General features: G+C 39.3%; 3 protein-coding genes across 12 annotated transcripts; all 3 read left to right on the forward strand.

The window, feature by feature from the left end:
* Positions 1 to 15,481: 15,481 nt before the first annotated feature.
* RGS17 (regulator of G protein signaling 17) lies at positions 15,482 to 89,730 on the forward strand. Of its 7 annotated transcripts, none has more exons than XM_065057372.1 (6): positions 15,615 to 15,924; positions 54,138 to 54,445; positions 56,981 to 57,124; positions 80,257 to 80,334; positions 82,234 to 82,468; positions 86,241 to 89,730. In XM_065057372.1, the coding sequence occupies exons 2-6, from the start codon at positions 54,351 to 54,353 to the stop codon at positions 86,427 to 86,429; spliced, it is 741 nt and encodes a 246-aa protein (XP_064913444.1). In that variant the 5' UTR covers positions 15,615 to 15,924; positions 54,138 to 54,350; the 3' UTR covers positions 86,430 to 89,730. The 7 variants fall into 7 exon arrangements, with proteins under 7 accessions (XP_064913445.1, XP_064913444.1, XP_064913446.1 ...); XM_065057371.1 differs by having other exon boundaries at positions 15,621 to 15,924; positions 80,245 to 80,334; XM_065057373.1 differs by lacking the exons at positions 15,615 to 15,924; positions 54,138 to 54,445 and adding an exon at positions 15,482 to 15,571 and having other exon boundaries at positions 80,245 to 80,334.
* Positions 89,731 to 92,876: 3,146 nt separating this feature from the next.
* Positions 92,877 to 105,799, forward strand: MTRF1L (mitochondrial translation release factor 1 like). Of its 3 annotated transcripts, XM_065057369.1 has the most exons (8): positions 93,238 to 93,349; positions 94,723 to 94,864; positions 96,047 to 96,126; positions 97,375 to 97,558; positions 101,614 to 101,777; positions 102,730 to 102,847; positions 103,970 to 104,106; positions 104,561 to 105,799. In XM_065057369.1, the coding sequence occupies exons 2-8, from the start codon at positions 94,828 to 94,830 to the stop codon at positions 104,774 to 104,776; spliced, it is 936 nt and encodes a 311-aa protein (XP_064913441.1). In that variant the 5' UTR covers positions 93,238 to 93,349; positions 94,723 to 94,827; the 3' UTR covers positions 104,777 to 105,799. The 3 variants fall into 3 exon arrangements, with proteins under 3 accessions (XP_064913440.1, XP_064913442.1, XP_064913441.1); XM_065057368.1 differs by lacking the exon at positions 94,723 to 94,864 and having other exon boundaries at positions 92,877 to 93,349; XM_065057370.1 differs by lacking the exon at positions 94,723 to 94,864 and having other exon boundaries at positions 93,172 to 93,349; positions 95,986 to 96,126.
* A 2,305-nt stretch (positions 105,800 to 108,104) lies between these two features.
* FBXO5 (F-box protein 5) lies at positions 108,105 to 115,297 on the forward strand. 2 transcript variants are annotated; one of them, XM_065057365.1, is made up of 5 exons: positions 108,105 to 108,461; positions 110,348 to 111,084; positions 111,408 to 111,498; positions 112,687 to 112,848; positions 114,216 to 115,297. In XM_065057365.1, the coding sequence occupies exons 1-5, from the start codon at positions 108,120 to 108,122 to the stop codon at positions 114,465 to 114,467; spliced, it is 1,584 nt and encodes a 527-aa protein (XP_064913437.1). In that variant the 5' UTR covers positions 108,105 to 108,119; the 3' UTR covers positions 114,468 to 115,297. The 2 variants fall into 2 exon arrangements, with proteins under 2 accessions (XP_064913437.1, XP_064913438.1); XM_065057366.1 differs by having other exon boundaries at positions 108,436 to 108,552.
* Positions 115,298 to 144,179: the final 28,882 nt, after the last annotated feature.

The raw sequence follows: 144,179 nt of genomic DNA on the forward strand, positions 1-144,179 counted from the left end.
TATAATGCTCAGAAGAAGACAGCTTTAATAACCAAGAATCTGAACCCCATTTATTTCCCAGCTTCTCTCCTTACTGCCTCAAATTATTGCAGGAGTTTAAGGAAGTCAGGCCCCCAAAGGAGGCAATTGGTGCCTTGCAGGATGAAGCTATTAAATGTCGAATGCTTTGCAGCAAACGGGGTATGAACATAACTGTTGGCAAAACCGAAGGGACTCTCATGTATTCAGTCTCATGGTCCAAAAAGAGATGCAGATGACAAACCTGACATCAATACTGAACCTAAATGGATTATAAACCCTTTTGAGTTAGATTGTCCAAGGTTCTCTGTGTAGTCACAAAGACTTGTTTTTTTACAATTTCTTATTATAAACTTGGTAGACACCCTATAGCTCCACACACACCCTATAGCTCCACAGAGGATTTTTAAGGGCATTGCCATGTCAGAGAGCAATTGGCATTTCTCTCTCTGTATATGGAAAGAGGATAAGGGTATAAAACCCAGACTGAAACAAGAAGGCATTGAATCTGCTATATTTTTCCTAAAGGTAGTGTGGCTAAAATTTAGTAAAAGATACACTGCAGGAATGCCTGTAGGGATTTATTTTGCCTTACACAACTCTTTTAAACTCTTTTTGCTTGTTTTCACAGACACAACATACAAATTCACAAGCAAATTGAAATTTGCTGTAAATTAATGGTGGGATTGATGGAAAACTGTCAATGTTGTGGTTTAATGGACTGAGCACAGCTATTGATCTTGATGTTAGGAGTGTTAGCTCTGCATTCTTGAGTAAGCAACTTACCTTTATGTGTCTAAAATGGAAACAGCACTGATTTCCTTACAACACATCCTAGGAATAATTAAGGTCACAGTCCTACTCCAATTAAACCTACTGGGAGGATGATCCATGTTCATTTTAGGAAATGTTGGACAAATTTTGCCATCAGTTAGACCCTATGGAGTTCTAGGGAATGAGAGAGTGGCACAAGGAGCAGAATTACTCTGTTGTCCTTTCCTGTTCATGCTGTGCCAATCATCACAGCATCTAAATACTTTCCCAAATTGAGACTAAACAAAGAAGACTAATGTCTGTCATGTGAAGTTTCCTCTCTGTTCCTCCCCCAAAGAGAAAAGCTATGTGAATGCTATGTAGGAGGAATGTTATGATATTCATGTAAACTAAAAAAGGTAAATACACATAAAAAGAAAAAATTCTTATTTACTCCCTGATGGGAAATAAAAGATTGAATAAGTGAGCTTTGTAATTGAACTAGGAAGGCTTCTAGTTTGCCGACACACTGTCCTTTGAAACAGATTTGCAGTTTTCATTCACTGTAAACTTTCAGTAAGGAACCCTGGGCTGAGATGAGGGAAGGCTGACAAAGTGGACTTATCACTGGAAAGCACCACTATTCTACACTGAAAAGAAAAGAAGAATTTGAATTATTTACTAAAATGTATATTTGTGCTGCTTATATTTTTTTTCTAGTAAAGGACAAACAATAATCAGTAATCCATAGTACGGGGAAACTCTGGAGCATCAGTTCATTTTGGGGGCCATCAACAACAACGCAGATACAAATGCCAGCAGTTGCATTTCTAGCCCAACCCCTTAGAGTTACACATCCTCAGGTCCGAATCTTCTGCTGATGTTGATTTCTACACATCCAGTGATTTCAATCTCCCTATGAATCCATTAGTTGACATGATGCTTCCATAGACAGATTGTTTTGCAGACTTGCAGAAATCGTGTGGGTAGAAGGGCTGACATGACACAACAAGGAGAAGACAATGCAGAGATCAGAAGGACATACTCCTGGCCAATGCACAATACCACATCAGACATACATAATCTCACTGCCGCAATAACAAACAAATCTCTACCAAGAAAGGTGGAACACTTAAATAGTATCTAGGCTAACATCTAATTATACTGAAATTTCATTGTCTTTGCTAGTCAGAAGCAGGGATACTTCATGGTTCCTAAAGTGAAATAAGACAGTCCTTTCCCCTGTTACATATCCTATGTCCTAGCTGGTTTCAGTAACCACACTAGCCATGGAACTCCTGAGTGCTGCATATCCTGATGGCAGTAATTACAGCTCTTTCTCCATAAGACAAGCCCTGATGTGCACAGCTGTCTGCCCTGATGGACTGTGCTGGTAACTCCTTTACACAGAAATTTTAAGCTCTCTGCCAGGAGCAAAGCTGTGTTCTCAGCTTCATGTTCCGTTCTTCTGAAGGGAAGGTGGAAAAGTACAAGGTCAAAATGTTGAAGGAAAAGAATGCATTTGTTTGGAAATGTGATAAAGAAATTGCTCAAGTTGGTAAAGTTTAGGCTTTTGCAAATTTTCCTTTGAACTTTTTCCTCTCCTTTTCTCCTTCTCATCAGAAAAATTCTCTCCCTCCTACAATTGCACTTGTTGTGTGTTGGTTATGTTGTTATTCTCTTAAATTGGATGTTCTCAACCCTTCCATTTTTATTTACTGTGGAACACAAACTCCATTTCCAATTCCAACACAATAATTCTACAGCAAAGCCCAGGGGAGCTTTGAGCGAGGAAGGAATGAAATACTGGACTCACTTTATAGTAAAATTAGATGGAGCCACCATTAATACCTTCCATACATATTTTATAAAGCAATCACTTCCAGTAGCCTTTAGTTTCACTGTCAGGATTTTTCTATATTACCATACATTTGGACGTACCTTTGGCTCACAGCAAATTGATAGATGTGGCCAGGGCTTAAGAGCTTGGGTAATTAAAAACTTCCCTGTCATTTTCTGTATGCACAAGCAGATTACTTGGTGCTGCAGAGACTCTTACAAATGATATTCTAGCTGCCAGCATCGCCAGAAAAGTCAGACACATTTCCTTGTATTAAGTTCCAAAAAAGTATATGGTCTACCAGCCTCTAAAAGATGCTGTTGAAGAAGACAGTTGCTGACAAGGTCAGCCTGATCATAGCTGGAGAGATGGAGCTTATCAACAAACAGAAGAGGTCTGGAAGGCAGCGTGGATTCTAACGTGAGCAGATCTCAGGCACAAAAGCAGACCAATAAAGTGGCTCTGCAGTCCCAAGGAACTGAACCGTGTCTTCATCTTCCCTGTTGTGAAGCAGATCTGAATTTGGTGAGTGGCTTCCAGACTGAGCTTGCATAACTGAAAGCATGGCTTTATCCAAGATCCGAATTTATAAAAAGCTATTGGAAGAATGGCCTGGCTGGTTGCTTGAGTCATATTTTTTCATCAAAATGTTTTTTTTCAGAAAGCTCACGGTGCCAAAGGCATTGCATGTCTGTGCATATATGTACAATACCATTTGTATTATTTTCTCCTGAGGCCAGTGATTATATATGCTTCTTAGAGGCTGCTTCTACATGTAAGACTGTGACAAACAGAGCAGAAATTATTTTTAAAATACACATACAATGCTTATAGTCCTCTTTTCTTACTCTTGGCAATATCACCAATCTGCTACTAAAAGATAAAGGATATAGGTTTTGTTGGTTGGTTGGTTGTTTTGTTGGTGGTGGTTGGTTTTTTTTGTTTTGTTTGTTTGTTTCAAAAAAAACTTGTACGACAAAGGTCCCTTTCTTGGATTATGTCCTCATCCACTGAGGGATTTATATTAAAAATAAATGTTTATATGTTTCTGCCTACAGGATCTAAAATGTCCTGTGAATCCTATCCATATCTAAATTTACATAGAGATATTGCTTAATCCATTCTGTTAAGTTTGATGGAGTTTTTTTTAATTTATAGCATTATAATCCAGATCAAACAGTGACCATGATTTAAAAAAAATTATAAGTGAGTTAGAACTATCTACTTAAGATGTTTTTAGAAAGCTGACCTTTCAGAAACCCACGAGCAGACCATTCCTGTTCCCTGCCTTCTCTCTCAGAATGAGAGGCTTTGGGGTGTCTCAGGTTCTTGAGCCAAAATAATGCCTCATTTCTTAAAAGTGGTTCTTTTTAACATTGGCAACCTTATCTACCTGCCTCTGACAACACACCAGCCATAAGAACTGCCTGGATCTTGTAAATCACAGTTGGTCAGTGTAAAAAAGGCCCTACAGTTTAAGGTGCTTTGATGTTATTTCATTTTACACCCTTTGATTTGATTCATAAAGTGGTGCTTAGGAATTCTTTGTAGTGTTCCTTAGCATGAGTGAATTTCCAGATGCTTTCCTTTCACTGTAGCTCTGATTATATCTTGGGAATAGGCCTTTTTGGTTAGAGGGTGCCATTTTTAAACATTCATTTTTCAAGCTAAGGTTGCAGTTCAAGATCTGGTCTGTTGCCTTCTGGATTGTGAGATGTATTCAAAAGCTTTTAAAAACAATTATATCATTATTGTCAAAAAGATGCAGTTTCTTCTTGTTGTGTCTAAAGTATTTTACGGGGCAATATCAGCTACATGCCATTTATGGAATTATTAGGTTTCAGACAGATTTAGCAAACAAGTGATTGATCTTAAAAAGCTGGATTTTTACATAGGCAAACAGTGGTCCTGTCTGCAGTGTGTTTATAGTGCTGCCTTTCTTGGTTTTCAAATAAACTAGAGAGGACAAGATATGGGTTTCATGAAGGGGAAGAAGAAGAAATTTGGTGGGCAGATTTTGACTTTATACAGATACAAATTTCCTAGTGATTATGAATTATCTTTCATTATAGAAGATACATTGACACCTAATCTACCATATTATCATTCTGAATTGCACTAATTAAGTAGGGTTTCTCAGGATTTACAGTAATATGCCCTAGATTAGATTCCAGTCAACAGTTTTGAAATGGAGAGAGGGTTTTGGCTGATTCCATTTTAGAAACTTGCAACAATTCTTCCTGAACAAAGAGTGCAAGTGCATATTTCTCTGTACAGTATTATTGTAGTAGTGTTTATTGGATTAGATCCATCAGACTGTATGATATTAAACACTGACACAATGGCAAGATATTTCTTTTTTTCTTCTCTTTTTTTTTTTCTTTTTTTTTTGTAGTGCTGTAGGCATATGCATTAGAAAACAAAGATGGAGCCTCACTTAAGAGAAATGACAGGTTAATTCAAAACAAGAGGAACAGGAGAAGATAATAAATACAGGAAATTTCTTGAGGGAGGAAGGCTAAAAATGAAATAATGAGCTTGCATGGTTTTCTTGGTAAAACTTCAGAATTGCTTTATCATATTTAAATAAATATGGACTAGTGTAAAAGTCTTTAAATAAATAAATTCTAATCCAGGAGTCTACTTAGGGAAGTGACTTTGACAGGTACATAATAACCATATATGAACAGTAACTACATGCAGCCTGTTAGCCTGAGCCTGAGCCTGCTCAGCTGATTAAATCATGGCGCCTGATTGAGTGCTAAATTTACAGGTCTTCTTATCATTTGGATTGATGTCATAACTGTGACATACTCATAAATGCTTTCAGTTGTGCAAGTAAGCTGAATACCTTTCTTTTTTACCCTCTAAATGAACTATAAGTTTTAAACACAAAATAGTCCTAAAAAAATGGTGGCAGAAGTCCCTGAACATGGCTGCTGTTATACCTTTGCTTTAGGACTTTGGTTACATGTTAAACTACAGACAGCTGAAATAAAGGACCACAACCTTCTCTTGATAGTGTGGCTTCCAGGCTTCCAAAAGGAGTCATAATGTCAGAGATCAGTAAGACTGCAGGAGCAAAAACAGAAACAAAAAGCTAACCAATTCCAAATGGATCCATAAAAAAGCCATTTTGCACAAACCAGCATATTTTCAAATTAGTGTTCTGTAAATCACTGGAGATACACACATTGCCTTATTTTTTACTTGCTGCAAATCTCTCAACGCATCAGTGATGCTGTTGGACTGCACTACAGTGGACTAAATCCCTTGCAATGGTGATGCTGGGAGAGAAGACTGTGGTATCTGCCACTGCTTCTCAGCTTGGGGTTACCTCACAAAACAATTATGCAGAAAAAGGAAACAGAACACATCCTACATACCTAAACACCTTAAAGAAAGAAAGTCAGTTGTGAAAAAGCAAGCTATATAAGAGTATGAATCACAGAATCACAGAATCGACTGGGTTGGAAAAGACCTCAGAGATCATCGAGTCCAACCCTTGGTCCAACTCTAGTCCATTTACTAGATCATGGCACTAAGTGCCATGTCCAATCTCAATTTAAAAACCTCCAGGGACGGTGAGTCTACCACCTCCCTGGGCAGGCCATTCCAATGCCTGACCACTTTCTCTGTAAAGAATTTCTTTCTAATATCCAGCCTAAATTTCCCCTGGCAGAGTTTAAGCCCATGCCCCCTTGTCCTATTGCTAACTGCCTGGGAGAAGAGACCAATCCCCACCTGGCTATAACTTCCTTTCAGGTAGCTATAGAGAGTGCTGAGGTCACCTCTAAGCCTCCTCTTCTCTAGACTAAACAACCCCAGCTCCCTCAGCCTCTTCCCAAATGAAGATTTACCTTGATGTTGAGCTGAGTGTAGCAACACTGTAAAGGTACTGGGATGTTTGGAAAAAATTTTAGATGGTGTCTAATAGGAAAGATTGAGAAGTATCATCCTCTGACAGGCTGCATTTATCCCTCACAGGCCAACATCACTCTATTGTTCTGTGAGAAGCATGTGGAGGTAACAGACATCCTGATCACTTGGCATGTGGGTCAAGACATTTGCTTGCAGACTAAAGACTAAATTGATCATGTGGGAAAATCTGACAAGGAAACTGTCCCTTGATTTTCAGGAGAATATTTCAGAAGTCAGGAAATTGCCACTAAGTTTCCATTTTGCTGCAGAAAACTGAAGCAAAATGGCAATTTTAGTGGAGCTTTGACAAAAGCTTGCTTTGTATTGGCTTTACTGGCAGTTATTCTCAGGAAAAGCAAAAAGAAAAAAAAAAAAAAAGTGAGTGAGTAGGAACAGCAATCAAAAAAAAATACAAGCCCGAAATTTTTTGGAGAACAACTGCTATGAAAGCCACAGTACTTGCACAGGGCATGACCCTCCTGTGAGGGGGGTTAAATTTGCTGAAAATAGTCTCTTTCAAGTCAGCAGAAAACAAATTTCTGTTCTGCCTGTCCTCTCACAAGACCAAATCCATGCACATCTACAATGTCTATTGCTGGCCAGCTAACCTGAAAGTTGTATCTTTAAATAATGAAGTCATCAATCTGTAAGGAGTGATGGATTTTGTTTCATAACTTTTATTATGAGGTTATTTTCAAATAGAAAGTGTTACTTATATACCATGCATATTTAAGGCTTTCTGAGCAGGGCAGTAACCAGTTCATTGTTCTTATATCATACACAAATGCTGATATGACATACTTTTTAAAATATTCAGACAAATGATCTGATACAGCCAAAATAAATTAGTTAAGAAAACAACCCTAGAGGGCCCCAATATTTCCTTGTGGTGAAAAGACAAAATAATCCCTTGCAATCTGTTTCGAGGCCATTTTTTCTGATTTTGCAAAAAGCTCAAAGCACTTTTGTCAGACTTCGTTGACAAGTACTTTAAACATATTAAATTTTCTGGAAGTATTTGTAGAAGAGCTTATGAAACAAAGAATTAAGTTCATGTTTCCATTTATTACTTGAGGAAGGATACCACAAAAGGACGTTATAGAATACTTGAGACATCATTCACAAGAACAATTTAGTAACAGTTGCCTATTCTCTTGGTTACATCTGCTAGTGATCAGTTACCTGTTACCTTGTGTGGACTCTGTGACTGTGTGACACTTCTACTTCAAAAAGTTTCAACTTATACATTGCAAAGGGGAAACAACAAGTACCAACCAGAGAAATGTTGTCTATGTGCAAATGCAAATATTAGTATAAAGAACAGACATTCTCTGAAGAGGAGTGTATTGGTGAATGCTGAGTAATCTGCTGTGCTGAATCATATAATCAAATTATTTCCCGGCATGTGAAGGGCTCAATGTGCAGAAGTAGATCACAGTGGTTTGGCACGGCAGAGGGAGTGCTCTGCTTCCATCTCTCGGTGAACCAGAGAAAGGGCAGCCAGATGAGAACTTTTCATCTGGATTCTTCATTGATTTGAAGGCCAGATGAACAGATGCTTCAAGGGACAGGACAGTGGTACTGTGACAGACTGGGGAGCATGGACAGAAGTTCATTCATGTCAGCTTTTCTCCCAGGGTGTTCCCACCACTGCTCTGGGACTCACCATAACCCTAGCTACATGTGCAGCATACATGTTGTGGCACCAACCCAAGAAGAGAGGGAAAAGGTGTCTAGTTTGCTGTAAGGGGTCTTTTCAAATTACTGTCAGATTTAGATTCCTAGCCATCAAAACCCACATGACCTTGGGAAGATTCTTCAATACACAGAAGAAGGTAACAAGGAGAGAGAAGTGCCTTCGTCAGGGAATAGGATGCTGACTGCTGAAGCCAGCAAGGCTGGCAGCAGCAGAAGGGCCAAAGCTGAATCCCTGTTGGTGGGCTAAAGGGTGCAACCACAGGCAACAAGCACAGGGTATTCCCAGCTGCCTGGAACCAGGGCTACCACACATGTCTGGAACTGTGGAGACGTACAAACCACTGGCACCAGCTCATGACTGGCACCAGAGCAAGGCAGGGAAGTTGCCTCTCTGATGCTGGTAGGCTCTGGGCTGAGTTAACAAACTCCTGCCAGGCGTAGTGGGGAAGGATGAGAAGGTGACATGCTATCCATATCACTACAAGCTGCTCGCCCTGCTCCTTTGGCTGTATTATAAAATCTCTGAGGCTGAGAGTTGCACAACCTGCCTCACAGGGTGCTGAGGAAAGGGAGGGTCTTGGGCACAGATGAGACCCTCGCTGCTCTGCCACCAGCTGCATAGCATAAACAGATGTATAGATGTATACAGAATTAAAGACACATGAATTGAAAACCTACAAGTTAAGCAAAATTTTAAGATATATCATTAACTTTTATTTTCATAACAGAATTCTCTGTTATGGTATTTCATGTTTTTTTTTTTCCTTGAAAAAAATTCTCATTGGTTCTCTCAGAACCTTTAGGTGAGAAACTCTAAATGAACACTTACGTGTGCTTCCAATCCCAATTCTGGTTGCTACTAACAACTCTGGCAGAAGAATTACATATATTTCAAATATAACAATAAATGGGCTAATTTAATTATTAGATGCAAAATTAATTTATTCGCATTATAATTAACACATTGCCTGTACTTATAATAGAAAATAGGCACTACCCAAAATCTTCTATGAAATAAAATACCCAATTTTATTTCAGCAGATCTATCTTGTACTATATTTAGGTACAATTCTCTACCTGAAATATTTGCCTGTTTTAAGAAGTAGGTTCCAGTTTCAAATTCTTGGAGGTTTTAAGTCTAACCAGACAATTTGGGATTTCCACAATGTTAACTCTTATGGCCACTCTTGTGTTATGAGGTGGAGGGCCTTTGGGTCTTTTTACCTACTACTATTTGCAGTCTGACCTTTAGCTTTGGCTTAATTAAGATTTCCGTGGAAATCTGAAGTAGACAAATGAAGTAGAAACAGCATATATAAAGCACAAGTTTCTGTACTTTCATTTTACTATCAGCAAACTATATGAGATTATAAACTGCATAAAACACAAAAGAAAACACAAGCTCCCACTTGAGAAAGTAGTCAAGTATGTGTTATTCTCATACAACTTCATAAGTATGGAATTACCTCTACATCTGTATTCAAGTCACAGTTACTGAGAGCAAGTATGTGTTTAAAGGTTTTCTTGACTCAGGATCAAATTTTAAATCTATTACTCATTTTTAACTGAGACAAAGCAAAGTTTTAGGGAAATGGCATTATGATCCTATGATTTTTAAGAGTAATCAGGGATGTCATCATTAAAGAGAAAGATTAAAGAGTTTGTGGATCAGCAAGCCAAGAAAAAATTGGTATTTCATTGTTGAACCCTAATCTTGATAATTTATTGACAATTTATCAAGACTCATAACCATGGCATTATTATTCACTAGAAGCAGACATGCTCAAATTAATACATACTTCTTGCCATCCAAATGTTTCTTCAAAGAGATAAAAAATTACTTACCATCTACTGGCACTTTCTATGCACTTCTGCTTAAGGACCAAAAGTGTGTCACTGTTCAAATCACCTGATTACTGAAGTGAATCTCCATCTCCCACTTCTGTGCAATAAAACCTTTTAAAATCTACTAGCTCTATCTGCTAAGGAAGAATAAAATATATTTAGCTCCAGGAACAGTGCTAGGAATCTTCACCTAGCTTCTGATGGAAGGATATATTTGGTGAAATGGTAAAATGGTAACACCAGTTTGTTACTGAGTGAGGATCAAGAGACCACGAGGGTAGCTCAAGCGCATAGGAAGCTGCCTCAAGCACCAGAGCTGCAGTTCAGTCTGGTTTCATCACTTTAGTGCCAGTGACATTTTTCTTCTCATTTGAGTCAAGAGGCTTTTGGGTTTTGGTGGCTTTTGGCACATAATACCAGCCTTTGAAATACTGATTGCTCAGCCAAAGTTAACACAAACAGCTGCAAAACAAGATGTCATTATCTCTGGGTCTTGCTTTGAGTGAGTTGCAAGTACACTGCCATCTGCAAAGAGCGGTTCTTTAATAAGGGGACTTCTGAAGCCTTTCTTTCTGCATACAAACAAGCCCAATTATAAATGTCACTTGGGGAAATCTGAAACTGGACTCTCAGAGATAGACTCCACATTTGTTCAATTTGTTGCTGCTGCAAAAAATAAATCTCTGTGACACTGGGATGCTATAGCTCTAATAATGTTTTGCAAGCCAACTTCCATCCAAATAGTCAACTGAAGGTGTTCACTTCTTCAACTCACTTGCTTTGTGCCAAAGAGGAGGAATTAGGTTGGGAGTTTGGTTGTTTTTTGGTTGGGTTTTTTTCTTTTTTGTTTTGTTTGTTTGGGGTGTTTGTTGTTGTTGTTTTTGTTGTTTTTTTTTAATTTTCAGGTATTTCTGCATAGAAGCATAAAAAGGTCTATTTAATTCTTTAAAATCTTACCAGTAGTGCCAAATAGCGTTAGACAGCCTGATAGTTATAAGGCCATGGCTGTAAAAGAACAGACACAACTAAAAAAGATTCAACGCAGTATTTTGCATGAAGCAGGCCAAAAATATAGAGTCATCTCTGTAACTAACCTATTGGCTACTTGATGCTGTAAATGTACGCATCTTTAAATTGTTGTAATACTGATGCTTACAGAGAAAAATATATATATGATCAGTGGCTCAAACACATTTTAAATATTTCATTTTGTATCACATTGAAGCAATGCTGGGAGCATGAAAGGACGTCGTAACTTTCTGATCAATTTGAAGTCTTTGGCTATTGGCTTTTGATTTTTTTTATATTGAAGATAGGCAGAGCATGCTATTGACTAGAGTATAATCCTGAAGAGTTTGTGACCAGGACAAATTTTAAATGTCTTATGTTCTACAGGTAAAATATGAAGTTGACTGAAATTATTAATTCAAGTAATAATTCTGTACACTGAATACCGGAAAATAAGGAACCTAACTTCATGTCCACTAAAGAAATAGGAATCCAGACATTAAAGATCACAAAGTTGAAGTAAAATTATTTTATTAGATTTACATGCACTCTTTGTATCAGAAAGACTTCTCACGTACATAGTGTTCTAAATTTTCACAAGCCCTTTTATAATTTATTGCTCCATCCATATATCTTTTCTCAAAAGTCTGTGACAATGCGTTGGAAAAACAATGACAACAGGTTTTAATTAAAAACAAAAACAACATGGTAACAAGGAAACTGTTTGGTTTAGGAAATGCAAGGAAGCACAGAACAAGATACATGAAGGGGAGAGGATAGAAAGTCCTGGAAGAAAAAGTCATTGAATGCAATTGCAGGGCTCTGAAACAGGGACAAGGATTAGGCAGTGATCAGAACAGAGTGGCTGAATAGCCACTGAAAGGAAGTGGATTTATAAACAGGAGTTCAAGTAACAACAAAGAATGGCTTCAGTGCAGGAAACTATGGTAAATCGGAATGGCTGGGCTTGTTCAGAGCTGTGGGAAACATTAACAGAGTCATAAAAAAGCTGAAGGATTTAATTCATTTACACATTTTAAGCACAGCATTTTCAAACTTAGAATTTTTTTTCCTGGTAGATGAATAAAATTATTTCCTTTCATTCCTACACATTTCTCAGTCTCCCTTGGTTGGTGCAAAAGGATTTGCAGTTTTTGCACTGTTGAAATTTGCTATTTGATATTGGAATACATTCTTAAATAAATGTGGTTATGTTACATATAATTCTAATGTATTTTCCCACTTTATGTTTTGGTTTGGTTTGTTTTTTTTGCTGCTGACTTATTACTTGCTGTTTATTCTATATTTATCTTAGGCTATGGAACTGATGTTAGGAAAAAAAACCCAAATTTGCATGATTTTCTTCTTCGAGTTCAACATGGGTCATAAATCATCAGAGACAACTTGCAACATCAACAATGCATTTGGCCCAGGAACTCCTAATGAATGTACAGTGTAGTGGTGGCTCAAGAAGATTCACAAAGGAGAGGAGAGGCTTAAAGATGATTAGCACAGTAGCCAGCCATTGGAAGGTGACAACGACCAAGTGAGACCAATCATCAAAGCTGATCCTCTTACAATTACATGAGAAGTTGCTGAAGTACTCGATGTTGACCATTTTATGGTCATTCAGCACTTGAAGCAAATTGGAACCGTTAAAAAATTCGACAAGTGGGTGCCTCATGAGCTGACCGAAAATCAAAAGAATCATTGTTTTGAAGTGTCATTTTCTCTTATTCTATGCAATAAAAATGAACCATATCTCAATCGGATTGTGACGTGATGAGAGGTGGATTTTATACATCAACTGGTGATGAATAGCTCAGTGGCTGGATGGAGAAGAACCTCCAAAACACTTCCCAAAACCAACCTTTACCAAAAAAAGGTCACAGCCACTCTTTGGTGGTCTGCTACCGGTCTGATCCACTAGAGCTTTCTGAATCCTGGCAAAACCATTCCATCTGAGAAGTATGCTCAGCAAATTGATGAGATGCACCAAAAACTACACCGCCTGCAGCCAGCATTGGTCAACAGAAAGGGCCAAATTCTTCTTCATGACAATGCCCAACCCCACGTCACACAACCAACACTTCAAAAGCTGAATGAATTGAGCTACAAAGTTTTGCTTCATCTGCCATATTCACCTGACCTCTTGTCAACTGACTACCACTTCTTCAAGCATCTCAACAACTTTATGCAGGGAAAAAGCTTCCACAACCAGCAGGATGAAGAAAATCCTTTTCAAGAGTTCATCAAATCCCAAAGCATGGAGTTTTTAGCTACAGGAATACTTAAGTTGCTTACTCATTGGCAAAAATGTGTTTATTTTAATGGTTCCTATTTTGATTAATAAAGATGTGAGCCTACTTATAATTATTTAAAATTCACAGTCCAAAATCGCAATTACTTTTGCACCATCCTAATAGGCTGAACATCTGCATATACTTTCTACGTACCTATTAAATCTTTAAGAGAAGACACTTGCTTTGATCAGTTTTATAGTTTTTGTTGGAGCAGAACTGCGTTCCTAATATTAAGCAAGTATTGAAATTTTACTATCTTCTATATGAAGTCAAGAAGCTCCAATATATGAGCCTAAAGTTAAAGAAGGCTTAAGACTATGTCCAAAACATGGAGGCTTTTCTGAATTGAGGCCTTAGTATAGAATTGGTGCTCTTTAAAGATACTCAAGCAGTATTTTAAACATTGCAATTAAAAAACACTTTGTAGCACTTCATAAATACACTTTATCCTTTTTAATACTCTATTGAGCACTGTTCCTAAAGAAAGGGAATGTAAGCTGAATTTCCATAAAGACTTCCAAATTGCCATGCACTCAGATGTTTAACCTGGAGTTACACTTACATCTTTATTTAGGTATGTAACTAAAAATGGTCTGATTTTCTGAGGGCAAACTCTCCATGTAGGTAGCATTTTTATTAGGACTCTTTGGATAGCTGGAAATAACAATTTTTCAGGACCTTCTTCAAGTCTTAAACAAAAGCTTAAACATTGAGTTAAATATCAGTTGCTCTTGCTTTAATTATTTTAAATTAACTGAACAATTCAAGAGATTTCTGTTCATACACAAGGAGCAGAAGGGGATGTTTGCTGGGGAAAAGGTGATAAGGCACGAGCAACTTATAAGACAAAGAGGACACAGGCTGCAAAAATTTTGCTTGGACAGAATGTGACATAAAATCAGTGATACGGGTGTCTTTGGTCAGCAAATAAGCTGTGGTATCAAGCAGAGTTATGATTTGTGGTTCTTGGACTTCTCCATGAGGATGAAGATCGGAATAAAATAGAAAGTGATGGTTTTGTGAGGAGTGACTTTCAGGGAGGTTAATACTGACTTTGGTCCTTATGATTCAGAATTCGAGGCCTCTATCCCATAAATCAAAAAGGAAGCCATACTGCTGCTGCCATGTTGTTAAATTAGTTATGTTTTGAATATAGGTTCCTGGGAGCAGAGATGGTTTTGATGTGCCTATGCTCTTATGGCTCTCATGCAAGTTAGCCCTCCTGGATTGCTTCTAATTCTTTTAATTTCATCAGCCCTACTAACATACATGCAGTTCTGGCTTCAGTTTTTGTAGCACTCTGCTTTGGGATCTAGATGGGATACCCAGGTGTCTAGACCAGTTTTGCAAAGACAATTAATACAGGGTTTGGCAAGGCACAGTACTGCCTTAATCCAGCCTTGTGCCTTTTTGTACCATCTTGCCAGATTTTTTTTTGTGGAGTGGTAAATACAGCAATGTGTTCTCTCTTGAGATATTAACATTTCTGGATTCATGGCATGATTTGACAGGATCCGGATGCCCAATACGTATTTTTCCAGTGCTGTTGCCTTGAGGCATATCAGGCTCCAAATGTTCAAGGTGCAGTAGAGAACCTAACTAATGTTCTCTGTTGAGCCAAAATTTGGAAACTGGAGTTTGGAAAGCTAGGACAAACTAACTGGCAAGACCTGGCAGAATTCAGTATTCAGAGCCAGATTTTCAAAACATCTTGATCTTGATTCGCATGGTTGCAACCAACAGATCCGCACTAGTTCTTTATTTAGACGTGTTTCAGGCACCCAACATCAAAAAGTTAATCAGCCACTAAACCCCTGCCTCTCGGCTACACGGGGAGAATTAAAAGTGGTAAAGTGGTTTATACACCTGCTTTTTACTTTTGTTCTATTTAGACACACTGATGTAGGGACAAGAGTAAGTGGGAGCCCAGCACAGCTAACGCTTCACTTTTTACCACCGCGGCATGTTGCTCCTGCCGTAACGCACTTCCACGCCACAGGCTCGGATGCTGAAGCTCTGCCACCCGGAGCGTTGGGGACGGCTGCCACGGCCTCGGTCCCCGCCCCTGCCGCTCTCACAGCCCCGGGGGACCCCCCGCCCTCCCCGCCGCGCCGTTGTGCAGGGAGCCATGGCTGCCCGGGGAACCTCCCCGGGAACTGCGGCGGAGCGCGGCTGAGCATCCTCGGTGAGGGCGGGCGAGCGAGCGAGCGCCGGTGCCGGGCTGGGGCGGGCCGTGACTCACCCGCCGCGGCCAAGCGGGGAAACTCCCGCTGCCGCCGGTCTCCGCCGCCGGTGGCACAGCGCATGTGCGGAGGCTCCCTGCCTCCGCGCCGCTCCTCGCACCCTCCCTCCCTCTCGGCTGCCCTCCCTCCCTCTCTCCCTCCCTGACTACTGCCTGCCCGCCGCCGTCTCCCTCTCCCTGCCGGCTGGGTGCTGAAGTTGGGCGGATGGCAGCAAACCCGCTCCGCTAGGGACGAGCCGCACCAGCCCTTCCCGGGATCGCTCAGCGCCAAACTGCACGCAGCCGGGCGGGGGTGGGTAAGGCGCTCCGCTTTTATTTAAGCCTAAATCGAGTTAAACGGCATCAAAATGTCTGCTTTATACTGATGCACGGAGCGGGGAACATTAACCAAATGGGGGCAGGAAGAGGAAGAGGAGGGAGGGAGGCGAGAGGGAGGATGGATGGAGGGTGGTGGAGTGCAAGCAACAGAAAATGCATTTACCGGAGGGACCGACTGTGTGTCAGCGTGTGTGCATGTGTGTGTGCGTGTGTAACAACGGGCGGCTGCGGCACCGAGGCTGCAAGGTGGGGTGTGTGTGCATTTGTGCGTGTGTGTGTCTCCCTGCCCGAGATGCACAAAGGGGTGGGGAGAGGTGCTGCCGGGCTCTGCCCGCGCCCTCTCTCGCCGCACCCCTCTCGGTTTGTGTCTGGCGTGCCGCGGCTCCGCCGAGGCGATGCCGGGGGGCGTCCGCCGCGCCGGGCGATGTTGCCCAGCCCGGGGAGGGACCGGGCCGCCCTCGGGGAAGCCGAGGACACGGGCTGGCGATGTGACAGCAACCAGCTCGCGGATAAGGCAGCGCTCCTGCTTTTCCTCTTGACCTTCCCCTCCCTGTAACGCGGGTCTGCTTGGCGGGAGAGGAGCAGGGGAGAAGTGTTGTAATTATTATTATTGCTGTTGTTATAATTTTAATCCGAGAAGCCGGTGGAAGGTGAGGGTGAACAAACGAGTCGTTGCTGTAAGATCAAGAGTTGCTCTTCCATCCCTCCCTTCCCACGGTCCTCTTTCTCGGCAGCCCCCACCGGGCCGGGCTGGGCCCGGGGAGCCCCCGCCTCGTCGGCGGGGGAACGCGGCGGGGGCCGCCCCCACCCTGGGGCCGTGGTCCCCAGGCGGCACCCAGCCTCCCCCGCCCGCCGTACCCTGCGGCACCGCCATACCTCTGCCCCGGCCTCCTTCCCGCCCCTCCCCTGGAAATGTCGGCGGGATGCGGGCGGGGGCGGCGGGCGGACCAGGCGGCCGGGCGCGGCCGGCGGGACAGGGGCTGCTCTCGCTCCAGCCCCGGCCCCGGTGTCGAGCAGTGCGGGACAGCGCAGCGCCGTCACGGCCCCGAGCAGCGCCGGGCTTCCCTGCGCCCAGGGAAACACCAGCTGCCGCCTCTTCCCGGTGCCGCGGGAGATGCTATAAGGCTGGCCGGCGCCCGAAACCCGCGGCGAGCGAATCCTGCGGTTCTTCACCTCTCCTTAGGATGAAACTGCCCTCAATTAAGAAAGCTGAGGTTGCCTATCTTGCTGAGCTGTCAACCCTGTGTTGCACAATTTACAGTCACCTCTTCTTGTTGATTTAGAATGAAGCCTTAACTGCACTGTCAGGCTTAGAACTGGCAGGGCTAAAATTCAGGATTTTCAATATTTGGTTTCTTCATTTCCCTCTCTGGATTTTCACCAACATGTGTCATAGGTTTGCAAGCAGATGCTTTTGCAAAATGGATGAAATCTCAAATATCCTGCCAGGTAAATGTAAGTAAGTGACATATCATTTGGCAACAGTATTACGGCTAACAGGTGATAAATAGCTTTCTGCAAATGTAATATGCATGTATGGCAAATGTGGGGATTTCTATGAAGGACATTAATTCTTTTTCACAGCAGTAGATGCTAGTGTCACCATCCTTATGTAAATCAGTAGGCAATTTTTCTGTGGCACAAACCATTTAGGCAAATATATTATTTAACCTTTAAAAGGAAACAGTGTTACACACTGTTATAAAATATATATTTTTTATTTAGGTTAATACTCAGTATAAGCCAAGTCCTAAGAAAAGATACGTGCCCCACCCCAATAAGTTTGCGGCCTAGGACACGAAGGCTATGATACACAAAAGCACTTACCTCCCTAAAATACATTAGGCATTTAAATGCCCTTCTCCATCAGGGCCTAAGATCCTTTTAGGTAGCCAAAATAAGAACATAATTTGATTAAAATAATACGATCAAAAAAATTGCTATAGTGAGTTGGACATCTAGTCCAATATCCTGGCTCTGACTATCGTCATTAGCAGATGCTGAAGGGAGAAAAACGTAAGAAACAGGACTGGTATACGGCGGTATACTTTCAAGTTCCAGCAAACCGTAGTACAGGGATTTCTTAAATGGGGATTTGCTCCCAGACCACTGTATTTTATAAGCCCTGGAATTTCTCTACTCCTTTTTTAAAAATCCATTTATACTTTGGTGTCAACCACTGTGGCAATGAGGCCCACAATTTAATTATAATTTGTGTGAAGAAGTACTTCCTTTTGTTCACTATGAACCTGCTGCCTGATAATTTCATTCAGTGCTCTGTAGCTTTCGTATGTGACAAGGAGTGTGCACGGTGTCTGTGCGAGGTGCTAGGAGTCCTCTCACACCAGAGCAGGTACAGTGCTGGCAGATCAAGTCCCTTCATTTTAGCTGTCACTGAGTCGAAAGGTCTGTCTAGGGATGTAAAGCCATATTCAGCCCTTGGTCTTTATGTTGAAATCTACAGATAAGAATAGTCATTCTTTTTCTTGTTATGCAACATGGGCAATTGTGCACGAAGAATTGCCCTGAACCCATGAACTCATTTCAAGAAAGCTACTGAAAAGCTGTTGAAAATTAACTCCCTGCATTATTGATTGGAATTGAAATCTGACTGGCAGCTTGGTGAAAAATTCCCCATCCTAATCCAGTTTTCTATCTACCCTGAAAACAAGATTAAATGTGTTATTCTCAAACTGCAATTCTTCATTTTAAGAAGTCTGCTACATACAAAATACAAACTACATGTCAAGGGACATGTATCTGTGAACTCTGTACATTTGAATTAGCACCACTTCTAGTTGTTCTGTGTAACATTCGTAATAAGGATGTGCGTATTGAACAACATGGATAGTTCTAAAAGTAAAGTTCAAACGTCCCACAAAATCTGAACTGATTTGGAAGGAGCTATGACAGAAACTCTTCTCCCCAAGAGGACAATTGAGTTTGAATCACGCTTGAGGAGCACTATTATTGATCAGACCAACATTACAGAAAGCTTCCCTGATCTCACCAGCAGCCCTGCTTGATTTCCTCACAAGAATAATAAAGGAATAGGAGACCAGAGAACTACAAAAGTACAACATGAATCCAAAGACTCGGAAGTTCTCATAGTTTGAAATCAGTAGCAGACACAACTTGGAGCAACAGAATCCACAGCCAAATGTGTACAAGTGGAGAACAGTATAAGCCACATGAATTGAGAAAAAAGTAAGAATACTGGTAACCTCAGATACTGTAATCCTCACTTCCCAAAAGACTAAAAGATGAAGAGACTTATGAATATGCTAGATGTGTATTAAGTGAAATAGTATTTGCCCATACAGAAATGTCCATCACAGTTCCATTAGCTCCTTCCTGATCATGTCTACATGATGGCAGGTAGGGATTTATTTTGCACTTGTACAAAGGTCTCAACTTCAACTTTTTAAATGAAAAATACTTCCTTACCACACTTGTAGTGCTTGCTGTGTGACTACAGAAGGAATTTTCTGAGAAAAATTAATGTCCTAATTAGCTTGAGTTAAAATGTATTAAAAACTAAATCCTTCAAGAAATTTAGCATTTCTGTTGACCTCTTCATTGTCCTAAGTTGTCTTGATAATGAAATAATGCAATCGAACTTTCCATAGTGTTCATTAGTTAAAACCTTGTGCATAGGGTAGAAAAACAAATTAATAGATTAAGTTGTAATTAAGTTTATCTGTTCATAGTTATAGCTAATGGCTATAACTATACAGGCTGTAAGTAGACTTGTGTGAGTAGGTTTGCTGCTGAATCCTGTGGGGCTCCTGCACCCTCCAAAGAGGCTCAGCCATTCAGCTTGTCACTGAGTCTGAGATAGGGGGTCCATGCATTTCTCACTCTGATCCCCTGGCAAATTAACCAATCCAGAGATATTTTTTCTGCAAAAAATCTGTGTTTCAACCTGAAGTCAGTTACCCGCACTCAAAAGGTTTCTCTGGGCACTGCTGCTGTCTCTAACGTGCAAAAAGAAAGCATCCATGCAGTGTGACTGTGACAGGAACCTAGGGGAAAACATTTCAAGCACATAAACAGATGAATTCAGGGTCTGCACTGCTCCTCCTGCCCAGTCACCATGTAACCTGGGACTTGGTTAAACATTGGTCCTCCAAACCAATGTAGGGGCTTGATTTCCCAGCATGCTTTATCTGCTTTGCGCTGCTCCATTGATGCAAAATTGATGTAAGCTCAATTTAAGTGATATGAATTATTTGTGTTGATATGGTATACTGACGAATCTGGTCTTAAATAAAAAAAAAAAAAGTAATGCAATCAATTTAAGATTGATTCTATCATATCTTCATATAAGTTTTGAGTGATAGCTTTGTCTTCATGTTCCTTGTTTATAAAACACAAATGAAATCCTTCTGACCTTTCATACAATCCAAATTTTCCATACATTATTAATTTTGTAAGCAAATGGTAGTAAGTTCTTAGAAGTCAGTAAATTTCTAGACAGAATGCATGTGGGGAATTACAGGCAGGGAGGTGGAGTAGAAATAAAAGCTTAATAAAATCTGAAAACCTAAAGCCAAGCATTATGTATTACTTAAAGACACTCAGACATCTGAAACACTACATCTGCACTGCATAATCTGTCTTCATGCAAAAGTACCATATTTCTAGCCTAGTTTCTTCAGTGATAAAGGGAGTAAACTAGTGAGCGCTGCATTAACCTGGCTATACAGCTTCTGCTACCAAAGCAGCTTCATTTGAAGCAGCTTGGTTGCTCTCTCCAGTGATGCCAGCATTGTGCTTGCTGAAATACGAGAGATCACAAGCTGAACCACTCTATATTGCCCTCACTCTATACGTGCAGACTAGCAGAGAGTAAAACAGGGTGATACTGTCTTTAAATGGAGACTGCCACTCTGTCACAGCTCCCTGCTGTAAAAGTCAATTGTTTATGCCACCTTACTCTAAAATTTTAGTTATGTGCAAGTCCACGCAAGACTTGGTCTTACTCTGTTTTAGGAAGGCTGAACATGGTTTGGGCTGTTTTGCTGCATTATGTGTTGCTGTATTGTGTTTTGCTGCTCTGTGTTATGCTGTAACAATGTCTTCATTTATCAGGAACTCATGTCAATAACAGTAAAATAATCCTACGAGACAGGGCAATGAAACCACAGGGATCATGGATGGAGGCTGTCATGGTATCATTAGCACAGCACTTTTATGCCTACTGTAGTTCAGACTGCTTTCAAGTGGGAGAGCTCGAGACCCTGGGCACCCCGAGAGGCAACACGTCCCAGGCACGTCGCAGCAGTGGTGAGGAGCTGCAGGAGTCCTCACGTCTCACAGCACCACTGGCTGGCTGCTATCACCATATACACACTGATCCCCTAAAAACCTAAATTAGAGGGAAATGTACAATAAGTTTTTAATACCATGTTTACTGTTTGTCATTTATAGAATGAGAGCAACCTTCTGAAGTAAGGAATTTCTTATCCAATCCACCTTATTATGTCAGCACTGCAGGCAGCACACACTCTCCAATAGTCACATTGCGCTAGACTTTTGGGTGGTGTAGATGCTGCTTTCTCAAAGATTTACATCATAGGAAAATCAAGAACAGTAAGTAATAGCTTCCTGTACAAGGACTTTGCAAGTAGCCCTGTTTTAATTAATGTAGGTGGGAAGTGTGGTCCCAATTACTCTGTGTCCAAAAGGTACTTCTATTTCCAAGTCTTATTATCTTCAGAAATTACAAAGCCCTAAAATATTAGCCAGATACTTCATAGCTTTCAAGATGAGTTTGGGAAGAGAGGAGTAAGATGAATAAGTTATTTTTTTATCATTTGGATATAACGGTTTAAAAATATATCTGCAAATTATTTTTATGCTTAAGTCTAAACTAGTTTGTTGTAATGCAGTTGTCATATAATGGTTTGATAATCTAACCAATACAGCTTGATATACCTGATAATCTGCTAACCAGACTTTAATCTGTAACATTTTTTTACTGTTATATGTATTATTTGTGTTCAAAGATTATTATAAATACTTACTGAAGCTCAAAATGTAAAAAAACAAACCGCTGATAGTAATAATCAGAGCTGAGCTGTATGGTAAGAATCATGCTGACTAGAATAGACAAGGATGATTTAAAATTCTGTGTCTGATTATTTTATATGTAAGATCAAGTCATAGAGCTACCACAAAAAATCAAGTAAGTGCTCATGTAGCAAGTATCTTGAAAAGGATAGAAGGAATACCTCTACCCAGTGAATGCAACAAATTCATAAATTATGAAGTTATGAAAGTGGCAGCTTTGAGCTGATAGCTCACATAGGACTGGTCATTGGTCAGTCATTCAGCATCCAGTGATTCACTGTAGAGAAATCTGACTGTTTATTGGATTTGTCCTGAGCAATCTCTGCAGAAGAACCATCCCGTATCAAGCGTCTATCTGAAAGCCTATGTCTGCACCACAGATTGTAATGTAGAGTTATCTGGCAAAAGACACTTAAAAAATCTAGTTAAAGCAACACTGAGCCCTGTGCAAGAAAATTACCTTATTTTGCCTTTGCTATCCCTACATCATCTTGCATTCTGCAGTATAGACTACTCAGAAATTGAGAAATTCACTCCTTTTTAAGCTAAATGGCTCCTGAGGGCATTTACCATGGAATATATTCCATACTCCTTCAACCGTTATCTTAGCTCTTAAGCCAGCTTCAGTTGATCAATAACCCTCTTCATCTGAAGGCATCACAACTGTTCTTTCAATAGCAGTCAGTGAAAAATACAGAAGTGATATGGCTTTCACATGGCTGTCTAAGATTTCAGCTTCATGTAGCCAAGGTAGCACAGCTCTTTTGGGTGCAGGATTGCACTGAACCCTTTGTTAGATTGCCATGACTCTCAGTTCTTGTTGGAGTCCCAGATTATATCTCCATAAAATAACAAAAGCCTGAGTTTGTGCATCAGAACCTGATCATCTATACAGTAAATCATTAGAATGGTCCCAGACCTGGCTGTAAAGTTACCACAGTCCAGGGACCATTCCCAATAAAATGCTTGTCTGAGGCTGTCCTGTTGTCCAGAGCAAGTCAGTCTAATTATATGAATACAACTAAATCGGCCATTTGGCCTCAGAGTCAGAGAACAAGCCCAGGAATTGCTTAGCTTTCCAGTAGAGACACATCATATCTCTTCAGGATATAGCCTTCAGCCTCTGACTTTGGCCTGTGTCCTTTCTTCTTAGGCATATGATGTTAAATTCCACCAAAATAAATCCATATTTGCTGTCATTTACTTACCAGTGGATCCAGATCACCTTAAGTTAGCGACTTTTTCTGTTAGCCTGTATTGTTCCCTTCATATTTGTCTGCAACAAACAGTATCATTAGCAGTTTTTATGGTTCCTTCTGTTTTGTTCAGAATAGAGGGGAAGGTTGTCAAGTGGTATAAAAGAACATATTCCTGAAGGATCCAATTAGAAACACACCTGCTTAATAATTATTCCCTATTTTAATTTCAGACCAAGATTTATGAATTTTTAATACACCTAATGTTTATCATGTTGATTTTTTATCATGTTTATTCTGCAATGACAATGTTGTGTGTACTGTCAGAAGGCAACATATTTGTATTGACAATATAGCCATCAAATTTAAATCTTATATAAGTATTAATATAACTGAATCTCATCTAAATCTCAAATATATATAGTTTTAAAATTTGTATTTAACATAACTAATTGAATGACTTAAACTATACTGAGATCATTCAAGTCCTTCATGTGTTTATTAATATTAATATTCTATCAAACCCATGGGATGGGGTGGGTATCATTTATGCTCAATATTAATTTCTTTCATATGTAAGAGGTGAGAGAATTGTTCAAGCATATTTAGCAAGAAAGTGTAGAGTTTAGGGAAGGGGAGTGGCTCATATCTGTATGTGCATAATATGATAAGAAAACTATATACCTTGTGTGACTTCTGAGCGTTTTTCTTGGTCAGGCATATAATGCTGTGACAGATACTGTGATCTGGTTTCATGCAATACGTAAAAGCAGGTGACATTTCAGGAACTTTTAAGAAAACAGAGAATCCAAAAAGCTCAGAATGGTAAAAGGGGAGGGGACTGTCCTTCATACTATTATTATTATCTTGAGAATCTAGACAATTTAATAAGCACTGAAAACAAACACAGAACAGATTATGAAGAGGCTATTACTGTGCTTCCAGATTTCTGTGTTTTAGACTTAGTCTTTTAAGAAAAAATGTTCCATCATGCCATCTTTGCTACAAGCTCACTTTTCAAACTACATCACCTCTGCATGCTGGGACATAGTAAACACCACTGCTATCACTGCTATTTCACAGAAAAGAGATACACATTTAGTAAGTGATTACAGGGTCACACAGTAAAATAGTGGCAGATTCAGAAATTAAATATAAAGGGCAAAATTCGTAGTTTGTCTTGATATCACAGGTCAGAATTTAACATTAAGGATCTTGTCTCCCACTCCACTTGACAGCTTCCCTTCTACCAAAGTAATGCTCCTATATAAAACACCAGAGAGACCTTACAATCCAGAAAATCTCCAGGAGAAGAATGGGCATTTGCAGTTGAATCAGAAGTCAGTCTTTCTAATCAGATATTCTTAGACATTCTGAAAATGACCAGAGCAAAACCCATCAAATAAAATGATACTATTCCTTTGAATACGCAACCTGAATATCAATATGAAAAGTATTAGTTATGACCATGTTAGAAAAACAATCCTCAATAAGCAAAAGACTTCAAAACCATTAAGACTTTGGATGGTTGATCAATTTGGCCTTCCATTTCAAAAATCAGAAAGAGAAAATGGAAACATAGCAGGCAGCATGACACATTCTGCATATATCTCCTGATATTCAGCTTATCAGTTCTTTAAAACAGTCTGGGATTTTTGTGATCCATTAAACCATTACCCGTAGATCTGTAACTCAAATACAGTAAAGTCAGTCAAATAATACCTTAGCATGACTAAATTAAGTATAAAAAATTCTATGCATATGTCGTTTGTCTTGATTGTTAGTTTTTACAGTAAAAGATCCTGTAAGATCACAGTTATAATGCACACAAAATGATTTTGCAGGTAATAACAAAGTGGACTAACTAGTCAACTCATGCCTAATTCTAGTAATGAATGCAGCATACCTTTTCTAACCCCAGACTACTCTGAATTTTAACCACACTGCATTACTTGGTTTGATCAGAGCTTGGTCTAGGGGAGATGATTTAATCAGTCTATATCAGCATATACTTTATATATGTGTATATGCATTTCTTTATAATTTAGCTGAGGATACTTTGAATTAATTGCCTGTGCTTACCACAGTGACAGAACACATCCACAGGCTGTGGCATAAATTACTACCTATTGACTTCTCCAGTAACTTTAGCCTGAAGTGTGCTGATGGATCAAGTAAATGCAAGGTAGTTTATTTCTTTGTGAAAAATAAGTTACTGCGTGCCCCTTTAATGATGGGAGGAAGGTCTCTTTGAATTCAAATAAATATCATCTACAAGAACATAAATGTAAGTAGACTAAATTTGTCTGAGAGAGTAATTTATTGCAGACCCGGCTGTAGCTGGGTTTCAGTTGGTTTAAGGTTCATAGTGGTTTTAAGACTCCAAATAATTGAATTGCTATTAAAGTATAAGGCATTTTTCCATTATCTTGAAGGGACTTCTATGGCAGAAACTATTATGACATGCAATGCTAGCCATCAGTCATATTTTAGACATGTGATTGCAAGGTTCTATTTGAGTTCTGTTAAGTAGAAACCATTCTGCTGGACATACGCAACATGGGGACTGACAGCCAGAGACACCGTGACTTTGACTGTACCCTGTGCTGTGAGGTACTAGCTGGAATCACCTAAAACAAAACAAGTTGGGTACTATTCATAGAGCTGACTTTTTTTTTTTTTTTTTTTTTTTTTTCCTTTTTATGTTAAACCCCAAACTATGTTGTTGGGAGACTGTTTTGAATTGTACTACAGCCATATCCTCTAAGGTAGCGAGCGTATCCAGCAGAATGCCAAGCAAATCAGCTGCTGTTGAACTGGGTTGGCAGTGTGTGTTCAGCAGCTCCCTGGATTAGGCTACTTTTCATTAGTATGGGCAATTCCAGAGGGTGGCTTAGTAGTAGTTTTAGGAACACTGGAAAATAAGAACATAGACTGGAGGGAACACTCTGTCTAATTGCGTCCCAGTCTCTGGCTCTTTCCAGCAAGTGGTTCTTACCTTTCCTTCCTTTTCTGAATCAAGTTAATAATAAAAGTGGAAAGTTTATTTGTTTGGGTTTTTTTTTCACATGTCTTCTTACTCAAAGGCTGTTCCACAGCTCTAGTTGAAAAACTTTTTCTCATTTCCAGCCACATTTGTTCTGCAATCATCTGTATTAAATTGGTCTCTCTCCCTTTCATTTGTCCAACTGACACATTTACCTCCCACCACTTTAAATGTTTCTCCCAAGAATGCTTTTTGGATCAGAGTGCAAAAGATGGAAGGAACCCTCAGAATGCAAAATTTTTGCGTTTTGCAAAGAGGGCTCAAATGCCATGTGAGCAGCACTTCATCCAATTACAGAACCCCTCCTCCAGCCTTTTCCTTTCACAACTTCGTCTGTGGAGCTCCCTGGAGTAGGTATGCAGTGGGCTGCATGACTACTCCATGAGCATCCTCTCACTCCCATTTATGTAAAGGGGATCACTTGCTAAGGAGTATTCAAGGTGCAGCTGACATCTAAAGAAATCTTAGAACTGTGCTGCTTGAGTTTCAGTGCTGTGATGCAGTGTGATCCTTGCTGTGAATAGTGGCAGCAAGACATGAGATCACATGTGTAAGAAAAGACTCACCTACATAAACTTGAGGGGGATCTAAAAGTGCCTTTTTGTTTTTTTCTCTGTCACCACAATATATTTCCATTCTGATCTGGGTACAAGAATGCCTCAGTATCAGTATAATTTCTCTTTTCAGACAAAACGTCTTTTTCAGGAAACTCTTCTATAAGTTACTTATAAGTGCTTCTCAATCTTGGCATCTTATAGCACTAGATAAATAAGTTCTTGATGTAAACACATAGATATTAGTCTAGAAGAGCAGGGTTCCAGCAACAGAAACTGTGATGCGGCTTTGGTTCACCTACATGAGATTGCACAGGACAAACAAGAATGTCATCACTTTGATTTGCTGCTGCATGAGTCACCTTCAAAAGAAGAGTCAAATCAGAAGAGAAAATTAGGTGTTTGTCAAGGAATGAAGAATCTGTGCCACTAGGATGAACTGGCTGATTATTATTTTCAAAGTTCAGTTCTATTATGAACTAGGTATTGTCGACCCACTTGCAGACTTCAATGGAAGCAGATCATGCTGCTTTATGAGGGTTTTGCACTGACATCTAAAAAGTTGTCTTTACACCCAAGAAGAGGTTTGAACTGACAATAAGCATGCCATATCCTTTATTCTGCATGCTATCATCCCACCTGTTACTATGCACTGAGAAAAATACTCAGCCCTATCTCAGGACAGGGATCCCACTAGGAAACAAAATTTGGCTGTGTCCAGCTTTAAGATGGCTGAACAATGACCAAATGTCTGATGTGATCACCAGTCAGCTATACCCCTGCAAAAATATTCAATTATAACGTAACCCCAGTTTATTTTTTTTATATTTAAAAAAAATTGTATTGTTCAAACAAACATAAAGCCACTCAGAAACCATCTACATTTAGCTTCCAGACTCTTTCAGATTTTGAATGTTTTGTCACTGTTTCTGAGTGTTGTATAATGGAAATGTAAAGGTCAATGCTATTAGCATGTTGGAAACATTTCCATCCACATGTCCTTCCTACAATGTTGCAGGAATGGCAGGAAGATGTACCAGGGGAGGTTTAGAGTGGACATTAGGAAAAGGTTCTTCACCCAAGGGGTGGTGGAGCACTTGAACAGGCTCCCCAGGGAGGTGTCACGGCCTCAAGCCCAACAGTGTTCAAGAAGAGACTGAACAAGGCCCTCAGACACATGGTGTGAACTGTGGGGTTGTCATATGCAGGGACAGGAGGTGGACTCTATGGTCATTGTGGGTCCCTTCCAACTCAGGACATCCTATGATTCTACCAGCAGGCAACGTGTCACAAGTATTATATATGTATGTCAGAAAACAGTCCCTTGATCAGAAAAAGCAGCTACCCCAAGGTTGTAACTATGCATACACCATTTGTTAAAGGCCAGTCTGTAGCTCATCTGCAGACAAACATGTAGGGACAATACTGGGTTGGTCTGGGTGCCCAAGTGATAAGTACTTTTCTTTTGAGTGGCCAGTGGATGGTTACTCCATCAGGCACTCCACATCCCACCCAGGCCTGAGTGACTGAGCCTCCTTGGCCCTGCTTCTATCATGATGCTACACATAAGGACAAGAAATCTCATCACTGTGTTCACAAGACAGCAATGTGGATGGACCATGGGAACTTGCTATGCCTACAGCTGGTGGGGACCTGTGGTTCTCGTCCCCTTGTAAGCAAAGCTTCTCAAAGGCAGACAGAAAGTTTCCACAGCACATGTGTATTCTTGCTAGGACTCTTAAACATATCTGCAACTCCCCAAAACCAAATTTCAGGTGTGGATTTAGCCAGAATATTGTCGGCAAGAGTATCTAACCTTTCTCAGTCTTTTTCCAGAAGTCATTGGTCGTAGAACAATTACAGCAATAAGGCTGTAAGTTAGGGTGGAGCTAGAGAAAGAAAATTCAAGTTTTGAGACATTTCAATTGTCTTTGAGAAGTATCTATAACTTTTTTCCAGAATACTAATGAGAATGGGAAGGTTAGAAGTAGATCTGCAGTGGTACAGAGGGTCAATGACCTGGGAGTTTTTTCTGACAGTAAGAGCAGACATATACCTTCTTAAGGCTCTTGGTGCTGAAAGACGGAATAAAAAATATTCTCCACAAAAGTATCATAGTACTTGTGCACAAGTCTATCTCAGTGAGGAAACATGTTATTCCGAACCAATAATTGCAAGGTAAAACTCTTTCCTACATTTCCACACAATGAAACAATGAACATGAACACAGGCTTCCACCCTAGCAGAAGATTCTGCAAAATCTTACTTTATGACCAAACATGCAGGCAGTTCCGTTTAATTCTGACTAGTTCTTTCCACAAAACTACAAAAAATTCCCTGCAGGAGGAAGTGCTTGAGTCAGCTCCACAGAGAACAGAAGTTTATCCTATTCACCAAGTGAGATGAATCTTCTATTTGAGATGCTAAATATTGCTTCATTGCCTTCCATACAGCCCTTCCATAAGATCTAAAGAAATTTTTATGCCACATTTAAATTCATTGTGAGTCTTTTGCCCCCGGCTCTCCAGCTGTTTCCCTTCTTACATCATGATGCAAGGACTGCTGAACTTGGAAGCAGGAACACTGAGTTATTGACAGGAATGGTCTAAGGAAATTTTAGAGAGTGTGTACACCCACCCAGATCTTCCAGGAAAAGAAACAAATCTGTAAGAGCAGCACACAGTGAGAGAACACAGAAATGTTAAAAGGACATTTAAAGTGTGAAAGGACAAGAAACAGGCATGACAGGCATCGAGATCGTAATGGTAGATATCAGTGAAGGGTACTGAAGTGAGAATGTGGGACTGGATGCTAATTAGTGAAGAAAAAATGAAATTAATGAAGAAAAGGTCAGTTAAAAGGCTACAGTCATACAATCTTGGAAGTATGGAATAGGAGAGTAGGACACTGAAAAATAAAGGTCAGATGGCAGAGGGAAGCTTTTTGCTATGGAAACAGGAAGGAGAAAAGGATTTTGGAGCTCAGAAAAATTAACAACAGCATTTTGCAACAGATGAGATGGTAAATGAAGAAGAGAGGTGAAAAAGGTGACTGAAGTTTAAAAGGCTGGGAGCAAAGTGATTTGAAAGATTATGATACAGAACAGAGAGGAAAATTTGGAGAGGAGATAAAGACATTTTCTCTCTGTCCAATGAATTTAAATTGCCAGTGCAACATCAAGGAAAAGAAAGCCATTCACTGAGAAGACTAAGAAGCTGAGAAGAGCAAGACCTCACGAACAGTAAACTGACTACATGGGTATAGCTAGTGTAGACTTAAGGCAGTAGGGGAACATGTTGTGAGAAAAAGAAGTTCAACATTAAAGAGCTAGAAAAAGAAGGAGGAGTTGCTGAGGAATTTTATAATAAGGACAGAGGGGAATGGAAGAAATGTCTTATAATCACTTTTTAAAATAATAGCTGATATTGAATAGCTTTCAATTGTTAGAAGATGTTTATGTCATTTGAGAAGTTCAGTCTTTATAAGGAGATGTTTGTTCATCTTGAATATTGGGAAAGACATTACTCGAGTCTTGCTTTAAAAAAAAAAAGTTAAAATAATTTCTTATGTGCAATAAATAATGACACATGGACAACACTAGAACAACATCAATTAAACAAACGAAACCAGGTTCAGTTTTCCTTTTCTATTTGCAACTAGAATTTCCTCCTGAGGCACTGAAAATTATGCTCCATTCAACTAAATTTCCTTGATCTGGAGATAACAGAATATCAGAACTAACAACACTTCTATTCCCTCTCCTTCTTTCTGATGCTACCCTGCACTCAAAATAAGTAAGACATCTCTGGCTAAGTAAGAGCAGAAGACCCCTCACACCCTTAGGAACCCAAATTTCTCCAGTCATATACCTGAGTGCCTGTTACTCATGCTTGGAGCTGCTTCCAGCTAAGTCACAACCAGCTCTCATCAGGACATGTTTTCTGCTGGAGATCCCAGAGGAGCTCAGTCCAGGAGACATGCTGAGAATGGGCTTCTCATTTCTCAAGAGCTGATCTTGTCACAAAACACAAGACAAATGAACTGTCACTCCAGAACATAGCCAGAGAAGGAGGCTGGCCAGGAGTAAGTTTTGTGATTGTTTCATCGCTTTCACCCTCACCAAAACTGTTGCTATTTTCTGAATTTTTCTTTCAGAAAATAAAGCAGGAGGGACAGCTCTGGCCAAGATGTGAGACACCTGGGTTCATCTCATGTGAATCTGAGGGAGTTCAGACCTTCCCTTCCCCATCACAAGAAACCTGCACTAGTCACCAGTTTCACGTCCTGAAGACATTCAAAGGGATAAACAATCTTCTCTATTACCATTGACGCTATGCTGCTTTGCAAAAAAAAAACCCACCCTAAACCCCATCAAACAATTAAAAGAGTAATTAGCCAAAGAGGCAGAAAGTGCCCACCGTTACAATGTTCATCCAGGAGCAGGAACACAATTTCTGCCCTGTTCTAAGCACTTAAGAGTGTGGGAGCCACATTAATTAACCTTTGCTATATTGAATAAAAGCAAGAAAGCACATTCATAATTTCCTTTTTCAAAGCATATCCTAGTCCTTAATGTGTTTTTAAAAGGGATGACTCAGGATCCTAAATCTAGGAGAGGGTTATGGCTGCAAATCTTAGTCATTCTGCAGTTCAGATTGGGTTTCTCTGTCCTGGGAAAGGACAGGGTAAAGCACTTGGTCACCAGTCCTCCCCTCCTGGTTGTGCAGCAGCTTAAGCCAGTCTAAGCCAGAACTGCTGCTCCTCTCTCCTTGCCACATGTAAATGACCATAGTGAATCAGTTCAGAGAGTTAATCCATCTGACAAACAAACATTTGTTTCTACACAGTTGGTTTTCTGCCACAACACCTCCTTGATTTGTCTTACACATGGTAGAAGCACTTACCCAGAAAGCAGGAGTCGAAGGACCGATGGTTTGGACTTTAGCTGACCAAAGCTGCCAAGGAGCCTCATAATAGGAGTGCTGCCTTTGGGAACTCATTCTGAGGTGTCTCATCCTGTCCAGGTATTGCAGATGCCAAGGTACTTTACACAAGGCTCTTCCCTTGTAGGAAGAAAAACAATCAAACAAATAAACAAAATCCCCATCCTCTAAAAGCAAACTGCTCAGTGCGTCTTTGCAGCCAGAGTTGTCTGGTGTGGTACCTGCAAGCCAGCTCAGCAGAGCCATCTCTGGGGAATCCAGAGCTCTCCACAATGCACTAAAAGCAGAAGAGCATCAGGCTGGCTTTCTCGTTTCCTCATCTTGTTAGCAGTGCATGTGTGAACTGTGATGTTTTTCTTCTGGCATTTTAGTTTGTCCACTTTGAGCTCCAGTGTTAACTTTCAGGGTTACCACAGAATCACAGAATGGTTGGGATTGGAAGGGACCTCTGGAGATCATCTAGTCCAATGCACCTGCTAAAGCAGGTACACCTAGAGGATGTTATGTTTATGTTTAATATTTTTGTTATCTTACTAACATAAGATCATATGCAGTAGGACTAACATATCACAATGAACTGTATCAAAAGCTAAAAAAGGTGCTTCAACTTAAGAACTGTTGTTCAAACAATAGAAAAATGTAATTGGGGGCACATTAAAACCAACAAAATCATGATGCCTACCTCAGACAAAGACTAAACCTACAGTACATGCAACAAATAGCCTTACAAGTTCTCTCAAAGATCTGTAATTTTTATTAAGTGGATGTTCAGCTTGACTGGACATCTTAAAAGGCATATATCATTGCATAGAAGTTCTGCAACTGTGTGGCTATCCTAAAGTCATAATTAGCAAATTCATGTCTCCTCTGCCCCGTGGTTTCCCTCTCTTTTCTTTTTTTTCTATCTGTACTATAATCCAGTTTCCTGGAACTTCATTTGGGTGAAGATATTCACCAAACCTGGATGGAGAGTGCGTTGAAAGCAGACCTTTCTAATCATTTCTTCTGATTCAGCATTTGGTCTGGGTGGAGATGAGCTCTTCTGGGACTTGTGTCAGACAATTTTGAAACTGTTTCTTTATGAAAAGAGACCATTTGGTTTTAATCTTTCAAATGTCATGGGGACATCAAACAAGACTGTAAGGAAATTACTTCCTCAGGTCAAGACCTATGCTGATGGAGGCAGAATAGGAAACTCCACTTAATGTTTCTGAATGATCTGTCAGCCCCTGCTCCAGAGACCTGGGGGAGAGAAAAGAGGCTGTATGTTCCCCTAGTCTATGAACTTAGTAGAATGACAAAAATCATATATGGGAGATGAAAGCTGTTGTTTAAAAGTGATTGTAGGACTGAAATAAATAGTGTACAACACCTGTGGTAATTCTGGACAGGCGTCTCTTAATGCAGACAGGTCCACTGTTGTGGCCCCATGCAGTAGCTTAGACAAATGCAAAGAGGTGAAGTTTTTCTCTGGTTATCTAAATTTCTTACATATCTCTCATTATCATCTCATCCAAATGCCTCAGAATCTTAAAAACATATGTCTCAAGTTCGAGATCCACTTTTTGACTATCTATTCAAAAAGAAAAGACTCTTCTGCTCACCTAATAGCCAATCACTTGTTCTTCCACCTGGATTTAGAAAGCAAGGTTTCTAAATTATGACGGCTCACCATGGGCAGAAAAGGGACTTACACCTGCATCTCTTGCATCCCCTAGCTTTGTATCTGTTAACAGTTACATCCTCTTTGATTCAGCCTATGCACAACTGAGAAGTCTGGAGACACTAGACTCAAAACTGGAAAGATTTTAAAATCATAGATATGTTTCATGAAATGGAAGAAATTACTTTGTACATTAATAACTTGAAATACATCAATTCACAACCTGTAGTCTCCAACTCCCATTGAAAGAAGTAACTTACAAAAAGACAATAAAAAACTATTTAGTCAGGCTTCTTGAATTTTAGAATAGCCATCAGCTGCTGCATCATCTTTCCTCTCCAGTTGTTGTCTATCTCTGATCAGTTGGGATGGTGCCTGACTTGGGCAAAAGTGGAACTTCCTTTAGTAACTGTTTATTGAAGTCATGGTGAACAGCTGTTATAGAAAGTTTGAACCTCATGTTCTTTAGTGGAATCTGAACACTTACTCTTGAAATGCCTCTGGCTCATCTACTGACACTCTGCCAGATGTGAATTATAGCAGGATTGCCTGCTGCCTTCTATGTAGAATTAGACACACTGAAAAAGTGTCCTCATCTCCATCGCCAGATTTTCTAATTAGTTAATGTAAACATTACCTCTGCACTGCTGTTTTTTTCCTGAAAGGAATGTCTTGCTTATACAATGTCAGATTTTATGACATGAGAGAGCAGTGAAGATGAACACTGAAAGACAAATCAAATAAATAACCAGTGTGATCTGTTAGGGAAATACAATTAGTTACTGTAAGGGAACACCGTTAAAACCAAAGTGCAGTAAGAGAGACGTTTTTATGCTAAATTAAAATGTAATTATCAGGATTGCACCTGGAGCACATAACTAATTTTTTCAGTTAAAAAGCATGCAAGTACCTTTCTGTGAGACTAACAGGCTGACCAACTTTTTTAAGCCTCCCATAAAAGTGACACAAATGCACAGAAACAGTAATAAATGAATAAATGGGGAAGCAACATTTCTATCCATTGCTGCAATAACTTAGATGGAAAAGGACACACCATTAAAAGAGAACGGGTGATAAAAGCATAACACTAGATGGCTAAGTTTGCCTTGTACTTTGCCATAAAAGCTAGAAATCATCAGGCTGAGTGTTCTGAAAGCTTCTCCATTCAGCAGGACTGAAAAAAACAATTCCTACACTTCGTTATGAGTCAAGCCAGCAAGATGTTTTTAATGGGCTTTCAGGCTTGATTTTGGAAATATCATAGTGTCACTTATGGTAAAACTAGAACAAATAATAAAATCTGGGTTCAATATAGCCATATCAGGCCCATTATACCATAACAATACCCTTAGAAGCAAAACGGCTTTCCTGTCCTGTCTGTCTATTAAGTTCTCTTCCAAAGTGATAGCATTCTTACCAGGAATAATAGCCAAGTATGTCTGAAGAGTGATTAACTGTTTATATATTACTTCAGTTTCTCCATCTGTTGCAGTTTCTGATTTTCTTTGGTTTATGTTTTGAGTATCACATTAAAAAGTCATTTATTACACCCATTTGATAAAAATAGCCTCTGTATCTGAGGGAGGCTCATGTTTAGTTTGCATCTAGGTCAGTATAATGGTAGTGGGGAGATTATGGATTAGTTACTCCAGATTTAGAGAAATTCAGCCTTTCAAGAAGCTATGGTGTGTGAGGTTAGTTGTTGAATTTGGAGGTGGGTGGTGGGTATTTTTAAAAAACAAAAACAAAAAACATTGCCCCTCTACCTTTCCCAAAGCAAACATACCAAAGTAACTCATGTAAACTGCAAGTGTGCCCATGGAGTGATTAATTAATGTCAGCTGTCACTGTAGAAAATGCTCGAGCAAGCAACAGCGTACACCACTTAGAATGACATGAAAAACTTTTGAATCTCTTTCATATAATTTTGGTGACAGAATCTGACTTGGTGCTGCAGACCAAAATGTTATTCTCTTGACTGCAGCTTAGCCTCCATAAACTCACTCGAGCTAATGGACTTTCAGAGCTAAGCTACTAGAAAGGCATAGCTAGAAACTAGATTGAGATTATTCCTGAAATCCAAGGTCAGTCTGTTAAAACTACATGGCTTCTGAACTTCACTGACTCAAATTGCAGCTTCCTGATATGACAACAGAGCATAAACCATCTTTCTTTTTGCCAAGTGGCTACGAACTGCCACTAGAGCCCTACAGTAGACATCTCTGCAGCTGAAGCACAAGCACTCACTGAATAACGTTGAAGCAGTATAAAGGAGGATGGAGCACAGAGAAAGGGAGCGGAAAAAGCTAAGACAGCTGACAGAACTGCTTTTGTAAAGGAAAACAGGGTGAGCACCTACAAACTCCTGCATCATGGCATATGTCATCTTCTTGAGCAAGCAGTAGAGAGTAAACTGTCCTCGCATTTGCCCAAGAGTAATCCTGACTCATTTAGGAAATACAGTGTATCCAAGCTATTGCTTGTCTTTTGATAGAAATAGTTGCTTGGCTTCTGCTTGTTCTATAGCAATTTGACATCTCCGTTCTCTGTATGGAGTTCCTGGACTATGAAGCAAATAAGACCAAAATCTGAGTCCTATACCGTTCCCTCATTCGCAGAAGTAAAAAAATCCAAGGGCTATCCATTCTGTGATAAGAACTTAGTCCCTCATTCTTCTCATCATAAAAACAAAACAGGAAAAAAACAAGGGGAAAAAAGTAGCCTTTAACTATATGCAATATGAAATGTATACAGTTCTAACCGGGGACATCTTGGGGATGCAAGAAAACATTGTGCTCTAAATCCTCACTTGGTGGTTTCCTGTATAGCTGCAAAAATTCTCACCAGACACTTATGCACTTACTTTTATGTTTATATGACCAAAACCTTAGAAAACCAAAACTCATCTTCCTTTCAGGGTTATTTGGGAACCTGATTCATGTCTCAGGCACTTAGAGGTCGATGGAAATTCTATGCAAGTGCATAAAGCTGCATTCTTACCAAACAAACTGTGGCTTTATGGTAGGTAATAAAGAGTTAAACCAGAAATACATCTAGGCAGCTTTATTGGGTCACTGGTTAAAACAATTACTCTTTGATGTACACTCCAGCTACTCTTTAAAGTATGCTTCTTCTCTAACAACTCATGTAAAGCTTCCTGTTCACTATTCACTTTCTCATGTAAAATACCAGTTTACATCTGTTTTCCAATATAAAAGTAAAGGCTTGGTAAATGGTAACTAATAATTCCTAGATGTATTTATGATTCAACACACCTAGAAAGCAGCTATGCAAATAATAGATATCCGTCTTGTGAAAGAAATACCAGGGAAATTTCTTGATCTGTGAAGCAGAACTTTGCAGGCAGTATCAATCAGTTTTGCGTCCATGACCCATTCAGTTGCCCAGACAGAAAACCTTCCAGACAGTTCATGTGCTGAGGTGCAATCAGGACTAAATACCTTATTATAATATTCAGTAAACTTGATTGTGGTCACTTAATCTCTGTAGGGATAGGCAGGAGTAATCATATGACAACTTATTGTTCTCACATATATTTCATTTGCACAGGTTTACCTTAAACCTCAGATATTGTAATTACTATAATATCGGATATTATAATCTTATACTATTGTAATTCTCTGCATACTCTTTGACTATTTGACACTGACTGAGTGAAGCTCTAGCTTTTCTTCCCCATTATGCCCAGAGGATCCCATTCATTCAGTTCAATCATCTACTTGTCTACTGGTATAATCAAAAGGGGATGAGCTAACTAGGAGAGGTAGCCCAGATGGCTGTAGCAGAAAAGGTTAAATTGACAAAATTTCTAAATATTATTTTTTTCTTCTCATTGTCATGTACTTAGAACAATCAAGTTGCTTCTAGCTACTCTGCATTTGCTTTAGAGAATACAACCCTGTGCCCTTGTATGTACTATTCGCCATTCAAGTATAGTTGTTTTATTATTTGTGTATATATGTTATATTTTATACGTATATGTTATGTGTTTTATTATTGTTTTGGCAACCTAAAAAGCTTTTTTTAGTATTTATTTTAAGCTAAATACATAACTTGCTATGAGGAAACACTGTTTTCTATTGTAACATAATCAAGTATACCCTACTGAATCAGTAGCAATCAGTTAATTAGAGCCAAATTTAAGCTATTTGTTCACATCATAAAAACCAAGTGAACATGGACTGGATACAAGAAGAACCCTCAATATATTCTCTAAATATTGGTTTGTTGGGTTTTTTTTTGTTGTTGTTTGGTTGGGTTTGTTGTTGTTGTTGTTGTTTTCCCAGCCAACTATAAACAAATTCTATAACTTGAGCTCTGATTTCTCCTCTGAATTGTTTTCCCATTTTTAGTCATACCACAGCATTTTTCCCTATGCATGTGAAAGCACTCATTTTTTTCAGCATAAATGTTTGAAAATAAAATAAATTGGATTCCAGGGAGGAATACAACATTTAAATGTAGAAAATTAGTGGTTTATAAGCAAGTGGAAAATTGATATTACCATAAAAGTATTGTATTCTGTTTTTAACTTGTTTCTAGGAATGAGCTGACACAGAGTCCTGAAGAGTTCTAGTCTAGAGGCAGAGAGAGAAGGATTTGTCCTGTCCCATGAACATCTCTAACATTTAAAAAAATGTTCTTGCCATAAATAGTGAAAGAAAGTCTCTCAAACATAATAAACCTTCCTAAATAGAAAATGTGAAATGTTGGTTGGATTAATTAAAACACTGGAGTTTTGGCATTCCTTTATTTAAACTCCCAATATAAACCGATTCATTTCAAACCAAAGGTTTCTTTAAATGAAAAACTGCTCTCCATTAATACAAAACAAGACAAAACAAAACCAAACCACTTCAGTGAGATACTTTGGCAACTTCCAAACTTTCTTTAAGAGAAAACTTTTTTTTGAGAGGATATCTGTCAAAAACTATTGCTTCAACAGTCAGTTTCTGTTTTGACAAATACAGACTTTTCTAATGAATGTTTAATTGAAAAGTTCTTGACTAGGCCTGTTCTAGATTGACATGGGAATTGGCTAGTAGTTAGACACTGTGCAAAAGAAATATATTTGCACAGGCCAAGGAAGAAAAGCAAGCTGGGAAGTGAGGGCATAAAATTAAGGTGATATTATATAAGGCAGCTTCTTTTCCAGAAAAATCTCATAGCGAGCAGAAATCATTACTGATTTTGTTTGCTGTGACAGCAAGGGGAAGTAACATAACCAAATTGGGATTGCTTCATGATGTGGCTGTGGAAAGCATCTGCACTTGTTTGTATATCCTCTGCAGGACATAGCAGTAGTATATCAACATGCACAGTGCCAGTAGTTAAAAAGTTGAAATTTGATGGGAAATAGGAGGCATCAGTATCTCATTTTGATTAAAAAAGAAAATCTAGATTTCCATTTACTCCTTGGTATGCCTTCGTGATGGTGATGCCCACCAAATGGCTTATGTTCTGCTAATTGCAGGGGTACAGAAAACTATGTACATGCACACAGCTGCAGAGCTTCATGTTCTTGTTGAAATACCTTAAAAATAATTACTTTGCCAATTACAAATCAGCCTTGCTTATAAAGCATCTCCACATATTTTGGCTAAATTTTCAAGAAAAAATAAGTGAGGATGTTCTTTGCTCCTGCTGCACCTCCTTCATCATTGCTGCTACTACCACAACTGCCTCACAAGCAGAGGAGGTGGGAAGGTGCACTGAGACAGCAGTACGTGCAGCAGGAGCCATACCCGTGAAGGTGGAAAAAGTGCAATGATAAGAGCAGTATCAAAAGAGTCTGGTGCATGTAAATGAGTGAGAACTTCTGTACTCCTAGGGAGAGGAAATGAGATGCTGAAGAGATTTCAAAACCTTTTTATTCCTCCAAATCTTTTTATTTTTGTTTAATTTCTGCTAGAGCACAACAGGACAATAGGGATTACAGTCTCCCTGTGCAATTCCAGCTTCCTAGCCACAGCCATTTAGGGGGCAGATATAATTAATCTTCTCTTCATGCACTTGGGAATGCCTTGGGATACTCTCCAAGTCTCATCTTCATCAGACACTTTTGTTCCCCACGCTGGGAATTATTCACTGCTACAAATCACTCACTTTAAACATCCTAATCAATATGTTACAAGAGAGTTTGAATAAATGATATTTGGAAGCAGTGGTGAATAATTCTTCTTTTAAAAGAAAACCAGCTTTTCTTGAGAGGCAATGCACCCTGTATAATTCTGGAGCAGAACTGACAAAATGGCCAGACACCCCCTAGTTCACTAAAGCAGCCAGTCTTCAATGCAAATTTTAGGTAATGAAAAAAAAAATAGAAGATACTCAGGTGTAGTGGCAGAAAATTCTTCTTTCAACTTTAACAATAAAAGTAGCATTCTTTGCCTAGGCCTCAATGACATTAAAGCCTTAGATGCAACAAGAAGACAACGGATCGCTGTCCCAGCATCAACAGCTACACGGTTTGACTACCCTCCTTTTCTGAGGACTTAAGGACAGAAAGAGGATATGAATGTCACTATTACAGGAATCCCTTGTAACGCCCATAAATTGATGAAAATCTGTCTTCATCTTGTGTATACATGTGCTAGTAGGAGTGGGAATGAGAATGAAGAAAACAGGGAGTGTAGTGGCTATAAATTACTTGACGCAGCTCCAGCTTGATTATTTCAGCCTACCAAGAGGCTGACTGAAATGGAGACTGTGGTCATGAACTGCTGAATGAGGAGTAGATATGTACAGAGAAGAAGTCTTCACAAGTGCCACAGTAATTGGAATTCCTGATTTGTGCAAGAAAACCCAGGGTCACTGACACCTCTGCAAAGGAAGAACACCTGCAATGGAGTAGTCACATTTACCGCTAAACAGGAACATGAAAATTGGCCTTTTGTCACTAAAGTGGCAATTCATAAATACAAATAATAGTTTCAATATGGGCAATCAAAATAATAAGCGATGTGAATAGGAAAGGACCCACTCCAGCAGAATTCTTTTGAATTTATTTGATTTGCAAAAGACCACAAAGCTGATAGAAGTGACAATGGAGTTTTTCAGCCCCTCTTCTGGCTCTTAACCAGAAATTAACTTGGGCAAAAGTGAAAATATCAATCCAATGGAAATCTGTCTTATTTAAATATTTGTGTTCATCTCAAATGACTGAAATAACTGCAAAACTTCTGAACTTTGGTTTAGAAATAACGAAGCATCATTTGAACAACTCCAGTCAAAGTATTTCAGGCATTAATTGCAGAATAGCACTTTTCCATTGCATCAACATGTTCTCTACCCACCATTTTCCATGATGCACTTCTAGTAATGGAACTTCAGTGATACATTATGGGATTTAGGGAGTGAGGGGGAAAAAGTGCATGGTAGGAAATAAATCTAGCGAATGCTCCCAGCATTTGGGAACTTAATGAATCATGGCACCAGTGGCAGAAACCATGTGATATTGAACTGAACAAATCTGTAAAGGGAGTGGATTCCCCCAATGAGAAACACAGGCCATTCCTACTAAATCTTTCCACCACTACCACACCCATTGAAACCTGTAATGTTGCAAAAATGCCATTTTCCAGCAGTCAAAGAGAAACTCTGATCAGTCTTTGGCAGAATCAGATTAAATATTGTTCAGCAATTTGCAGCAACAAACAACTATTTGTTTCTGCAGAAACCTTTAGATTTAAAAGTACATAACTTGAAGATATCTCTGAAAAGGTTTGTCTACTATCTGCTGTCATCATCATCATTTAACTTGAGTCTGTTTTTCTGGGGAAAAAAAGTGCAATAATAGTTGTGGATATTACTGGGTAATAGAATAGAGCAAATTATTTGGAAGTTTTGTTTATGGATAAATACATCACAAGTAGGATAGCTGTTGACTTCATGAGAGCCTGAACAGCAGTGGCCAGCTACATCACCTGCACAAATTTTTATAAGCCATTTTTTGGTTCAGCTGCATTAGCTTTTCTGTCAGAGCACACAGTATCAATGGAGTACACATTTTCTAGGTTCTCTTCACTTTTGTTACCTACATTCAGATTATCTGTAATGATTACTCAACTTGAAAAAACTTCCAGGGAACATGCATTTACCCACTTCCTGCTTGTGCGTCCGTAAAAGCACTACCTTTACATGGGAGGGAAGGCTGGCAGATGTATTTACATCCAAACAGAAAAAACTAATCTCCCTCGTGTTGCCAAGTTCCTTCCGCAGTAAGAATTGCTTGAGTTACGTCAGCCTGTATTGGGGGACCTGGTTCCTGTGGTTCCCTCTGCAGAATGGCATCCTTATGAGGGCTGGGGCCAGGGATGGAGCCGTGCATTTCTTGTGAGGGACGGAGGTCCCACAAGGGCCTCACAAGGGACGCCGACCGCAGCTGGGCAGCACTTCTGAGCTACCAAAGTAGTAATGGAAACTGTTACCCCAGCTTTAGGGAAAGATCATCCTCCACTGAGAGCTGAAAGTCTGGAAATGGGGAAAGCTAATAGAGAAGTTTCAGATGTTCCTTCAGTTTGGCAGGAGTTGATGTTATCTGAAAAAGAAGAAGGGCAGAAGCATTCGTGTTTCTGAAAGTAGATGGTACTGAAGAATCTGTTTTTTTTCATTATTTTCCTAAATTGAGTAGAGATGGCTAACCACCAGGCTATGTCCAAAATATGAGCAATGCACAAAAGTCAGCCCCAGAAACAACATGGTTTTTACCAAGCTATTAAATGCAAGTAAAAATGGAGTTACTGACCAGTGTAGCATTCAAAGGTAATTTTGGAAAGGTGAATTTAGATAGAAAACCAGACTAGGACTGCAATTTGAGCTCTTGGCCTGCTGAAAGATCCAAGATTAACTCTTAGTAATATGTTTATTGATGGGCAAAGGAAGTGCCCCTGCGTGAAGTTTTGAATGATAAACAGGGCTTTGATACTGTGGAAAATAAGGACAAACATAAAATTAGACCTGAAATAGAATGGCATTCAGAACTCAGTCCACCATAGTCAGAATCCTGCAAACAACACAAGTATGACCGCCTAATGTGGGAAACAAAATAAAGGAACTGCATTGGAATATGCCGTTAGAAAGATTCTGCAAACTTCAGGAAAACTAATCAACAGAAGAATGCTTCCTAACTGTCTGAGACAGCCCTGGAATAAAAGATGACTGGATTATTAACTGCAAATATATCGAATGCTCAGTTATCCAATGTTGAATGCTGATGCACAAGTTAGCAGAGTGCTGGAAGTGCTGACAATATCTCAGACAGAAAAACAACAAATAGTAACAGGCAACCAGGAATAGCGTTTTCAAGGTGACTTTTCCCCCAGGAGAGGACAGCTAAATAACAAACAAAATATAGCACCTGCAGTGCTGCTGGAGAAAAGTATTAATATTAGGGCGAATATCTGTTATATTTTTTCTTCTTCTTTGAAAGCTGTCCTTCCTTCAGAAGCAGCTTCAGGTGGCCTCCAGCAGAATCATAGTCTGGATACCTCCATCCCCAGGTGCTCTGTGGGTGCTGCGGATGCCTGCCGCATCAGCTGCATTTGTTCCATATCTGCCAGCTCCTCTGTGCAGCACAGGGCAGTTCTTCTTCATCAGTTGTCTTCAAGCATAACTGAGTAACTCTGTTGGGGTTTTTTTCTTCTTCTTCTGTATGATATGGAATGTAGCAATTTCAGGAGATGTTTATTAGAACTAGCAAGGACTGACAGATTGGCATGAGGCATGCTGACTTGTGTCAAGTGTGCTGGGAAGAAATGCTGAGGTTTGCTTTTTCAGTTCTGCAGTCACTGAATGTGCCAGAACTTTGCAAGAGGCATGACTCAAATACAAAACATAACATGAAAGCATCATTTCTTGAAACCAAGCAGTGGTCTCCTTTATTGAGAAATATTATATTTAATGTCTTCTGTGAAGCCTCTGTTCTTATTTATCATTGCATTTGGTTCCATACCCTTCAGGTATCAACAAGGAAATACGTATAGTAGGTCTCTGAGGCTGCAGAGCTGTGTCAAATATTAATCTTTTGCCTCAAAGGATAAGAATTTATTTGACTGTAGCAAGTGTAACTATTTTTTTTTCTTCATGGGAAAGCTAGAATGTCAGAGGAATCTCTGATTAACATCGTGCAACCTTAGAAACTACCCATATGAAGCAATGTTATGTCAAATATTAATACTTAAAACACACATAGCTTTACAGTAAATAAAATTATTTCCAGGCAATTTTCTGTGATTTATGCATTTTTAAAAGATTTTGTCCCCAGAATCTTTTCAACCTAAGAAGGTCTTAGGAGTAAAAATGTTTCAGAGATGTTCACCTTCTTTAGGGTAAGAGTTCCATCTTCACTTCACTTTAAATTAGAGAAATTTTTAAGAGTTGGTACAGTGGACGAAGCATATTACAACCACTGGATGTTTTTGACAGTTCCATCATAGAGAACATGTTGTATTTTTCATAAGAGGAAAGATATGTCTCGGTCCATAACAAGCTCTGCTCTACTAGCACTATGCCGTAATCTGCAGTTTACTTACTCAAAAAGGTTTCATTATTCTTTTATTGTGAAGGGGTTTGGAAGAAAAGATGCTATGAATAACTAGTGTAGACATTTTAAACCAACTGATTCAATATTTATTGCTAATAACATGTGAGTATTATAAGATGACATACTCTGTCCTTTGCCTCAATAGAATTAACTGAGGCAAATAAAAACAGGACATAAAATTTTTGACCTGAAATGGGAGATAGATAATGACTTTCAGCTGGAATATTTTCAATTTTTGTGTCTTATGGGGCTAAAAGAAAGAAGTCTAATAAACATTCTTTCTAATTTTCACCATTTTAAAGAAGAGACTAAAGTAGTTTCTAGTATTAAACCTCCTCCTTAGCCTGAGGTGAAGCTTGGTAGCTTCAATCATATTTTCTAGTTTTATTGCATAACATGTTTCCCTTCCCCAAAGCACGTGATGAAGCTGTACAATTGGCAGGAGTGGATCTAGTCTAAATACTCCTGATACACAAAATAAAACCATGGTGGGGTCTGGCTCTGCTTTACTCAACACAGCTGGGCTAGAAAGTGAGCACTATTCTTCTCTCTGCCTTCCACATCCTTCCCCAATAATGCCCTTCACCTTTTGCCTCAACAACTGAAGATGGCATCTGGGTCACAGCTGTGGCTGGATGAATGGGAATTTGTTATTTAGTGGTGGGCTATTCCAGGCCATGCTGCTCAAAGCTCTTCACATTCATCTGGTTTCTGACTTTTTGTTTCAGTTTCCTAAGCCGATGATGCTTGTGAGACCTTGCTGTATCTGCCTGTCAGTCCCTTTCCACTAACTTCATGTGTGTCATCCAATTTCAACCAAACAACAGGTCAGACTTCCAAAGACAATCTCAAAACCAGAAAATTAACCCAAGTACACAAAAAAAGCCAAATGAAATGAAAACAAAACAAAACACAAACAGCAGCCAGGTGAAGGAGAGAAGTCGTACTAGAACTCTTGCAGAGAGATTTGCTCTGCCAGCTTAACTGTTACTGGCCAACATGGACTTCGTATAAACCCCTGCTGCTGGAAGAGTTGCTGTGACAGCTTACTGAGAAGGTCCTCTGGGACAATTGGTGTATGAGGTCTCAGTAAAATTGGCCTTGTACTCAAGCTTGTTCCCTAGCTTCCCTTCTTCTCCATCCTCTTACACATCTCACAGCAAGGTCCTACTTTCAAAAAGAGCTTGCAACATAAGTCAGTGCCAAAATCACAATATAGTTGTGGGAGATGACAAATTGTGGGGAAGGTGGAGCTGTGGAGAGCTGGCTGGGCCAGCTGTGACATTGCCCATAGGTTTTTTAAATCTACTTAATGGTGTCCTTTAACACACAGTCAACAGGCTGCCCAGATCTCTTGCACAGTTCTTTTAAATTAGAACATTACCTTGTCCTCTTATGATTAGAGACATATTTTTTTCTAAAATTCAGCAGGAAAACTTCCTAAGTTTGTCTCACTGGCTAAAGGAAATATAACCCTTTATGCAAAGCTCTCTATTTTTTTTAACATTATGAAATACTGGATAAAAGGATGCTGGTGAACTTCCCTCAGGAAGCCTATTGTCTGTGTGGTAGTAAACAAGAACATCAGACAGGCTGCACTGCCAGTGAGCAGAGCTTTTATAGGAAGAGAGGTGATAGACCAGACATCAAGTTTCACTGAGTAATCTGTGAAGACAGTGTTTCAAGAGGTCTCATCTGCTCATCTTCAGGGATCTATTTATCTAAATTAAATTGGTTCAGTCTATCCCATTGCATACTCAAGTGGAAGAGCTACTTTAATGCCTTGCTATACAGTAACATAGCTGGTGATTGTAAATCTGTGCTGATGCTCAGATAAAAGTAGAGAGCTGGTAAATGTACAGATCTGACTAGATGTGACACTTCGTACCAAAGTTTTCATGTTTCCAGAGATTTCAAAGGTTTCAGGTTTTCATGTCATGTTCTCAGTTCCTTGTTTCTTAGCAGTAGATTATTTAATATTGATAGAATAAGTAGATTTGGATTGTGAAAAATGATGAAATTTATATTATAGGAGAGTAGTTTCAAGTTCCATCCTTTAAACTTGATAAAAATGGGGTGTTAAAAATAGACCTTTTATGTAAGGCTTTTTTGTAATTCACTTATAAGTGGTCTTCAAAAGGTTTTTCCATGTTTGGGTGTATTTTGTTGTTTTCTGGACAGCAAATGATTTACAATTCTTTTTCTCTTCTAAAGCTTTGAAAAAAATGCAACACCACCACAGCCCTCCCTAAGCACATACTACTTCAAATATACATTCATACAAAGAAAATGGGGAACAAATTGACATCTGGAATATTACTTACCATTGGTGCCTGTCTTCCAAAGTAAAATATCCTTTCCCAGGAGGAAAAATGGTGGGTTGTTTCTACACAAATTTGAATTTAGCATTTGTAGAAATGATAAAAAATACTTAATTCAAATGCTTAATACAGTTAAAAAGAAAAAAAGAAAGAAAAAAAAAAAAGGAAGAAAGCCTACTATATTGTGGTTTTAATATGTAAGTCTTCCATAGTGCAATAGCTGTTGAATTCTGCAGGAAGACATTATTTATTCTTTTCTGTTGGTGAATATGAAGGAATACAAGCACAGCTTGCTATAGAAATTTGTTCGCTAGGATAGTTGGAAATCTATTTTTAAAACTGACACGTTAGAAAATACCATGGGAGGAGAAAGGAGAGATAAGAAATCATAATTGATTTTGTTTTCTTTTGTCTGAACCTCAGGGCATCCTTTCCAACACACAGTGTGCTAACTAGCTTTAGGGACTCCTCACACTACTTTCGAAACATCTCAAGCCCTCTGCCTCAGTGTGATGTTTTGGAAATCTCTGTGAATTTAAGAGATACTACTTTGACTGTTAGGCATTTTCTTTATAATTTAGACATTTATGGCTTTCTTTTGCTGCGCACTTGCATTAGACCTCTATGTTTAGAGGAGAGAGACTGTGCTGTAAGTGTCCACTACCTGATGTTATGAGGTACCAACAGCCACATAAATTTGTGGTAATTGGAAAGTGACCTGTGAGTAGCTCTGGAGAAACCCGCTCCTCCAGACAAGTTGAACAAGCAAGACACTAATAAGCATGCGGGCAGCCGAGGTAGATGCTCAGGTGATGAGGTACACAAAGGATGCTTCAGCTTTCTACATGGCAATCCTTCCAGCAGGTGAAGGGATAAAATAAGGACAAGGGAAAGGAAAGAAAGCCTGCTTTCTCTCACTGATAAGACAGTGAGTAAGTTCTAGAAAGGTCTTGTAATGGCAAGGGGATTTAACCTGGAAGTGTGATTTTTCTTTTTCTCCACAAATCTCTTTATTTCCTGTGCTGCCTAGTGGCTTTGACAGATGAGTCGTAGTGAGTCTTGCTGCAGCAGCATTAGACACACATCTGCCTGCTGTATTGCTCTGCAGGTTATCATTTTCAAAGCAGAGCTGACAGACATCTCCTCTCTCCTCCTCAGATCAGCAAGCAATAGCACTAACTAGAGGAGCAGAAATATCAGGAGCTTGCTACGAGTTTAACAGAAGTAGCATCGCTCGTGGTAGGGAAGTGGATATTCATTACCAAAGGGAACATCCCTGGTCTGACCATTATCTGCCAAGAGTAAATATTCCTTTAGGTCTATAGTCATGATGTTCATAGGTATTGTAATGTGAGCAGAGCATTGTACCTGGACAATCCCTGCCCCTGCCTTTCTTATTGGAAGCAGCTCAGTTTTAGATCAAGCCTATCCATGTTTAGTGCTTGCATTAACCTTCTCCCACTATTACCATCCAAAAAGACCCTAAGGCCACCTTCCGTTCTTCTCAGCTTTATCATGTTAATCAAATACCTTCTCCCTGCTACTCTAATATCTTGATTTTGTTTATTGTGCTACTTGTTTGTTTGGCTGTTTTTTTGTTTTATTTTTGAGGGTGGCTGAGGAATGGAGGGCAGGAACACACAGAAATCCTGTCAGAAGATAACTGACAAGTCAGCCAGTGAAACTAAAATCAGCATGATGACCAGTTATCCAGTTATTTCAAAAACCCTGTATTAAGGAAGTCTTTGTGAGTCTAGTTCTGTCCAAATTTGCAACTTCTGTTTCCGAAAGGAATTTGAAAAAAAAAAGTGCCTTGGAAGCAGAGGATGCAAGTCTTAATTTTACAGTGAAGAATGTAGATTCTTTCACTTCAAAGATTAGAACAATGTCCAAAGCAGTTTCAGAAAAGCTGTTTTCACACTAAAACAATTATCCTAGTGCCTTCCTTTGTTTTTCAGCCTGTAGTAGCACATACACCTTAAAGGAAAGTTGTGTGCATTTATTTGATTAAATGCTGCCATTTCTGCAAATGGAAAACTGCCAGAATGGTCTTTTGAGCGGAAAAGAAGTTGTTCACCAGCATAAAGCTTATTTGATACTTGAATTGAATTTGCAAATCTTTTTATCCTACAAATTCTTGTGCTGGTCCTAGGATTTTTTCTTAAATTTCTGCTGAAATTTTTACAGAATTTGTGCAGTTCATATAACCCACAAATGACATCTGGCTTTCTGCACAGAGAAATACCTTTGAACACAGGGAAGCTTATTTAGAAATCACAGTGCTAATGCATGCAGTAAAGCTCTCTGTAATCTCAAGAGTTGTCTTCGTGTTTTATTCATGGAGAATGTCATGGACTGTAACAAACACTTCCTTAATTTTCCAGAAACTTGTCAGGATCTGTATTTCCCTTCCTGTGAGGAAAGTATCTTTTCAGCTTTCTAAAGTGTGGGGGCTTCATGTGTCTAAGTCAGCTGCAACCACGCTGTCCACAACAAACAGGTAGATAGATGTAGTGTAAAATGGAATTCTCAGATGTTTCTCAAATACATGCAAATAAAAACAATATGCTGAAAAAGACAGAAGATTTCCTGATGAGTTTTACATTTTGATTTTTATAAAATGTTTCTGAAGACTGTAGAGTGTTCTTAATCATAATTTTAGGACAGCTCCTTAAAAACCACATGTGGGCATCTCAGACTTTTCAATAATGCAGTACTATCAGGCTTAATGTTTTGTTACTGAGCAGTAATGTCTGATTCAGAGCTACAAATGCATATCTACTTCATGATGCAGAGATTTAAGCAAGGCTTCCTCAGGATACTAAGTTCACCATAAAATAGTAAAAAAGAAATCTCAGACATCCTTTATGAGCACAAAAGCTGTCTGGCAAAGTCATAAAAAGAATATTACTGTATACAAGACAAGGATTTTATAATGGTCAGCCGAACTGCATGCTTTCAATTGAAATAAATATTCATGTAGCAGTGTTCTGTCCTAATAAAACACTTAATGTCTGAACACTTTCTGCCAAGTGTGCACACAATTTCTTTTTCTTACTATTCCACCAATGGACAGAATGTCTGCTTTATGACCCTCTTAGGGTTTGCTTTTAGAGGCTTTAGAAAGAATCAAACATCTCCAGAGTGGAAGACCTGACAGGAGAAAGACATCTGTGTGATAGAGGTATACATGTCTTGAAATTCTTTGCTGAGATGCAGAAGCTAATAGAAGAGCAAGATGTTTTGCTGTAGATTCTCAAGGCTCCAGTTTCTCAAAAGAAAAATTGAGTAGGTGCGATAACCTGTTCTCTAAGCCAAAAAGTATTTGAAACCTACAATTTCAAAAGTTACTACTAGAAGGTTGTCTGCCACTTATACAAGAAGAATGACAGAATGGAGGCCATCGGGTATCTTGGGCACTTCAAGATACTTCAAGAAATAAATTCCCTCCATGGTTCTGCCACCCTGGTAATCACTATGGGACCATCAGAGTTAGAAGTAGTGGTTCATACAGCTTGCTGTAGGCAGCCAGGCTTTTAAAATTGCAAACTATAATATGTGTATGCCCTTTCTTGGCTGAACTCAACATGTAGAACATAGAATCTGTGCATTTGCCTGTATGGCACATCTACATGGGGCACGGATGCAATATGAAGGTCTAGTTATAAATATGTGGGTCAACTTCGATTTTGATTCAGACCTTCTTACTCTTCATAAGTTTTTAGAACTTAGGTGTGCTGCAAAATATAGTTTTTGAAGAACTTGAAAAGCAAATGTTTTAAAATTTTGAGTTATAATTCAATTTCTGTCATGATTACTGTTAACCAGAAGAGTTTTTAGAAATTCTTAAAAGTGCCAACATTTCAAACTTTCCATACTGCTGCAATTAATTGAAATTTTCCATGTAGTTTATATTTAAATCAATTAAGGTGCAATTAAGGTTCCATTGTTGCCAATAACTTCTAATTGTTCTGTAATAGACCACAGATACATTGAAATAAGTAAATGGAGCCAAAGGTAACTCAATTACACTTCTTCTTCCGGTAGATTTATTCTTATCTATTTACTTTACATGTATTTATTTGTGAAATACTGAATGGCTTCCAGGATTCCGAGGTAAAAGAGAGAATGTATCCGTATCAAGTTTTCTCTTGGGCAGTGACTAGTATGAATGCCGTTGCTCTATGAAGACTGTAGAAGTGGTCAGCAGCACTTAAAAGGGTGCCCATGGCTCTGCTGCCTCGATTTCACTACTCACTCAGCATTGCAAGGTGTGTATGGAAATCTTTATAGCTCACATACATCTAATAAAATCTCTTGGTCTGTCTCCATGTAGCTTGTGGTACCCTTAAGACACTCTTCTAAATGAATGGAGACAGCACAAACAAAAGATCGATGTTGTGTTAGGACTGTCTTTGAATTGCAAAAGCAGTACTTGCATCTGTGAGATTACTTAAGTGGCAGGTGAATCCAAGCTGTGTTGCATTATTCTGGTACACTAGTAAATCTGTTCTTAAAAAAATTATGGCTTTAAAACAGATAGTATACCACAGATCATTAGAAGTAACATTATGACGTTCACTGAGGGTTTTTGCTTAGTGTTTGGAGTTAAGAAGATGTTGTATATATTAAACATTCAATAAGGCACCTAACTCCCCCCAGCCAAAAAAAAAAAAAAAAAAAAAAAGTGTTTCAGGGATATGTCTGTAATTTCTCCCACTGATTGTTTTAGGAAACTAAAACCCATCAACCAGTTAATCCTGTAAAGATCACTCGAATTGTCCCCAACAACCAGTTAAAAAAATCAAAGAAGTGTTAATATAGCTCTGTTGTTGTAAATGTTGAGATTTTCCAAATATGTGGACAATCTGAAATGATAGTTTGAAGTCTTGAATCCACCATATACAAAGCCTTCCTCAGTGTACATTTATTTCTTACGATGAATTCTGGTTTTCTTAAATGGGCAATGTTAACCTTAATGTTTAGACCTTGAAAGCTTTCAATATCCCTACATTGAAAAACAATTCTTGTCAGAAATCCATGTACCAAGTGAACACCAGTTGAGGCAGTGAAAACACGAAGTATGCTTAAGAGATCAACAGAGTCACATCTGGGGCTGGTATAAACTGGTATAACTTCTGAATTTATGTAAGCTACACAGTTGAGGTTTTGGTCCTTTATTGACAAAGTTAAAGGAAGCAAAGCAATGCAGAAGAGCTGATATGATAGATCACACATCTTCCTCCAACCGCCCTCCCCCCCAGAAAAAGAAGTATTGTAAGGGCTGGGTTTGTTGGCTGCAGAGTAAACCACCCTTGGTATCCTTATTTCATTGATTGCGCCTTTCTGATGCAAGGTGATCTTTCTTGCCTATTGCAGAAGTTTGAAAAAAAGACAGATTGCTCTAGCTGATTCTGCTCCAATTCTGTCCTAAAAGCTAAGCCCCAATGTGTCCTACCTGTAACAGAATACATAATGTCGCTTCCCTACTGGAGAAAATTATGGTGTGTGTTTATCCACACCCTTGTATGATATCTCTCTTTCAAAACAGCACTAGGGAGTGGCTCTGGAAGGTAAAATAAAAATTTCACAATCGCTAATGGAGTTTCAAGATATTTCTATGACCACCTAGTGCATGAGCTTCTCCAGGGAATGCCCTCTCAGTCCTGAGAGGGAACAGAAATGCTTACAGGAAGGTCATGTGCAGGGGAAAGCTCCCAAATGAGCAGAGGGGGCTGGATGGGACAGTGCCAAAAGTTCAGATAATTTCTGGGGCAGTAATGATACATTTTGGATGCCAGAAAAAAAAAAAAAAAAAGTTGCTCTTCCTTCATCAGAGTACAGACATCAATAGAGCCACTGAAATAACTGAAATGATACAGCCTGTGTTGTTTTGTGCCATGTCCAACACCTTTGGGAATTTCTGGGGAAAACACTCGAAAACCTTAGCACAAGTCCTGCAGGAGGTGGAGAGTCAGGGAGGTGCAACTGTTCAGAAATTACCTTCTTTTCATCTTCTGGAGGCACTCTGTGGAATTTGAACAGACTGGAGTCAGTATTCAACAGGGCTGCCCAGGTATAAGTGTAATAAACCAAATGATTCTTCCATCAGTTATTCGCTTTTGAGCTCCCTTCCCAAGGCAGTGCTCTGTGCACAAGGGAATTTCTGCAATAATTACCCCTGAGTACCCAGTGGTATAAGTGGTAATTACACTGTCTAAACATAGAAACAGATCCTTCTGCCATCGGTTCCACAACTGACAGGAAGCCTTATTCCAAATTTCTAAGGGTTTCTTAGTTCTCATATTCCTCTAGCAGTGCAAGACTGAAGATACAAACAGGGTTGTCCAGAATTCCTTGCTTTGCAGCTTGTATGAGCTACCTGTCTCACAACTTGTATAATAAACTGTTGCTGTACCTTTGGGTTCCTTTCCTCAGCTGCACAGTAGGGACAGCAGATGTTCTGCAAAATGAAATCCTTCGTGATTATGGGGTTGCTCAGAGGGCCATAATATCTAACCATCCCCAAGAGAATGAGTCAACCAAGCAAAACAGAATACTATTCCTATTTCCTATCAGCACAAATGGCAAGCATAGCACTGTTAGTAAACCATGCCACCAAATGGAGACAAACAAATAGATCCAAAACTGGCAGAAGCAGCTTATACCTGTGTTGTGACAGACTGAGAGATCATCTAGAATAACAAGGAGAAATATTATTTCTGTTGGACAAAGGCCCACCTTTACCATCCAGTATTTTTGCTAAGTTAGAGCATTTTAACAAGAAAGAAAATGTTGAAAAAGCTAAAAGGCAAACTGAAATCTTGGAGACAGTATGTGCATTTTTTACAACTATCTTAGAAGGTTTGCTCAATATCAGTTCACAATATTCTACTCCTTCACAGTTATGTACTAACTTTCACACTTAGTTACTGAAAAAATAATTTATCTCATCAGTCTGACTTGCTGAATTAAAGATTCTAAATTTCTTTTTCATGCCTTGGACCAGGGCACCAAATATAAACCCTCTGTCTACAGTCAGTCTCTAAATATAGCCAGGAATTAAGATATTCCTGCTTCTGCATCCTAAATAATCTAATGAAATCAATTACTGTTTTGCGTAGATGACATCTGGTATTTGTAAATACAACATGAAACATGAAATCCAATGAAAACAAGCATGAAACTAAAGTTTCCACCCATCCTATTTCATATTCAGTAAACTTATTATTGTTTTGCATCACAGGGTGGATTTTTCATATTTCTTATAGACTTCAGCTTAGAAGCTCTCCAAGAGAATGCAACACTTGCAAAAAAAAAAGGCTGTTAACTTTGACTTCAGCCATTGGTTAAGCCAAAGAAGTGAACATCATTCATGTATTCACTGCGAACAGTCTCACTGCTTCGATTTTCAGCCTTGTGCTTTTATTGATCAGCATGCCAGTCACACCAAGCTAAATAACAGTTTGTGTTTTCAGATACAGCAAGGTTCAGAGTAAACACCAACATCAGCTGTGGAAAGGATGGAATCTGAGATTAATTAAATACAACTGTCCCACTGTGCCAGTAAGATCTTTGACCATTATAACTGGAAACTTAGGGTAGTCCCACTACACAATATCCATGTTATCAACTGATCTCAAAATACAACCCCTTGCAGCACTCTCCTAGCATCATAATTAATGCTTTAGGCTCAAGTAGCCAAACATACTGTATTAGGACTAGAATGCAAACTATCACTGGATGTAAATACACAGGCGTTTGGGGGATGGGGGGTTCGGGTGGACTTTGGTTGGTGGTTGATTTTTTTTCTCTTCTTTCAAACACAGGATAAATATATAAATGTAATAGTACCTGCAATTGAGGACTACCCTCTTCCTTCTCCAAATAATGCATGGCCAGGAAAGAGTTGAGTCACGTCCCTCCCCATACTCCAGAGCGGAGTCAGAGCATAGCAAGCAAGCAGTCTCACTCTAAAGACTGGCTGGCCTGTGACCTCTGGGCTGCCTTAGAGAAAACCATGCTGCCTGAAATGCTCTACAATGAAGACCCATTTCCTTACAACTCCTGTTGATACCATGTACTGCCAGATTTGCAAACCTCCAAAACAGCTGGCCATGGCACTCCATACTGAAAGGTGAATAGCTGGGAAATTTTCAGTGCTAGATGTTGCTGGGCAGGGCTGAGGACATGGACCATTTCTGTGAAACCACACTCCTGACTCTGCCCCTCAGACATGTCAAGTGCTGTGTGCTGGGAACTGCAGTCACAGATTTTCCCTTTCTGCAGCTCAGCAACTCCCACCCATGTCAGCATCGGTTCCTGCAAGTGTAAGGAGGGACGGTAGGGAGTAGTCCCCAGTGCCTGATGTTCGTGCTGCACTGTCCTGTTTCCTCCCTTGCTCTGGCCCAAGTGCTCACATCTGCACGAGGTGAATGAGTCTGGAACTTGAACCAAGTTGAAATTAATTTTGTTTTATTTTCTTTCCCTTCTGGATGAATTTTAAATCATGCCTGCTATTTTATCCAGTTCAGCAAGTACCTGCACAAATGCTGCTTCTAGCACAGAAAAGGGGACAGCTCAGGTGAGGGAATGAGTGACTGTGAGCTGTGCAAGAGAAAAGGGAAACATTTATTTCAGTAACATGTCAGCTATGTGCTATGTTATCGTAAAACTACAGCAAAGTCACTGTCATCATCATGTCTGAATAGGTAACCTTCATCCTGTCTCCTTGTACTTATAGTGCAGCAGATTCTAGCTATAGTGCATGTTTAATATATGTATAATTTTAGGAACACAGGTGGAATGCATGGGATGTTTCCATTCCAAATACCTAAGCATGGGTAGGTTCACCAGTTTCTGAAATGAATAAATTTTGTGATTTTGTACAAATGTTTCTAGAATCTCTACCTTACTTACAAGAAAGAAATACTCCCAGTGAAAATATCTGGCTCTAATTTCTTTAACCATAGTCATTGCACTTGCTGAAGCAAGTACCATTCACAGCATGACACAGCTATCATGCACAGTCAGCAGAGGTTCAGCATGGTAATTTGGAGAAAGTGCTTCCATACTGTCACTCGCCATCTGAGCTACCTATTATGCTGCAAAATTTTCCCTTTCCTTCCTATCTGTTGTAAAAATATGGGCATTCTTTTCTATTATGTCAAAGCATCCTTTGTTAACAACAGATATTTACATTTTATTTTTTAAAAAGTTTGCTTTTTATTATGAAGTTTTGATCTTCAAGAGTGCAGCAACTATAAACCATAATAAATAATATCAATAGCATAAGCAGGTGCCCTCACTACAGGTAGCTAAATGGTTCTTCATTGTTTAATTTGACCAAACACTTCAGAAGTGACCTGATTCTATTCAGTGACAGCATACATAGAAGTTAGCTATGCAAGAAGCTGAAATTGAGTTTTGCAGCATGAATTTGGGTTCTGATGCTTGGTATCCTTGGTGCATGTTGTTGTGTGCAAATTGTCTATACAAACACTGCTACAGAAGAAGAATTTCAGGAGTTTTAGCAACTCTGTAAATGCAAACTCCCAGCTGCTGCTTGAATGCATGTGGATGGAGTAGCGCATCTCTCGGTTGTCTGCACATGATGCATTCAGGTGGTAAATCAACCAGAGTTGCCTTTCTTCAGCACTCCTGGCTGCAGGAGGATGCCCTGGGTGTGTGGAGCACAGCACATGCTGCTCACACCAGGCCATCTTCTACCCAATTCTGTTTTAAACTGGGCTTCTCACCACAGTAATGTTTGTACTTTTTCAAAGGCAAAAGTACTAAATTTATTCTAATTTACATATGCTTGTAATAGCCATTACTCTGGGAAACTTATAGTTGTACTAAGAAGATGTGAAACATTACAAGGATCCTGACAACTAAACCCTCCTAAATAACATGAGTTAGCAGTAAATGTTTTAACTTCTTTTGAAGACTAAGTAATGCATGGAATGTTACTTCCAGCTGCATATTGCAAGAAAAATATTTTGGTGTAATGAAACATAAGAAAGAGAAAATTTTCTGTGACCAGAAAATACTCGAAGTTTTTGGAAAAGTATTTTGGAAATGCATATTTAATATTCCTTTTATTTAAAGAAAATAACTCTCCAGTAGCAAACTTCCCAGTTATGATATTTAAAATAATCCTGGCTTTTAACAGACAGCTATTAGTGCCCATGATATAAGATCTGTTATATTAGTTTCATTGGTCCATCATTGACCAGAGAAGTCAAGAAACAAAAAAGATGTTTCCAGCTCATGTTTAAAGTGAATAACCGTCCCGCTGTGTTTTTAGTACAATCAAAAGAGCTGTGATAGTCATATGGTAAGGAGCAACTCAGGCTCTACCAAGTGCTACACAAGCTGTGTAGCTTGCTGTTCAGAAGGGTAATAAACAGACCTTTTAGTCTGGCCAATGCAGTAAGAATAGATGTGATTCAAAGGCACAGTAGCATAAGCGTGTCACTAAAATGTGGTCTTCTGGAAGCTGCTTTTGACACAATAGAACTATTACTTGGCCAGCACAGTTGATGGCTAAGTACTTTTGTTGCCACAAGCTCTGATAATCAGCAGAATCAGAGATCATTGTAGAAATGTCAATGTACTTTATGACAGCCTATAGTAATTCTGTACATCTCTTATGTCTGTGTTCTTATAGCCACTTGGGCACTGAAGTAGCTGAGATGAGAAAGAGGCAGCAGTCACAAAATGAAGGAACATCAGCTGTGTCTCAAGCACCTGGAAACCAAAGGCCCAACAACACATGTTGCTTTTGTTGGTGCTGTTGCTGCAGCTGTTCATGGTATGTCCTGTAGTATATTTGGTTTCATATCCACCACAGGTAAATGATGAGAATGGAAAGTGCCAAGCATGGGGAACATGCAAACTTCTGGGAGAGCATTGCTGCCAAGAGGCACAATTTAACATTTCACTTAAAAATTTGATTAAACAATTCCCTGATTTGGTTGGACATCTTGTGAGGGGGAAGAGGAGAGAATAGTAAATACAAGCTATATTTACTCTACTTAAACTATAACTAAAAGAGGAAATTTCAGTTGTAAAACTAGTATGTGTGAATGAGAGACTTGGTACTGAACATTTTCTATTTTTAATTCAAAACATTTTTTTTTATGCTTGTACTTTTGATACTGTAGTTCTCTGCATTCAGGAGGGAAAAAGAAGGTCATAAATGTGAATATACGGTGACCTCTTTTACTACTTAGTTGTTGAATAATGTATATTCTGTAAATATGAGAACAGAAGCCTTAAATTCCACTTTATCTTTTAACTGGTGTGGCATAATTTTAGCGGAAAAGAGGCTTGAAAATTGTGGTTGATTGTCTCTTCCTAATCAAAGACTCCACTTGGAAAGCCAAAAGCCACTTGCAGAAACAGCTTTAAATTCTCAGTGTCTTGAGATGCATCAGGTCTTTATTTCTTAATTTCATGAATACAGTGTTGAAACAAAAAGTACGGTTTGGAGCCTGTGCACCCTGTTACATACAAGCTCAGTCTTTCTGCAGTGACCATTCATCTGTATATCTGTGTTATTTTCATATGAATTGGCCATCTGGCCCCACTCTAAAATTTGAGACAATTTGTCGCAAATATATTTAAGAATGCGTACCAGCATGTATGCACCAGGCATCAAACAAGACAGCTTTTTCCAAGATGCCACATCCTGGAGGCAGTACCAGGGTGGACCTGCTTTGGCTGTTACTTCTAGTTTCACCTGTAGGCAGAGGATATTTGGAGCAAGGATGAGCGAGAGATCGTGCTTTTTCCAAGATACTTTGCAATGTGTTCAATCCATACAGCAAAGACGTGAAAGTGTATTAAATGGGAAGAAAAGGATGTTTTGCCACTGCTATCTCTGCATCATGACAAGGGCACAAATGTAAGACTACCTATACTGTTACAGACCAAAGGTTCATTTAGCTCAGTATCCTATTTGAGGCAGTGACCTGTAGCAGATACCACAAGGAAAGGAAAAAAACAAGTGGACATGAACCTCCTCAACCTATCCACAGCAAAACTCCTCACAACTTTTGGCAATCTGCAACTTAGGGACTTCCTGGCCCAGAGGTTATTTCTGAGTGTTTTATAGCCACTGATGGAACTTTCTTTCATTAATTTGTCAAACCACTTTCTGCAGTAACTTCCTGAACTCATGTAAACTTTAGGCATCCAGAGTTTCCCATGGCAATAAATTCTACAAAAGACTTGTGCACTTTGTGAACTATTACTCCCTTTTATTTGTTTTAACCTACAAGATGTTGATTTCATTTGATGCTTCCTTGTTCTTATGACTGTGAAGAACAGTGAATTATTGTTCCCAGGATGATCAAGTTTTTCTAGAGCTCTTTCATATCCCACTACTGTTGCCTTTTCTTCCATAGTCTTCCCTGTTTTAATCTCTGTCATACAGAAACTTAGCCAGACCATAGTTTATCCTTAATTCTCTTCTATCTATCCACCTATCTTGTGTCTTTCTATGTGCCTTCACCATTTTACTGTATCCTGTCTGAGATGTCGAGTAGATCTGCTGCAACAGTCAAGAAAAGTGCACCATGTTTTGTGTTTGCTCTTTTTATTATTCATTCCTAGCACGCTGCTTGCTTTTTGACAATCCCTGAGATGATGTTTTTATATAATTATCCAGCATGACTACAACATCTCTTTACTGGATGGAAAGAAAGCCCATTATTGTGCAGGTACAGCTAGGGTTGGCTTTTGCCTTGCATACTGGAACATGAATGCCCATAAAAATATCAGTCTAATTTCTAAAACTCAAGGACAATTTATTTTATTTCTCAAGCATGCTGTAACTCAAGAATTCTGATTTGACAACTATACTCTACTTTGAAGCTTTCATGGGCTTTATGACCCTTGGAGTGCCTCTACTCCTTAGAATGCAATACCCTTATGTATTTCAGAAGTTTATGCATATTAAATGTAAATTTGAGCAATTATTGTTTTGAAATGTAGGATGTCTCTTCAGCCACTTTAATAATTGTTTTTGTTGTTAATACCCTGTATATCAGGTGTTGAAGGGGTTTTTTTGGTAAAGTAGATTAAACTGAGCATGGAGAAATCCTGTCAATTTTAGCTAGTTTTCAGGATTAAGTCAAAGAATAGGCCAAAGGTGATAGTGACATCACTTGTGTTTTCTAAAATCAAAAAGGTAGAACAGGTGATATAATGACTTTTCCAGCTCCGTCTTCCAGAGTGAAGACTCCATTAGAAGAGAGATGAGACAAAACTTTGAAAAAGGCAATATGAATGTTTCAGAATCTGAGTTAAAATGAAGTAATTGGTTCTTGTGCCAAATTTGTTTGGTAAATTTTTGAACTGTCTAGGTAGAACAGAGATTATCATTCTTGCCACTACAAAAATAATTTAAAAATATAAAAATAAAAAGCTCTATTAGTCACATTATATAGGGGATTCTAGGTAGGTAATTCTCTAGGGTAGTTCTTTATAATAGGAAAGCCTAACTGATAATCACAACAGGTTCTCTGGACCTAATGAAATTGCGTGCTTTCTCTAATTCCACAGATCTTTGTATTTGAGTAATACAAGTTTCTCAAGAGATACCTGTCCGGAAATGTTCCTATGTTCATTAATGGTGATGACAATGCTTTAACTGTCAATATCAAGATTAGGAGACTTTTCTTCTGTTTTTCCACCACCAGCTTGTGTGACTGAGGACAGATCTTACATAACTGACCTCTTAGTGCCTCAACTTTCTCGCCATTATAGAAAGGGGGGGTAGCTTTTAGTAAGAAGCTTTCACTTGTATCTGTTTGAAGAATTAGTTCGATAGTTCAAATAGCCAAACAAATCATTAGAATTCTAAAAATATCTGTTGTGAATCATGTGGTGTTTGTTTACTTCTATTTCACCCTGTGTTAGAATCAGAATAGGCATTAAGTCTTCTGTTTGCATAACAGCATAGGCAAATAGTCACACTTTTGTTTGGGGAATTAGTACCTTGCCTAATAGAGACTTGTTAACAGCAAAGAGATCCAAAAATTATTCAGTACATCTTATATTTTTTTCTCTAATATTTCCCTCTTAAAAGTAACTAATATTTGGAGCACTTCTCCATTGCTGTGGGTTCACTCCAACAGGCAGCTCAGCCCCATCCAGGCGCTTGCTCACTCCTGCCCAGTGGGATGAGGAAAGTGAAGTGGAAGGGTGAAAGTGAGAAAAATCATGGGTTGAGATAAAGACAGCTTAATAGATAAAGCAAAGATTTGTGCACAAGCAAAACAAAATAAGGAATTCATTCACTGCTTCCCATGGTCAGGCAGGTGTTCAGCCATTTCCAAGAAAGCTTGGCTCCATCACACATAACAGTTACTTGGGAAGACAAATGCTACAACTCTGAACCTCCCTCTTCCTCCTTCTTCCGGGCACCATGACATATGGTGTGGAATATCCCTTTCGTCAGATGGGGTCAGTTGTCCCAGCTCTGTCCCCTCCCATCTTTTTGCTCACCCCCAGCCTACTCACTGTCAGGGCAGTATAAGAAACAGAGAAAGCCTTGATGCTTTGCAAGCACTCTTCAGCAACAGCTAAAACATTGATGTGTTACCAACACTGTTTTGGTCACAAATCCAAAACACAGCACCATATGGACTGCAAAAAAATTAACTCTATCCCAGACAGATCTGGTATATCTATTGGCGCTGATAATAGTCAGGACAGTAAATTGCCCATTTTACAAGGACAAAGCAGGGCTGATTACCAAAGTTTGCTCAATTTGAAAAGGTGGAGATAAACAGACTCCTTAAATTGGTAATTTTATTGTTATAGGTATGTTCAGGATGTTGACCAACTAGCTTAAGCCCTAAATGGGTGCCTGAGGATCAGTAACGAAGGAAGTTGTCCTCCTTAGTGGAGAAAATAAAGGACTTCTGAAGTCCCTAACAGGAAAATCTTGTCCACCTACCACAGAAGCAGATGATATATCCCTCTGGAGATCTATAGGACCTTCCTTTCTACACTGACCAGATATAGACCTTAGGCATTTACTTCAGGAAGACTGCCTCATTAAACCATCTAACAGATAAGAAACAGTCAGGTACTGAAGGTGCTGGACCGAATCTTACCCTGTGTCTTCAGCCTTCACAAAACATCATTCACACAGAGGACATAAGAAAAGGCTTCCTTCCCAGGTGTAATTTCAATGACTTGGGTAGCCTGAGAGTTGCAAAATTTGCAGTAAGACTCCTAACGTGACAGTCTATAATCTCCTCAATGACACTTTTTCCAGAGAGCTGCGCACTTAGTATTTAGTGCTATTGCTTTACAGTTTTGAGCTCAGCCTGGTGAGGTAAAGATAGAAGCCTGTTATTTCACTTCTCCAACCTTATTTAGTCATCTGTTACTCCAGCTTCTTGAGCCAGCCATTCTCTTGAAAACACCTGTAAATCACTTTTTTAAAAACACCTCTCAAGACACTAGCACAAGGAGCTTGGCTATTCTGCCATTTTTATTTGCTTCCTCTTTTGTCTCCCACCCAGAGCAGGAGTAATATCTTTTTATCGTCTCTTCCTTTCATAAGGTGCTCAGTGAATTTTAAAGCTGTGGGACACTGATACCTGATAATTCCTCTCCTTTTACCACACAGAAGGCTCAGAAGGCATCTAACATCTGCCCTGCAAGAGATCTTAGCTGTACAGGAGTCTGGGGGATGTGAAAAGGCTTCCTGTGGATAAGTAAAGATGATCACACAACTTCACTTGGTTCTATAGCTCAATTCAAATGTGTGAGCTGGAAGGCCTTTACCTTAAAGGGAACCATTAAAACAACTGCTGAAGACTCTTTTGGAAGAGAGAAAGGAAGTCACATGTCCAGCAGCTCCAAGCTGGGCCCTGTACAAAAGCTATGCCAGTCATTTGATTTCTTGTAACCCTTCCATGACTAATTTCCCACACCCGAGAGATGCCAAGGAAGATAGGGTATTTGCCAGCTTGGCAGTAAACAAGAGTTGCTCTTGGCAAGAAATCTCTCTTGTCCAGTTCTTATAACTTGTCTATGACTGCTGTGACTTAGGTCAGAAACTTCTTCCTGATGACCTTGTTACACAAATATTTTTTATTAAAGGGAAAATTCTCCTTGCATGGGTTGAGCAGTTGACTTGAACCTACCAAAAGATATTTCTGTCACTTGTGCCATGAATATGAGAAGACAGATGCAGTTCTAAGGACAATTTTAAATTATATTAATATTTTTTTCTATAGGGTTCAATGTTTTCCTCCTCCTAAGAAACAGATGGTGTGCATGGTACTCTAAATGAAAAAAAAAATAATAAAAAAACAACAACAACAAAAATCAAACAAACAAAACAAGCACATATTCTGAAACATGTGGAAACCAAAATCCATATTCTGCTTCCCATGCTGTCTGCAGCAGAACATTTATACTAGGAGTGGAGTAGAGGTGGGCTGGTACAAAGAGAGTCACCCAGGAACCAGGATTTTGTTAAAGCTTTCATCAAGAAAACAAAATCTTTGTCTTTGAAACCCTGGTTTTGTAATTCTTCTTTTCCTCCCTGAACACATAGGACAACACATCTGAAAGAGATGAACTCAACTCTCTGCATTTTACTTTTTCAAAACATCATACCTGAGAAAAGAAATTATGGAAAAGTGCATCAGGAATGATTTTACTCCAGTGCAGAATACAGAAGTGCAGGCTATTTTACTCTATTTTACCGAAATAGAAGGTGACATTTTAAAAAATATTTAATGGGAAAAGATGTTCCATTCTGAGCCTTTTTACACTTTAAAACATCACAGGACTTCCTTGCATTTTTAACATTTGCTGTTGCAGAGGTCAAAGATGAAAACATTCCCTCTCTTTCCTGGAGAATAATTTATTCTGAGGGACAGCAGGTGTAGCTGGCATGGCAACTTGTGTTTTATGCATCTGTGAGACAGTATCATCTGCTTTGCCCTGTTTCATCATAGTACAATGGGCAGCACTGGTGCTTTCTTAGGAAAGGACCACTAGTTCTTCTGACAGGTAGAATTTATAGCTGGATAAAATCCAATATATGACCTGTCACACATGCTACCAAATGTGATATTCTATAAAATCAGTCTTAAATCATCTTGTCTTTAAGGCCACATAATCTCAGTGCTGAGGCCATGAGAGAAAGCTGCCCAGCTGACATTCCTGTTGTCACTGGTATGCATCATGGAGTGAGTGTGGGATAAGGATTTGAATACTTAGTCCTTAGAAATGGGACTCTCAGGATTCCCTGAGCTACTTAAAATAAGAAATTTAAATTCTCATCATTTGGAAAAACAAGCAGAAGACTCTTTAAAAATAAATAGCTTGTCAAGTATTTTTTTCATACTTTCATAAGTTATGTTAACAGTACTTATTAATACCCAAGTAAAGCATTTCTTTTCCCTTTAAACCAAAAGAAGGGGATGAGCTCTGAAGTCAAAAAAAAAATCGGAAAGGAGCAACATATCTTCCTAATAGGTATGATCTTTCATAGGCTCACTCTGCTTTATAGTTCAGACAGAACAAGTGATTTTGCTGGAGCTTTATGGATGTTTAAGTCCTTGGGGCAGGCTGGGGACAGGTGGCTCTGTGCATGGTTGTTTATAAAACTCCCCCAGGGTATCACAGCCTGACTCGCCAACCCCTGGGCTTATGCCCTTGTGTGACACTGAGCCAGATTGTCCATGTTAACCTGATAATTCCTGGAAGTCTGCTCTCTCCTTGAGCTAGAACAGAAATATACCTCAGGTGTGATTCCATACAGGGCTTATCCCAGAGCTCCAGAAGTGTTGACTAAAGGCAGCTTTGACCACTTCCTGCACCTCTCTGTGAAGCAGATGTGAAACACTACCGTTCAAAAGACAGGAGAACATTTATTCTGCATAAATTATGCCATAAGGTGCAAAGGTGTGAAAGATGATGTCTCAAGTTTACTAACTGCAGCAAACCTCCTCCATATATTACCCTGCATATACTTCTAAAGAGTAAAATGTGAATGCAAGAAATCAAAATGTTACCAGCAAACCAAAAGGACTACAGAAATAAGACTTACAAAAAACAGAATTTAATGTAAAATCAGCTAAAGGAAGTTTAAATTAACCTATTAAATCTTGTGAGAGCCTGACTTGGTCACTGTGAAGCCAAAATATTAATGATCAAGCAACACTTATCTCCCCTCATCAAAAAGCAGCCCAGAAATCTCTATTTCCAAGCACATCCACAACGTTTATCTTCCTCCTGTCTTCTCAGCCCCCTGCCCCCTACCTCCAAAGCCATGTGGAAGCACAAGGTCTTGCACAGCCTTGGAGCAGGGGTGGAAACTGAGCCAGCGGCTCCCACATCAGCAACAGGTGGCTTTGGTGCAGGTCGTTGCTTTATGGCACATGCAAAGTAAATGAAGATCATGCACTTCTCTAGCAGAAAGGTGTAAGATGCACACTGCATTTATTTTGGCAAATGTCTACAAAGGGGTAGTCGCTAAGGTGCTGTTGGCCTACCATGAAATCATGGTGAAAGCACAAGATACTACACAGATGTTCAGAGTATGTAAATAATTTTAAATTTATTTTCAACAAAGAACTTTGGTTTGAAGAAAACCTTTAACACTATGAATTGAGTCTGACTCCATGTAAACTGATAAATCTTTCTGTTTTCAAAGGTATGAGGTAAATTTATTTCTTCCCACAATAAAACAGAAGTCTAAAGTGCAGGAGTGGAGCAATAGCTTCTTATGTAGCTGGTCTTTTAACTTTGATCACAAGCCAGTGGTAGAGTCTTTATTAACATCACAACCAGCCCTGGGCTCTCTAGGCCAGGCTTTCTTAGTATCAGGATTTTATCCTTAATATTTTAAACTTTGAAAGTTCACTTCATTTTGAGGAACAGATGGAGGCTTATGTATTTGCTGACATTTTTACCCATCTGTGACAACACAAGCGGGTTAGAGAATGGGTAGAACATAACCATAATATATTAGCAAATTTTTAATAAATGTTACTGAAGCTTCACAAATGAAATGCATAGATTCTAATTTGTATAATATTACTAAGAAACCTTCATTAGTGTAACTGCAGAAAACAGTCCTATTTCAGGAGAAAAATTCTGTGAAGAAAATTGGAATGCATACAAAAACAAACAAAAAAAAACAAACAAAACAAAACCAAAAACAACAACAACAACAACAACAAAAAGGATCCTCCTAAATTGAAGAATAAATACATGCTCAGAGGGGATTTGGGATTACACAAGGCTCATTTCTAATTCAGCTGCGCATAAGATGCTGACAGTAGCTCCTTAGAAGGAGATAGCAGACTAAATCTAGTTAACTTTAGAAAATGATCTTGATTTTGCCCTGGCGCAACACACAGAGTGTATTCAGGGACAGCTGCTCTTGAGGAGACTAGAGGGAGAGAAAGCAATGGCAGAATCACCTCCACTGTGGTAAAGAAGCTTGATGTCTCTTCAGAGGCTGTTTAAGAGATGGATTGCTTCAGAGCATCAACATCTTGGCTCTCCCTTGCCACTCATGCCTGTTTCCCACCTGCCTATGCCAAAATGCTATTCAGCTTGATGTCTGCAGAATAGTGGCTGAAGGAAGATTCATAATGTCATGACAGATTTTCTGTCACCAGCACACAGCTTGACTGTTGCTGTGGAAAAAAAAGGAGAATAAAAAAACCACAAACCAACCAAACAAACAAACAAAAACAACAACAACAAATAAACAAACAAAACAACAACTACAAGAGTGCAGAGGATGCTCGAATCCAGTTTACACTGTGAATTTTGGCTGTTAGGAGTTTGTAGTCTTTTAAATCTCCCCTGATTGGGCTTGGGATGCTTTTTTGTTTCCTTATTGCAAATTTGACAATTATGTATTTACACAAAGATGCATTAACTCAGAATTCTGAGGAAAATCACAGAAATGGAGAAGTGTGTGAAAGGTTAAAATGGTCTGAGATCAAAATATAAGCTTAAGAAAGGTGTGTTGATAATGATGTAATATTAAAGGTGCCAAAGTGGCCTTGCAGATCCTCCGAACTTTATTCATTGTGGATTATAACAAAACCTTAAATATTTAACAAGCACGAACCAAACCAACAACAAAATCTTATCCAAATCAAACACACTAACTATATACTAGTAAACGAACCAGAGTCAGGGTCTAACATGGGCTCAAGCAATCAGCTATAAAGTTAAATTGTTCTCAAGTATTGACTCCCTGGCAGAGTTTTGGTCAGTATCAAAGTGCACAGCCTCAGATAATGACCTGTCACAGGTGCAGAAACCCTGTTTAGGGCATGGGCTTTATGCACTGGGGCTGTGTGGTGCCAGTCAGCCCTAGGGCCAGAGAACTCTCCCAGTCTGTTTTATCTGCAAGAATAAATGCAGCCTGTAGTTGCCAGCCAAAAAAAAAAAAAAGGGGCTACTTAAATCTCTTAGCAGCAAAATTTCCATCTTACAAAGGTTTATTTTGTAACTATGTATCATTCCAAATCAGTTTAAAATGTCAATTAAAACAGGAATAAATGTCTAGTGCTTTTAAGAGAAAACATGAGAGAATGCATCATGGAAATGAGTCTGTGCCCCTAGTAGATAACACTCATAAGATGAAGATCCTTTCACTAGAAAAGTGGGTCAGGCATTCGTTATTGTGAGGCAGAAAGCAAAGGAGATGTGAATCTTGTCTAGTCACCCTTAATAATTCCATAGCACATATATTTGTCTAGATGGCAACTCCGGCTCTTCTGAAGTAGCTGATGAGGGCCTGATACCAGCAGATGCTGAGCATCCATTATGCAGCAAGAGGTATCTTCTGCTCCTGTTGACATCCACGTTGGAAGAGCTTCCCAGCTCAGGACCTTGTCTAACAGAAAATCTGGAAACCAGCAGCTAACACCCATCTAAACAGAAGCCTGCCTGTGATGGAGACAGACTGGCATGGCAGTTCTCAATCCTGTTTGTCAGTTGGACAGATGTTAAGTGTAAGATGCTGCATCCTATCTGATTGCAATGTGAATAAATGTAAACTAGTTTAGTCAGTGCTAATTTTATAAAACACAGTGTTCATAAACACCATGGTAGGAATCATACTTTACCAACACATAGAGCCCCGTTTAACTGAAGAACTTTACAACACTTTATGAAAATGTGAATTTAGTATGAATGTTACCAGGCAGCTCTTCACATTTGGAAAGTGCAACTAAATCCATGGAAGCATAGCAGTGACCCTAATCAGGCTCAATTCTTTACTGTTGCTGCTATTTTCATCTTTGCAAACCAATAAAAATAAAGAAGCATTATAGAAAATGAGGCTGGGCCTCTTTATCAGAATTAATCGAGACCATTAGGTTTGCTAGCTATTGGAATAGAGGGCTTCTATTTATCCAGTTACTCTTTCAAAGAATACAATTTCTATTTCTTTGAACACTAGACAAGTGCCACTTTTAATTGTCCCAAATATATGAAATAATTTCTTGCAAAATAACTGTACCCAGAAGTAAAGACACTGTGGATTGTCTGGTAATTAGATGTACCCATTGTACAAGGCAGAATATGAATGGTAAAATTATTCTGAAGGAAGGAATGAAGCTGACAACCAGAGTAGTGATCTGTTCTGTGACCTGACAAGAGAAATACACCCTTGAGTTGAATCTTGCCTAAAGCAGAAACTAGCTGTACAGTAATGAAACAAAGCTAAAGTAACTCCATTAGGAATCATTGGCAAGTGAATTTTGGCAAGCCATGGATTTTTACCTATACAGAAATTACATTACACGTCTTAGAACTAAAACCTCCAAAATTTATCCTAGAAGAGAATAAAAGTTTCCAAAGTTGTAGTAGCATATAGTGTGGCTCTCGTTGTGTAAAAGTAATACAATTTCTTTAAAGTAGAATCCAGCAGAAAGCATATTTTCTTAGATTTTCAGAAAAACAAAATACATCTGAGAAAGGAGGGTTTAGGAAAGTAAGATTACTTTAAATCACTAGTTATTTCCTCTCTTGCACAATTACAGCTTTTACTTACTGATGGTCTAATTTTGAGATAGATACTGTCTTGTGTCTTAGAAGCTTGAGTACAGTGCACACTGTTAGTTTCCATCTGCCTTTGGATGCCTGCTGAGCTGCAATATCTGTAGCTAGGTAACTTAAATCAGCCACACAAGAACAGAGGAGAAGAGCAAGTCCAGTAAAGCTGACCATTAAAAGGACTAGACTCTTTTCATGTATCTTTTAGCCTGCATTGACCTTGAGACCATTTCTCTCCTTCACCCTGAAATCATCCTGAAGTGTGAATGTCATTACATCTTTTCAAGCAGACTCCAAAAATATTTTTCAATCACAGTCCTTGTTTACATATGATTCTTGTAAATGAGTCAACTGTGGCACTGGTGGGCACGCCTGGAGCACTGAGTCCTGTTCTGGGCTCTTCATTCGGAGAGACATGGACATACTGAAGAGAGACCAGCAAAGAACCTTAAAGATGATGAAGGGCCGGGAGCACCTCTGCTATGAGGAAAGGCTGAGTGAGCTCAGACTGTTCCACCTGAAGGCTCAGAGGGATCTTATCAATGCATATAAATACCTGAAGGGAGAGTACAAAGAAAACAGAGCCAGGCTCCTCTTAGAGGTACCCATTGACAGGACTAGATGCAATGGGCACAAAGTGAAACACAGGAGGTTCCTCTGACCTCAAGAGTTCTGCCTCTTCCAACCTCAGCCGTTCTGTGATTCCGTAGGAGAATGTAACTCATGGCTTTAAAAGGAGACTATTAGTCTGACTGTCACTCATGAACAGAAAAGGTTACCAGATTTTAGATCTATTCTATTTTAAATTGTTAAATATACAGGAAAGGGAATAGAGTGGAACACTGCAGATTTGCTAAAGCCTTTTTAGGTACTTACTTGACTGAGCACATCCCCTTTTAACTTACTTTAGCTTAGCATTCATATTTCATTAAGGATGATCTACCTTCACAGTGGCATGTGGGATGCAATTTAATAACCTTATATAATGATCTTATATAAACTCCAAAATCTTGGCCAAGGCTTCCCATTAACAAAGAGATGATTATACTCTTAAGCACTAGATCACTTGGGTTCAATTCTGCTTTTACTTGAGCTGAGGAATAGCACAACATAAGTAAGACTATCAGGACAGAGCTAAATGTCTTAACTGACTAGACTTTAATAACTTGAGATGCTCCAGATATCTTAAACTTTAATTTCTACCAATCTCCTTTTTCTTTTATGGTTAATAGTTTAATCTGTAATGATTTAGACCACTTAGGCTGAAGCCAGAACAGTATTAAAAAAGCACTGCTATTGAAAAGCAGTAAGATATTCAGCCTGGTCTCCCCCAACTTTAAAATTGCAAAAAAAAAAATACAAACTCAGATAAACTGAGAAGTTTCTTATTTCTCACAGGGAAGTTCACGATTCTGAACAATGATGGGCTGGCTTTGCTATTAGCCTTTGAACAAAAGCATTCATGGACCTTAGTTCCAGGTTTTCACAAGGGAGAAAAGTAGGATCCTCTTCATCCATAGTGTTTTTAAGTGTATTTCCTTTTAAACTCTGAAATATCTCACAGGACTAAAAGCTTCACACAGAAAAGTATGCACAGCACTGCAAGAACAGCACTATGGAACAAAGGAGAACTGGCAGCAATTTCTTCAGTCACCCCTGGATTGCTGGTACAGTTTAAGTGTCAGAAATAGAGAAGGGAACAGGCCAGGATGCTTGTGTGTAGGCACAGATAGGTTTGACCACATCTTTTTATTCCTATGTCCACACACTCCACATCCATACTGTCAATGTCACTCTTCTATAAATCTCAAAGCTGGTTTAGAGAAGTGAGGATACTTCAAAATAACCCAAAACAGAAATGTAAGTTTTGCTGTGCTTTAGGATTTTGTCACTGTAAGGCATTGCTCTTCAAGCTTTTCTCTACAGTTCTTAGTATAAACATGATTCTGAGTGAAAGGTGGGGCTACTGTTTGCTGGACTCTTAAGAGATGAGGTTCTAATAAACTCCAGGTATCATGAAGCTAAGAGTTATGACTGCTGGTTATTCTGATGAACTGTTTTCTCATTAGAAAATCTCTTTTCTTGTAATCAGAAAGCTTACTAGCAAAAGCATCTACTATGACAGAATATAATTTTTCTAAAGAGGTTTTTAAAGTTAAGCATAATATTTCCTTTAAATCCATTATTGATTACATTATCTAGAATTACAAAAGCCTAGTTATAATAATAGTTACTAACAATGAATGAAAGCAAGACAATAGATTATTTCATTTTAAAATGCAATTATAATTATTTTTAAAACCATCAAAACAAATTATGGAATTTCATTAATCTTAAGCTTTTCCACAAACACTATTTTGTGGAAAATCCAATTCAAAAGTGAATTATCTCTAACTGTCAAATTTGTGTGGAACACAAACTCAGTTCCAGTCAGCTGCAGTCTCGGTAAAACCCCAGTGGAAGGTCCTGGTGACACAGCTTCTGCATCCATCCTGCGTAGCAAAAGTCAGACCAGAAAATTTCCACCTTGAGCTCCCCCCTGGCCCAAAGGATTTGTGTTGTGCAGCAAGGTGCATATGGGAGCCAGAAGCCTGCCTGCATTTACTGTTACTGGATCCTGAGCAGACACTAAGCTTTTCAGTTGAAAGCACATTCACGGCAAACACGAGTGCCCAGCCGTCTGTTACAGACTGTTGCTCAGTTGTATGGTCCTCAAACAAAGAGATGGAAAAAAGAGAAAAAATCTGAAGTACACCACACTACAACACAGCAAACTGAAGCAAGGGGAAAAAATACCACCCAGGAAAATTAGAAAGGAAGGAATTCAATGTTTTCCAGCCATTAGAAGAGAGGAAACATCTGTCTTTGTTATTTGTTTCATTTTTATTTTGCCTTTTGTGACCCATGACAAGAAAAAAAAAGAAAAGCCAGTTATCACTGTGGCTTTTATGGTTACAGGTCAAAATGATGGGACCGCAGTGTAAGCTGAACAAAGAGCTGAGAGCTTTGTGGCTATGCATCCTTTCCCCCATCTGAAGTTTGAAATACTGGAGGGGTTTTAGCTGTAATACAAAATCTCTGGGATGCTGCCCTCGCATATACTTGCATTATTTTTAAAGAACATATAAAGAAACAAATGAAAAACAAGAAAAGAAGATATTTGCTTGTTTGTTTCTTTTTCTTACATGAGGTAAAGCTTGCAGAATCAGATTTCAAGTTTATAAATTCTCCTTGCAAACCCATTTTTTTCACTCTAACCCAGCTGAGTCCAAGTTAGAGTCTATGTTTGTGTTTATTTGTTTGTTTTAAATATAATTTGAATAATAATGTCTCTTGCACCATCTCTTCACCTAAGGCAAATGTAACTCTGGCACTCAGGAAGCTTAGCACCACAGGTACCTGGACTTTTTGAAAGGAGTTTATAGTTTCAGTGGACACTGCCAAGTAGCTGATTATAGCCTTATGGTACTCGTTGGCTTTTCCCCAACAGTTTCCTTTCCTGTGTCAGTCTGCTCAACACAATCTCTACCATTTAGTTTTAAGCACAAGACAATTAATTTCCTCAGAGAAAGATGTAGCTATTTTTCACTAGGCTTCTAAATTGGATTCAGTATAAAATTTTACAGCCCACATTTCTTTACTGAATTCAGTGAAGATCTGTAAATATTATTTCATTTAAATAACTAGGATGACCACTAATTAAAAAAAAAATCCTTCACATTTTTTTGATCTGTTTCTTCTTTGGAACAAAACTTATCATGTTCTGCTGTTAAGACCAGATTCTGATGAATTTAAGTAAATGCCTCCACAGGCTCCTGACCACTGTTGCCCTCCAAAGTTTCTCACAGACAATCAATGCAGACTTATGGAAACACCAAGTTTGTGATTTTTACACATCTTTCTGTGGATAAACTGCATGCCACTTGTGGTGGCCTTGCAGACCTCAAGGTTCCACACAAACCTTCACTCCAGAATTCACTTAGTGCCACTAATTTGGCTGAAGTTTGCTCTACACTTTAATGCTTTGCATATACTGGTATTATTACAACAGTCTAAGTGCTTTAGTCTGTCTGTCTGTTCTTACAAGGAGATAAATTCTCAAAGGTCAGAGATAAGAGACCACAATGCATGGCTTTGATGGCTGATCCATCCTTTTTCTTTCTAATACAGCCAGGGGCATGAAGGACATAATTCATCTTTACCTAGGCCTATGAGAATATCCAGTGCAAGGCATTACTCCTTCATAAAAATCATAACTCTAGTTTTTCTGAGAATAATTATTCTTGATATTATTAATTTATTGTAACAAAAAGTGAACTCTTTTCCTTACTTTGATAGAAGCATTTTGTATCATTTACTAAAAAAGAAAGAAAAAAAAGACAATATTTTTCATGTAAAATTTCTATCTCTTGGATGCCTATTTTTGTGACATTAAAAGAGATATAGAATATAGCGTTACTGACTAGACTCTAAGTGATTTTGAGATTAACATGGCTGTATTGCTCTTTATGAATGGATCATTATAATATTGCAGCCATTTTTCATCACTATACATTATCACACAATGTAGCAAAATCATCATGCTCCCCTTTTCATAAACAAATAGAGCCTGACTAGTTTTCACTGCTATCAGGCTTAAGTGTTCCAGCTCTCAGAAAAACAAAATGTCAGAAAATAATTTTATCTTCATTTTCACAAAAGAAATTAAGAGTGCCAGTATTGTTGCTTGTTGCATTGCCATACAGCATAGGGGGACCACATCCACCTCTGGCTTCTGTCAGAGCCCGCCTCAGCTTGTAGGAGTGAACTTGTGAACAGAGATGTGCAAACAATTGTTTTTTTCAATGACTGACTGCTGAACCACAGTACTGAAGACACTCTGATCAGACTGAATCACAATCAAAAATGAAAAATATACTGGCATGCACTTTTTCTGCATCCAAATTAAATCCAGGAAAGGTATGTTTCATAGAATTATAGAATGTCCTGAGTTGGAAGGGACCCACAAGGATCATCAAGTCCAACTCCTGTCTCTGCATATGACAACCCCACAGTTCACACCATGTGTCTGAGGGTGTTGTCCAGTCTCTTCTTGAACACTGTCAGGCTTGGGGCTGTGGCACCTTCCTGGGGAGCCTGTTCCAGTGCTCCACCACCCTTTGGGTGAAGAACCTTTTCCTAATGTCCAATCTAAACCTCCCCTGGCACATCTTCTTGCCATTCCCTCAGGTTCTGTCATTAGCCACCAAGGAGAAGAGATTGGCCCCTACCTTTCCTCCTCCCCTTGTGAGGAAGCTGTAGCCATGATGAGGTCTCCCCTTAGTCTCCTCCAGGCTGAACAAACCAAGTGACTTTAGCAGCTCTTCATATGGGTTCCCCTCCAAACCCTTCACCGACTTTGTAGCCTCTTCTGGGTACTCTCCAGTAGCTTAATATCTTTTTTTCCTGTGGCACCCAGAACTGCACACAGTTCTCCAGGTGAGACTACACCAGTGCAGAGTGGGACAGTGACCTCCCTCGCCCGGCTGGCAGTGCTGTGCTTAATGCACCCCAGGATATGGGTGGCCCTCTTGGCTGCCAGGGCACACTGTTGGTTCATGTTCAACTTGGCATCGACCAGAACCCCCAGATCCCTCTCCACAGAGTTGCTTTCCAGCATCTCATCCTCCAGTCTGTATGTAGAGCCAGGGTTGCCATGTCATAGGTGCAAAATCCAACCCTTGTTCAACTTCATGTGGTTGGTGATTTCCCAGTTCTCCATACAGTTCTGTTCACACAGCATGCTTTACACCAGACACTTATAACTCAAGGAATCAAAGAGCCTGGAGACAGGCAGAGGCACACCACTTTGTGTTGAAGAGTGAAGGTATTATATTTCCCCAGCTGGTGAACGATCTAGGTGCCCATCTTTGACTCAGAGTTTCCAAAACCTCTTTCCCCTAACTTCAGGAAAATGAACTGATCATAGGTCTTGGTTTCAAGCTCTTCCCTCAGTGACATATACAGTATTGTACTTTATATGAATGTGCTGCTTTTTGCTGGGTTAGAGTTAATTTTCTTCATAGTAGCTAGCATGGGGCTATGTTTTGGATTTGTGCTGAAAAGAGTGTTGATAACACAGGGATGTTTTAATTATTGCTAAGCAGTGCTTGCACAGGGTCAAGGCCTTTTCTGCTTCTCACAGCAACCCACCAGTGAGAGGACTGGGGGTACACAAGGAGCTGGAGGGGACACAGCCAGGACAGCTGATCCCAACTGACCACAGGGATATTCCATACCATGTGACATCACACTCAGAATATAAAGCTGGAGAAAGAAGAAGAAAGGGGGGGATGTTCGGAGTGATGGCATTTTGTCTTCCTGAGTAACCATCATGCATGATGGAGCCCAGCTTTCCTGGATATGTCTGAACACCTGCCTGCCTATGGAAAGGAGTGAACAAATCCCTTGTTTTGCTTTTCTTGCATGTGCAAAGCAAAATAGTTAAACTGATTTTATTTCAACCCAGGACTTTTCTCACTTTTACTCCTTGGATTCTCTCCCCCATCCCACTTGGTAGGGGAATGAGTGAACAGCTTCATGGTGCTTAGTTGACAGCTGGGGTTAAACCGTGACAATAATATACTTAGGGATTCATTACAGAATGGCTTGCTATTAAGTTCAGAGTCTCTTGGTTTTGTCTTGTGTAATGAATATTCTGTTATTTTTACCAAAGTGGAATAGGTTCAGAAGAACAGCTTGAAAGACATCTACCCTACTGCAGTCCCAGAGGAAGGTTGTTTCAAATCCTGAATGAGTGCACTAACCTGCTTGTTTAAAGGAGAGCTTTTCCTCCTCCAGACAACCCTGAAAACATATTTCCTAAATGAACATGTTTAGTAAATTCAGTTTGTGTTTGTCAACATTTTAGGTGAATGGTCATTTTATATAATTTACCAGTGGAATTTTAAAATCACGGTTAAATCTTGATATCTTTTGTTTGTTGTTTTTTTTTTTTTTTTTCAGAAGAGGGAGTTATGGGGGTTTTAAAGAAAGCTTCCACTTGACCTACATCTACTAAATCACCATTATTTAAGCTTTGGCAGCCCTACCTGTAGCTCATTGGACTCAAGCATCAAAACAATCCTCCTTGGCTTTTGGACCTATGACCTAAAAATATTTTGTCTCTCAATCTGATGATAGCAAAAACTCCTAGGAGTAGGATAGGGTGAAGAGTAGTGCCAGTGAGATATATACTCTTTCAAAGGGTGAATCAGTGAAAGAAACATGTCAGAATATCAGTTATCCAGAGACTCTTAACTGAATATTGATTTTACTCTGAAAACCAAATTGTGCGACTGACTTCATGTGGCCTTTGAGCTGGAATAAGGAAAGTTTTTGTGTTACAATGGTGGCTAGAAGGCTCATGGCCCTTCTGTGTCCCTTACACAGGTTCAGCATAAAATGTAACTGCCCTGAAGAGCCTACCATCTATCGACTTCAGACAAAAAGTAGGAATTGAGGACAGATCTCCTGAATAGCAACCCAACACCCTATCAGCTAGTTCACAGTATCCCAGCTTGATTTCTACTCCTTATCTTCATGGCAGCACAAAAAACACCACTAGGGCAAGAGGTTTTAATTGTCATGTTGTCTTCAATGCCAGACATAATTGACAAATACTGTGATGATCTACTGCATATAATGCACATAACTGAGAAAATACCTGACTGAATAGTAACTTGCGTTATCCTTGCATAAGCAGAATATTCATCTGGGCACCTGTCACAATGGCATCGTTTTCTTCCTGTAATGGTAACAGTAATTCACTGATTCACCAGATTTAGGCTACTGGTACATCAGAATCTGACCCTGAGAAGCAATTAAAGACTATTTGGGTACTGGATTTACAGAGAATGAAAGATCAGGTCCAAACTCTAAATTATTTTCAGTTTCTTAATGGCAGTGAAAGCTAAGAGCAGCAGTAGGAATGCTAAGCAACTTTTTAAAAAGGCTAAAACCACCAGCTGGAAACACCTGGAGGAAGAGTCAGTGAGATTTTTGCTCTTAAATTAGTCCAACTCTCTTGATGATTTTATCCAATTAGTTTGGGTTTTTTACCTTACAATGCACCAGTGGCCTGCAATACTAATGAAGCAAAGTAATTACCCAACAGAACTACTATTTAATTGCTGAACATGAATATTAACAGCTCAATAATAGTGGCTAAAAAAATAAACATTGGTCTTCTGAATCCCAGTAGTTCCTCCAAAGACACTTCAGCTAGGAACCTGAAGCAGTTTAACCTTATATGTGGTAATTTGTTCAATTTGTATACTTCTTTAAGTAGTCCCTGGTCATTAACATTTTTAGTTATAAAGTTTGTGAAGTTGCAAAATAGAAATGCACTCACTCGAAATAGAAATCACTCATAATACTACTGTTGCAGTAGTTAAAGAAACTGCTGTTTTTGTAGAAGTCAGGAACCCAAGATACATTTGAAAGGTAAATTGAGGTCGGGCCACTTGGGCTTACTGAAGTACTTTTTACCATATTCCCCAGAGAAAAAAAAATCAGCATAAAAATGGGCAGAACAAACCTTCCATAGGAACAGAAAACAAATCAGTGCTTGTGCTTTCCACTTAAGTTCTGCCTTTAGACACCCCAAACTCTCACTTTTTAAGGTGTTAGTAGTTTTTTGTCCTTTTATCATGTCTGATTTACATCTCTGTATTTTTAAGATATCTGCTAGATATACTCTAACTAATAAATAATAATGGCACCATATATGTTTTATATGAACACCTCCCTTTTATTTAACTATGTTTTAAAAAAGCATATCAGCAATTTCCTCCTCTTAAACCCTTAATTAAGGTAATTTTGTTACTCTTTATCCTGTTACTTTTACGCTGTTTAGTTTTAAACCGTACAGCATAATTCTTTTGACATAATCAGCTAGCTTCCATGATGTAATAACGTATCAAGGACACCAGCTCAAGGTATGCAGGGTGCCCTTGGTGCTAAGGACTGCTTGAATTCCGCAGAGAAACGTGAACAGATAGGGTATTTTCAACTGAAGACAGCAACATAGCAAACAGCACTGCAGTGTTGTCATTTTGAGGTAAAAGGTAGCAATCTGTTATTGTGATCAGAGTTATTTAGAGGCTGCTTTCAAAATAGCTTTGCAGTCACAAATGTGTAAATATTTAATTTTTTTTCTAAGAAAACATGAACCAGTCCCTTGAGTGAAAACAGAACACATTTGAATTGAATGTACTTCTGTATAAAAATGATGGTTTCTTTCACAGGAAAAAACATATCAAAAGTAATGTATCCAATGGAACTCCAGTCTTGACAGATATAGATAAATAAAAGTTAAAATGTAGTGCTAGTGTTTGTCGCTGGAAACATAACACAGAATTTAGGCCAACATGTATTACAAATTTAGTACAGCTTTAAATACAATACCCAAACTTGAGAAATTGCTCCAACCAAGTGTTACAATTCTTTTTAGAGTCTTCCCTGTTTTGTGTTGATGACTAATTTCAGCCACTGAACTCTAGCCAAGAACGGTGAGAGGAAGGAATTAGGGGAAAATATGTACTTTACATAGTCAGTCTGGTACAGATACCAGAAAACTGCACACTACATTCTGGGCCCATCATGTGAACTTTTTACCGAGATACAATCATGTAGAAAATCAAAATGCATAGGGCCTATCTGTTACTCCATTGATAAAAAAGTGCAATGAAGTCCTCATGGTTTTCTTGTCTGTTTTCCTATTTATCTTTCTAACTCCCCACTCATTACCTGTATTCCACCTTCATCTGCCCATATTGGTTTTCCTAAGTTTAGCAGAGATTTTGCATGAGCAAGACAACAGTATTTGATACCAGACATGAAATTAAATTAGCAGTGTTGATTAACCACTCTCAGATGAGTCACCTGCTACTTCCCGTAAGACACTGCATCCAAAATTTGGAATAAGCCTATTGGCTGACAAATAAATTATCTCAGTACAGCTTAGCTGCTGCCCATGTGATGGAGGAAAGAAAATGAGCAGGTTTGTTCTCTTTTGGGTGGACTTGGGTGAACACCCTGTTACATTCCCAACCTGCACAATCCTCCTTCCATGGTGTTACTCTTCCACAGAACCAAAGAACACTCCTCTGCACCCAGCAGAGAAGGCAAATGCTACTCTACCTATGGACTGCAAAAGAGGAAGGGAGGGAGGGAGAGAGAGACAACCTTTGTGTCTTCTCTGCTTCTCCCTCACCCCAACATTGTGCTCTGCCCAGATGCAAGGTGACCCTAAGCAGTTACATGTGTAGACTTAAAGATTACAAGACAGAAAGTTGATGGTCCCTTTTTTTTCTCCTCCTGTATATGGAGCTCCCATTGACATTTCTGGGTGCTCCCTCTATAGAATGATAAGCAGCAGGTCAGAGGAGATGGAAAGGCTTTTTACCTGCCAACCCCAGAGTTCAGGATGTGTTGTTTCTCCTGCAGCAGCTGATGACAGCCTAACACCTTAGCAGCACTGGAGCTGCATTCCTACGCTGTAACAGGGGAAGCAGGACCAAGGGCCTGAACTAAGGTCTTGGCAGGTAAGTGAAGGAGAAACCAGTATCAAACAGCTTTGTTTGAAAGTGTACGTCTTTGTAATGTTTAAGTCTTAATATGTGCTCTGCTTTAGCTGGGAGCTTAAACTTCTACTTTCCAGAAGAGGGTTTGAGATCACCTATTAACTTTGCCAAGCACTTGCAAAAGAGTTGATGAAACTCATAAATGCGGAGGGTCTGGAAAGAAAGGTTATTGGTGCTAAAAATGTCTCAAAGCTGGGATTTCTTCTTAGAGCTGAGCAGAAGTGAATACTCAATTGGTGAATTGGTGAATACTCAATATTCAAAATATGAGCTCTGTTGAGATTGGGAGGAGGGTTTTTTTGCTTGGTTGCTTATTTTCTTTCAACTGGACATGCAGGGAACACCTGATGAAGGGAAATCTCTATATTCTTACTACGTTCCACTTCGTAAGCTTAATTATTGCAACTAGGTTTCCTATATGAGTACTTATGTCATTCAAAATGTGGTTTATTTCAGTAGTTATCAGGAATTTTGTTGTCAGTGTCAATACCATGTTCCAGAACATTCACAGAGATAACACACAGAGGAAATTGCTACCACTAAAGCAAATCCAATTAAAAAGATATTTACAGAAAAAAATATGCGATGCTAGTTAGCAGCTCAAAAGAGAAAAAACAAACAAACAAACCAACAAACCAACCACACATCCTTACATAAAGTAAGTCTTTCTTTTCCTTGCTTCTGGTAATATGAGGGTAATGGGTATCTTTCTGTTGACAGGCCAGTAAGCTTTACTTTTTGGAGTGAAAAACAAATTTGAGTCAGAGAAGGAAATCATAAGGAGCTGCAACATGCTAAGTTCTGTACCCGAGCTATCTACTACTACCTTATCCTGGAAAGAAAAAAGGGAACATGCGTAAAGAATGAACAACCATCCAGAACTGATGGGGCACCAAAGCCTCATCAATGTCCATTTCAGACATTCTTATCCCGCCTGCCCTTATTGTTACTAATATTCTCAATTTACTAAGTCAGTCCAAAAGTGACCTCTAAGTTTATGATCATCTTTCAGCAGGTTAACTAGGAGCTTGTAAAAAAGTTACACGTGCTAGTAGCAACTGTTAATTAACATTCATCAGAATTAAGGGAAAAAGTCATCAAACATTTATCTCCAAAGTCTGGGTATAGCTTTTGGGACCAAGGGTAAAAAATTACATGATATATTTTAAAAGTTTGCATTACTATAGCCATTGTTTTAAATCAACTTTCTCTAGACAAAATAAAGTGTTGTACTACATTGCAGCCTCACTGTTAGGAATGAAGATAGAGGAGACAATGCAGGAAGGCCAACACATACGACCAAAATGGAGAGTATCCAAGTCATAGAAGAATGGTAAGTTGGTCAAACTGTTGTCCAGTAAATGTTTACAATTTGCTTATAACTAATGTCAAGATTTGCCTTGGCTTTTATTCTTTGGGAATGTCTTTTTAATTACTTTACCTCCAAAAATTTCTATGCAAAATGAAGCAAAATCTGTCCTGACAATGAAAAGCCAACAGATTTCCATAAGTTAGGTTTACTTATGGTTTCTTATTCGTGCAATGGTGAGGAGGAATGGGAGATGTGTGCATGGTTCCATAGATCTGTGGTCTCTATAAGAAGCCTCTTCTACCTGAGGGATCATTTTTTTCTCTTTACCTAGACAAGAAGAAAAAACTAACAGGCAAAAGTGTACTTCACAGTCAGATCTTCAATGTAGTTACTTTTCATAAAACAGCTTGGACTATGGTTTTACCTGAATTAACCAAGGAAACACATACCTTGGAAGAAGGCTAACACACACTGAAAGTCTGAGCTTCTGTTTCTGTCTAAAGCTAGGGTTCATATTTATTGTGTTGGGGAAAATGCTAAACTATCTGTGGCCTTGAGTTATCTAATCCCATAAAAAGTAAATTGAAACTTAACTCTAGAGTATATGAACCCAAACAACTCATTGTCTTCATTGCTACTCACGGTCATTTATGAGAGGGCAATGCTGGAAATTTTCACAAAATACTATAGTGAAGAGAGCTTCCCAAAAGACAATAAGGGTACACAGGCTGCCTGTCAGCTCCATCTCCCTCAGCAGGGTCCTTTCACTCTCCTCATAAAGACTTTTCTCTTTCAAATCTGTGTGTTTATGTTTTTTGGTTCAGATTACAATGATTTTGCTGGATGGTTTAAATCTAAAACACTTCCTCATTTATTAGACCTTTTGGACTGCCAAAAAGCTATCACAGATAGCTTCCCATCATCCAATCTGCCTTGCACACAGAGTTGATAAATGGACTTGAAGAGGAATCATGTGGATAAATGTCGCTTATTGTGCCACATGATTACACAGAAGCTATTAACAACAGATAGTAAAGTTCTTGTGTTGGATACTATCAGGAAGGGGAGAGTGAGCACTCACAATTAAGTTGGAAACCGTATTTAATTGTTGCTAAGTAGCTTGGAGTATTACCTCCTCAAGCTATTCATTCATACATTAATGAATTAGTGACGCAAGTTAGTTTTCTGATCATTTATCCAGTGCGTCCACTGTTAAAAGCCACAAATAATTTCCTTCAGAAAATGGGAATAACGACATTTTCCCATTCCTTCTCTGTCCAGTTTTGCCAGCAACATCCATCACATCTCGTGCCAATAGATCATCATTCAGGTCAATAGCACTAAACAGAGGGAATCTTAGCAACCCTTAGGTACAAGCACAGAAAAAAACACTAATTTAAAAGCTCTCTGAATTGCTATTTTGTTGGGTCTCATTAGTATGCTCTTGGCTGCCAAGAGCCTTTTGTTTTTCTTGTCCTTCCTGAACCAAATCATGTGGCCGAATTGATTGGCCAGTGATTGGCCAAACACCATAAGAAGCAGGCAGGGACATGAGGTGTCATCTAAACCCCTCATGAAAGCAAGTCTATTGTCAGATCCCTGAAATCACATCTCTGTTAACTGCAGAGGCAGGAATTTAGTGCTGTTGTGGGTTTTTGTCTTTGAGTCTGATGACTAAAAACAGTGGTAGAAAACTTGTAGAAAGCCAAATGCATGTCTCATAACATTAAACACGTTTAATGAGCTATTGAGATAATGAATGCACAAGTGAACAATATTCCCCTGTCATGGCTGAAGCCTTGTTGCTTCCAGTTTTAACTCTAGACTAAAGTGCAGTTGAAAGGAGAATTTTTGAATAAATGTATGAAAACACTGGTATAAAAATAGAAGCGTATTTGTAATGATACTTTGCTTTTGCAGCCAAAACCCTACTGCAGATGAAATTTTGTCTTGGGCTCAGAATTTTGACAAGATGATGAAAACACCAGCTGGGAGGAACCTTTTCAGAGAGTTTCTTCGAACAGAGTATAGTGAGGAGAACCTGCTTTTCTGGCTTGCATGTGAAGATCTAAAGAAGGAACAGAACAAGAAAGTTATCGAAGAAAAAGCAAGACTTATATATGAAGATTACATTTCTATACTATCACCAAAAGAGGTAAAGCTGTAAATGTCTCATTTGCATTTTCTTTTATTCCAGAGCAGAAATGTTATACCCTGGATTGCCAGATGGGGGCCTGAAAGTCTGCTTGATCTGTCAGATGAAAGTCTTAGTGTGGATGTTAAATGAGGAAAGGAAGGGACAGAAAAAGTAGACACCTACCAAGCCACTTGGCATCACTGGCCACAACACCTCCAAGCTCTCTATAAAAAAGGAATAAAAGAGAAACTCCACAAACTGAAGGGTCCGAAATATGTGTGCTTCTTTAGTAACACCACATGCCTTCCAGAGAGAAAGTAAGTAATGCAAGTGTACTTCCGGAGAAAAGGCACCAAAATTACAGAATTTAAATCAGAATCATTATAGTATTATTTGCTGCAAGATCTGGCTGGGAGAAGAATCTAAATTAGAATAGAGATCACATGTTTTCTCTAATGAAAGATACAATGAGAATTAATAGAACCTTTTTTTTTCACTCTGTAAATGCAAGTAACTTTTACGATATCCAGTGGCCAAAAAAAAAAACCCACATCCTACCAAATTTGATATTTTAACCTAGCTGTTATATTTCATAATGAAGAAACAATTAGCTAGCTGCATAAAATGGTTTTGCTGAGATACATGCCCGTGTGCCCGTGTCTATGCATGTGCATGTGTGTCAGGGGGAGAATTGCCTAAATCATTAGCATGTCATTTCTGTGCTACAGAAATGCAATGGTCTAAGATTGAAATCTGTGCAAATAAATTCTGAAGACACATGGCTGCAACACTGCTTCTCAAAACTGCCATAACACTACACTCCTGCACGCTCTTTTATCTAAAAGCTGGTGGCCACTGGCCGAGCAGCCTCTCCGTTCTGTTCGTTCCTGCTGTGCAGTCTGGCCTGCTCACACTGCTACATTAGACAACAAATTCAATCAGAAACAGTGCCTGAGTTGAAAAACATCCCAGAAAAGGAATGCCACTTTCAGATGGATGGATTCCTTAACTCTGCTAGTGTGGGGTTGCGCAGACAGCCCTGTAAGCCCACGGGAGGGGGAAGCACGGGGGTGGGGAGCAGGGGAGGCTGTTGATGGTGGGCAAAGCAGGACAGCTGCCCATCCGTAGGGGAGGTGGACAAGGGGGTTGCACACTGCACCCCAGGTGCTGGGTGCAGGCCTGACCATCAGCACAGAGATGGAAAGTGTGTATCAAGCAGGCATTATGGGTGTTCTTCACAGAGAGGGTACCTGAACCGTAAGTACAGTTTGCTAGCATGAGCAGGCAGCAGTTTACTCACAGCTGGGCTGCGTCATAGTTGTGCCTTGTGACCAATAGCCAAGTAACAGTGAATCTTGGAGGAGAAAGAGCTTGCCTGTTGTGGCAGTAACACACTCCAATGTGCCAACGAACTAAAAATGCCATTGGTACTGAAGATGTAATAAAAATGTATATTTACTCCTCACTACCACACCACAGTATACCATGCCATGCTATACCACTGTATTTCAGACTTTGTTTCACCACATATACAAACACACAAGCTCGCACATCCACACGTGTTCTTGAGCCGCAGAAATGACTTTATGACCTGTGAGATTGTAAAAAGGTATGTTTATTTACAGCTCTGGACACATGGGGGAATAATTCTACCTAAGACGTGCAAATTTCCAGTAGCTGTGAGCTTGGTTAAATGCAGTAAAGTGTTACATATTCATGAAAGTTCTAGGAATGCCTATACATATTCATAACCTGTCCCCGAGAAGGAGGTTCTTATTACAATAAGTTCCAGGAAACTATTTCCATAGTCTCCACCTCCAGCTCCTCCTGGTTGCACCTACACAGTGATGGTGAACCTGGGTCTTCTTCTCTGTACACGGTCACCTTTGGCCTGGTGTGATGAGTTGGTTTGGACTCAGACTGCTGAGCTGGTTAGAACTGGCGTATTTCCTGTCCTGTGCCCAAGTTTCGGTTATCTGGTTCACCCAAGGATGCACCAAGGATGCACCCAAGGTTTTTTATCTTTGCAAGGCCTGTGAAGTCATCAGTGAACTCCTGTTTCCCATACAATAAGTTACACAAAGCTAAGCAAGGCTAGGCAATTGTGATGTGCGTTAAGGGTTAGCTCTTTAAGTGTTAGGTCTTTAGTTCTTTAAGTGTTAATTAGTTAATTCCCTGTATCATTCTGAGTTGTCACATCTGGGAGCGTGCTCCACATAGCAAGCTATCTTGGTGCGTGGAGCTTTGCAGGGTTAAACTCAATCCTTCAGACAATACTATTATGTATTTATATGGTTGCAGAGTTGTGGAGTCAGGCTGCAACCTGGTGTAAATCACAGTAGCTGAACTGATCTATACTTGGTATTTCTCTATTCAGTGTTTTGACCTTTTTCTTCTTAACTGAGTAAACCCTTGCTGGCCCCAGTGGGCTTCCCTGTTATTGCCTTTTTGATTAATCCAGAAGGCATTAATTTTACTGGTTTTAGAGCATGTCGTGGATAAGCTGTACATTCACTCAAACTTCTAAAAGATATTCTAAAATCGCCTGTGAATTCATCCCAAGCATAATATGCCCTTTTCTGCCTAGGTGCAGGATTTTATTACAAATGGGAAGTAAATGAGGAGCTAATGTGGAAACTTGCTAACAACTTCAGTATGGATATACGATATCCTGAAAATTGACGGCTGTTAAAGGGTCTTGAAAAGAAGAACAAATCTGAAATAGTTAGTATTAATGGGGAGAATAACACGATAAAAGTGATAGAAAACTGGGTAATTTGCAAGTAACAAGTGTAGTGTCTGAAAAAAAAAAACTGAGAAAATATCGAATCTCCTAAAGATTTAGCCACAAATGGCCAGAAAAACAAACAAACAAAAAAATCAGCTCTCTGAATGACAGTAATTCAACATTCATTTCACAGAATCACAGAATGTTAGGGATTGGAAGGGACCTCAAAAGATCATCTAGTCCAATCCCCCTGCCAGAGCAGGAACACCTAGATGAGGCTACACAGGAATGTGTCCAGGCAGGTTTTTAATGTCTCCAGAGAAGGAGACTCCATAGCCTCCCTGGGCAGCCTGTTCCAGTGCTCTGTCACCCTCACTGAGAAGCTGTTTCTTCTCAAATTTAAGTGGAACCTTTTGTGTTCCAGTTTGAACCCATTACCCCTTGTCCTACCATTGGTTGTTATCAAGAAGAGCCTGGCTCCATCCTCATGACACTCACCCTTTATATATTTATAAACATTTGTGATGTCACCCCTCAGTCTCCTCCAAACTAAAGAGCCCCAGCTCCCTCAGCCTTTCCTCATAAGGAAGTTGCTCCACTCCCTTAATCATCTTCGTTGCCCTGCACTGGACTCTCTCCAGCAGTTTCCTGTCCTTCTTGAACTGAGGAGCCCAGAACTGGACACAATATTCCAGATGTGGTCTCACCAGGACCACATTTGATGAAATAATTTTAAATAAGTACAAATTATTAAGGTAAGACAACCTATTTGGGGAAATCCAGGTTACTGAAGAACTTTATTTAGTTGCATTTTTTTTTTATTCTGTTATATAGCTGTGCTTCATCTGACAGATCTTAAGATGGATGCAAAGACCAAGTCAAAACTGAAATAGTTCATGGTCTCAGTCTGTAACTGTCTGGTGGCTCTGAAAAAGAAGCACAGTGCATTTATTGAATAAACTGATAAACTCAGCATGTTCTGTGGAGCCCCGTGAAATAAAGATACATATAACAGACTTTAGATATTACTGTTTAATATTAGTATGTTCTCATCTTCTTCAGGTTAGTCTTGATTCCCGGGTGAGAGAAGTGATCAACAGAAACTTGTTGGATCCCAGCCCTCACATGTACGAAGATGCCCAACTCCAGATATACACTCTAATGCACAGAGACTCTTTTCCAAGGTTTTTGAACTCTCAGATTTATAAGTCTTTTCTTGAAAGTATTACAGGCTCTACTTCTGAAACTTAGTTTTAGTTTTCAAATAAAATAACTTGATTTTTTGGGGGCTGGTGGGATGGAAGAAAAGTAGTTTAATAACATCTGGAGCTGGGTTCCTGGAGAACTACAGTTTAGCACTACTCAGGCTACTGTGAAGAAAACAAATACATATTATGGTCTCTGTCTACATTTTTATCGAGATCCTCCTTGCTCGAGATGGCATGGGAGGGGAACAATGGATTTGCCAAAATACATTTGTTTCACACTCCTTTCACCCTACTGCAGTCAAGATTGATGTATTTGTAGTTTTATGAACAGTCTCCTTGTGTATCCTCACAGTGCATGTGCAAGGTAATACTGCTTCACTTACCACTTAGTTGTTGCAATATTTAATCCAATAACATAAATTATATCTGTATTTAAGAACTTTTTTTGTGCAATACAGTCTTATGGTACATAGAAACAATTGCAGCAAACCAGAAAGAGGCTTGCATTTTTTAACATCACTAACTGAAAAAAGCCAATTTTTAAGGTGTAGCATTACTCAACATGCTCTACTGAGTACAATACACTGACTTTTTGAAGCCAATATTTCTGTACAGAAAAAAGAGCTATTTATCACTGTTTATTTAAAATAAATCAAGTGGAGGATTCCTCTGGTTGTTCACTGCCAAAACTGTGGCATTTTCATTACAGAGTTTGCAATGTCAAAAAAAAAAAAAAAGAAAAAAAAAGAAAAAAAAGCACAAACGACTTAAAGGGATCCATATCTGGGTGACACAATCTATGCGCTGATATTGTTTAATTGTTAAAAGAACAAAGATTTTCAATGTACATTTCAGATGTCAGATACTGTAATTGATTTATTAAAGACTGGCTATCCAGTTCTAACACTGTTGTATAATGTTATGTACTTCAGAAAAAAACAAAACAAAAACAAACAAAAAAACACTAAAACAAAAACAAAACACAAAAAGCTTGATAATTTAGTTTTTTTAATAAAGAAATTTAATAAAAGATTGCCTACATGTAGCATTTTAGAGCATTTTAGAACATTTTGATGAACTGCATCTGTCCTGCAAGATTTTTTTTTCGAAAGCTATATCCAGTAAAAAAATGTTTTTTAGACAAAGTAATGTTTTATGAGGTGGCGGGTTAAAGAAGTCTTAGCTTCTAGCCTCATTGATTTTGAGTAACTCCTTGAAAACAAGGAGTTTGGAGAGTAATATTAAACCAAACTTCAAGGGCTCCTAAACCTACAGTCCTTACCCAAGGAAAATGCCTACGGAAATGCAATGGGTGTCTTGCCTGGGTAAAGAATCCTGTACTGAGCCCTTAATCAGAGCTAAGGCAGCGTGGTACTCCCGTCACTTGGCTGCCATGGTGTTTTTAATAAGTGTTTGCTTCGCCTTTTTATCAAAAATTGTCCAATTTTAGGATGCATTTTGATGTGTAAAGAGACAGTGACTTAGAACTTAAAAAGACCCATCTTCATAGCTACCATAGACAAGCAAAATTAGCATTAGCATCCCTCACAAACTGCTAAAAATTTACCAAGAAACGGCTTTGAATACTTGTTAAATATATATATATATATATGTCTGTATGTGTATATATATATATTTAATACTGACCACTCTGGTCTTGTACTTAGAATTGAGAGGCAAGGTTCTCACACAGGATGAAACATGGCATAAGCCTGTTGCTTTTGATGGGACTGGTAGGTCTGGCAGTCATGTCCTGGAGCAGAATCCAGCCCCAACACACTTGGCTCCAACCACCCAGTTACTCCAGTGCTGGCTCCCGCTGGAGCTGCCGCTGCCGAGGTGGGTCTGCTGCTATACAGCAACTGGTAGGACACAGGTCTTGGTTCATTTTCTGGGGCTTGTTTTTTTCCTTTGTTTTACTACCTCTCATTTTTTTAATTTATTGAACATGCTTCAAAGAGCAAGTCTGGGGAATTTTTTAATCATTCTTTTTACTTGAAACCTGTGTGCTTTTTTTGGATATATATACGAACAATTTAATGAACTGTTTCTTAAACTCATTTGGTTTTGTAATTTATATAGAATTCAGGAGATGATTAAAAGGGCTATTCTCTATTCCCTATGCAAATATTTTAACTGTTGTAGTGTTTGACAAAATGGGATCTAAAAAAAAATCTGCAAAGTGGAAAAGAAATCTGTTTACAGTGGCGTTGCTGACTATCCTACCATATTCAGCACTTTTAAATATTGTTATTTATGAAAATGTAGTTTAAAATGCAAGACAAAATATTTATAAATGTTTCTTTTAATAAATACGTGTTTTGTCTGAAAGTGTTATTGTGTTATGATAACTTCATTCATGTTGGTTAGCTACTTACCATAATGAATAAAATATTCAATTGTTATACTGATAGAAAAATAACTATGATGTTTACAAATCCTGAGGGGGGAAGATTCGGTGAGAAAGGACCACCTCCTTCTACTGTGAAATACTGTTAGAAAAATGCATTTTTCTGGCTTTTTTTCTTAATTGGAATTTAACTATGGTCCTACATACGTCTAGTATCATTCGATTACAGTTATATTTACTGTGGTACTAGGCATATACAGCATCATATATGTATATATTTACATAGCGTAATTTCAAGTTTGTTGGTGTTTGAGGCACAATACATTTAGTCCACACATCTAAACAATGTGTAAGAGACAAAACTGCATGCATAAGTCTTTACAAATGTAGACTTGAATATTCTTTATGTTACTATTTGATGGTGACCTGCTAGTCATAAGCTATCTTTATAAGATACTTCACACAGGTAGAAGTTCTTGTCAACATAGACAAGTCATACTTTCAAGGACACCTTTAAAGCTAAATGTGCAGGCCCTAAAATATGATCTTGATTTCTAGCGTAAGATTCCAAAATCTGTATTTGGAAACTGTTACGTCATTTTGAAAAATATTACACAAATCTTCAGTGTAATACTGCAATGAAATCACGTTCAAAATTTCTTGTCTTAAATCCTCTGTTTGGAGGGATTTAAAAATTGAACATAACGTGGAGTTTCTTTCTTGGAGCAAATGCTCACATTAAAATGATTAATATACATTTCATCTATCAATTTGGGTTTCCCAAATTTTTTTATTAAAAATGCGTATGGTCCAAATGGACAACAAATCACACCATAACATGATCTCATTGCCTATCATACTGTTCTTTGAACACAAATTGTAAAACAGTCAAACTATTAAACTGATTTATTGTGCATGCAGTGTACAATACACTTTGAAAAACTGCCTAAATACACTTATTCAATAGCCTGGAATAAAATAAGTATGTATTTAACTTGTATTTCAGTTTTTCATGAGAATGTATATAGCAAGTGCACTACAGAAAGTGAGTTATGTTTTTGTCACTTTTGCCTAGTGTCTAATCTTTTCTGTCAAACAGAACCTAAATCTGAATAGCCGCAAATAAGCACAGCACTTGGGTACACTCCTAAGACCTCTAGGTTTCAAAGAAATCCAATACATGTTGTATTACGCACATGCTCAACTTAACTGTTTACAGTCAACTGAAAGCTGAAAGTAATTTGGGACACCCAGGACAAAACAAATCAACAGTATTTCGGTTAGACTGAAGGCATGTATGGTATGAAGGAGACTGAAGGTACCATGGAGAAAAGCCAGGTCGGTGACAGGGGTGGCTGTGCTGCAGGTTACCCAGCCGCATCCAGGCAGCTGTGGCACAGCCAGGTCCACAGCCACCCCACTGCTTTCTGGAGCACCTGTGGAGTCCACGGGATCCATTCGCAGGACACCACAGAGTGGACATAAACCAAATTTAAGCTAGAAATAGCTCTGTTTTAAACTGAAAGTATGCTGAAGTGTCTGCTAGGTTGTGGTCTAAACCAAGCAAATAGGGAAGACCTACATTCTGCCTTAAACAGTCAGGTTTTAAGATGTCACCTGATGCCAGACTTGCTCCCCCAAGCAGCAAATTCAATCACAAGGAGCATCTGCCTGTGGAACCAGTATCTGAAACAGGTGGGAGGCTCTTTCAGTGAGAGCAGCTTGCTGGACTGACCACGCTTGAGCCCGCTCAGGAATGGGCAGCTTCTGCATGCAGTAAGTGCTTGTGAAAGACATTTAGCATAAGTATTCTGCAAAGCCAATTCAAAAGCAATCAAAGCTGATGCAACAAAGTCTTTTAACTTCAGCGAGACTACACCACAAGGAGTAAAGTTCACACTTCTGCAATGTCTGTGAGGCTGCTCCTGGCAGTATTAACAACCCAGCCAACAACAGCCCCAGTCCTTATCAAATACAACAAAGCGAAAAATCAGGGTTCCATGTAGACAGACATCTGCAATGTTTGCTGCAAGTTGATTTGAACCATGTCTAACCACCAACTACAAACTAAGGTTATTCTCAACCCTTAATGCTGCTATGTGGGGAGACCCAAGAGCAGCACTGTAGTACGTGCTGGGACATGGCTTCGGTGATGAAGGTCCAGTCCTATTCACCTATAGACTGAGTACATTTGCAGTGACAAAACATCAGCCCCATTCACATAGGTCCTGAATACTTCTGTCGGCGGTAGAAGTGACATTTGTGGGATGAAAGAAAAGAGCAATAATGGTGCCAAAATCAGCTAGGGAAGACAAACAAGCAAAAAAACCAAAACCAAACAAATCAAACCAGACATTACTTCAATTCTATACCAAAAGCTAGATTTTGCCCCTTCCATTACCCGTAATCTCACTCTGTGGAAATTAATCCTTCTGATTTAAAACAGGGCTACAATTCAGGTGATTCAAAGGCTGCCCATCATTCACTGACTCACACTACGTATTTTTCTTCTCAAAAGCTTTACATTAAATCCTCCTTACTCTAAATTTCCTGAGTTCTGCATACTTTTCTTACAAGCAGAGTTTACACAGCTGTTAAGACTCTCATAATTTCTTTCATTGTTACGGAACACCAAAGATACTTGGTCTATTAAATGCATACATTTAATCATTTTTCTTTACCTTTCTGAAGGAAGGCTTCAGGGATCTTCACGGGCAGGTGGCAGTGAATGCAAGGGAAGCTTTCAGTGGGTGAGATTTCATAAGCCAATGGCCTGGGCCATTTGTCGGTGCCAGACTAGCCGCACAGACTACACACTCTCCATAACACTCTTCAAGTGTGATTTCACTTGTAAGTTATTTCTACATTGTATTTTGCCAATAAACCTTATTCAAAGTGGTGCATTTATAATCATAGGAAAACATTTTTATCCAATCATTCATTTTAATGTTTAACATTGTGAATAACGAATTCTCACATTGAGTGTATTGCCTTTGGATTTCCACAATGGAACAAAACTTCCAAGTTTTCATTTGTGATTAGCAAAAGTACTTAGGTGTGCAAGCATTACTCTTGCTTTTGATACTACATGCATGAAAATGATGATTTATTAATGTATCATAATGGAAGTAACAGTTATTTCATCAGTGTAATTTAGTTGCAAAGTATGATTACCTAGTTCTGTTTAGACATGAACAAGGACAGAAAAACAGCAGACCTGATTTGACTCCTCCATTTACTGTAATATAAGATACCGCCTAATAAAGTTTTATGGATAGTTGCACATTTTTATAATAAAGTATCTTCTTCAAACCGTTTTGAGTCTAGCCAAGAATCTCATTAATGTCGTTATCTAAAACAAGGTTACTATGCCACCCTGTCTGCCTGCCAGAGGGGATTTGTCAAGATCATCCCACAACATCCATCACATCGCATTTCCTAAATGACTGCATCTTCACTGCATCCCAGTTTAGAACTTGGACATAAGACACTGTACTCAGATCTGTATTTTGTAAACAGGTAGTCTTTCACTCTCACCACTAGCCTCTATGTAAAGGCTCTTTCAATTGCCCTTTTTTTTCTTCTTCTGACAATGCATTTCTTTTCCTCCAAATGGTTAATTTTACACCTGTGTTTCCGTGGAGGTAACCTTCCACAAGTGTTTGCAGCTTCCCCCTTCTCCTCACGGTATTTTTATTCTGAAATCTTCTGGAGCGGGAGGAAAAGACCTGTAAGAGTAACCTGGATATCCAAATCCCTGACTGACACCTCCCACTTCCCCTCCCGCATCAGCAGCCCCGGAGATTGGCCGCAGTGCGGGAGGACACGGAGCAGACGCGCCTTAAACTTGTGCTATGGAGGATTTGGCGAGATTTTGAGGTTTGGGGCCTTTTTTTTGTTTTGTGAGAATAAAAAACACACCCAACCACCACCTTCTGTGCAGCGTTAGCAGCCCCTCTGCGACCCGCCAGGGGGCGCACGGCTCCAACCACAGTGTGCGACCAGCCCCCTCTTCTTGCGGCACCGTGGGGGAGCCCGGCTACCTGAGCCCCGCCCCTTTGCCCTGCCCTGCCAGCGCTGGCCAATCAGAGCGCGCCGACCTAAGGGCACATCCCGTGAAACGAAGTTTGCCGAACCCCTTCGCCCCTTTCCGCCAGCAGAGCCCCGATAATTCCCGACTGCTTCTGAAATCAGAGCCGAGCCTCTTCGGCAGCTTCCGGAAACCCGGAAGGGAGGCGGCCGAGCACGTTCGGGTGTCTCCGGGCCCAGCAGGGCGGGCGAAGGAAGCGCGGCCGAGCTGCGGGCCCAGCCGGGCATGCGGCTGCTCTCGCGAGTTCTCCGCGCGGCGCAAGGCTGTCGGGCCGCCGCGCTGCCCCCTCGGAGCCCCCGAGCAGCACCGGTCGGGAGCGGCGCGGCGGGGACATGCCCGCGGCAGCCGCGCCGCGGGCTGAGCGCCCGGCCCTGCCTGGACGAGCTGTTCGCCGCCCCCTCCTTACGCCGCCTGCTGGAGGCGCGGGCGCGGGGCGAGGCGGGGCCGGAGCTGGCGGCGCGGATCCAGCGGCTGCGCGACAAGGAGCAGGAGCTGCGCGACACGCGAGAGCTGGCGCGACAAGGTGCGGGCCGCCGGGGGAGGGCGGGGGCGGGGACGAGGGCGGTGACGCGTAGGCCGGCGCGATTGCGGGTGGAAGGTCCCCAGAGGGCGGGCGGAGGCGGCCGCGCGTGCGGAAGGCGCGGCACGTGCCGGCGCGGGGCGGTGAAAGGCGGGAGGGTTAAAAACCAACCCCAAACCCGTCAGCTGGTGAAGCGTGAGGCGGTTTCCTCGTGGCTTCCGTCACCGGAAACAGAGGAACCTCCAGGGCAGGGGGGAGGGCGGTCAGCCGGGGGGCAGCGGGAAAGGGCCGTTCGCCGGTCTGGAAGCCGCTGGCAGTTGAAGGAAGAGCAGCGTAATGGCATCTATTTAAAATAAATCAAAAACAATTAATCAGGGATAGAAAACTCGGGGTTTTTGTGGATTTTTTTCGTGCTGTCAAGACAGACCAGCACACCAGCCTTCGTGCCTCCGTTCCAGCAGTCGTAGACCTTGGTGCCCGTTCGTGCTGCCCCCTCATTGTGGTTTAACTCTGTATGGTGTTAGTAGCCGCACACTTCTAGTGTTTCCAAGCAGGAAATACTTTTTATTCTGAATCAAACTTTGTTTTCATAGCAGTTGGAAACCAAAATGCAGAAAAGCAGTACTTTAAAATCAGTTAACATTCACTAGATCGTTAAATGCATGTTCCCTAGGTCGTTTTATAGTTATTGATTCTCTAAATACTGCTTAAATATTTCAGCTGATGGAGATGACAAACACTGTCTGAAAACAGCTGGTCTTTGGTTTGGGGTTTTTTCTCTTCTATTCCTTCTCTCCCACCTTGGATTGAAAAAGGAGATCTGGTACATTTAGGACAAATTAATCAATGATCCAATCTAAGTGAATGAAGTTGAATGGAGGAGTTTTTTTCCCCATTCTTTTCAGAACCTGCTGAAGAAGCCAGTGTCATCAAAACCAAGCTTAGAACTTCAGCAAAGTGGAGTAATTACAAGTGCTTAGTCAGTAACTTTGAACACCTCTATAGTTTATATTTTAAAATATTCAGATATATTATTTTAACTGATTTTTAGGGCTTATATTACATTTGTACCTTAGCATATTCAACTATTAAGTAGATTCTTAATTGTTTAATAATTGAATTATTAATAGCAGGTTTGATTGTATTCTGTTTATAATTAATTAATTCTAATCCTTCCTTTTGTTGGCCTTAATTATCAGCCCTTAATCAGTCAGTAGTTATTGTAAAGAAGTGTAGATAGTTGGAGATGATCAAGTTTATGTGTTTATAGTTAGTCAGCTAGTCAACCGTGCATGCTTTTAGCCAGCTGTAGGTGAAGCATGCTTGGTGTTTAAACCAATTTATGCATGACTGTCTTTTTTATTTTCTTTTTACAGAAGTGATTAGGGAAGGGCTTTAAATTACCTGTGTTAAGCCTGAATTGTAAAGTCCAAAAGTTTAATTTAGAATTGCGGTGATGACACAGTTACAGTGGTGAAAACATGTGGCTGTATTGTAAAAGTGCACCTCCTGTCTCAGGTGAACGGATTTTAAAACTTGCTTTACACTGCAAGAAGTCTGGCATCTTTCTTTTCCTCCTATGGCTGCTGCTATGTGTCTCTGTGTCCAGCCCAGTTCCCCCTTTTTCACTGTGTGTACCATTTTCCCTTTTGGGTGTACTGTCTTTTTTCTACTGTGTGAGTGAGCTGAATCAGTGCGAATCAGAGGCTGCTTAAGATGTTGAGGTTTAGTTAAATGCAGGGTTTTTTTGGAGGGGTGGGTATAGTTTGATATTGGCCATAAAAAATATATATATATATATATATATATATATGTACATATCGAAACTGTAGTACAGAAAAGCAAGTCTTAATTGTAAAGCATTACTGATGTGTTAGAAGTCTTGCAGCTGTTCTTGAATAAATTGACAGAGATAAAATTCTTGAAATTACTATTACTGTCTTCAAAAATTTTGCATAGAATGATAAGAGTCCTTGTAATGGGGAGTGTCAGTTGTGGGGCTGCTGTGCTCTTAAAATCCTTGATGTTCCTGGCACAGTGAAATACAGAAGGTAATTTCTTAGTATCACAGAATGGCTGAGGTGTGAAGGAACCTCTGGAAATCATCCAGTGAAACCCCCTTCAACCAAGGTCACCATCACCAGATCCCTCAGGCTTGTGTCCAGTTAGGGTTTGAATACCTCCAAGGATAGAGACTTGGAGACTCTGCAGCCTCTCTAGGCAACCTATGCCACTGTTTGACCACCAGCACAGCAACTGCTGGGTTTTGTAGTTGGGTTGGTGTGTTGATTTTTTGTTGTTGTTATTTTGAGGGGTTTTTTTTGGTTGTTTGGTTGGGTGGTGGTTTTTTTTGGTGGGTTTTTTTTGGTGTTTGGTTTTTGTTTTGGTGTTTTTTGTTTTTTGTTTTTTTTTTTCCAAACATATAAGTGGAACTTCTTGTATTTCAGATGTTCCCATATCTCATATCTGAATAATATAATAAAACACTCTTGATGTTCATCTTTGTTATAGTTCATATTATTAATAAAATTTTCTGGTGGGTTTAGTGTGTTGGGGGGGTTTTGTGTGGCGGGTCATGGTTGGGTTTTTTGTGTATTTGTTTGCTTGTAGAGTAAGTTCTTCATGTAGTTATTTTTCAGAAGGTTTTCTGAGAGTGGCACTGATACAAACCTGAGGATTAACCATACTCAAATATTCCAGACGAGAGCGAAGATTTCCGGAAGCTTGCAGAGAAGGAAATCACCTCCTGTGAAGAAGAGATACTTGAACTGAAACACCAGGTTAGATCCCCTTTGAAACCCTCTGTTTCCTTCCTGTTCCTAAATTAACAAATCTATATTGTCTTCTCATCAAAATAAGATCATTATGATAAACTCTTCTTCTCTGCCTTTCACTGCCAATTATACTCCTCAACTAGTGTCTGTTATCTAAGGAAAATGAAAAATGCAGATGGTTTAGAAACAGCCTGTAAGTAACTGCCTACTTGTGTCCTACTTGTGTCTGAAATTCTTTGAATCAATAAATATTAATCAGTACTATAGTATCGGTGCTGTGGTTTGTCTTGTCTGGGTATTGCTTTATGGATATCCAGCTTTTTATCTATTGGAAACATTGAACTTATATAGTATCACACACACTAGTTGTTTGGGTTTTTTTTTTTTTTTAAATAGTTTAATACTCTGTAACTACTTTAAACTGCTACCTTGTATAGGTTCTACATAGTATCCATCTTATTTAATATCAAAATAATGATCTTTAGGTAAACAAACTCTTACATACTCCTAATGTTACTGGTGAAGTAGATGCCGGAGTTGTCAAATACTTTATTCCTTCAACAACAGTCACTTTATAAATATATTTTTAAATACTTATGATATTGCCAAAAGAAGTTTTTCTCTGTGGAAAGAAACATCACTTAACACTGGTAAAGGAAGATGATTGAAAAGCATCTGCAAATCATCAGGAGTTTTGATCCACCTTGCAAAATTGTGATACTTTTTTTTGGTAGTTGTGTATCTTTCTTCTACAGATCAATATAAGGCTCTCCCTTTTTAAATAAATAACTGAATAATACTGCTGAGTTGTTGTTGAAGTACTGTCTTCCTGAACATCCATACTGTCCTAGCTCTGCAGTTGAGACCACATTAAAAGATAATCTGATGGGAAGGGAGACGCTCAGCTGTTTTGCAAGAACTGGCATGTATCCTGTGGTGTGCAAATGTCTCAGGGCTCCTGATGCGTGAAAATTTCCCTGAAGTGTCGTAGGTCTTCACAGAGACTGATGTAGCTCCTGTGACTGTGGACAGACACAGGGAGCCTTCTGTCAGTGCAGCATCCCCCCACCTCTTCCTCAGTGCTGCCTTTTCACTGCAAGAGGCACGAGGAGCCTGTCTTCTGGGCAAAAAAGGAGCTAGTGCAGAAGAATGTAGTTTTGATCGATTACAGACAGGTCTGGCATTTTGTTAGTGTCTTGGTTACAGATAGCAGTGTCAGAGGGAAGTCTTAGCTGGGTGTTTTTGTATTCGCAGATAGTGTTGCTTTTGCTTCCTTCAGAAGAAACAGATGAGAGTGATCTTGTCATGGAAGTAACTGCTGGAGTTGGAGGGCAGGAAGCCATGCTGTTTACCTCGGAGATATTTGATATGTATCAACGATATGCTGCCTATAAAAAGTGGAAATTTGAAATATTAGAATACTTTCCCAGTGAAATAGGTCAGTAATGACAATAATTAATCTTTGTAACTTTTTAATTTAAGTTGAAACACTCATTCATATGACACTTGAATTTCCTGACTACAGGAAGCTAATTTGTGCTAACTTAATTTTAGAAGCGGAAGATTGTTTGAATGTCTGAGTACAATTTTCTTCAGCTTCTGTATTTGAGAATGAAATTACATTTCAGAAGTACTATTAAAATACTAAAGTGATAAAAATAAATTTGTCTTTCAGTAGTTTCAAAAAGTAGAAATGAAAGTGCTTGGTGAAAGAAAAGTCAGAAAGCTATGCAGATATGTTGGTTTAGCTTTATTTTTTTTTTTTTGAATACAGATTACACATACGTTTTATTTGGATATGTTATTCTACGTAGTTGTTTAATGTTTCTAGTGTTTATACATCAGTTTGGTGGTAGGTTGAAAGTCTGTTTATTATGGAACCCTTGGTAGAGAGGGATCAGTATAATTAAGACTGTTCTTGAGGTTTAATCTAAAATGTCTTGAATTTATCTGAAATAATGTCACCTGAGAATTTGTGTAAGAAAATGGGAAGTTTGCATATAGCTCATTTATAACAACTAATGGATGAGCATAGTGAAGGAATTTTAAGACTTTGGGAGGAGAGATAAGAGATCTAATTATTTATTAAGGACTTCAACTAAAATTTCACAGATTATCACTTTAACAGCTTGATGCCAGTAAAAGGAGATGTTGTTTCCTTTTTCCCCTCTTTCTTTCTGCCTGTCTGAGCAGTCCTACCTTTTTTTTTTTTCTTTTCCTTGTCTGTTTCGATGACCTTTCACTTAAACTGACAAAGACTTTGCTTTTTACAACTAGGATAGTTTTTTACCTAGAATAATGTGTTAAGTCAATTCTCCTGAGCCTTAGAGCTAACATAAAGTAAGCAGCAACAGGGGCTAAATGCAAGCAGGTGGATAAACTGGATCTTCTGGTGAGGATGAGCTGTGAAGTTGTTGCCCTGCATCTCATGGGAGAGTGTCTTTGCAAAGATGGGGAGTGGTAGGTTTATACAACAAACTGAGGCTGTGGCACATGTTAGTTAATTTTAGCTTAATCCAATTACTGTGTAAGGTTTTTTCAAAAAGATCAGGCTGCTATCTTTTTGTTGCTGATGATTTTTTGCATTGGCGATTGTGATTATGTGTCTTTGCAGAGTCACATCCGTTAATCCAACTGAAAAACAGCACAGAAAACCCCTCAGATTAGTTTTGAGGTAATCCAGCACAAAAGCAGAGAAATGCTTGTGGTGGGGTAGAAGCAGAACCATGTGGCTACTCGTGGTGGCAGTGAGAAAACCAGAACCTCTTTCCAGGAGCGAGAGGTTCAGTTCGCTTAAGCCACCTGTGAAACTGCAATCCAAAACATGGAGACATGCCCAGCCGCTGGCAGAGATTTTGGTTTTTGACCAACAGGTCGCTAGCCACGGTTCTTTGTAGGCTAGATTTGCTAAGTCTGTCTGTGCCAACAGGTCTGCAGGCTTACTGTTAGCCATGCTGTTGTAAGTAAAACTAGCATATTTTGCTGACCTATGTTTTGCTGTGGAGGTAATTTATATATTATGGTGGTTATAGATCAGTAGATTGGCACTTGTGCAGTTTACTGTTCCTGGCTCAGATTGCTTGTGAAATGTTGCCTGTATTGATACTTTGTTCAGTATTTTTTTCTTAGTGAAAATTTGAAGTGGAAATGGGAAAAGTTAGGATGTTAGGATATGAAATCTGTCAGAAAAACTCTGATCTCTTTTCAGTCAACAATAAAATTGCAGAGAGATTTTAGCAAGCTTTAAGAAATGTGATGCTTCTTCTAATGCTTCTTCTGCTTACTTATGCCATAGTTTGCACACAATGATATTTTCAGGTATCTTGAACATTTTCAATGTCAATCACATAGAAATTCACAAAAAAAAAATCCACAGCTCTCCTAATTGAGCTTCTCATGTCATTGAACTACATTACCCTCACTAGAATAATGAGGGTCTTTCTGTGCTTTAAGACCCTTTTTGCATAAATACAGTTTTTGATTCACTGTTACATTTTGAGGAATTGAAAGATGGTTCAGAAATTGGACTCCATGGAGGAAAACAGCTGGACATCACAAACTGGGAATTTGAAAATCTAGGTATGTTGTTATCACTACAAACTTAAACTCTCCTGAACATGTCACAGATGTGGCTGCAGTTCAAGTAGACAGACTGTACCCATGGTATATGTATTAATGCTGGCAGAAGTGAAGGAGAAGAGACAGAACATTAGCTTTTGCAGTGAACTGCTTATCATGTAATTAATACTTGTCAGTAGTGCCACAACCTTGTGGACATTCACGTTATTTTTACTCCTGACGTAGCCTGGCTTCTTCTTCATGTGCATAAGTTGCTTATGATTTTTTATTACTTGCTTTTAATGTAAAGGAGTAAGTTTTATTAGTCAACTACATTGATTATTTTTAGGTTATATAACATTCTTTAAGAGTAAAGAAGAACTCTTTTGTTCATTTGAATAGTGTTTGCATAGCTGTAGAAAGATTTCACAGTACCTGTTTGAATGAAACTTACTGTTAAAAACTGAAGATTTTGAGAGATACTCTTATTTGTTAATTTATATGCTTTATGGTCAGATATATTTTAAACATGAGGAATTTATCTTACAGAACTGAGAGTAGATGATGGCTATAAGTCATACCAGTGAAGCACTAGGTATGTTGAACAGTGGATTTGAATCAAAGTGGTACAGATTTGTACAAGTAGGATAAAAATTTTAAAGGCAGAAGGACAAAAGTGAGATGAAAGAGAAAATAAGTAGTTTAGGCTATTTGCCAGTAACATGACTGTAAAAGGAAATATGTTTTAATAAAGTTATAAGGGAATGTTAAATTTCTGTAGAATGAAAACAGTTTGTAAACCTTCTCCATGGAGGTGAAAAACCAGGCCTACATTCTGGGTGATGATTTTTTCCTGGTCTGCAGGGCATTTTCTGATTCTATGTTGTCTTCATTTTCCTCTTTTAAAAAGCTGATAACTTGTCCCTATGGTTGATTTCCTTTGTCTAGAGATACTTATCAAAGACACTGTTTTAGGCTATGTGCCAGTTCTTTTCCTCAGCTGTGGTTTCGTGTTGCAAGACTTCAACAGCAATACTGTTTCAAGGCTCTAATAATTCCCTTGGCACACCATCCATTGTGATGGGGCTGGGAGCTGAGCTGGATTAAAAACCAAACTGGGGGAAAATTTACATGTGTTTATAGTGCCATCATTTCTCTGATCCTTCAAACAGTTGTACTGACATGACTGAAGGGTTTGCACATGAGCAAACAAGGAAGAGCAAGATGACATAAACTATTGCAACGAACTCTTTCTCTCACAAAACCGTGCTTGTGTTGGGCTTTACTTCCAAGTTCCAAGCTATTCAATACTGGTTTTGAGTACATTGCTGTCAAGTGTTTTGCTGGATGTCTTGGTAAGACGGGGAGGTGTTGGAGTTCTGCTTGCTTCAAGGGAGCAACAGATGAAAATGAAATGAAAGAGCAAAGATGAGACATGGGTAGGATGTGGAGAGAACTAATAGATTTAAGAGTGTGAATAATGCTCATCCTTTAGGTAGAGCTGTTTTTTTCCCATTGAGTGATAAGGCTCTGAACTAACAATGGAAAAGTGATATAGTTTCTGAAGGTAGCTTTCAAAATTTGATCTTTGTGTAAACTTACTACTGGTTTTAGAGTTCTACAATGGTTTGTGAGTGTATGTGTACATGTATGTACATGGTTTGTAGACAACCTATTTATGTATATAAAAAAGTTAAATTTGACTCTTAAAAAATAATTTCACAATTTCTGAGATAGTGTGTATGTATGTCTGGCTTTGGTTTTTTGGGAGTTTTCTTGCATTGTTGGTGTAATTCTGACAAAGTCTTTAAATGGTGAATTCATAATTTTAAGAAACAAATGGCAATGATGCTTAAATACACTGTTTGAAACAGAACAGCACAGTACCAACAGTTTTTCTTACAGCTTTAAAATGGTTTTTCTTCTGTGTTTAAGGTGGCCTAAGACATGCAGTTGCCAGTATAGCAGGTCTTGAGGCTTACAAGTACATGAAATTTGAAGGAGGAGTGCATCGTGTTCAGCGGGTGCCAAAGACAGAAAAACAAGGACGCATTCACACCAGCACAATGACTGTTGCAATATTACCCCAACCCACAGAGGTAATATTTGTCTTAGTGTAACAGAATTAAACATGAGCAATGTTTTTACATGCCACATTGTGGATATCCAAGTGTTTTCTGTCTCTCTTGGTATTCTCTCTTAAGGACTTTTTTTTTAATCTTAGTTTTAAACTTAGCCATATTTGTTTGTTTATGTTTTATTTTTGTGTAGGAGGGTGAAATGAAGAATTTCTGGATTTCCTCATAATCCTAATCTCAAGAACGTAACTGGCAGTTTACTTCACTATAACGTGAAATTTCACTGTGTCTTGCATGTTTTGCAGAAAACTTTACCGTTTTTAAAAGTGAAAAGAGACTGAATTAGTTTACAGAGCTTGTAGAGATTTCTTTTAGCACCTCCTCTTCCCCATTTTTGTAGTGTCCTCACTTTCTCCTTCCAAAGTGTACAGGTGATAATTCATTCTTGCAGTATTTGCTTGGTTAAAAACAACTGGTTAAGAGTTAAAGCTTTGTTTTGATCTTTGTTGCTTGTTGGCCTAGCAAATTGTCAAGTATATCACTCCTTCATATTATCTCTTGAAGTTGTCTCACTCCTTCCTCCCAGAGACCATCACCACTTCCCAGAGCCAGCCATGAGAATATGTTCCATTTTAACTAAAAAAAATCTGGTCAAGTTCAAATGTTGGTTAACTGTGCTGGAAGAGGGTGCAGATCTTTCAGAAGAGGAGGAAGATTAGTGCTAAGGGATGGTTATGCTTTAAACTACTATTTGTCTGATTTCCTGGCTTCTACCATGTTGCATTCCAATCTGGCTACAAGGAGTTGTTAACATGTTTGTAAGTCGATTCGAGCTACCATTCATAAACATTAAGAATTTTTATCTTGCTTGAATGTGCTGTAATAAATAAATCAACTATATTTGTCTAGAAAGAAACAACATAAATGTGTTGGTTTGGTTTTGTTTTGTTTTTTCTCCTGTCTCCCATGACAGATGAGGCTGCAAATTAATCCAAAAGATCTGCGGATAGAAACAAAGCGAGCTAGTGGAGCTGGAGGCCAGCATGTCAATACCACAGACAGTGCTGTACGGATAGTTCATATTCCAACAGGTGCTTCATTTTTTCCTTAGCACAAGGTCTACATTGCAAAACTGCTATCAGAATTTCTTTTGAAGATAAAACCACCATTTCAAACGTGGACAACAGAGCAGAGTTTTCATGTAGTTTTTGTGTGTGTTTATAGTATTGTAAATGCACCATCTTGTGCCCACTCCAATTTCAGTAGGTAAGCTGTCCATTGTGCCATTAAGCACAATACTCCAAAAGCATCTTCATCGGTTTCTATGGAAAAGTTTTATACTTAAGCTTTCAAATAATGGAAAAGAAACTGAAAACCAGAGTGGGTTCAAATCTGATTATTTACCTTTTCTTGACCAGTCTCTGAAAGAAAGAGAGATTACTCCCTTTCCATATTAAAATGTTGGTCTTAATTGCAGAGTCTACTCAGGATGCCAGCTTCCATTTATCTGTTGGCTCCTTTCCCATAGATTACACACGTAATTAGGAGGCACATCCCCAGGGCTCAGGTTAGGAAACGTAGGAGGGATAAGATACGCCCTCAAACACTACCTGATTTTAGCTATCGCATTGGTTTTTACTGCCGTTCCTAAGCTTTTTACTTCCTTTTGATCAATCCACAACAGCTGCCTTGACTTTCATTGCTTTTTAACTTTTCCTCTTCTTTACCACAAACATTAGTCAGGCTTTACAGCCTCAGGGTAATCCCGAGGGCTACTTTATCTCCACGTATCCAGATTTTTGCGACACGTTTCTTCATGTTTATTGAAGACATTAATCAGTTTTGCACTTGTTACATCACTTCAGTAAAGCAGAATGTAAACAGTGGAGAGGATAGAATTCTGTTCAAGATACGGTGACAAAAAGGTGTTCTAGATTCAAAAAGTTTCAAATTGCCTACATGTTTGGAAAAAAAAACCCACAATCTAAAACTACCAGATGGTCTTGGCTGATGGTTAAAGCACCTGTACAGCACAGCCTGCATGTCTCTTCCAAAATGTATCATTAGACGTTATTAAGCCTGGACTTTTACATTCCTAGTCCAAAACATGTTTTGAAGAAAGAAACAGCTTATTGTAATATAATAATCTTCTAGAAAGTGCAAAACCCTTTTGCTGTGTGTTACTGTAGTGTTAAATGTCATATTTTTGGCAGGGATTGTGTCTGAATGTCAGCAAGAAAGATCTCAAATTAGAAACAAAGAGAAGGCTATGCAAATGCTATCTGCTAAACTGTACAATGCCAAACTGGAAGAAGAAACCAAAAAGAGAAACAGTGTTCGAAAGATTCAAGTAAGTGTCACTCAGTAAAGATACAATTCTGGATGAGCATATGTTCTCGGGGTGATTCCTGTGTTGAATTGCAAGTAGTAAATGGAAATATAGAAGAACAGGAGCCCAGGAAGGACTTCACAAAGCAAAAAAAACACAACATTCTATTTGAGCAATAAAGGTGGTACATTAGCCAGACTTAAACTTTCGGTAGTATCTAAATTCTAGAGATCTAGTGAAATCAACTGCATTAAAGTATGAAGAACCAGAACAGTATTAGAAAAAGATGCAGTAAAATTGTTCTGTTATGTTAGATAACAATCACTGCAACTACTGAACTAGTCTGAGCACTATATAACAAATTTTGCATAATCATGGGCGAGAAAGCTTTTGCTTTAGAGGCTTAATCAATATTTCATCCTTTTTGTTAAAAGGTGAAGATGATGTTGATAATATCATTCTTCTTGTTTGATAGATTGGGACTAAAGGAAGATCAGAGAAGATTAGAACATACAACTTCCCACAGGACCGGATTACTGACCACAGGATAAGCAGATCAGTGCATCATGTTGAGTGTTTCATGCTAGGACAGGGAATGCTAGATGAAATGATACAAACTCTGAGAGAATACGCCGATTATGAGTCTTTAATAGAAATTATTTCAGAAAATGAAAAAAATAATGTATCCTGAACATTGCTCTTTGTCAGACCGTTACAACAGATTTAGACAGTTGTCTGCAAAGGAGCTTCTTGGAGCACCACCCAGAAAATGCAACTGCTTTTCAGATAATGAAAGACACTACAGTTTGTTTCCTCACTTGTTGAGTAGGAGACTTTATTACCTTTATATGAGACATCATTGCTGCAGCAGTCTACTTAAAAAGTGAATTTGACCAGGCAAGAAATACCTGCAGTTTTTAATTTTTTCCTCTGAGAAGTTACCAATACACCGATTTTGAAAGGTATGCATTAAAAAAATGGGCTATTTCTAGTTCCAGTTTCCATTTAAACAATAGTTTAAATGTCAGTACATTGTCAAGTAGGTTACTTGACAGAATTAAAAAAAAATCCTATTTTGTTTGAGTGATTGGAAAAATGTGATAAATAAATTACCCCACTACTAATCTGCGTATTTGTTAATTGCACGTGGCAGAGGAGGAGTCAAGGTGTATGTCCTTCATGTTTTCATGGCCTTCTGGCCCTTATTAATAAACACAAAAAATCTTCAGGAATATCCCTTTTTAAAAAAAAAAAAAGCTATGGAGCCGGGTGACAAGTTAATGTGAGTTGGTTTTGAAAAGAATGTTTCTATTCTTGAGTCAAAAGTGAAACTAATCATTACAATATTGTTTGCCTGATATTTCAGTCTCCATTTGGCTTCAATTCTTCAATTCAGTTTCTCCTTTATATTTTGAATAGGCTCTCTAGTACGTTGACTTTCTAAAGGTTATGTAGTATGAACAGCATCTTATTGCTTTTGTCTATTTATTAACCAGCATCTTAAAACAATTGATCTGTGAAAGCAAAATAAAACTTTTGCCTTTCTAGTCTCTGATATATGCGCTCTTATATCCGTGAGTAATGCCAAATACATATAGCAATACAAAACCTGCAGATAAAAATCAGGAAATTACTAATAATGTAGTTGACAATTTCTTTTTATGAACTATCCTCTGGCAGATCATGGATCCCATAAAGCTATTTGTTACTCAAATCTGAGTTTTTTGTTGTCTAATTTATATCTGTACTGGTTCAGTTCTGAATTAGTTTGGGTGTGTGTTCACTGTGGTCATTGACATGTCCATGGTTGAATTTTAGTCACTACGATCATCACCAAAAAGTACAAACAAGCATTTGTACTCTGAAGTGGTACTTAGCACAGCTAACAGGCCACTGTTTTTCCTTGGGATCTTAATTAGCTTGCTCACAACTGCCTCAGTTTCTCTTTATTGTGCCACTTTGACAAATCCTCAAAATCAAAGTGGTTTTTGAAATATGAAACTGGTGGTACTGTTTTTGGCTGAGAAAGTGTTGATTTTCTTCACACTAGTTTGTATCTGGAGCATTATGTCCAGTTCTGGGCCCCTCAGTTCAAAAAGGACAGCGAATTGCTGGAGACGGTCCAGCGCAGGGCAACAATGATGTTTAAAGGAGTGGGCTGAAGAAGCAAATGAATCCCTCTTTTGACATTGCTTGCATGTGCAGCTTTTGCTTTACCTAATAAACTGCCTTTATTTCAACCCACGAGTTTTTGGACTCACCCTTCTGAGTCTCTTCCCCTTCCTGCTGAGAAGGGGAGTGAGTGGCTGTCTGCTATTCAGTTGTCTACAAGGATTAAACCACAACATTGGTGATTTCTTTTTATTTTAAAATATATGCAGAACTTGAAAATATTTTCTGGAGCTTGCATGTATTCCAAGGTATTGAACACTTAGCTTTGCATTAAGCTGAGTTACCTGACAGATGGCCAACTTGTGCAATGCAGCTTCCATGCCACATTATCCCATCATGCATTATACCTATTTAAGTGTGTGCACACACAGAATGTATTTTAAATAACAGTAAATAAGAAATTGGAACCTAAGAAAAGCTGTTACCATGAAATAGGAGTGTTTACTTTCAGACTCCTAATGAAAATCAGTGTAAGAAATTAGAATAGGAACAAAGTAAGTTTGCTACAGATAGCTTATAGAAATGCACTATTTAAACATTATATTAAAATGAACTGGTTATTATCAGTTTATTATCTTCTTTTATTATGTTTGAGGCTGCGGTTTGAACCGATGCATGTCAAAAACACACAGAATCATTTAACACCTTTATCAGCTTTGTTTTCTTTGAAAAACTCTAACTATTATTAAGTTCCAAATCTTTTAACGAAAGATGTGTACCTTAACTTCAGGCATAGTAGTGCCTGTATGCATGAGGTGAGGCACCCATACTCCTTTTTGGTAAGTGCAAGACCTAGGCCTAGATTTACTACCAAATTTATAACTCGCATGTAAGAAAGTAAAAATAAAGGTGGGTGGATTTTGTGTGTAAAATAATCAGATATTGATCAGAGCAGAAACTAAGACTGAAGTCTTTATTCCTACCAAATCAGTACTGTAAGCAGAAGACGACAGAGCACTTGTGACAGTTGTGTTGACTTAAAGCCAGTGTCTCTTCTACCAAGTGATGGATGGAGTGTGTGGTTCCTTCTCTCTTAACTTCAGTTTCATACAACAAAGAAAGGCCTTCAGCCAAGTGTAAGCCCTGGAGAACTGCGTGAAACTTACAAAAGCATTCAGGCCTTTGTCAGCTGGTGGGTGCCTGGCCTGATCTTGCCCTGGATTGCCGCTCTCTGTTCTTGTCTGTCTCTGAACAGACACTAGATGTGTTGTTGCCATGCAAGGGGCCAGCCTCTGATCAGCGTGAGAAAAGCCAGATCATGTTGTTGTAGCAGGAGGCTGACAGAGGTACCCCAAAACTGGCATCTGACGGTGTCATGCAAGGTGGACTTCATTGCCTTTGAGCAGTGCCTCCTTGGTCTCTCATGGCAAGCTTTACTGCTTAAAGACCTGAAGTCCCTTTTTTGCTCCATGTTCATTTAGTGCCAGGTCTGTTGTCTCACCACAGCTGCAGCCTCCCTGAGCTGCAGGAAGGTTCATGTTCTCAGGGTGGTGGCATCCCTGTGCTGATGTCCAGCCTGCTCAGTTCCCAGTAGCACTCCCTCTGCCAACTACTGATAACGTTGATTAGACTTCAAAACAAATATATTTCTTCCACGGGAGGAACCCAGGTGTAAGATCCACTGTCACTGCCAGGCCTAACAAACCCATCCCCGGGTGCCCGGAGCTTTGCACGCTCGAAAGTCGCAGGGGTGATGGGAGGGTCCCAGGCGCATCCATTTACAGAAGCAAACGTAGACGCATGTAGGCGCCACGCAGCGCTCAGGCGGGCGTCAGCCCCGTTCCGCAGAAGCCGCTGGTGCGGCCGCGCGGGTGCGGGACGGAGGAAGGGGCGCCCGGGCGGGAGATGTCGCCGGGCGGGAGATGTCGCCGGGGGGAGGCGCAGGCGGCCCCGCCCCGCCCCGAGCCCTGTCTTCTACGCTCCTCCCCCTGCCCCGCCCCCGCTCCGCTCGGAGCGCGCGCGCGCCACCTCCCCACCACTCGCCTCTCTCCTTGCCGGCCGAGGAGGGAAAATGTGAACGGGGCCGGCTCCACCCGCGGCGCCTCGGATTGGTCCCCGCCTTCTGCCTGCCGCCCATTGGCCGCACTGCCCCTGCCGTCGGCGTTCGATTGGTCGGAGCGGTTTTGGATACCAAATTCAAAGTTTTTAAAAGTACCCGGGGAGGAGGCGGTGCACTCACTGGCCGCGGCCGAGCAGCCCTGCAGGTGAGCGCGGGCGGGCAGCGGGGGTCCTATGGCAGGGCCGGGCCGGTTTAGGGCAACGGGGCTCTGCGGTGAGCGCTCCGTGGCAGTTCAGGTTTGTGGCAGCGGTGCTCCGCGGTGAGGGCTCCGTGGCCGGGCAGGGTTGTGGCAGAGGTGCTCCACGGTGAGGGCTCTGAGGCCGGTACGGCGGAAGCTGCCGGCGTACGTGATGGCAGAACCGGAGGATTGGGGGCACTGGCGGTGTTGGCTGATCGGGAATGGGGATCCCCGGAGGCTTCCCGGCTCCACCGCCCTCCCCATACTTGCCTCGCAGCTCTCCCGCCGGCGGGACGGGACGGGGTGGAATGGGATGAGACAAGGCGGCAACGTATGGGCGGCCGTGGAGCGTCCCGCCACCGAGGATGGTGTGTGGCACACCCCGCTCCCGTGTGAGTCCGAGCCGGGGTGGGGAGCGCAGCTCCCGCCGGCGGGTGGTGGTGGGCGGGGAGGCGCCGCGCCGCGCTGTCTCCCGCCGGACGGGCCACGCCGCCTGAGCTGGGCATCCTCCCGGCTTGCTCCTGTTCGCCCCGCCGCCACTATTTTAGAGGGAATCGTCCAACGCGGTAGAAAGCGGAGACCCCCAAAGGCTCAGCGTGCTGTTGCTGGGGCCGCGGGGCACGGAAGGGTCGGGACCCGGTCTACCTGCCGCCCACCCGGGCCATCTTGAGCTCTGGGCGGGAACAGCATGACAGCGCCGCAGGGGCCCGCGACTGAGCCCTCTCTGCTGGGGGGTCGGGGCCCGCCATGGGGCCCAGAAACACGGGAGCGAGAGGGCATTTTCTAATTCTGCAGGATTTCAGGCCAAAAGCTCCTCTACTCACTCATGGCGCGCAAACGAGGGTGGAAGGGGAGGAGGGGGCTTAAGGAGGGCTTGCATCACTCCCCCAGCTCACACTGTACAAAGCCGTAAGCACATTTGCTCCTTTTTTCCCACCAAATGTAGGTAATAAGAAAGAACTCTTTCTCTGAAACGTTCATTAAACACATTTCTCTAATAGTTTTTTCCCAAAACTGCTGGAAGTGCTTTAATCCCTTAAAATACCTGCTCAAATGGAGGATCATATTTTTCATACGGATTTCAAAGTATGTTGAAAATTATAATTCCCCTCAGACTTAACACGACAGAGATGGCTCCCTTCTCCACTTCAGCCCTTGCCCATCCCCCCGCAATTGTTAATATAGATAGCACCACACTTTGGGGGGAGGGGAAAGAAGCGGGGCAAGAAAAGCTCTGTTTCCCTGTAATATCTGTAGACTTCCCATTCTTTTAAAATCAAGCCTGTAAATAACCTTTCTTTCACTTTGACCATTGTTTAGTGGTTGCTGCTTTATGTTGTAATTTACACATGCATGTGAGCACTCAGACTTTTCCTGTGCCACCAGGCCTCCTCCCCTTTTAAAAATGCCAGATATGTGGCTGCATCTGCAGCATTGCCTCTGCCTCCGTGTGGGGCTGCTGTCACTCCTGGACCCTCTGCCACTGGTGTCCTCCAGGGACCACAAGTGTCTTGAGTGCATCGCTGCATTGAGGGGAAAAAAATGGGGGCGCTGGTGTGTCTAAAACTAATTATACTGGCGGAATGGTGATAAAGTAAATTATTCTGTCAGTTTTCTCACCCCAACTATAAGCAGCATAAAGCTCTAATATTGAAAAGGTTTCAAGTTGATTTATCATATGACTGATCAAATCTTTAGTTCCACTAGTTGTGTTTCAGACACTAGAGGGTGAGTTAGATAAAACTTAAAATTCATAATGCAGAAGGAAGGCCTGATTGGTTCTTTATAAGAAAAAGAATTTGTGATGCAGTTTATGCTGTGTTGTGATATATTTTCCTTTTTGTTCTTTCTAGGAGACAAACAAAATAATGAAATCAAATCTTAACCGCTCTTTCAAAATGAAGTGTGATTTTGCTTCCATGTCTCCTCGTGCTGGGTTTGCACCGTTGAAGTCTGCTGTGGAGAAAACAAGACTGAAAGAATCCTGCCCCCTGAATTATGAGGAAGGTTTTTGTAAAAGCTGTGCTGAAGAGCACCAGAAAATACTCCTTAGTGACTCATACCATGTGGCCACCAGAAATCTAGATCTTGAAGATGAAGAAAGACCTGTACATAACAAAGAAAACAAACAAGTAACCCAGAAACTTGATGAAGGTATCTATGAATTGGAGGGACTAGAAAACAGTAAACTTAATGAGGACAGTGGTTATTCCTCTATGTTAAGTAGTCACTACACTGATGCAACAGAACATGAGGATAGTATACCTCTGGCTGGGAATCTCTGTGGCACACCTAAGCATTGTCTCATGAAGAACCAAATCGAAGCACAGTTTTCAAAAAAGACTTTGTTGCCAGTAATCCATTATGAAGAAATGATTTGCTCAACTTTGAAAAAAAGTGGTAAAAGAAACCTCAAGTCTTGGGCTGTGGTAGACAGGATTGTTTTTAGGGGAAAGCTTGAACTTTGTAACCTAATTGGAAAGAAAATGGGATTAGATAAACTAGACATTCTTGCCGAACTCTTCCAAAAGAACCTGAAGCATATATTAGCAAACATTTTGAGGCATCTTGGCGAGATGGATTTAATAAAGTAAGTACATTGATCTTATTGTATTTCATTGGGAAACTAAATAGCCTAATAAGATGACTTAAGAATGTTTTTAGATAAGGGGCTTGTGACATTTACTCAGTGGTTGGTATTCTGTATCAATATATTAAAACATGAACTGTCATTGCAAGCCATGATATATATGGAGAACAGATCTTTTCACTAGAAGGCAAATTAAGTCTACAACTGAACAGATCCTATCTTCTACATGAAAGAAGAAAATACATAGTTATTCCCACTATTAAATGAGAAGTTTTTCCCTTTCCTAGGATGTAACTAATATTTTGTTGTTGTTGTTGTTGCAGTTTTGCCAAAGTCAGCACAACATGGCAGAAGATATTACAAGAAGATAAATGGATTTTCCAAATGTATAGTAAAGCTGTGAAGAACCTTGCTGTAAGTTTCTGCACTTCTCAGATGTTTTAAGCCTAAGCTAGCAGTGTCTATCTGCTATTTCAGGACTTCTCCCAGTCTTAAGAGATGGTAGAAGAATTTCTCAGATTGAAAGCATTGTCACTGAAGTGTCTGAGCTTGTCCTGTTAGGATGCCCTGTCTCAAGTGTGGCTAGTCACTACGCTGTCTTTGGAGCCCAAGGAAGGCTGACTGAGAAGGTTACCCAAGGAGAGATGCAGATGTTCTTAAGAGCTTCCATATGTCCTGTGTTACTGAGGAAGGCAGGAAGGAGAGGGTCATTTCCAGCCCTGCCTGCTGGGCAAGCCCTAGAGGCCCTCAGCAGAGGTTTGCTTATTTCAGCATCCCATTGGTCCAGTGGGAGAGAGACTGACAGAAACCACTTGGCTGACTGTGCTGTGCAGGTTGTCTGCTTGTACTTGCTAGCAACAGTCTCTGAAGCCTCTGAAAAACTTTTTGCACTGTGCACTATTCCTAATACTTATTTGTCCTATGAAATAAAAAAAAAAAAAATACAAGATCTAGCCATGCTGGCATTGCAGTTTATCAAGGCAGTACTCTCTTAAAACACTAGGGGTGTTTATCTTCTGTGAGAGATGGAGAGACAGTGAAACAAGGCTTAGGATAAGCCACAGAGTAAGGTAGTCAACTAGTCTGAATTTTATGTAGTATTTTACAGTGCTAGCCTCTTGGGCTTAACAGCTGGACACCACTGAACAGTCATCCCATAAAGTCTGATTTCCTCCCTGCCATTGTATGCTTTTTTTAACAGGAACTGCAAGCTTAGAAAATTGCTGGGAGGAGTTTACTTCTTGGAAAGAAAACTTCTAGCATCCCTGCTCACCATAAAGAATTAGAATTATTGCTTTGTGCTTTAAAAAGTTTTGGTGACTAGTTTACCTGCTGCACCTAAATAGCTATGATGTGTTAATTACGTAATAGGAAATGGTTGGTCTTGATGGTCTGAACTATGAGCCTGTTCGCATTTATAACAATAGTGACTGAGAAAACCAGGGTAAAATCAGTAGAATACTACGTGGTATGATGATTTATTATTGGAAAAATTCTAGCTGGGTGGAAGGATCAAAAATAAGTTGTTTACTTCTATTAAACAAAAAGCCCCTCTCAAATAAGTTTCTTCTCAAATTATGTTCTTTTTTTTCTTTTCGTTAGAATGGTACTAAGGCACCAGAGCATGCTGCAACAAGGGAGTATGTTCTCTACCGAACAGCTTTAGCTTCCATTCAGAAAGCAACCCCACCAAACAACTTGAATAAAAAAGGCACCAGATCCAAAGCATCCAAGAATCACAGCAAGCTCATGATGTTTTCTGAGGTAACTGGTGACTTCTGTTCATCTTTAATTTCTCACTTATTGTTTGCCACATGGTCAGCTTGTATTTCTGAAAGTTGTATCTCCAGTTTGAAATGCTTATAACTCTTATTAGTATGGCTTATTGAGCCTATTTTAAGACAATGTCAGGAACTCAGTGGAGCGTATTGATACACAGGGATGTTATACACTTTATTTTTTCCCCGCCCTGGGTATCTAGGTACCCTCAAAAAGACTTAGTGATTTAAGACCAAAGACTAAGTAGCTCCTATTTAAAAAAAAAAATTAAACAAATGAGTATTTCTCCTGTTCATTCTATTGTTTTTTCCCCTAACTATTTATCTGATGTTAAAATGGCATTTTTAATTACGTGTGTGTCTCACATTTGGAGTGTCAGCAACTGCCAACAGCCTGAATTTCCCTTCCCCTTGTTATTTTTCTTAAGCTTTTTTTCTCCATGTATAGGTGCAAGTCTACATTGCAAATTCTTACAGTACTTTAAAAAATGTTTATTGAAAGTCATTGTTAATAAGCAACAGATTTTCCTGACAAGAAAAATTTTTATACTCAAGGTCATAAGTCTTATTCTGCAAGTTGGTGCAATAAGATAAGAAGATATAATCGCACTGGAAAGCATGATCAAGCTGCTCTAACACTACTGTATAACACTTTATAGCTTTAGGAATCTGAAAGTTCCAGTGTACACTTAAGTAGCAGTGTAGAATTTTTTTCCTTGATAAACAAGCATATGAGATCTATACATACATGCTTAGATTATAAAAACATTTTACTTTTAACAATTGATTGATATGAGGTGTTATACAGATGTATAATTTTCTAATGCTGAATGGATTTGAATGGTCAATCTGGTTTTGTGCAAAAACTTAATTAATTGGAAAGAAGTAGAAATTGCTTCAGTTTGTTATCTCAAGCCAAGTACCCCACAGCTGAGATTTCTGGACACATTGTTCACCTTCCAAAAATGTTAATGATTTAAATAGAATTCAGATTTTTTTTTTTAATTAAAGTTAACTAAATCACCATCTTTGAATAAGGCTTGAAGGATTCAGAAGGGTTGTTTTCCTTACTGCTTTGCATTTAGTTTGTCTGTCCTTTAAATTTAAAATTTAAAGAATTTTAAATAGGCTACCTTCATTGCAGTCTAAAGTAGCTGCTGTTATAGACTGATTATTCCTGTTCAACCTCCAGCAGAATTTGATACAACCAGAGTTAGGCTAAATTTGTAATTTTATCTCTCTAGAATAGGAGAAGTTAGAATATGTTTTGTGGCACTTAGATATCATCAGGGAATGTTTCGGGTGTGTATTTATCCTCCACTCATGATGTTCTGTATGTGCTTTTCCCAACAGACTGCCAAGACCTTGAAAAACAATGAAAGCCTTAAAGTCTGCCACCGCTGTGGCTCACCTGCTAAGTATGACTCCTACCTACAAAGAGCAACGTGCAATCGTGAAAGCTGCGGCTTTGACTTCTGCACGAAGTGTATGTGCAGCTACCACAGCTCCAGTGACTGTATGAGTGGCAAACCAGTGAAACCCAGCTCTAGGATGGGGCCGCTTCCTGGGACTAAGAAGAGCAAACAGAATCTGCGGCGACTGTGATCTGTCCATCCCAATACAGACTGAGATGTCCCATAAAAGTTTTTTTAGGATGTGAAGTTATCCACAAAGAAAATGCTTTCTGCTATTCTATGTTAAAAAGGTTAATTTTATTACTCCTTGTACTATTCGGTCTATTTGATGATTCCTAGGAATCATCACAAATATCCATTTTAAAAAGTCTTCCTGATCTATAAATTTATAAGAAAATTCTGGGTATGGATTCTAATAACACTTCAGATATTGTGCTAACAATTTGGCTGTTGCATTCCAGTCTTCAAAATACCTCACAATGATATTGAACAAGATAAAGTTTTGGCAAGTAGCCTTCCACATGTAACCCTAGCAATTATTGAATGCAAGGGAGAAGTGTAATCTGTTTTATTTAACTGTTTTTTCTTGTTCAAAAGTATTTTAAAAACAGTTATAGTGAGATTGTCAAGTGAGGTAAGTCCCTTTTAACACAAAATTATGAGGGGGTCTAGATTTTATGGGTTTTGTTGCCTGTTTTTTTTTGTTTCAGGGCTTTGCCATAATCTCAAAATGTGAACGTTTATAATACCATTCTCTCTGATTTACCTTACATGAATCTTAAATTTTTGCTCTTCCTTCATTTCTTTGTTCAGAAACTTCAGGTTTTCCTTGAACTGAGGTGATACTCTTTTGAACTTAAAAAAAAAAGTACTGTATCTTGGCTATACTGCTAAAAATATTTTGCCATTTTTTAAGTCATAAGATAATTTTTTTAATATTTGTATATATTTGTAAGTACTACTTTAAATATTATTTGTGTTTGTCTTATAAATGTGAAAATAAATTACTGTTCTTAAAAAGGTGGTTGGGGAATCTGGACTTCCTTTCTATCATTTTAAAATATTATCTTCTGTGCTTGTTTCTCATGTTTTCTAGTATTTTCTTCTTAAAAATGGTGATTTAACAAGAAGCAAATATCCTGGGTTTGTGTAAAATGTACTAAATCCATCCTCACGCTGTGTTCCTACTCCTTACTTAAAGGTTCTTTGCAGTAATTGCCGATAGTTTCTGAACCAAAACATTCAGTGGAAAACATTTTTATTGGCTGAATGTATACTGCTGTTGCAGAACTGGCTTACTGTCACTCAAGTCCTTGTGGTTCCTCAACACAGAAAGGCAAGCTTTCAAGAAAAGGACTGATCATTTTTTGGAAATGTCTGGCATTTGGGTGTTGTTTTTCTTTTGTTTTGTTTTCCCGGTTAGTAAGTAGTTAACAGACTGGGGAGGCAGTGTTGTGTGGGTCCTGCTTCGTGAGCTGAGACAGCAGTTATAGACTGCATGGCAATGTTTCCTGCACTTGTTAAATCTGCACTTGTGAACAGCTGAGCAGGACTTCTAATGTTATGCTTTTATGTGGTGAACTTAATCTCTGAACCTAAACCTGAGACTTAAGAGGCTGGCTGAGTTCTATCAAGAACTTTCGTTCCGTATATCTTTTGTCTGTTTAAGTCCACTTGCTGATATACCTAAGAGCTAAGAATGAAAGGTCAAAGTCTTCCATCCTATTAAAACTTATGCTGGTGATTTGACCATACTGCCTTTACCAGCCAGTCCTGTACTGCAGGCCAAAAGATGGTGTTTATGTAGGAAGTAACAGCCCTAAACCTCTGCATATCAGTGTCTCCAATATTGTTTGTGAGATGTAGAAAAGGTGGTAGTCAGGGGCTTGATCTATATGCAGCCACAAAGAGTCTGTTAGCAAGTTGTAGGCTGAGCACAGATGGCTAAGAAATATTATAAGCCAAAGTTTGTTATAAAATTTTCATGTGTGTTTACTGAAATTCCAGTGTCCTGAAGAGCATCGATATCTTAATATGATATGGACAAAACTGCCCTTTTTGTACATTGATTTTGAGAAATGTGGCACAGGCATCCACACTCAAGACTGGTGTTGCAATACATGATACATCTTGAATTAAAACTTGTGTCTGTTTTGGAGCTGAATGTGGAGAAGTTTTCAAGTTTTGACTTTACTAAGAGGAACTATCTGCTCTAGTGGGCCTAACAATTTGTACATGGAGTGAATAACGGCTCTTTGTTTGTTTGTTTCTTTCCCTGTAGGAGTCCAGCTGCTCACATAGAATTTTGAGGAAAATTCCTTGTTACCTGCAGCAAAGGGGGAAGAATTGAATTACATTAATTCAGTGGTCACAACTAGAGATGAACGACATGAAGAAATGGACATTTCTAGTTAACTTCTGACTGATAGGAGGCAACTACCTTCTATCTGAAAACCTTGTTGGAAACATCAGGTTACCTCAATTATGATAAAGCTTTGGGCAAACTGTAATGGGTCTGCTGCAAACCATTGTGGCTGTTTCTTTGTTCTTGCCCAACTATTTTTGTTTCACCCTGATCTTCAGATTCTTGCCTATCAGCTTCAAAATGTCTCAGAAGAGACATTCAAGATTGCAGCCTTCAACAGGTGGGTGGCAGTTCCTTGAGGACCTTGACCTCTTAACAATGCTTGCAATTTTCTTATGCAAAACTTCTGAAGAGAAGCATGGGGAGCTGTGGTGGACACACAGCTATTTATTTATGGTAATTTTTCTCAACTCTTGAAACTGCCTGGCAATGCTAAGCACTGAATTTGTATAAAAATTACGGATCTTCCTGAAAGCTGCATGATTGTTCATCTCCTTGCAAAGGGCTTCAGCGTATGGCAGAAAAAAGCCAAGTGGACAGTCAGTCCCCACCCAAGCCTGCTGGCATCTCCTGCTGAGTGAGAAGAGAGGTCCTCAGAGAGTGAGGGGATTGCATGTTAGCACTAGCTGGTGCCCCAGCCAGTGCTAAGGTGAGTGATATATACACCACAGGTGGGGACAAAGTAGTAGATGCAGATTGTTGTTGATGTCTGTGCTGAGCCTATCTTGAACCTGCATTTGATATGTAATCAATGTGAGAGGACTGAGCACAAGAGCAAGGCATAGCAGTTACCTTATGGAGATGAGTTGTCCCCAGCTACTACAGGTGTATTGTCAAAACCACTTTCAGACTCTATGATTGGGAGCCCCAGTGACATTGCAGGAAAACTTTAAGCTTCTTACCCACATTACACAGGCCTTTCAGATCTGCAGAGGGTGATAATAACCTGCAGACTGACAGAGTCCCCTGGCTGGTGCCGCAGAGTGCGCATTTCTCCCTGTTACTTGCTTATCTCAAGGCGTGGCTCTACATGTTGAGGAAGGGTGGGACATTGCTCTGTAAATTGCTGCAGCTGGTAGCCATTCCCCTTGGCCTGAACAGATCTGGAGCCAGAATTTTCCACAATTTCATCCCTACTCTAGCTGGGAGACAGGCAGAAGCAGGGATCTGAGGCTTTCTGAAATTGATATTAAATATTGATATTGAATATCCACATTTTGCAGCTCTTATCTCTTGCTCCTATGATGCTGTCCTGAAAAACACAAGGAGCTGCTCAGTTCCTACCTGAGATGTTTGAAGAAGTGCATATGTCTTTTTGAAAAACAATAAAAGCAATCTCAGCTTTCACACTACAGCAAACAGTGAAGCTGAAGAGAGGTGTAGATAATGATGATTAGTCCGATGATATAATAACTTGTAAAAACAGGGACGAGACGGTACGCACTTGTGAGTATAATTTACATTTGAGCAGCAGCCTTTGTGCTATGAGGACTGTGAGACATGGAAGAACCAAAACAAAAAATCCCACCTTATTTCAACTTTGCCACTGCTGGCACCTTAGCACAGGACACAGCCTAGCTGTTCACCTCAGAGACTGATTTCTAACATGTGGCAAAACTGCAGCACATGTCAGATATGCTGTCATTAGCTGAAGGCCCCACTGCAAAGAAGCTACATTAGCTATATTTTAGTGTGTTGAAAGTTTCTTTGCAAAAAACATTTAGAACCCGAAGTTGTGGCAGCACTCTCAAAAAAACTCAGAATATTTAATAGTAAAAATATAAAGTTTGCCCTAACTCACAGAAAAGGAATCTAGGTCGAGATTGTGATAAGAATTCCAGCTTCCAAAATATTTACTCCTAAAGCCAAGGGCTGACAACTCCTTTTATGAAATTGTGCTGGAGTATATAGATATTTTAAAAAATAAAATATGTTCTGTAAAGAAAATACCACAAGATGGTGCTCTTGGAACACTGCATGAAGCTGGATTAATTGACTGCCACCTTGCTGTGTTCAGGGACAGTGTTTCCTCCCCTTCTGCTGACTGCAGCTATCCATCTAGTTACTACTATCACAGATAAATTGCATTAAGTCTGCAATGAAAAGAACAAAATGCAAAACTTCAGTTCAATTACTGATTTTAACATTTGTTTCAAAAACATTTGTGTAGCATATGTCTGTGTTTGCTAAATTAAAGAAAAAACAAACCAAAACAACAACAAAACCCAACCAACCAAACAAAACAAAAAACCAAAACCACAACAACAGGTGCCTCCCATAGAAGCTTTGTCCTGCTCGTAGATACATTTGCCTTCTTCAAGTAGTGATAAGGTGCCCTAAAAACATAACATTTATTTTGCCTGCCTTGTGCCTTTTTAGTGACAAGTGGAGAGCAAAGCCAACTCTCCAAAGAAGCAGTGGGTATGAGCCATCCCGTGAAGCCCTCAGCACAGGTCTGGAGCAAGCAGTGAACAGAGCTCAGTCTGGGATCAGATATCGTGTTCCCGATAGACTGAGGTTTGGTGAACACCTCAGCTGTGCGACTGCTGTGGCATGACCTGGACGTGTCTTCTAGCAGAAGCTAATGCTGATGACTTGTATGATATCTAAAAGACACGGTGTGAATATGTAAGGCAACTTCTCATTTAGTGCCTCTGTTGTGGCTAGGAGGAGCTGCTGTCTTGAGCTGGAATGCCACTATCTGAATAAAAGGATGGACAGGGCAATTTCTGTGGTATATACTTGATTTTGGAATATACTTGCCATAGTAGCAAAGATTCACCCTCCAATACATTTATACTTTGGAGTGGAGGATGAGAAGTTACAGAGATAGAAAACCGCTGTAATGTGAGTCTTAACCTGAGGATGAAAAGATTGCCGTGTCAGGTCCACTCAATTTTAATGTTGCCCTGTTGGACAGGTTTATCCTCTGAAGGAGTCCAGGGGAACACAAGAGGAGAAGGAAAAATATAAGTACTGGTATTCCTAGCATAAAATAAAAGCAGTTTGCTGGCACATACAGAAATAGTTGTGAAGTTCAAATAAAGGAACAGATGTTCTTGTAAAGGCCATTGAGATGGTTCAGCAGCTGAGGCTTTGGCCTTTAAGGTTTGGTATTGCTCTGCTCTTTGTGTTCGGAACTGCCCTTACAGTGCTTCAATCCAGCACTCAAACAAGCCCAGAACTGGGGAGGTATTTTAGGAAATCCAGATGCAAAAAAGTGCAATCCCCTGTGTTTGCTAATTGCTCTGTGGGTTTCATTTTGGTGCTGGGGGGTTACAATGAGCCCTCCACAGCTCCCAGCTAGCTTCAGTTGCAGGCCAGTCTATGGCCCCAGGCCCTGAGGATGTCCTCTGGCCAAGCAGGATCCTGACTAGGGAGAAGTAAGAACCCTGTCCTTCCTCTGCCCTGTTTCCCATCTCCTAAGTGGTGGGCCAGCTTTTGGGAGGTATGAGAAGTGCTGCTGCCCTTGGCTGGTGCAGCTCTGCCTGGCAAGGAGGCTATAAGGAGCCTGATGCTGCACCAGTGGCTGCTTTGGGGCATGATGGGAGACAGAAGAAGGGTTGGGGAGGTCAACTGGAATGGCTGTAGGGCCTGTGGTGGTGAAAAGTCCTTGTGTGGACTTGCAGGAACTAACACAGCATGTTGCATGTGTGTGTGTTTTCTGAAAAGCAAAGGCCTCTGGACATTTGATGCTACCTTGTGGCCAAACTAGGGTAGTGATGGTGAATACCAGTGTTGCTTTAAATGGACTAGTTACTCTGACTTCCTCAGCCCATGCATGTTTCAGGAGGAGGTATAGCTCTTCCAGGGCTAATGCATGGCAGCTACAGCTCCACATGAGAGACTTAAGATGGGTCTAACTATGGTGACGTTCCACTGGTTGCCAGCTCCTGAAACTCCTGTGTCCTGCCCATGTCTCCTGTAGGGCCACTGGAGAGTGGGCTGCACCTTTGCTCAGCAGAGATAAAGGTTCCTTCCTGGACTTCACTGGTAGCTCGCTCAGGCGTGAATCATAATGCAAACACAATGATACCAGACATCTGAGACTTACCTCTTATGTTTAGTGTCGTTTTATGAGAGTCTACCTCAGTTCAGTAAATTAAGTTGTACAACAGATTTTCCTTAGTCATATGTAGATCTAATTTTCGAGATTGTCCCTAGATACCAAATTAGTAGAGAAGACATCAATTGCAATTTGCTTACAAACATACTTTAAACACCAGCTGCTTGTAAAAAAGCACATAATGTTTTTAAATTAAAAACCTCTGTGTTGCCATAAACATGCTCACAACAGGCAGCACAATAACACATTTACTTTCTGCAATGCATTTACTTATAGACCTCTAGATAAAAAAAATCTGAGTATGAAATCCACAAAGTTTGTGAATTACTCACATGCCCCTGTCATTCTTTATGGCACTTCACAGTTGTGCAATAAGTCATGAAGCTAAACTGTAGTAGGAAAGGAGGGTAAAAAGCCATGTAAGGTGTCATATGTTAAAGATAAGCAAATCATTTGAATACCACAGGACTTCCAGTTTCACTATCTACGTTTTTGAAAGAGTTTTGGAAAAGCATGAAGTTCAACTTTGTTCTAGTCTCTTCACCTCTATTAAAAGGCAGTTATATCCTCTTTATTTTTATGTAATATATTAATGTAAGAGACATAAATCAAAATGTCTTAGTGTCCTACATCACTACCACAATCCCAGCATTTTGCTATGAATTAACCATGAAGTAAGGAGCATACTTTCTAATATTTATATTTATACGCTCAACATGTTAAAACAATATTTATTTCCTAGTCAGCAGTCATAATATTCTGCAGTGTTCTCAACACTCTTGTATCCTGAAGGGTCACTTGTTTAACAAGGTGAAGACAACTCTTTTGCTCTGTTTTGCATATAGCAACAGAAGAAAGGTTCTCTTCCTCTGGAGTTTAAATCAAGAGCAAGACTTCCATTGTAAATGCAGAACAGCTTTATCCTCACCATAGCAAAATTTTCAGAAAATTTCTGGAGCAGAGAGTGATGCAGTATGTTGGTTTGTGTTTACATGCAAGTCTTGAATATGATTAAAATGTTTTCAGGTTTATCTGTGCATGTTGAAATTGAAGCAAATTGAATGCCTGTGATTATTATTTTCCACATCAATTTCTTAAATTCTGATGACCAGCATCATCAGTATTGGTTGTGCATGTTTTAAGAAGTTAGAGCATATGTGCTCCTTCATCTGGAAATAATCAAAGAAAAACCAACTGTTACAATGTACTAAATAATAATCATATTATTGAAAAACACTGACTTCTGGGGCAGCTAATGCTAGCTTGCACTAACAACAACTTGATTTCCAGGAGATGTAGCTTTTTGACCTGAAGGTTCACTTTTTTGCCAATGTATGCTCTGAGAAAAATAGTATTCAGGAACTCTATGATCTTTTCTCAAAGGTAATAACTGGACCTTCATGAAATATTTTATTTTCAAGCATTCACTCTCAGCAAAACAAATTCATGACCAACACAACATTTTTCAGAAACAGTTTTTAGAATGATCTTGGCTTGTTGGAACATAAACCAGGCATAGAATAGGACATAACAATACCTAAATCATGTGTCATTTTCTTATCTGTAAGTTGCAAAGAACGTCACAAGTGAGATTAATGTTATTCTATTTTAAATGTACAGCAAAAGATATATTAAATCCTTGGTCCATGGCCATGCAGTGGTTCAGTTACCAATACAGCCTGTACTTTCTGACTCCAAATTCTGGTACTATGTTGTCTCCTACCCATACTGCTTTCCATAGTAATTAAAGTAGTAAATCAAGAAACACTTTGTATTTTAGGGTACTTGTTCAAACAAGCAATTGAACTTTGAGGGATGTGAGAGTTTTTCTACTTAAGAAAGATTACTGATATAATTTGGTAATATTTGAAACTGGGTAACTCATACTGATGAAAAAAAATATATATATAAATCCAAAGAGGTGGTTTGAAATTATAAAACCAGGCTCAGCTTGTGCCTCAAACACTTTCCAAGTGAAGACGAGAAGTAACAAATGTCCTTATTTTTCTTTCAGAGGAAAGAATTGACCCTTTGAAGCAACTTCTTATTATAGGTAAGCTGTGTACACTTGTGTATCTCTTCTAAGTGTACATCACATATTCATTGCTTATGCAGCTGATGAAAACAGAAGTTTATGCTCCCGTATAAAACCAGGATAAACTTTTAGCACTGAAATGGTTGTCACTCAAAGTGAAAAAAATTAAATCAACAGAAGCAACACCTATGACTCGACCTGTGGTTAGGCTTCCAAAGGAGGAAAAATGTTAATTATGGACAGGATGGTAGATGGTAACTATAGTTTTTCTTTTTCTATCTGTCCGGAATAAATTAAGTATATAATTTGATATGGATTTACAAGGATTACAAATTTTTAAAAACAAACAAACAAACAAACCCAGCTATTTTACTATTCCTTTATGTCCCTTCAGTTTTATATTAGTAGATTTTTTTCAGAGAAATCATTAAATAAAATTGTAAAATTCAAAAATATTTCTGAATGTTTTCATTATCATATGCACTGGAATTCTTTATTATAAACCAGCTACACTTTTATTCAGGGAATAAGGTTAAAGAATTTTTCTATTTCACCGTTGTCTGTATACATAATTACAGTGTTTATCCACAGATAATTTAGTCAAAGTTAAAACAAAGTATGTTAGACATAATATTTTTTTGTTTTAATTTTTTATTGTCTGTAAACCATTGTGATATGAGCTAGTTGAAAGTAGGGAGTGTTTTGGTTTGTTTTTTTAACTGTGAGTTTATTTTTAATTTGCAGAGTTTAAAACTCATATTTTTGCTCCCTTTTCCATAATTTACAGTGTATTTTATTAAAATATCTTTTAAATAGATAACTTTATTAAAATATTCTTTTCAAATATTTGTCTTGCTAACTTTAAAAATATATAAAAACCTTATCTCAGAGCCCTTCAGAGAAAGAGAGAGGAGAAACATTAGGACAGCTCTGTCTTCCATTTTTATTAGAATTAACAGAAATTTCTGTGGGAACTATGCTGAAAGCACATCTGTTGTATAAACTTGTGGCCAGAAAATGGTGAAAGAATGAAAGATAAAACATGTTTGTTTCTACTAAAGAACGTATAAACTAGAAACAACACGATTTGGTTTTCAGGTTGCAGTCTGAGCTCCTACTGTTACATGGGAAATATGTAGTTATTATTTAATATGCAGCTTACAATAGTTGGGGAAATATTTAATGAAGCGTGATAAAAGGCAGCTGCTTAAAAAAAATCATGTCTAAAACTGTTGTGTAAGTGAAAGCGGAGGGTTCCTTTTTAGGCCACCACAAATATCAGTTTGCTGGTAGCAAGTGGTATACCTGGTGGTAAAAGTTTGAAGGATTAGAAATTAAAAGAAGTCAGCATCTGTTTCTGCTACAACTTTTAAGACTTGTTCCAAGCCAGCAAGAGAGTCCATCATTTTAAAAATTAACATGGCAGGAAACTAAATCCAAAAGGCTTCTCCTTAAGCTTGCCCTTAAGGGCATGAAAGAAGCTCAACACATGACTGCGATATACAGCCTGTGGACAAGAAATTGATCCATAAATCTTTGTATATTAAGCCAGTATTTGTGTTACTGAGAAATGGATTTCATCTGCTGGTGAACTCAGAACACTCAATAGGACTATATATCCTCTGTATGGTTAAGAGATGCTGCTGTATTGCCGTAGGAGCTGCTGCAAAATTGCTATAAAGAAATACACTTCTGTCATTATATTTTCAATATCCTTCTAGTCTGGATGTGTTTTGCAGGTAATGAATGTTAATTCTGAGGATGATGAACAGAACCATAATTTTTGTATTAAAGCTCAGCATCAGTTCATTTTGAATTCAGAGTAGTAGCAGGATATAGCATTTTTATTTGTACTAAAATTGAAACAACATGAAAGGAACATGGAATATGTCATTTGGTAGATCTGAGAGATCACAGAAGTTAATTCAGAGAGTGGAGAACACGCTTTTAATGAGACTTCCTTGTCTTCTTTATGTGCTCTGTGTAATTTTAAATTTCTTGATTTAAAACATTATATAATTTTAATAAAGTTTTCTGCACAACAATTCTTGATTTCCATCACCCTATTCCTGCAATACTAATGACAGATTTAAATACTTCCAATAGCATTTCAGTATCTTTCAAGCTAAGACTTTCCGAGCCAGCAGCTTGACCTCTCACAAAGTCCTCTTACCCAATGATCACAGGGGAACAGCTACAAAGGAAAAAGACTATTTTGCAACAGCACTAAAAAGTTTTGGGAAATCTTTCTGCACTGCAGAGAGTGTAGAAAAGATGATGAAATAGAACAAAAGTTGCAATCAAGAAGTCTAGTATTTGCTACCGTATGTCTGTCAGTGCAATTTCCATGTCACACACACTTGTGGTTTTAAACACTATATGTCTTGAAAGAGGCTCAAGTCAAGGTCTGAACGCTCCTCAATTAGCAAGTGACTGTTCAAGAGACTGCTTTTGCTTATAAAACTAATTGTCAGGCAGCTCTTCTGCCTTCAGTGTGAGCATGTGATGATGGCACATTTGTAGAGACTTTCTCTTTTTATTTTTTCCAGACTTGAGATTTCTCTGCCCATGCCCTGAACCAGGAGGAAGCACCACAGGTCCCGTCCAAAACCAAGCATGTAACTGAGTTAATATAGTCCTGAGTGCATGCTGGTGAGTTCAGGATTGCCCCTTGGTGTCACTCTTTACACTAGTGAGACTGCAGTGATGTCGGTGAATATGTATATCATGTGTATGCCCGGTTTTACTATTATCCCATCATTCACTCATACAGGCACCGGATACACAAGTATCCTGCTCTCACCTTACAGCACCCTACCACAGTTCACAGCAGGAACACCAAACATCCCTTATTGTTAGTCTTATCAAAGACCAAGGGTGATAAAAGACTTGAATCCCCTCTTGGATTGGATCACGTTCAGAAAACAAGAGCTGAGGTTGAAAATAAAATGCTAAGTACCTTTGTACTCCCCCATTTCTGGCCACCCTGAGGCAGATGCGAGCAGGCTGGCAGGGACGGTGCTGCTTTCCACTGCTGCGATGGGCAGTGTGTTAGTGACAGATCCGCAGGCAGCATCACTTCCCCAGTTCAGCCACTTTCTCCCAGCCAGCAAAGGAAGTGCCACCACTTAGCTTCACACTTCTGAAACCATGGTGTCCACCTCATCTTCTGAAGCAGTGAAAGACTATTCTTTTGAAAGGCTTGTTATTTCAAATTACTTAGTGTACATATAGTCTTACCCCTTTTTTTTTTCCACAAATCCTGGTTAGCACTTTACCATCAGAGCAGACAGAGCCAACTTCTTACCTGCTGTCTGAAGGGGTTTAAAACAAGCAGTTGAAAGCACACATATGTATAGTTCTCATTCTTTGGCCAGGGCAGAGTTTGAACTTGGTGATTTCAGCTGGTACCTGCGTGGACTTTCTTGGTGGAAACTCTCACTGTTGCAACTTTACAGAAACAATTACACTAACTCTAGTGATACCGGAGATTTTTATTTCCTGGTGCAAGGTTTGCTGTAAAAAGAGTTCATGTCATTGGTGCCATCCAGCATCCTTGGTACTAAACTTGATTTCAAATTTGCTGTCACGTTAATTTAGCAGTCTGACTTTTGGCTATCTTTATATGTATGCGCTTTTCTTTACCATAAGTGCATATAAAATCAGATCTAATCTCAGCAACTCTGACAGTTTCTGTGATGCCAACAATATCAGTACCCACACATGCATCTAAAGTAAGGGTCCTCTGCTAAAGAGGAGGAAGGCAAATAAAAGGTCTTGAAATAAAGTAAGTACCAAAGACTTTTACCTTTCATTAGACATTTGTCATGTATAAAATTTCAAATCCTAATTTGCACTGAATTCCTGCACAGGGCTCCTATGCTGTTAATTATAATTAGTTTCAAAAGTCATTTGGGAAAGATTCATGAGATTCAATGTGAGAAAATTTAATTGAAATTATCTGTTTATTGATATATCCATGAGTGCTTTTAAAAAATTTATCTTTCTTGAATTACTACCTTGCTTTATAGCAAATACTGTTTAGTTTTCGATATTGCTGCAGCAAAGTTATTTTCAACAGTCTTTCAGTTTCTAGTGGTTTCTGTCTTAATAAGAATGTAAAGCCATTGCCTAGTATATAGTCTTGTAGGCATGATGAGCTGGATTCAAAGTTAATGAATCTTCCTCTTAATTTTAACCCCTGAATATAGTCATGACCTTCTCCTCCTACAGTGTTGAATTACAATGAGGCTGGGGGTCGATTAATCTATTGATGCAGTTGTCCATGATGGCATTGCTATATTATTAATTACAGACACAGACTACAAGTGCATACTCATGCTTTTACATAGAAAAGAGATGTTTTTCAAGCTTTATGTAACAAAGACATGCTCTTAGCTTAGGCTTTCTAATGAGAGCATGTGCTTAATTTGTCATGAAATAATAGTCACAATAACAGCAATATATATTATACTACAACATGTTCATAACATAGGCTGTATTTTTAGGCATGAAGTGTATGAGCATGCTACAAATGTTTACGAAAGTATTGGGCATCTGCTGAGCACAGCAGCAGTCCTGAGAATCAGTCTTAGTCCTGGTTTTCATGTGAACAATGCACCTTAGCCTGAAGTCCATCCAGTGGTGTTTAGAATAAATTCTTGTGCTTTGAAAAATGAGTGGGCTAAGAGCATACACACAGTTATAAAACATGTTTAAGCTGCTAAAATAGAAGTGTTCAGAAAAGTTCATAGTAACTGAGTCTGATTATTACAGAACAGCCCACATCTATGCTGATAAATTGCCTGAACCTCCAAAAGAGGTTGGCTATGTGCACATGACCCCTTGGTGATAATCTCCATCATGTGATAACTTTTGAGCAGTACTGAGGAATTGTTTGGGAAAAAGTTAGCTGGTACAGGCTAAAGGCACAACTCTAACACTACAAGCCAAACTGGTCTAGTGCCCAGAATCCTTCCCAGGTAACTTGTAATTTGCTTGTGTAGAGGCAGCCACAGTGAACCAGCTAAGCTGCTGCAAGATCATCAGTTCAGCTTTCAGAGTCGAGAGTAATCTTTATTGAAACTACAACATTTTAAAAGTGGTTAGGGTTTGGCCCACACTCCTAGTTACAATTACGGAACGATATACATCCTCAGATAACTGAGCTGAGTGGAAGTGACTCTGTTCTGCTTTGTCCCAGGCACGCAGAAAGAAAGGGGTTTGTCCTATCTTGGAAGGAGGAAATAGCGATGTAAACAGAGTTATGTACCATGGTTGGAAAGCAGGGAGAAAAGACTTCCTGTCCTGAGCAATGTCAAGGAAGAAAAAAAAATCCTCTTTTCTGAAATTCCTGCTGTGGCTTGGAAAGGAAAGGAGAGGGCTGAGAGCTTCTAAGTATGGCTCTACTTGCTGAACGCCACACTTTACCTATGCCTCAGTATAACCTGCAATATTCAGCAACTAAATATTTTGACTATACATAGTCAAATACATAGTCTCTGCATGTGAAAACAGAAGATAGATTCCACATCAGCTGAAACTTCCCAGGAAATTACCTCTCAGATGAAGCCTGTAATTTATGTTTGGTAGGACAGATTTTGCAGCTGTTGTAAATCAGAACATCTACATGATTCACAACATATGAGGATCCAGTCCACATTATGTATAGATAATTTCTATAACATGAGAAGGATTTTAGAATCTGTTTTTCTTGTGATTTATACCAGCATTATTTTGGAATAACTGCAGTGAACATAAAAGTATTTCATCATTGAGTGAGAGGTGAATTAGCTCCAACCAGTGCATTGCAAAAATAAAAATGCCAGGTCATGTTGTGTTTCTTGCTATTGTTCTCAAGTTTAAAACTCAGCAGGCATACATTTAGGTCCATTATAGTCATGTTAAATTGAGTCCATCATAGTGTTAATCATACAATAGATTTGTGGCTATATCACAATAAATTATGTTGATTCTGCCTTTTTAATGGTCTTCCAGAGAAAAACACTGATTATTTGATTTAATTGATTATGCTAAATATTGAGAATATTATTGAAAGCAGCAGGCCTTTTTCAAGCACAAAATCAGGTGAACACATGTTATACTCTAAAAAATATGCTGAGATGTTATCACTTTGAATAATTCAGCAAGCAATTGTCATCAGATCTGCTGAAGATTTTTAGAGATAGCCTCTTAATAACAGTGTATTTAGAACTGGTGTTCCCCTGTTTGCAACTATTGTACTAACAGCTAGCATGTCTGCCTCTACAAGGAGAAAAAATTTTCTAGAGCAGCACAGTCCAGATGGTGACCCATAAAATCAATTTAGGCTACAGGATGCTCCTGCCTGGTTCTTCAGCCTCTCCTCAATTCTTCAAGCGATGCAGGTAGTCCTAGCAATCCACACGGCAGTGCCCCAGCACAGCAAGGCAAGAGAGCAAAGCCTCTGTCACTGTGTCACTGTGGGAGAGCAGGTAGGAAGGGGGGCGGATGTTGTTCTGTTCCTCCAATGTGCACCACTATGTACACTGGTTTCTGGAGCAAGCCAGCCCAGGGAGACATCCCTCAGCTGGCTTGTGGCCCTGGTACTGATGAATTTCGGGCTATTTTCTGAAAATTAGTTCCCTTTCATGTGTATAACTGAGTGCCTGGAAGCAGACACTTTGAATGCTGCTTTTTGAGGTGTTTGTGAAGTGCTGGCATGAGAAATCTGACTCAATAAAAAGAAGAGGGAAAGGCTAAAATAGAAGTAATAGCCATTTATTAGCCGTTTGTAGAAAGTGTTGGTCATCGCACGTGCTAAGTGGTCATAATGATGTGGTGTGATGGTGTGGTGACTCAGAGCTGACTCTTCTCAGAAGGCTGCAGCTGGCTGCTGTGCTTCCAGCCGTCCTCTTCCCTGCTGCTCTGGGGAGCTGTGCAGCTGGAGAAGCAATCGGATTTGCCCATTCTGCCCAAAATAGAAGCCTGGAGGCTGGGGAAGAAAAGCAAGCTGTCAGGACTGCCTTCTTATTTCACTCTTCTTATCCACTCATGGCAGTAATTCCTTCCAGTGATGAAGGAACAAAGGCACTGGGGAGGTTTCTATAGGAGGCCACCTTCAGTACCAGGGTGTCACCTGGAGCACATGTAGGAAATGGTTGCCCTTCCCTTACCCACAGCCCAGCAGCTGCTTGTTTGACCAAGTTGCCCACCCCTCTAATGCAGACAAACCACAGAGGTCTCTGTAGCCTCAGGGGTCCACGGCCAGCAATAAGATTTGGTGACCTACAATTTTATTGGAGGCTGCTATTCACCATAAGGTGCAATCCGATTTAAAATATGACAGGCAGCTCTTTCAAAACACCTGGAGGTGGAGAGGAAGGCGAGGGAGTGCAGGATGAGTTCCTTTCTTCAACAGGTAGAGACAGGCAGTGGGGAGGTGCGTGATATCGAATCATGTCTACACTTTTTTATAGTGAAAAATAGACTGAGAGGAGGCACTAGTCCTGACACGCCTTCTGCCGGCAGGTGCCTGCGGTTGCTCAGAGACCATGAAGCCAGCTCACATGGCTTGCTGCCATTAGGGCCCTCACATGAAGGTCTTCTTGCTAGGTATGTCTGTGTTATGTTTCTTCTGTGTCATGTTTTTTAAAATTTATTTATTTATGGTTTAGAAACTGAGGCCCTTGAATGGCAGCTGCACTTTCATAGGCCTGGTCTAAACAGGGCTGCATGGCTTCCCTGTGTGGCACCCCGTAACAGCAGTGGCTCTAGAGCAGCTCTATTCTCTACTCTTCTTCCTAAAGCTTTTTTATTTAGTCATGTTTTCTATCCTTTGTATTTATTTTTTATAGAAATAGTTATGTGTAAACTCACCATTATACTTTGTTAACTTGCTGTTGTAAGGTACCCACCATCTTGTTTCTGTTCTTATCCTCCCTCCCCAGCCTGACCCTGAGCTTTGATGCTGCTGCATGTGTGGTTCACTTTCTGTTTACAAAGTACTCAGCATATTTTTGTGTGCTGGGAGAAACATCCTCTTGTGAGTCGTTTTTTGATGGTGAAACAGTTGTACTGCTAAAAGGAGTGATAATTCGGTTTCAATCACCCAGCCACATCTGATCAAGGATGGTGCATTTTCATACTTTTTACAATGTGTTGATAAATGATGTTGGCCTTTGCGAGGACACAAGTCTTTCTGTTGATGGTATTTAGCACGAAGCTGATGTTTTCATTATCGTTGTTTCGTCCCAGGGAGATCTTTAAATTTACTGAGCTAATTATTTGGTACAGAAATCTTCAATTAAAAAAATCTCCAAAACACCCCAAGCCAAACATTTTGTATATTGTGGACTACTTTAAACTCACATACTGAGAAGGATCTTTCAGAATGAAGTGGTGCAGTTACTAGTTTGGGATGATGACAATTGGGCTCAAACTACATGTGAAATTACCTTGTATAAAGACAGCGAAAACGGGTCTCACTGCAGCCCTTGGATGCTGCCTATTAAACCTCCACAGTGGTCTGGAGAAAGGTGATGGTGCTTGATTCTCTTGCAAGATCTAAGTCAGGGGATACAGCAAGGGACTACAAGTCATTCTGAATGGTGCTCTTGTTGATATGGACATGGATATCCTAAAAGGGGCTGCAGAATCAGGAGGGGACAGATAAATTACTGAAATGACAATAGATATTTTTCCTCAGGAGCTCTGCACTGAAAGAAATGAAATCACTTAAATCCTGTACTTCCTAGACCTTGTCTGTGCAATTACCTTTTGTGTTACATTCTTTGATTGATACATCCTGAGTTTATATTAACTTTAGGGGTTTTTAAAGCACTGTATAATTGTAACTAACAAATTTATAATCTATTTACATTTCACAAATGAAGAATCAGAAGCAGGTTATTCTAACTAGCTGACAATTCACTTCAAACTGTTTTCAGTGCCAGGATTATAACATAGGAATGCTTGACTCCTACCCTCACCTATGCTCATTATACAGCTCAGTTCCCTTTATTTTCATCTCTCCTTTCTAGAGACGAAGTCACTGTTTCATAAAGGCTTGAATCAAGACACAATGGATGAAATAACTTTTGATTATGGAAAAGAGTTCTTCTACATGCCCACTAAATCTAGCAAAGCTTTTGATCATTTTGGTGACTTAAAAGGCTTAAGAATTACTTAGCCAATCTATTTAATATTTTTAGTAAGAAAGTAGAAACTAAGACAACCTGCAAGAAACTAGATAATTTCCTGCTTCAAAACCTCCTGTTTCTGAATTTACTGACTCTGCTTCAGATTTCCTGAGAAAGTTTTATTCATTACATAAGCTGAAATTTCAGGTAGACAGGTTTTGTGTGGAGGGAGATCAAGTTTAGGGAAAGTTTATTTTTATCTCTTTACAAGAGAACATGAATGATGCATTTGTGAATAATAAAGAATACTCATCCAAATATTTTAAATCAACCAAAGTGAGAAAAGGTAATTTCTCTGTTTATTTTTTTTTTCCCCAGCATAGTTCTCCTGAGTGCAGTGGAATTATTCTAGTTTACAGTTACCTAAAAGTGGAAAGAACCAGATGTCTCTTGCTAGTTCTTGATTGTTTCTTTTCTGATACTTGATTCTCACACTATTTTTCAGTGTATACTGAGGATGAGGGAGTTCTGTTGCAGTGTTTGAAAAATTCTGTCCAACCTCTGCTGTTTGTCTGAAAGCTTGTTGAATACAGATCTACAATTCAAACGTCTTTGATTTGATTTGGACTGGACCAGATGTCAACAAATTGGAATTTAATGTTGTTGAGACAGATGACAATGTAGGAAGCATAAATGGATTCATTACAAATTAGAATTAAAGAAAACATTCAGATGCAGTTGTGCAATTTTGATTCACCATGACTTAGATCAATTAGAAAAAAATAAGAAATTATATTCCTCTGTCATTCCTTATGAGATAAATGCATAAGTGAATAGAAATGTAAGACTTATATCATAAGGTACCAGTATGGTTTTGTTTGGGTTTTTTTTTTGTTTTGTTTGTTTGTTTCACCTGAACTGGTATTTTTCGTGGTATATATGGTGATATTCTTCGTTGGTCCTTTGAAAATATACACATTCTGATTTGCAAGGCAGAAGACTGAACAGAAACTCAAGAAAAGCTCAGTGGTGAGCAACAAAACCCAAACTTTTTTTGAGTCTCAGATTTAGGCATAGTAGTATAGGTACATAAACCTGGTAAGGATCTTTGCTTGCTTCATGTTGACACCGGCAAATACACAAACAATGGCATCTTACATGTACAAGTGATTAAAAAGCAAGTTCTGAAGTCAGAAATAAACAGAGTTTAACTGTTGGAGCTGCTTGTGTGAGTACTTGTTGGATGATGATCAACTGTTGCTTAACTATCTAGCAGAAAATACAGATGAACAGCGAAGAGACTCTCTCCAGGTTGGGAGAGCTTCCTCTGCAGCACAGCACCTACCTCCTTGCAGGACAAAGTTCCTTTTCTTCAGGATCTCTGTGGTAGCCTTGGCTTATCATTTTATGCCTAGCTGGGACCTCAGAGATGATTTTCCTCTGCCTTCAAATTTTCCTCAGGAGAGCAGGCAGTGTCCCTTCCAGGGGAATTGCTATAATGGGCTGTGATATTGCCTGGTAAAGCTCAGAAAGTTCAAAGGAGTCAGAAAGGGTCTGGGAGTAGTTTTCCTCAGTCCTGAGCAGAGTCACAATCCCTTCCTGATGTGGGCAGCATGTTGGGCATTGGCAGATCTGGATGAAGAAAAAAAGGCACAGGTGTATAGTTTCCCTTTAGGTAGCACTCACAGGAGGGCTAGCTGAAAGAAAATTGATCTGTTTCCACCTAACCCTGATTTCCATCCTGGGCAGACCTGATGCAGAAGAGAATAGGCTCACTTGGGATGTACAAAAATCTAGGGTTTAGTCCTGGTTTTAGACAGTATGTCCTTCAATGAATAATTATTTTTCTGAAGAATGTCATTGGATTTATATACAATGTATGCGTATACAACTTATATAAAAATACACATTGATGTTTGCAGAAAAGAGACTCCATGCAGAAACTGTTTTTAAAAAGATGTTATAGTGACAGGTTAAAAGGAGTAATTGTTGAAAAGGATTTTTAGTTTTGTATCGCTTCCATCTTATGAAATGCATTCATAGTTTTTCTTTCTTGCTCCCAGTTTCATATGCAACTGTATAAATATTTCCAGAGGCTGTGTGGAGTTTTGTTGTTTTGTGTTTGCGCGTTTGTTTTGTTTCTTTTTTTCCCCATAAGGCTGTATACAACAAAAATTGCATTAACTCTGCACACTGTGTTAGTTGTTCAAGTTTTGATGTGTATTTTTGCTGAATTCAGATCTGAACCTTTCTAGAATCTAACCCTAGAAAAATCAGAAATTCATAGGATTATCCGCACTGTTCCCTATTGTTACTAATCAAGGTTGTGAGAAATAATTGCTTCTTGATTTGAAGAGGTCTCTGTAAAGATACTTTCTTGTATGTCTTCAAGCAAATTATATTACTGAAAAAGTGCTTTAACTCTTTGCCTTTTTTCTTTCAGATGACTGAAAAAAGACATTGGTCAATTACAGTCTTGAACTTCACTCACCTTCTAGTTTTAACTAAAGGTTGCAAATCGGCTGATAAAATTTTTAAAAATTTTGTCAAGAACACATAAATGTATGTAAGGGTGGTGTCCACCAAGTTTTCACATGAAATAAAGCCGAAGTAAGAGTAAATAATAAACACAAATATGCCTTACTGCCATGGAATGAGAATGCCCATTTAGGAAGAGTAGGTTTTTCTCTGCAGGCATTCTGGCAAGCTCTTCTGTTATCTACAAATAAAAAACTGGTTTTAGAATGATCTTGAAAGTTAATTAGACCCGTAAAAGCACCTTCTAAATGTCTCTGCTCTTGTGGAATCCAATAAAGATTGACTTCATGTCAGATGTAAATGATAAAATCGGCACCTGTTGAAGTGCATGATTTATTCAGTGACTGCAATTCCGAGCTTAGGAGCTGCAATACTTATGCTTGATTTTGCATGAAAGAATAGTTCTTCTGATGATCCACAGCTAATTTTCTTCCTTCTGTTTTTTTTTGATAATTTGTTAAATATAACAGAAGCGCCCATCTTGGTGTAACTCATTTTATAGACATTTTTGAAACTGCTTAAAGCATATTCTGTCAGTGCCAATGACAACACCACATTTTTTTTGCCAAGCAAAATCAAAGCTTGAATTCTCTTCTGTTTCAGACTCACTTTTCTCTTCACCCACTCCTTATCACACCTCCAGTGTTTTAAGATAAGATAAAAGCTTTTACTATTGTCATTATTAGCTCAAATATCTGGAGAAACAAACAGAACAGAAAATATCAGACAGATAACACAAATAAAGAGACAGAAAGCTATACATGAGTCTATATATATACTCCAGAACAGGGAATGGCTAATCGATGTAATTCAAAAGGAGGAACATATGACAGTTGAAACTATTGCTAAAATTTAAGGCTATGCCTACTCATGCTTGAAGCAAAGTGCAGACTATTCCTTTCATTTCTGCAAGAGTCTTGTAAGTCTGCCCTTTATACATCCCAGGATGATTTTGCTGCTTTGGCAATAACAAAACACTGTTAATTCAAGTTGTCTGTGATCCTTTCTACTATTTAGGTTGGTGGTAGGGTTTTGTTATTGTTGTGTTGTTGTTGTTGTTGTTTGTTTGTTTTTCTTTGTTAGTGTTTTTTTTGTGGTGGTAGTGTTTTTTTGGTATTTTTTTGTTGTTGTTTGTTGGCGTGGTTTGTTTGGATTTTTTTTGGGGGGGGGGAATGTATAGGATCACAGGATAAATACTGCTGGAAGGGGACATTGAGAGGTGGGTATCTAGTCCAACCTTCTGCTCAGGGCAGGATCAGCTGTGTGCTCAAACTAGGTTGCTCAGGCTTACCTCTGCACATTATATCTCATCTTCCTGGTGTGCCCTGCTGATGACGAGCATGGCTCCATCTTCTTACTGATCTTCCCGGAGGTACTAGGGAGCTGCTGATAGGTACCCAAAAAGCCATCTCTGCCCCAGGATGAACCAGCCCTGGTCTATCTGTTTCTTCTCGCAGGGTGAGTGCTCCAGTCCCTGACCATCTTGGTGTCTCTCCACTAAACTCACGCTGGTTTACAGATGTCTTTACTGTATTGGGAGCCCCAAGCGGAACACGATACTACAGAAGCAGTCTAAGGAGTGCTGAGTAAAGGGAGGTGATTGCTCAGTCTCTGGATATTCTTCTGATCACACAGACCATAATGTTGTTGGCCCTCTTTGCTGCCAGGGCCCACTGGTGGCTCATACTTGCTCTCTGTCTGCCAACACCCCACTGTCTTTTCAGCAAAACTGCTCCCCACAGTCAAGCCCAAGCGGCATCACTGCAGGGGGTTCTTCTCAGGTGCAGGACCTTGCACTTGCCCTGTTGCAACAGTGGTCTTCAGTTAGTGATAATTTCAAAGGTGTTTATGAAACACACATGGGAGACTCAGGAAGCACAACCTCTGTCTTCTTCAGACTGCAAAGACTTGGTAGAACTGATTTTTTCTAAGGACTTTGCAAGTGAGGGCTGTGCCTTTTTATTATTATTATTGTTCTCTCTAAGGAGCAAAAGCCTATTGTGGTGTTCAGAGAAGCAGGCATACAGCTTCAGGGAGCTGGACATGTATCCTTCAATTAGTAGAACAAATCTCTCTGTTATCTTCCTCAGAAAAAATATTACAGGACAGTCGAACTATTCAAGAGGAAAAATGCTTGATCTTAAAAGTGCAGTTCATAATTTTCAAAACTGAGAGAATTTTTTCTTTCTGTGATTGATTTAAAACCATTATGTTAACACTTCCTGGGTAACAGGCTATTACACTGGAACATGCATACCCCAGATCTGAGCGCTGTTTACAGTCACAGCTGAGAAATGGGATCTTGCAAAAAAGGTGGGACAAGTTACATGAACACCTCTCCTTCTGTTGTAGAAGCCATCGTTGGCTCCAAAACATAATGCAAGTCTATAACGCATTACTGAGGTGTAAATTCAATTTTCTGATGGATATATGGCTTCCTCAACAGCACTTTGAAGTTACTCACAAACTAGCAAATATGTTATGATAATGTGAACTTCCAATAGAAAATTCCTCTCTGTCCCTCCATGCCCACAGTTTTGCTGAGGTTTGGAAGCTGAAATTTACCAAATAGTCTAGTTTATTAATGTCTTTGTACCATGCTCGTCACCATGGTTTCTAAACATTTCTCTGATTATTAAAACTTTATTGTGTTTCCCCAGTGTTTGATAGGAAGAAAACAAGAGTTAGTTCTTATTGTCCAAGCTTTAATCTTCAAAGGGGATGCTAAAACAGGCTAACTGCCTGTTACCCATCATCTCAAACGACAATGAGAACTGTACAATTGTACTTCACCTTTCACTGCTTTATGCAGTGTAATTATAATTATATTACTGGAACCTGCACAAGTGCATTCTAACCCGCTCAAGGTAACAAAAGCTTTAATCTTCAATTATTACTTCCTGTGCTTGTTGCCTTCATGTTCCTTCTACAGAGTACATTGGATCATTCCAGCAAGAAATTAATCTCTTGAAGAAGATAAATCACTTTTTACTTTCTAGTTCAAATGTGTTCTTGCTTTGCTATTCATAAACACTTTATTATAAAGAGGTATATTTTTGTAGAATGACTGCAAGGCTTGAACATTTTTAAATAGATGCCCTTTATACAGACATGTTGGATTAAACCTGCTTTCACTGGAGCTGCTTTGACAAAGAAATTGGAGTAGACGAGCTCTGAAGGTTCCTTCTAACCTACCTGATTCCATGGCTAACCCACATGTCCTAGTTTCCAGTAATCTCAATTTTCTCCTGCATTTGTAAGAGATTTTGTTGTGTGTTCAGCTTTCAGAGGTCTAATAAATCTCTGCAACAGTAGAGGAATAGTTTGGTTATATAATTTCAGGATTATTGTTTTATTTTATACATTTATTATATGTCACATCACTGTTAAATTTTAAATTCCTGAAGTCTTCAGGAGAGTTTCAGATAATACTGGAAAACATTTGAAAAAGGAGATAAGAAAAATTAAATCTAGGAACTGCAATTTATTTTTTTAATTATTATTTTAAATCTGCCACTTAATATGTAGAACTTTCTTCTTCTGACTGATAAAAGAGTAAAAATATGTACAGATACAGACCTTCAGATTTGTTCTCTTTTCTACAATTTAAGTTTTGTTTTGTTTTGTTTTGTTTTGTTTTGTTTTGTCAGCCAGGATCAGGTAATTATGAAAAAAAACCCACAACACCAATAGTTTTCTTTGTCCCATTGTTAATCAGTAGCATCATAATAAACAGTTTCAAAAGAAGCCAGTGGGAGCTCCAGTGAGAATTATCTCTGCTATTGTGCTGGAAGTTATACGAATCCAAAAGCTATTCTGTTGAACATTCTCCTATTAATTAATAAAAATGGCTTTATTAAAAAAGTCTTTGTTGCTAGCTTCTGGGAACAGAAGGAAGATAAAACATTAATATTTAATGTTACTGGGTTAAACCTGTGTTAACCTTAGCAGGTAGTGATCCGTAAGTTCAAATGTTATTATAACAAAAAGTGAAGAAAGTTTTCACATATTTGTCTCAGAGTATGCCCCTCTCATCTTTCTTCATCTCTCCCTGACTGGCAGATAGGATTGCGAATGCTGATAGGTACAGCAGCCCATGAAGTATATGGTTTCCTACAGAAATTGCAGTTGAATTTTTTCTTATTTTCTTCACACATTATATGTCTGCCTCAGCATATTCCTATTAAGCTTTAATGATTTACTACTGGTTTTATTGTTTTAAAAACTGTTTTTCAACCAAGTATTTCATAGAACTATTTAGGTTGGAAAAGACCTTTAAGATCATGGAGTGCAAACAGAAGTTTATGAGAAAGGAAACTGAAGCCACTAAAAAGTTATGATGGTAGTGGCACAGGTGTTGGGAAAATCATACCCAAATTGTTTTAAAACAGAGCTGTTCATTTTTTGAAGTATAATTTATTGCATGGTTTCAGAGGAGGTTGCAATAACATGCTTTCAAAACATGCTATATCTACAGCAAGAGGTATTGGCTGCATTTTATAACTCTAGTCTTGCATCAACACTAGGAGCTCAATTCATTTGCCTGGACTCTTTAAGTGTTAGTACCACCTCTGGTGGACATCTCACTCAGGGCCTTGAGGAGACCCATGTCCTTTTCATGTGGCCCCCAGAGCGATGGGAGGATGTGTCAGGCCATCCCAAAGGGTACCAACTGCCTCTCTGGGGGTACCTGCATGGGCCTTATCCTGCACAGTGGGTTCCCTCTGAGATGCTGTCAGTGTTCCAGATGTGTGTGGGGCTGACACATCCACAGGAGAGATGTGCTGTTCTGTAACAGTGACTAGGCAGCAAGTGGGGTATCACAAAGTAGCTGAAAAGGCACTAAATTGTTATGTCTGAACAGCTGGATCTTGCCCCAAGTGCACGAGCAGGTAGGCAAAACCTACTAATTAATTCAGTCTGGTCTTTAATGTAGAAAAACCTGTATAACTCACTAATTAAACCTCTGTGTTAACTTAGGATTCCTATAAACTAATTTTGTTTCTGAGAATTCAGAGGTTTTTTTGACAATGATTTTTTGCAGCATGGAATTAAAAAATAACAGTGACAGAAATTCACCTGGATTATTTTCATGTCTCCAAAGCAGACTCACCTGCACTTAAACTGCTCCTGATAGACATTTGTTCTTGTAATCCTTTAAATGATGGAGATGCTGTAGTTCCCATAGACTGTCCTATTAGCAAATTAAATCTCTCCTCCTAGTATTTAAACACATTACTTACGCTATTCAGAGCAAATGAAAAAAAAATAATAAAAAAATTATTCCTTTCTTCTTTAAATGTTCTAAATATTTGAACATCTTTCCTCATAAATGACATCTTCCACATGTTTTATTCTCTTCAGCTAGTGACATCTTTCAATACAGCAAAAACATTCACTGCACAAAAGCTTTTCTCTTCCAGTCCTCTATCCCACAAAAGAAAGACCTTTATGACAGTGATGGTGAGCATTGGATCAGAGATCATCTACATTTGAGATACAGGCTCTTTGTCTGCCTTTGCTTTTGAGATATATTCACTGAGATTAATTTCTTAGACCCCTTCAAACTTCTCGTAGCAATAATTTCTAGTGTGCTGGGCCTGGGTTTTCTGAGAGACCACCTTTTCCTCAAATAGTAATGGTGCAGTCGGAGTTTTTAAGTTTGCGCCTTGCCTATGATTTAAGTAGGGTTGCGTGATATTTTATTTCAAACTGTTGGTTCTGGAGATGCTCTAAGTCACCGTGCAGTGAGAGAGCAGGAGATTCAAACACAAGACCTGTCTAAATGTGAAGTAGGTGACAAAAAATTTACTAGGTTTAACCTGACTTTCTGCTGTGTAACATAGACTATGACATGTCTGTACTGTTCTTGACTTGCCTATGTGGTTGTTAGGCAACAAATGAGTTATGAATTTGATAAAAATACTCTTTCAATTAAATAAAGACCTGATCAAATTCAGAAATATGCTGGCCAACTACCAGTTCACCATCCACAGAAATGTGAGGCAGTGATGAAGCTCAGGAGTCAGGCTGCCACATTTGATCAGGTCCCACATAAAATTATTCTACTTGTGCTTTGCTGGAGGCACAAGAGCTTTGGCATGGATGAGTCTCAGCAACATACTGTAGCTTCATCCAGAGAAAGACTGGGCCACACACTCACTAACAGGAGAAGCTTCACTGACTGAAGGAGACATACACACCAGCCAGCTGCCTGTCTCTTGTTGCTCAGAAAACCATTTTCAAGAATTCCACACAAACCTTACACATTTACTTTTTTTTAAAGTCTCTTCCTATTTCAGTCCCTGGAGTTTAATGCAGGGAGTAGAAGATGATACTGGTAGAATGTGACTTTAGGAGCACAAAAATTGGGGGGATCCTGGCTGCAGGGGTATGTTTGTCACTGCTTTTTAAATGATGAGATTTTGTTGCTACTTCTAAAGGCATTGGGTTTCAGATTGTGATGTCAATTTAACAGTTAAACAGCAGATAAGTGTGATCGACAGAAGTATTGAATTAATTTGGTGAGCCTGGAATATACAAATCACATGGAAAACAGACACTTAAAAATAGTTTGTCAAATTATGGATGAAGATCAGATGAAAGAATTAAAAAATAGAAACAGAACAGCCTTTGGGACATCAGTGGGATCCATCAAAGTCTAATCATTATACAACTCTGGCATTTTGTTTCAGTGTAGGGGGTGCCTCAAGCACTTCTGGTTGGTGGCTTGCTGAGTAAATGTCAGTTTAATGCTGTTCCTGGTTTTGTGACAAATTCCTGTAGGGTCTCTCATCAGCAAACCAGTTTTATTACATCCCTACTGCCTCTAGTCAAGCATAAATGTTAATTCTATATGTAGCAGTTTTCTTACCTTGTTTCTTTTCACTTGGTGACGTCAGGTTTTTTAGCCACTGAAGGTCTAAGACCAGCTATTTTTGAACCATGAACTATCGGTGTCTGATGCTTCTTGCAAATCACAACCCTGGGTGCATGTCACTGAATTCAATGTGTACACAGTTATGACAGTTACTTTAAAATTATTAGTTCCACTTTAAATGTGATCCATGGATAATGTAGCCCAGTGAGTGCACAGGAAATAGGTTCATTTCTGCTGCTTTGTCATGAGCACCAACAAATAAAGCAGCTTGTGATTGTTGTGCTACATATAGTGTGTGTAGGGGGGACACACCTGTCACTTTCCAGTTTAGAGGGCATATGTGTGACCCTAATTTCATATTATATTTTATCTTTTCATTTAAATGTGCTTCACACAAAATAGGGAAGAAATATTTTATGTGAATATTAGTTATTTAGAAAAAATTGTTGTCATCTAATAATAAACTAGTGAAAGTAACGCAGTTTGTGATTCTGTTCTAAACACTGCAAGTGTCCAGAGTAACTTACAATGTGACCAACAATGAATATAATCGCTTGTATCACCAGGATGTAGCAGTCTAAATGCATGAGCAGGCACATATAGCGGACTTTCCTCTTACATCTGTTTCACTGATACTTAATTACCAGTATATTTATTACACTAAAAAATAGAATAAATAATTGCATTAGATATGGGCAAAACCAGGGAAGGGTCCTCTTTTATTGATCTTCATTTATATGTGTTGTTTCATTTGAAGTCAGGACAGAAAATTTTTCATGGGGTAGAGAACCTTTGTCTAGGATGTGGCATAAAGAGTGGAAAGAGTTTCAGTAGTGCTGTCAGATCTGGTTGGAGAAGTTATGGGCTAACCTTCGTCATAACTTGTTTGTTTGTTTGTTTGTTTGTTTAAAGGTCCTTCTGAAGGCAAGGTGCAGAGATGGTCATGCTTCAACTCACTCGGCTGTGCTCTACGTAGGGCACTGTGAAAGATTGAACTGTAAAGCTCTGGGGTTGTGTCCATCTGTGAGTCACAGTGGGAGCAGAAGCTCTGTATTTAGGCAAATACGGGGTTACAAGTTGGGTTTTTCACAGAAGGTCAGCTCACACAGTTCTGCTAATAGTCAACAGAAGCTGAGGTGAAGTTGCCAGAAAATTCTGTGATTCTGTGAAAATCTCTTTCTATACCAAAGAGTGAATCTGTGACAATGTGACAGAGTAGCCATGTGTTCTAATTTGCATCTCATGCTCTCACCTGTAGAAAAAATTTCTTAGCATAAGAGAGTAAGTTTTTAAAAAGTGAGAAAGCAACATTTTTTTAATAACTTTGAATTAGTTAAAGTCAGGTTGTTATAATTTTTTCATGCTGCTTTTTTTTTTTTCACATAAAATATAAATGAAAGCAGCTATTAAGATTCCGCCTTTTTCTGCATCATAAAGTGCTGCTATTTTTAAATAATCATTTCTTAATGCATCACATGTTCATTTTCATTAAATAAACATTTAAAAAGTGTAAAAGCCATATTCATTAATATTTTTGCAAAAAAAAATCTAAGCCAATGGATGTGACTCCCTATGAATAATGGATATTTGTTTTATCTCCTGTTTCATACGAAGAATTAGTTAAATTAAAATGATTTTTTTCTCATTTGTTCAATTCTTCTCCTCTTTTAATCTTCCATTTATGTTAAAGTAATTCAAATGCAGTTAGACTTTGTCCCATCCCCTCTGTTTCTTCTTGGCTCTAAGGCTCCAACTCCAAAGGGCTGATAAACTGCAAAAGTCTACAAAAAATTTCAATCGCCACTCACAGTTTTGCCTAGTATCTATCCTTTATACTTTTCTTTCTGTATAGTACCAGAACTCTTCAGACCTGCGCTCCTCGTCAGTCTCTGCGGTTCTGCAAAACGCACCTGTTGATATTGTGCTGCCCTTGGCTCTGAGCCAGATGGCATTGTAGTTGGCAGAAAGGCAATGGGAGCAGTACAAAACCCCTCCAAGTCCAGCTTGACATACTTGGCCTCAATGTGTTTGCTAGATACCTATTTGTCCTCCCTGTTCACAGCCCTTTTCACTGACTTTATGCCCATTCATGTTGTGGGAGTCCTCCCTCAAGACCTTCAGACATCAGCATTTGTTTATGATCTCAACATTGCTGAAATTCTGGGAAATTTTGAATTTCTTCATTTTTTTTTCTCAGTCAGCCTCTATTGTGTGTAACTGGTGGTTTACAGACCATTCTTTGTCCCTCCTGAAATATCACCTTATTATCCAGACAACAGTGCTCTTTTCTGCTTGGCTTGTGACCCTAATCCTCTTTGTAAAATAACAATCAAATCCTATTCTCTAAATTTAATCCTTTTTCTACGTTCAGTCATTCTGCATGAAATCAATCCATTATAATAGCATTTGGATTTACAATGATTTACTGTGCATTGCTTATGTTGTACATGCATAGGCTTTAATCAGCTCTCTTCTGTTGATAAGTTCTATTCCAGACAAAGAAAGACAGAACATTTTGTTAAGAAGACACATGATTTTTTTAATCAGGAAAGGTATATATTCATTGTGGAGAGACAAAAACATACTTTCTATCAAGCTGAAGGTGAGTCTACTAAGGAACAGATCTGTTACTTATTCCTCTGGAGTTGTATAGGTATATATCTATACCTCTGAACTAAAAAAATAATGTTTCTTTTTGGAGCCAATAGCAGTCTGGGATGCTTTGTACCTGGATTCTTTCCCCTCCTCTGCCACCAGCCTTGCAGTGTCCTTAAGCAAGCTGCTGTTTTTCTACATGTTTTGGTTTAGTCTTTGTAAATCAGTAATTTCAAACTACTTGAAATCTCCTTGGAAGAACAGCTGCACAAGAACAAAATGCTGTTGTACCGGGTTTTGCAGT

The sequence above is a fragment of the Columba livia genome, chromosome 3, assembly GCF_036013475.1.
Source record: "Columba livia isolate bColLiv1 breed racing homer chromosome 3, bColLiv1.pat.W.v2, whole genome shotgun sequence".
Lineage (NCBI taxonomy): Eukaryota > Metazoa > Chordata > Aves > Columbiformes > Columbidae > Columba > Columba livia.

Excerpts from the sequence above, each read along its gene's own strand:
- RGS17 (XM_065057371.1), top strand. The coding sequence starts at position 54,351 with ATGAAGACCCATTTCCTTACAACTCCTGTTGATACCATGTACTGCCAG. Across the intron at positions 57,125-80,244 it reads TGTTGCTGCAGCTGTTCATG|CCTCACTGTTAGGAATGAAG; the intron begins GTATGTCCTGTA and ends ACTACATTGCAG. Across the intron at positions 82,469-86,240 it reads CTATACTATCACCAAAAGAG|GTTAGTCTTGATTCCCGGGT; the intron begins GTAAAGCTGTAA and ends CATCTTCTTCAG.
- MTRF1L (XM_065057368.1), top strand. The coding sequence starts at position 93,052 with ATGCGGCTGCTCTCGCGAGTTCTCCGCGCGGCGCAAGGCTGTCGGGCC. Across the intron at positions 97,559-101,613 it reads ATACTTTCCCAGTGAAATAG|GTGGCCTAAGACATGCAGTT; the intron begins GTCAGTAATGAC and ends TCTGTGTTTAAG. Across the intron at positions 101,778-102,729 it reads TATTACCCCAACCCACAGAG|ATGAGGCTGCAAATTAATCC; the intron begins GTAATATTTGTC and ends CTCCCATGACAG.
- FBXO5 (XM_065057365.1), top strand. The coding sequence starts at position 108,120 with ATGTCGCCGGGGGGAGGCGCAGGCGGCCCCGCCCCGCCCCGAGCCCTG. Across the intron at positions 108,462-110,347 it reads GCGGCCGAGCAGCCCTGCAG|GAGACAAACAAAATAATGAA; the intron begins GTGAGCGCGGGC and ends TGTTCTTTCTAG. Across the intron at positions 111,085-111,407 it reads GGCGAGATGGATTTAATAAA|TTTTGCCAAAGTCAGCACAA; the intron begins GTAAGTACATTG and ends TTGTTGTTGCAG.